Source organism: Microcebus murinus, chromosome 9, assembly GCF_040939455.1.
Source record: "Microcebus murinus isolate Inina chromosome 9, M.murinus_Inina_mat1.0, whole genome shotgun sequence".
In the NCBI taxonomy this organism is placed as follows: Eukaryota; Metazoa; Chordata; class Mammalia; order Primates; family Cheirogaleidae; genus Microcebus; species Microcebus murinus.
In genome coordinates this window covers 74425539-74569717 of record NC_134112.1, presented here as the reverse complement: position 1 = coordinate 74569717, position 144179 = coordinate 74425539, and the positions used below count along the sequence as shown (strand labels likewise).

General features: G+C 36.6%; 1 protein-coding gene across 3 annotated transcripts; it reads left to right on the top strand.

Moving 5' to 3' along the window:
- Nucleotides 1-81077: 81077 nt before the first annotated feature.
- Nucleotides 81078-142108, top strand: TSPAN12 (tetraspanin 12). Of its 3 annotated transcripts, XM_012757309.3 has the most exons (9): nucleotides 81078-81168; nucleotides 81422-81590; nucleotides 82573-82708; nucleotides 95446-95528; nucleotides 96668-96803; nucleotides 116259-116333; nucleotides 120122-120229; nucleotides 124118-124261; nucleotides 140342-142108. In XM_012757309.3, exons 3-9 carry the CDS (start codon nucleotides 82643-82645, stop codon nucleotides 140645-140647), a joined length of 918 nt encoding a protein of 305 aa, XP_012612763.1. In that variant the 5' UTR covers nucleotides 81078-81168; nucleotides 81422-81590; nucleotides 82573-82642; the 3' UTR covers nucleotides 140648-142108. The 3 variants fall into 3 exon arrangements, with proteins under 3 accessions (XP_012612763.1, XP_075862687.1, XP_012612764.1); XM_076006572.1 differs by lacking the exon at nucleotides 81078-81168 and having other exon boundaries at nucleotides 81246-81590; XM_012757310.3 differs by lacking the exons at nucleotides 81078-81168; nucleotides 81422-81590 and adding an exon at nucleotides 81884-82061.
- The last annotated feature ends 2071 nt before the right edge of the window (nucleotides 142109-144179 follow it).

Below are 144179 nucleotides of genomic sequence, written 5' to 3'. Positions count from 1 at the left end.
TGAAAGTACCTGGGGAAACAACAATGAAGCTTGTCATTGGACCACCTGAGATCATGGGTAAAAAGGCAACCCAGAGGAATTTAGACTCCAGATCTGTACCATGCATGGTCATAAGAGTCCAAATTCAGACTCTTCACAAGGTGCAGAGACCCTTTTATGAGTGGTAAAAACTGATCTGACCTAGTGAAACAAGAGGGAACCCACGTAGAGGTAAATACAATAATAACCATTAAGGATGTTCTTCAGCCTGGGACACAAAAAGGAGCAACTTCTGTTGACAATGAGCTCACATTCAAACATTACAAATCATTGAAGGAAATGACGATAAAGAGATTGTTAGCAGACAGAATTAAAAAAAGGAAATCTAAAAATGTGAGTGCTGGAAGTCATGTTTGATGAAATTAAACTACAAAGTAGAACAAACAAGAAAAAAACAAATAGAAAAGATGTAAAAATTGGAAAATCAATCTAGAAGTTCCAATACTTGAGCCATTATCCAAGGTCCATACGATTGTTTTTCATCTATGAAATTAAGGTAAGAAAGGATACTTGTACTGTAGGATTGTGGTGAGGCTCAAAGGAAATAATGTTTAGGAACACCTAACACAGTGCCCAGGACAGAAATATAAACATGAAAATGTAGTACTTGTGGAATTGACAGTACAGAGGTAAATGGTCCAGTAAGTGCCGTACCAAGGGCACTGCAATGGAAGCAGTTGCCCCGGAGTAGGCAAATAAGGGGATATGTTGTCTTTAAAGGATTTAAAAACAATAATAAAACTGACTTTTACAGTCTGCTTTTTATTACCACCATGTTCCAGCAATTCTAAACAATGTCAGTGATAAAATATTTCTCCAGGAAAAAATATTTTCTTGATCTAAGATCTCAACGATCACTTCAGTTTTGGTTGAACTTTAATAACTGTGGCACTACATAGTCCTGTTAATTAGTGGATGGGAAATGAAATTGAAAGCACAGGAATTGCAAAGACAAAGACACAGAACTTGAGTTATTTCAATGATATAATTCTCTATGATCACTTGGAGTTTTTAATTTGTATTTTAAATTTAATATAGTGAAACTGAGCTGCCAAGTTTCATATTTTTGTTTATTAAATGTGAATTTTAGGTTGTACATGAAACATATCACTGAATTTAAATAATATCTTAAAAATTGAAATGTATTCTTTTAAAAATAGTCTTGTTTGTTATTTAATTGCTACAACATTTTAATGTAGTCATTCATTAGTGCACAGACCAATGTTTTACCTTTCAAAAATGCTTAAATATAATTGAAAAGATTCATCCATTATTTTTTCTTCACCGTTAATTATTCATTATAACCATGATTATATCATGAAGTTTAAAAAAAGAAAATTTACCCTGAATTTTTTTCTTCCATTATCATTATTCATTTAATTTCAAGATCATTTCTGAAAATAATTTTCTTGTGTAGAGGAGGTATATATTAAAATTAACTGCTCCAGGTGTCAGATATTCTAGATATGTTTATTTATATGCTTCTCATAGGAAGCAGGTGTAAGTTTATTTATAAACAATGGCATAATTGTCTGTAACAGTTTTTCTGGGTTTGATTTTGAAAAGACTTAGGCTCTTTTATGTTTGTTTTCGTGAGACTGGTAAGATAAAGATAAATTGTCAGGCATTTTCTCTTTGTGATACAATATGAAAATCTTTCAGTGACTATGAGGATTTTGCTTTTCCCTCCAAAGATTTTACTTTTCCTTTTCGTCTCTCCGTTATCACATAGGTACCCTATACAATTGACAAGAAGTGGTTTTTGACAAATTCAAACTTTTTTTCTTATTTTTATTTTTACCTTGTATTTAATAAATCCAAATCATTGGAGGTTTAGGAAGTCTTATTTTGTCAGTAGAGGCAAAAGTATTTTTCTAAAGTTGGTTAGGGTATTCTTATCATTGAGGACATATGACAAAATAGTGCATTTTTATACTCTGTCCATAAATATCTTATGAGACTTACTACATTGTAGTATAGTGCCTGCCTCCCCCATTAATTTGGAATTCCTCAAGGGCAGAGACCATGTTTTATTCATCTGTTGATCCACAGATCTGGCAGGTAATATGAGTTCAATAAAGATGTGATGAATTATTGAATGAATGAATGCATGAGCATTAAGCACAAGTTCATAAGATTCCAAGTTCAGAATAGGCAGGGCAATATGAAGTTGTCATGACTGTGAACTTTTTAAGCTCTGTGAAGAAAATAATATTCCAGTGCTCATCCAAGTAAATGGACTGGAATGCTGAGAAGAATTTTCTAAATAGAAGACTTTGAAGAATTCTCAAATATAGGAGAAAGTCAGCCTCCTTCATAGTGATTTTTAATTAGCCTTGCCTAAAAGGGTGGGCTGAGGGAAAATAAAAGTGATATGGTAATTTATTATGCTCTATATTTTTTTAAAAATCTTTTGAAGTTCTAAATATTAATCTAGACTAATAAGTATGACTTCTAGGGAACACAAGAAAGAATATTACTATAGTTTATTTCAGCAAACATTTATTAAATAGCAAATACCACTAATACAAAACATGACTAAGACACGGTCTCTATTCTTGCAGAATGTACAGCTTGTTAAGAGCAGCAGATGGTTCTGGAAATAATTTAAATGTGATTTGGTAAATGCTATAACATGGTCAAATTTTGAGAAAGGGACTAAATGATTCATCAAGATAAATTTACATAAATTCTCTTAAGATTTGATGGTTTCTTTGATAAATAATGAACATAATGGTTCAACAAAAAGATAAATTAATAGAGACTAATATTAAAATGCAATAAAATATCTGCAAATTCAAATACTTTGTAGTCATTAAATATCATGTTTTTTATTACTACCTAAGTTTATATTAAAATGCACTATATTAATATATAAGGCCTCATAATTTACACTAATACGACCCTAACCAGTTGTTAAAATTTTGAGATACTTCTACTGGTTGGTAAATAGCAGCTACTCTGAGCCATCATAGAGTCCCATCCTACCCTGGCTGCCCTGGCTTTTGGTGTTAGACTCTCTAGGCCTCCTCATTATGTAGCTACTGTACAATTAACACATGGTACACCAGTACCTTGCTTCAGTGAGGCCAGCCTCTGCTATATAGTTTGCCAATTATTTTAGATATCACTCCTGGATACATTACGAAGTAAAAAATGGGTTATATATAATGATAGCACTTTCGAAAAAACTGTGTACATGGATAGATATATACAGATATATTTACATTTAGGCTTGAAACTACATTTAAAAGGCTAACAATAGTTATTACTGAATGATGGTTGAATTACAGGTAATTGTATTTTCTATATCTATTTCTATATTCTTCAAACTTTAAAATGACTTCATAATCAGAAATATGTCTTATACACACACAAAGTAAAAGCAATATGATTGGCAACTTGTATGGTGTCTTGTGTCTATGCCCCCCAATTTTTCCAGCTTCTAAAGAACTGGGAAAATATCTCAACTATTCTTACAATAATCAATTTTATTCTCAAAAGCCTTTCATGCTGGGTTAATATTGCTATAAAGGTCCAGATGGTGTCCAAGTGTCAAAATACGAAGCCAGGTCATTAAGTAAATGAAGCATTCACTTACCGGTCTTGGGTCAAACACATAAAGGTCAGGATCTGGGGGAAGCAGATACCCAAATAGGAAATAAGGCTACAAAACATATGGAGGAAAGAATTACTTGCCAAGTCAAATCCTGGAACACAGGACAACATTCAAATCGCTAAGTTAAGGTCATCTGAGGTAGCAGAAACGGCACAATTCGGGTTTTGGAAACAGTAGAAAGGAGTCTGCTGTGGAAGCCAGGTTAAATCCTGTTTCTTGCACATACTCATGCTGTGAAGATTGTGTGATGATGGCAGGAGGGGATGATACTAAGACGAGTAGGACTGTCAGGGTCCTGGTATCACTTGAGTTGTTTTGTTTTGTCATCTAGGTTAGCATGTGAGTGTGTTTTTAGGACTAAACTGATGTAGTAAACAAGTACTTCTCTATGTCATCCAGATATAGATTATAAGAAGACTCGTGGGAATACCTAACAGTTTTTGATGCCTAGGGCCTTGATTCGTGAGACCCCTTTACAGATAGACTTGCTAACCTGTAGACCAGTGGTTCTCAACCAGGAGTGATTTTCCACTCCAGTGGACATTTGGCAATGCCTGCAGACATTTTAGTTGTCACAGTTTGGAGAGGTACTACTAGCTTCTAGTAAATAGAGACCAAAGATGTTGATAAATGTCCTACAGTACAGCCACCTGCAACAAATCATTATCCGGCCCAGAATGTCATAAATGCTAAAATTAACTCTGCTGCACACAGATATTGTAGTTGAAGAGTACCCAACATTCTTGGGTCAATGTTCCATGGCTATCAGCAGCATTGCCATTCCCTTAACCAAAGAGTGTTGATTTGAGAAAATCGTACAGTAGAGGGCAGTGATAAACAAATTTTTGTGTTATATTATCATTTGTCCTCCACAGTTTTTCTCCTTTTTCTACTTCTCTAATTCCTAAAACAAAAATAACAATACATGTAAAAACAATAATACTAGAGAAACTGATTTTGTATGTTTTAAGAAAAAAGCTCCATATTTATGTATTAAAGATTTTAAATTAGAAGTTCCACATATACATGAACCATTTTTTTCTTCTTCATGGATACCCTGAGCACTGCAATCTGCAACTTTGTATTAACTCCTTTTTAAAAATTACCAATAGTATATAAATATTGAGAAAATGAAACATGTGACAATACTAATGTATGACTGATCATACTTTTGTTGGCAGCCTGTTCTAGTATTTAACAATCCTTATTTTTGAGCTGCTGAACCCAGCACTCTTTCCTATATGCATATGTTCTTTTGTAGTTGATTTAATGAAATTCAGAGACACTTAACAGCCTTATATTAGTACTCCATATGCTCAAGAAACCTCTAAAATATAGCCTTAGTCTTTTTTCTAAATTAGTCATCAAAAAAAAAAAAAAGCAAAAAGTCAAGGATAGTTTGAGATAGACCATTTTTTAAATTCAATAATATTATCCTTCATGGTAAAAAAATATATTATTATTATATTTATAGCAACAAAATTCGTAGTAAAATGAAAGACCAGGAGTCTAAAATAATTATTTTCTAAATGATCTCTAATTGTCCCCCAATAGATAGATGATAGATAGAGATAAATAGATATTTTTTTCAGAGAAAAAGATGCATGCAAGAACAAAATAATAGTATAAAAGAGCTTATAATGAAATGCAAAGACTCCTGCCCTAAGTATTTTCACCTGTCTTCCATGCTCTGGAAGTAATTACTATTTCATTTTCAATTCTTCTGGCAGATTGCCTTCAGAAATGAAAATTGTATGTTTATAAAATTCCTCAGTGTTTAATTTTGGGTAGGATATATTGCTTTTTCAGTAGAAAAGATGAGAATATAGAACACTTCCTCCTTGCTTTCAGGGTTGTTTCATTGGTTAAGTTTTTCATGTTAATTACACACTTAAGTGTATATAAAATAGACCTAACTCTATAACACTAACCCTAACTCCATCATTTGGAGACAATCTCTTGACTCTTCCTTAGAAACAAAGTTTAAATTTACAGTGCCTGGATTTTTTCCTATCTTACCTCCTCTCCTTCAATTTCTCATCTTCTGTAGCTATATTTTGACATTGTCATATTTGTCAATATGTTCTGCTATGCAACCACAGCTCAGTCTTTCTTGCGTTTTCTGTAGGATAAGTCTAGAAGGTTAAAAATAAGCAATATTTACATCATTATGACTTTATAATTTTTTTAATACTTAGGCAAAGAACATTTTCTTTTTCTGGGGGCTTAATGTTACAACTGTGGGGGTTATTAAATGAGAATGTTTTCAACACCATTGTACACCATTTTGTAAGATTCCATCAAGTGCTCAATTCTATATCACTTATTTTTTTTATATTTGGACCATTAATTATTGTCTCTTTTTCCTCTTTTTGTAGTTTAGTTTCTTTTCCATTTTTCTTATATTACTTCCTCTCAGTCATGCCATCTACTCTATCAACACCTACTCTTTCCCCCATTTCCATAGCTCTTTACATTCTTCATATTCTATCTAGTCAGTACTGATTGCTGTCTACGCTTGTTGCTGTCCAAACTAAGTTATCATCCTGAAACATTACTTTATTCTTATAGGTATATTAAATATAATAAATTTTAAAATATTGACTTATGTCCTCTTGCTAAAATTAACTTAGTTTTAGTAGGGCTGTTTTTGTTTGGCTGGTTTTTTGTTCTGTGAATTCCTTAGGATTTCTACAAATATAATCATATCTTCTGTGAATAAGACAATGTTATATGCTGAATTGTGTCTCCACCAAAATTCATATGTTGAAGTCCTAACCCTCAGTACCTCAGAATGTGACTGCATTTAGAGACAGGGTCATTATAGTGGTTATTAAGTTAAAATGAAGTCACTAGGATGGACCCTAATCCAACATGACTGGTGTCCTTATAGGAAGAGGAAATTTGGACACAGATACGTATGAAGGGAAAATAATATAAAGACACGGAAAGAAGATGGCCTTTAGAGGGAAGGAACCCTGTTACACCTTGATCTCAGATTTCTAGCCTCCAAGCCTCTGAAAAACAAATCTATTGAGTAAGCCACCCAGTCTATGGTGCTTTGTTATAGCAATCCTAGCAAACTAACACAGGGACCATTTTACTTCTTCTTTTCTATTTTGTGCCGGCTTATACTCTGTAGAACCTCCAGAATAAAGTTACAAAATGGTAGTAAAGAAAATGCTGCTGCTTTATTCATTGTCTTAGGGGGAAAGTATTTAATATTTCATCCTTAATATGGTGTTAGCTGTAGGTTTTTTGAAGATGCCATTTATCCATTTGAGGACATTCCTTTCTAGCCCTAGTTTGTTGAAAGTTGCTTTTCAAAATTATGACTTGGTGTTGAATTTTATCAAATTCTTTATCTAAACCTTGTGATATTGTAAATGATGTTTCTCCTTTATTCAGATAAGGTAGTAAATTTTATTGATTGTTTTTTGATAATTAAACCAACTTTGCATTCCTAAGATAAACCCCACATGGTTATGCTATAGTAAAACTTTTTATATACTGATGGATTTGAGTTGCTTATATTTTTTTGTGTGTCCATGTTTATTAGGATTATGAGGATTATTGGTCTGAAGTTTTCTCTTCTAGGCTTTTCCATGTCAGATTTTGGTATCGGGGTTATGTTGTCCTCAAGTGTAAAGGCTATGAGGATTTTGAAATCAGGTGTTTGCTTTCAACATTGTGCTGGAGAAGTTAAAAAAATAACAATAGAAAACTCTTAAATTATTTGTTCAAGGCATTCCCCCAAAATTTGTATGACTGTTACAAAAGAGTACTGTGGCACAACTAGTGAACTCCAAATTAGATCCTATATATAGGATTGTAGCATCAGAAAAATTCATAGCCTACCATATCTCTTGTGTGAGCATAATGCTTTTTTTCCCTAAGAAAGACCAGGATGTGAAGAATAGGAATGGGGTCCTATGGGAGGTTTCAGATGACTCAGAGACCTCAAGTCTCCAAATATTTCTGAGCTTACACTGCTATAAAACAACTCTTTTTTTAAATTTTAATTTTTTGTTAAATGAAGCTATTCATAGCTTACTTGAAAATCCTTTAATGACCTTACCTGAGACAGTGACCTCTCAGGAGAAGCCAGTTCTTCTCATCTCTGACTGGCACCTCCTCTGATTGCCTTCATGATCCCAGAATTACTCAGAGAAGGCCAAATGCAAAGACAAGATCAAACTCAAGACAGGAAGGTTAATGCACCCACATGTGCAAGATTTTGCTAATTTATATCAGCAAAAATGAAGAGAATTGAATTGTAATGAATTGTGAAGATGCTAAACTAAGAAAGGAGAAACAATTTTAGGTCAGGCTGAATTTATCTATGTGGGGGCATATACCAGTGAATCTGGTTCATGTAGGCTCAAGCAGTTGGCAGTAGCTCAATTTGACTGGTTAACTAAATAAGTACTTAACAGTGGCCTACATTTAATGAACTGAGGTGCCAGAAATACCTTAGTGAGAAGAATCTGAGACTTAAGGAGATAGAAAAGTTGGAAAGGACTCATCAAATGTAATTCTTTCACCTCCTGTGTCTGCTGAGTGTTTCTGAAGACTTTGCCTTTACCAAGACATTGGGAAACATATTTTATAGACAGTACCAGTAACTTTGAAAAATGCTCTAGGGGGACATGCTCTGTAGGCTAGGAATGCTGGTGGAAGATGCTGTAGTTTATATGAGATCTTTTATTGGAGTGGAGATGCTAGGATCCAAGGTAGCATGGGCCAAATATCAATGCTAAAAGCAACATTTAACTACCAGGGACAGAATGGGCTTGGTTCTCTTAATCATCACCAGGACCTAAGTGGTAATCTGAATGATATGACCTACAGTGATGTTCAGTGATGGCTAACTGTTAATCAAGTCCCAATAAGTTAATAAATGGCCAAAATACTAATCTTCTATTTATTCTCTATAACCAAAACTCAAGGTCTAGAGAACAGGAGCTTGATGTGAACCATCATATTAGAGTCTAAGTCCTGAGTTAGTTTATAGATCTAGATCCCCTTTAATGAAGGGGAGATTGAAACACTTGAGAATGTCCTTGCATCATTGTAAGGCCAGGCCATCAATTTTCTTTCAAGCCCCCCCCCCCAAAAGACAATTTATACTTAAATGAAATACATCTATCTTTTCACAGACCATTTGATACTGCTCTCAACTAATTGTTGACACCCAGGTATACAGAATTCTATGTACCACAGATTAAAGTAGCTGCTTATAAAATTCATGTGGTTAGTATAGTTTTTAACAGACTCTGCCTCATAGTGTACCCACTGCTATTTGGTGAACTCAGTCTGCAATAATTTATCCAATTCTTTAATAGAGTGTTGAAATAGATAAATTGAACAACTGGGAGAATCTATACTTTAGAACAATGGTAGGAAATGTCAGGTGGAAAGTACTTTATCTCCCCAAACTATCCAATTCTTCAAAGTGATGAAGCACATTTCAGGAATACCAGAGAGATTAATGCTACTAAGCATTGAACAATGTCTGCCTCTTCCACCCTGGACAATCTACAATCATCTCTCTCTATTGTTGTCACAGTGTCTACCTGGCCTCCCTGCTTTCCCCACCCCTTCCTCACTGCATTCCATCCACTACATCACTGGCAAAGTTATCCTTTGAAAAGGTAAGTCAAATGATGTTTCACCTCTGCTCGAAACTCTCCAGTGCTTTACCATTTCAGCCACAGGAAAAGCCGAGCCCTTACAATGGCCTGCAAGACCCACACTACATGACTCTCTATCACCTAGCTGTATCATTTACTGCTGCTTAACCTCAATCTCTACCCTACAGCCATGATGGCCTCCTTACCATATCTTGAACACACCAGTAAAGTGTCTAGCTGAAGACCTTTCTGTCTACTGTTTCCTTAGAAATCCACCTGCATGACTTGCTTCCTCATGTATGACTCTGTGGATATCAGTCAAATTATATCCATCTAAGTGGGATTTTCTCTAGCTACCCTATTTAAAATTTCAACATCTCCCCCACAACTCCTGCCACAGTTAGGTACTCCTCTCTTCTCTTCATGACAGTCACTTAACAATGGGTACACATTCTAAGAAATGTATGATTAGGTGATTTAGTTGTTGTGAGAGCATGGCAGTGCACTTACAAAAACCTAGATAGTACAGTCTACTATATATCTACGCTATATGGTATAGTCTGTTGCTCCTAGGCTACAAACTGTATAGCACATTGCTATACTGAATACTGTAGTAATTGTAACACGAGTCACTAAGCAACAGGAATTTTTTGCTCTATTATAATCTCAAGGAACCACCATTATATGTGTGGTCCATCACTGACCAAAACATTGTCATGTGGTGCATGACTGTGTGTGTGTATACACACACACACACACACATATACATATTCTTTATTTGTATTTTTGTCTTTTATTCACTAGAATGTAAACTCCATTATCTGGCATATAGCAATAGTCTCATAATTGCTTATTGGAAACAAGCAGTAACACTAAGCAGTGACCAGGTCAAAAACACATCCTCTTACTAGCTTTCCCTTCTTCTTACATCTTTTTTTTTTCTTTTACCTCTTCCAAGTTTTCCCTTCTTCTCTTACATATTTTTCTCCCTCTTACCTCTGCTCTCTTGTATTTTATTTCCTAATAGTATAATTTCAAATAAGCCATAAGGTCTATTTTCTGGGGAACCCAGGCTAAGATAGTTGATACCAGAAGTAACCCTAAAGAGAATTTTCTTGAGGTAGAGATTTGGAGCTGATTATTTACTGGTCAGAAGACACTAAATGGAGTGGTAGTTGTAACTGTCATGCAGTAGCATCGTGATTACTGAGACTTTCTCCCGTGATATCCCACTTAGAAAATCCCACTTAGAAGGATATAATTTGACTGATATCCACAGAGTCGTACATGAGGAAGCAAGTCATGCAGGTGGATTTCTGAGGAAATAGTAGACAGATGGAAGGTGAAACATTAGGATAAACTATGGCTGTAGAGACTGAACAGAATGGAAGCAATGCTAATTATAAGAATTGTGGAATGGGATGATTTGAGATAAGGAACTAGATATACTAATTCATGTATATGGTTAATGATTTGAACAGATGATCTGGGAAGTGGGAAAAGCAACATTGGAAGATTAATAACATAGGCTTGGGGGAAAATGATATGTAATGGACTCAATGTATGAGAATATTTGTGTCTCATATGAATGTTCCCAAAAAGACCTCCACAGCAAAATAGGTTTTACATAACCAAATGAGTAAGATGTCCAAGTGTGTGGACGTCAGTCAGTTACTTTTCCTATTCAACCCTGAGGCTTGTTCAGTGAGCATGTGGCAAGGGAAGAGATTTTGCTCGGGCTCAACAAGAAGAACTCTTCCTCATCCAGACTGACTGGTAGAGCCACTACTGTGTGCCAAATTTGATAGCAGCAGCAACCAATTATGCCCAGTCAGCTTGTGCATATGTTGGAAAACCTACTAAGTTAGAAGGAGCGATTATACTTTTCCTAAGAGGAATAAAGTCAATTTTTATTCACTTTCCCTGCCACCATCCATGGATTGAGTAAATACCTAATTATAGTTATTGTATCTGATTCAATAATTCATTTCACAGTGAAATAATCAAGTAATGAAGTAATGTTTATAGGATTCCAAGCCTTACCTTATAATAATTCCGAAAGAATTTGCTCTATGATTTGATAGAATGGTCAATTGAAGACTTAGATTTGGTGCTACTTGGGAGACATCTTGTAGGGTTGGTATATCATCTTATAAATACACTATATGCTTTAAACCAGGGACCAGTATATAGTATTGCTTCTCCAGTATCCAAAATATATGAGTTCTAGAATGTAAGAATTCAAATGGGAAGAATCCACTTCCCAAGTATTTGATTTCCAACTCTGTGACTCTGCTGGTTTAGATGTGGTAATTTGTGAGATCTTGAATTATCTCTCTTTTAATCAGAGGGCAAACTTGCTTCTATTATATGAGGAATAGTGACATTATGTTAACTTGTTTTTATCAATGTAGTTTTTATAAGTTTAGTTTTGGGAAAAGTGTATGTTAATGCTGGGCAGCTAATACAGTGGGCTGTGGCAAATATTTGTCATATTTTTGAACTGTCATTCAATACACTATGGTTGGAGAATTCTTAATCTTACGGGAATTAAAACCAGATAGATGGCTTTCCCAGATTTCCTTATGGCATGCCTTAGCCCATTCAGGGGCTATTTTGCCATAACAAAATACCTTAAATGAATAATTTATAAACAACAGGAATATTTTTTACAATTCTGGAGGCTTGAAAGTTCAAGATCAAGGTGCCAGCAGATCCTCACATAGCAGAAGGGGCAAATAAGGTCTTTTGGTCCTCTTTATAAAGGCACTAATCTCATTCATGAGGTTTCCACCCTCATGACCACCTCTTGAAGGCCCCACCCTTAATGTTATTGCATTGAAGATTAGATTTCAACGAATGAATTTCAGAGGGGCACAAACATTCAGACCATAGCACAGACCTCAGCTCTACCAATCAGCTGGACCCACAGCAGACCAAATGAGAAACTAATGATGAAGCTGGCACCCTGATAAATTCATTCTAAGAGTGGCAGTGTCCACATTCAGTGCAAAGCTGATGGTACAAACTGCAGTTTCCATACTTAGTGTAAGTTTCCATACTAAGTTCAATTCGGTGCTGTGATTTTTTAAATGTTGTTGGTTGTGGAGCTTCTAAGCCTGGTTTATGGGTTCCACTGAAGGGTTGACAAGCTTCCCAATGTCTTTTGATGAATTTATTAACTGCCTGGATTTTATCAGACATAGAATCTATTAGTTTCAACCAAAAACATTATTGAAACAATTATTTCTTTTTCACGTTATTTGGTCTCTTTTAAATTCTTGAGTTCAATATACATTTCATTTATTTTCATTCATTCTTGTGTAATTGTGTGTGTGCGATGCTAAAAACTTTCTTTAAGCATTGTTTTATTTTTTCATTACTATATGTTCCAAATATTCTAAAATTTTGGTTTTGGCTTTCTTTCACCCAAACATTGCTTAACTAGAGTTTTGATTTTCTAGGTGATCATGAGGATTTTTCTATATTTATCGATTTCTAATTTTATTACCTTGTGATCAGATAATGTATTCTGTTTTATTTCTGTGATTTATGGTTTACTGAATTTTTGTGGCTTAACATATGATATATTTTTGTAAATGCTTAGAGGAATTTTTGAAAAGTTGTTTTGTTTTAAGGATATTAAATTCAATATCTACCTATATGTTCTACAGTACTGATACTTGGAGCCTTTATATCTTTACTTATTTTTCTATTTAATCTACCATGTGCTGAGCTAGGTATTGTTGTTCTCTGTTTACTTGTACTTTCTGAAGCTTTGGCTTTCTGAATTTTGAAGCTGTTAATTGATTCATAAAGATCCTTGAAAGATATTTATTATGGATTGCATTCTTTATTACTTTAAAGCACCCATGTTTTTCTTTAATTCCTTTTGCTTTGATTTTATAATTGCCAGATGCTAATACTACAAACACAACTTTGTTTACATGATTAGTATTTCTTTGCCCTTTTACTTTCAAGCTTTCTTGATTCATTTTATTTTAAATATGTCTCATATCTGGTAGGTTATTATTTTATAGCCAATCTAATAGATTAATATGTTGCATTTCACTTATGATATGACAATTATGTTGATTTAGTTCTCAGCTCATATCATTTTCTCTTTTTAGTGTTTAATTTGTTTTCTATGACTTGCCAAGAAAGAGATATTCAGAGCACAATTTAAAGAAGCATAAAATATTTAAAAATTTGTTTTCTCACTGGTCATCAGTTACAACAATTACTTTTTAACCTAACTCTGGCTTTCTTTTCTAAATTAAAGTGAATACTCTCTGTGAGCCTTTATTAGTGTCAAGTCCCCACAGTCATATATACTTTCCCTGGATTCCAAGCTCCAGCTTTTGACTTAGCTTTTTGGATAAATTTCTGTTAATTATTATGTATCAAATATAATACGTTATTTTCTCTTGTGAGGGCTCCAGCTAACTTCTCTACATGGGAGGAACTGCTTTCTTTCTCTCTCTCATTTACAAGGCTTTCTGTAATACTTTAAAGTCATGTAGTACAATCTAGTAGAAAAAGAGTTCATGGTACCTATGTGTATCCACAACTTTTAGAGCTGTCTTTTCCCAGTTCTTAAAAAAGAATTCTTTGTTCAAATGGATTCTCCCTCTCATTCTTTTAAAACACAGAGCTTTAAAGTCAAGTCTCATTAAGTTATTTAAGAAAATCTTTAAACCCCTGTTAAAAACTTACCACTTATATAAACTTAGCTCTAATAGGAACTATGCTTCTCTTCTATCTTCTCTTCCCAGTCTGCATTATAAATACACACTTATCCCCAACTTGGCTTTTAGGATGACGCCCTCACACATTCCTTTCTCAAAAGTAAGCATCAGTGTTATTCATCTTCATTGTAAACTCTTAGAGATAGCTACATTAATAAATGAAATTTGATGATGAAAGATATTGAAATGGTGTTTTGCCATGAACATGTTATGCTTATGGAAAATTTTACTTTACACTGTGTGTGTATTTTCAACTGAAAAAGCAAATTGTGGTTGGTAACATATATTTCAAGATTACAATCATTAACTTACTTGATTCATCAACAGGAAAATGGAATTTCCGTATATCTTCAACTTGACTGTTAGCCCAGATTTAGACAAATACACACCTTCTCTTTTAGTTAATTTCATATGCAGCTGAATTAGTCATAATTTCCTTTTTGTTTTTTTACAGTCTGAAAGCACATTATTAGCTATTAACCATTTGTTTTCTGTTTTCTCAAAATTATTTTGAATTAATTTATATTCTCATTATCTACTGTTAGTACAAAAAAGTCTTTAAAATCATTAACCCTTAGGCAAACAAAAGTTACAAAGACCAATTTTAATTTATATTTTATTAGTGTATGCAATAAAAATGTGCATGTTTTAAAGGCCCATCTTTGCAATTTTCTTATATGAATTAAAATATGATGCAATTTTAAAAGGCTGTTTGAGGGTCATTAAAATATTGAAATGTCACCAAAGACTGACTCCTATACAGAAATTTTAATTAAATTTGCTTTATTGCTTTCAATGCTATAGCAATATTAGAGATATATGTTAACCTTATCTTAAAACTTTTTATATGACTGTGTATTCAAGATATACTGTGCTTTGCCACTTTTGTTGCTATAGTGGTTAGTAGCATGTGCTGAGTTGGACAACATAGGATCAAATGCCTTCTCCATAACTCACTGGTTGTATTTAACCTCTCCTGCCTCATTTCCTGATTTGTAAGTGGGGGAAAATAATAGTTCCTACTTCATAGGGTTGTTATAAAGATTAAAAGAGTAGATATATGTAAAATTCTTGGAAGGGGGCCTGACTTTGGAAGCATTATAATAATGGAGAGTGGCTAAAATCATGGGCACTGGGGCTGCCCAAACTGGGTACTAATCCCAGTTGTACCATGCACTGTCATTTTGGCACTGGCAAGTAATTTATTCACTCTCTCCTCCAAGCTCCTATCTTCTTCATCTGGAAAATGAGGGTAATAATACATACCCATCTCATTGTGTGTATTAAAGGACATGAGTTAAAAAAGATTCAGATCTGCCATGTGGTAAGCACTCAATTAATGGTCCTCAGAAATTCCAAATATATTTTAGAAAGCCCTTTAAATATTTTTGACCAAAACCAAAGAGTAAGTTTTAATGTTACAGTGAGAGGTGAAGTGAGGCAAACAAACAAACAGACAAAAACCATGGTGACTGGCACTTTTTCTTAGTTTGTCGCCCTAGGTAGAGTGCACTGGCTTCATCATAACTCATAGCAATCTCAAATTCCTGGACTCAAGCCATCCTCTTGCCTCAGTCTCCCAAGTAGCTGGGACTACAGCCATCAACTAGCACACCCAGCTAATTTTTTCCATTTTTAGTACAGACAGGGTCTTGCTCTTTCTCAGGCTGGTCTTGAACACCTGACCTCAAGTGATCCTCCAGCCTGGGCCTCCCAGAGTGCTAGAATTACAGGCATGAGCCACTGTGCCTGGCTGGCACTTTTAGATATATATAAAGGAATGTCACCTCCTTCAGTGCCAGTCTGTGGAGTAGACAGGAATAAAAATCACTTTGACTTTAATTAACGCAGCTCTGTTCACTATTTTCTGACTCCCAATCCCATTTGGTTCTAAAAGTCATTTCTCCACAAATAAGCCACCATTAAAAGTATTATTCTTGACAAAAAATGCCTATTCCTTGGAAGTTGTCACAAACCAGTGTATTTTGTGATTTGGCTTATTCATTATCTCTTAACAGCTAAGTGAGAAATAGGACATTATAAGGTTTTAATGAGGAACAGAATAAAAATTATTTCAAAATTCCAGTTGATTTTGGGGGTCCTGGAAAGCTCAGATAGTAAAAATCTTTGAAGGTTTGTTAGATGTAATTTTCTTTAAATTTAAAACACAAAAAATTGTCATTTTTCTAAATACTTATATTTAGAAAACATAGTAGAAATAAAAATAATTGTATTTTAAGAAATATTGTAAAATTTTGCTAATAATTTATAGATCAAGAAATCATAACTTTAAAAACAGTCCCTGTTTCACAACAGCTAAAAATAAACTCTTGGAAAAAAAGCTCAAATTTGGGACTAGAGGTCAGTACAAATAGGAACATGACTCACAGAAATCACATTAAAGTTCTCTCTACAAAAGCAAGAGTAATGATTTGTATTCAAATTTATACTATATACATATCAGGGAAGTTCTTATGGTTATGACTAATTTACAGCCTTAGATTTCTTCTCTCTATAAATTGGGCCACTAGTCTTTCAAGTGTATTTTCACTACCCCTCTAGTTTCTTGGTCAAAGCACAACTGTCTCCATGACATGTATTTAGACACTTCTTTCTCAAAGGTCTTGCTGCTAATGTAACCCTGACCCTGTGCCACAGTCTGAATCAATGTCATAGTAACATACGCTTCAAACATTGAATTTCCTGATTTATTGTTATTCTTCTGCTTGCCCCTTTACTATTTTAATCGTGATTGCAGTATGCATTATCTATCACTTCTCAATAAATTAAACCTCAGCAATTAATTTTAAGCTTAATAAGCATTGCACTAGTCAGTGTAAGCCTTTCATAGTAGTCAGAGTTTTATGAGATTCTCTTCTATTGGATAAAAAAAAAAGCATGGAAATAAGTGAAAGAGTAGTAACTTTGGTGAAATGCGTATTGTTTGGTTAACCATAGTAATGGAGCCTTTCACTTTTCCTTGCTGCACTTTTGTACTGGTTTTCTTTAAAAGTATCCTTCATTGGGATTATAGCTTGTGATTCTCCAACCCAGGCTTACTGTAGAAGCAAGACTTACATGGAGGAGATTATTGTTTGTTTTGGTTAAAAGTTCATTTTTTGGTACTTTTATGGATTCAAGTATTAGTTTTCCTTGATGAGAAGCTGTTTTACCTAACAGTGTAATGATTAATGGCACATAGCTCTATAAGCCAAGTTACTTATACAAGAATGTGGTAAAATGGTAATTGTATAACTGATTTGATCAAAGGGTGTCATGATTAATGACATAGAATTCTCTAAGCAGAGGTATTTATACAAAGAATGTGGTAATACACATACTACTTTTAGAACAAAACATCTTTTTTAAAATTCTCTAAAACAAAAACAATAATGAAAGGCAGGTTATGTAAATGAACTATGTTGGTTTTTGGATTTGTAATATCATTGAGTAGATATTAAATTTTAAAACCTGATTAAACAGTGATTAATAATCTAAAATATTCTAAAAGCATATTTTAATATAAATGTAAAATAGCTAGTATAAATTAATTAATTTTTATAATTAACTTTGTTTACTAAAATTTCAGTTAAAATCTTTGAATACACAACAAAGTATAGAAAAAAACTCTTTAAGAAATAGCTTCCTGCTTTAAAGTTGGAATACTTAGACGATATTATTAAACTATATATCAGTGACTCAGTTAAATTCACAGGAGACAGCATTTCCTATTAAAAATTCCTGATGCAGCTCATTGGGGAAACTATATAAGTTTACTTCTGGCAATTTCTAGTAAAGTACTCTGGAAGTTCATAGAATTAAAAATTGAAAATGCAATCTCTGACTCAATTTTGGATATAAATCACACATCTACCAAGTTCAACTACGAAACTAAGGTGTGTCCAGGAGTCCCACTGAGCTTGTGCACATCTCTCTGGTTCTTGCATCCTTTTAATTGACAAAGTCCATCTGTAAAATTTGAGTCTATCATTCTATTTTCCATGACAATTTGGCAAAGACTTGGGAGGATCATCAGATCCTAACAACAGCAGAGAGGACATTAGGCTGAGTGGGTGTGATAAGTAAACCCCCTACTGTCTTAGTTTCATTTCTTCCTCCTAAATTCCTCTGCACTGTCCAGGGTTGTTGAAGCTGTTTTCATCTGGGATGGATTTTTTATTCAAAGACTTTATAGTTTTAGGAAAGGATTGTAAACAGATTCTGTGTGTCTAGCCTCTGGGAGACTGGGTTATTCCTACTCTGAAGTCTTTCTGACACAGTGATGGACACCAGCTGGGTGTCCTACAATTCTGTCCTATTCTGACACTACCCAGAGTTAGCGTCAGACTCCCAGGTCTAAGGGCTCAGTCCCACCAGACTGCCCTCATTTTATATTACAATTGCCAAGACCTGGGGCCCCAAGCTACTTAAACTTCTGTGGAACTTGGTGACAAATTGAGGGATTCCCACACCCCTGCCCTAGGTTTGGTAATTCACTAGAACTCCTCAGAGAACTCAGGAGAACACTTTACTTATGTTTACTGGTTTATCACAATGGTTGCAACTCAGGAGCAGCCAAATGGCAGAGATGCACTGGGAGGGGTGTGAGGGTTAAGAGAGGCATGGAGCATGCATCACACCTTGATTTGTTCACCAATTGGGAAGGTCTCCATATCCCATTTTTTAGGTTTTTTTTTTTGTTTTTTTTAAATTGAGGTTTCATTTTGTAGGCATGATTGATTAAAACATTGGCTACTAAAGAATGAACTAAATCTTTGGCCCCTCTCCCCTCCTAGGGGTTTGGAGGGGAGGTTAGAAAGTTTTAACCCTTTAACCACCTTGATATTTTTCTGGTGATCAGCCACCATCATGAAGCTATCTAGGGGCTGCCAAGTCACCTCATTAACATAAACTTAGGTGTGGTTAAAAGGGACTCAATATGAGTAACAGAAGACCATTCCTACCACTCAGGAAATTCTGAGGGTTTTAGGAGCTCTGTGCCTGTGACCAGGTTCAAAGGCTAAATACATTTTTTTATTGTACCTTACCTACTCACTCAGGTCCTTCCTATTAGATCCCATAAAATGTTTATGGTGTCTGTAAGTATCAGTTTAAAGAAGCTCTTACTGGCCAAATCTGGGGTACATAAATGACAGAGAAGGAAAAATTATTTATTAAGTAGAATGTCAACTATTAATTGTTAAGGAATGATGGAGTTAAAAAAATCACCATTTGGCAATAATCATGGTAATAATAAGTTCAGACAAGAATCATTAATACATGCTAGAACAAGTGGGTAAAAGTATGATGAGAAATAGGATATTTACAGAGCATCAAAGTATCTCTTCTCCCTTGGAACTGGAACCAGACTGAAACTGTTCCTCTGAATTTTTTTCTTCTTTTCGGTTTATGATTTTACAGTTTCAGATTAAAAGAGACTAAAGAACATGACATATGATCCTTAATTACATCATGGATTGGACTTTTTTCCTTAAAGAGCTTATTAAAACAAATGGGAAAAAATAAAAAATGTCTTTAAATTAAGTAATGACATTGAATCATTGTTAATTTCCTGATTTTCATCATACTATAAACATGTAAAAAATGATTTTTTTCTTAGGAATTGCATGCATAAGTATTTGGAGCAGAGGGAATCATGTCTGTAACTACTCATCATATACATACTTTTTTTGAAAGATTAGAGAAATTTGTTTTTCTGAATAATATTTTTCTGAATAATTGATTATATACATGTATACACATATCAAAATGTCATTACATATTAACAATTAGGGAATCTAGGTAGAGAATAAATTTAAAATTATTTCAAAATATAACATTATACAAGAAAAGCTCAGCTATCCTGTTGTTATTCAAGGCAGAGGAAATCTACTGTAGAGCTAAGGAAGCTTCAACCTCAGGGCCCCTCACTGACCTGGACCTCTTACATGGCCCCGAGAAGGACTCTAGTGATGCTATGGTTTATTATAATGGTTTCCCAGGGCCGCCATAACAAATTTCCAAAACCCTAGAGACTTAAAACAACAGAAATTTCTTCACAGCTCTGGAGCCAGAGGTCCAAAATCAAAGAGTTGCAGGGTGCACTCCCTCTGGAGGCTGTAAGGAAGAACCCTTCCTTGCCTCTTCCAGCTTCTGGTAGTCGTGGGTATTTCTTGTGGCTGCATCACTTTGTCTTCACATGGCCTCTTCTTCTGTGTCTGTGTCTTCTCCTTTTTTTACAAGGATGCTTGTCACTGGATTCAGGATCAACCTTGGTAATCCAGCATGATCTCTCAAGGTCCTTTTCTTGGTTACATTCGCAAAGACTCTTTTCCCAAATAAGATCACATTCACAGGTCAGGGGGCTAGGACATAACTGTATCTTTTAGGGGGCTACCTTCCAACCCACTACATATGATGATATTTTTTTTTGGTAAAATTTGCAAAAGAAAGATGTTTTAAATGCACTTGGTTAAGACTTGTGTCTTTTTCCAATTCAACATTTCCTTTGTCACACTTTTCCTCGGGTTGGGTGGCTTTAGAGTTGTTCTGAACGAGTTGGGGATCTGATGGAAATCTGAGTTAAACATACATTTGGTAGTGAATCTAGGACGTATTTATGCAGTTTGTAGGACTGGCTTCTAGGAATATTTTTTTGCCCACTGTACTGACTCATACAAACGTGCAGGGTCATACCCATATTGTCCTATAGATGTATTCTATAGCAAGAGCACTGGAAGTATATGGGTCAAACAAAGTAGGGAGGGGAAGCAGAGAGAGGAGGACTTAAGTGTATAAAACAAGAAGTATGAGGAAACTTCTTCCAATTATTTGGAGTATAAAAGAGAAAGATTCAGTTTTAATTAATGTCTTGTCAAAAAAACCCTCTCTTCTTAGCAATATGCTTGATAATGAAACATGTAAAATTATAAATGCATAATGTATATTGTTTCAACATGGAGATTCAGCAAAATGGTACTTAACAAAACACTTATAATTGTGGGATACCTGAAATGTCCCATTTCAAATCACAAGTGTAGTTTATCATATCTCAAACAAGAAACAGTACAATTATTCAAAGTGTGTGCTTAAACTATCTACACAGTTTTGCCATCTTAACTATAGTTTGTTTATGCCAGCAGTGAAGAAACGTGGGGAGCTAGTGTCGATGAAACTAGAAAGGTGTTTTCCACAGCTTATTGAGAATTGAATATTTTTCCTTGCAAGAAGTAGTCCAAAGCCTGGAAGAAGTGGTAGTCAGTTGGTGCAAGGTCTAGTGAATATGGTGGATGACAGATAGTTTCCAAGTCTAGCTTCTACAGTTTGAGCAGCGTTGTTTTTTACAACATGTGGTCTTGCAAGAGGCTGTCTTTATTGACCTAATCTCAGCTACCTACTTGTAAGCACCCTCATCATTTCATCCAACTGGTTGCAGTAGATAGCCACTGTAGTCTATTGACCAGGTCTCATGAAGCCATAGTGGATAATAGCAGCAGTGGACCACCAAACAAACACCGTTAGATTTTTTTGATCAATATTTGGTTTTAGACTGTGTTTTAGCACTTCATTCTTTATCCAACTATTGTACTGATTGCAATTGTCACAAAGAATCCATTTTTCATCACACATAACAATATGATGTAGAAATAGTTCGCTTTTATGTCATGACAGCAAAGAAAGCAAGCTTCGAGGCACTTTCTCTTCTGATGTTTATTCAATTCGTGCAGAACCCATCTATCCAGCTTCTTTACCCTGCCGATTTGTTTCAAATGGTCAAATATTGTTGTAATAGTAATATTAAACCTTGCTGCTAATTCACACGGATTCGCTTCCACTACAGCTTTCAGCTCACCATTATCTACCTTGATCTTAGGTCGCCCACATGGCTCATTTTCAAGATTAAAATCACCAGAACAGGACTTCTCAAACCATCTATGTACTGTGCTTTGATTAGATCCATCCTTCCCAAACACTTTGTTGATATTTTGAGCTGTCTGCGCTGCATTGGTTCCATGATGGAACTCATATTCAAAAATAACACTACTTGTCCATGGTTTCACAAAAATTGCTCTAAAAAAATTTGAAAGATAATCACAAGTCAAAATGTTCATTTGAAAGATGAAGGATGTGCCTTCACAATAAAAATAAAACTTGAATTGTCAAAGTGAAATATCAGAGATACCAACTGTCAAACTTAGTACTTAAGGAAATCAGACATTTCATACTTAATAACCTAGTGGTGTAAGCAATTAGTGTAACTGTGTGTGAAGTCACACATTTTATGCTTTCAAATATATTTTATTGTATTTTAGGATATCTGCTATAAAATAAACTGAAGAAGTATGACATTTATAACCTAAATATACAAATATACAGATTTATAACCTAAAAATACAAAATACTGACTCAGTGAAATAACCTAAAGAAATACTAATTCCAGTGACAAAATGTCTACTAATGCCCATCAATAAGTCATTGTGTGCAGTATTAGAGTAATTTAATTACACAATCATATTCCTCAGTAGACTGTGGTGGCAGTTTAAAAGTGACTTTTGTCTCAATTTTATATTAACTTTGTTTCTTTTTTTCAGAATAATTGATCCTGACAAAAGTCAAACATGATTGTCGGGAAGTATCCCAGTTGAACCAAAACAAATGTAATGGAAAAAGAATGGAAGATGCTTCAAAATGTCAGAAATGCTTATTATCCCACAGTAAAAATTTTGATTCCTAAATCATGAAGATAAGTAAAAGAATCTGGATATTTGAGAAAATTTGGAAAATGAAAATGCAACAACATGGGAAATTATGAAAATTGTGAAAATCAGTAAATTTTTATATACTAAGTAAAAACATGGATTTGAGAAATAGTGAAAAAATATATACAATTTGTATAAACAAACTGGTTAATGAGTTTTGTCAACATAAGGAGCATTTAAGATTGGACTTGAACAAGAAAATGTGACCTGCTATGAAATTACACAGCTTGTATATAAAATCAGAAGCTGGATGGAGGTTTAGTCAATTTTTTTAAAAATCCTAAACACTTAAATGGCATTAACAGTAGAGTTGTGAAGCTATAAGATGTTTGCCTATATTATTAACATAAAAAATATTTGATTAACCATTTAAGAAGAGTGATAATCTCTTTATCCTCTCTATAGAAAACAGTATTACCAAATCATTACCACATGAAAATTCTACCAAAACATACCGCCAAAAATATCATGAAAAAAGAGTAATTTAGAGATGAGTCAGACTAATTAGAAAAATATTAACCCTTATTTCTAGATTTTTAAAATATTTTTGATAATTGCCACTTTAAAAACAAATGGAAACCTGTGGCTGCTTTTTTTCATTCTTTAGAAATATCGACTTTTGTATTTGTATATTTGTATTATTTTTCTTAGAGATGGGCCTAAAAACTGTACATGCATCAGGGTCCATTGCTGCCAGCTTCAGAGCTAATGAATAGACACTGAAATTTGAATATGAGTAAATATTAGCAATGCTAACACATGAAATTATCTTTATTTTATAGATGCGGGATTTAGTCTCTCAAAATAGCCCTCAGCACTGTGATTCATAATAACATAGTTTTTAAAATTAAAATGGTGTTCAGCTATCTCTAATTTTCCAATTGTGACTGATTATTTAGAAAGGTTCCTTGTCATCAAATAACTAAAAAGTACTTCATTTTAAAAAGTGGAACACCTATTGCTAAAAATACAAAAAAGAAAAAAAAACCCACTTGAGTTTAAATTTTTTTCCCGAATGTGTATCTGTGTTTATAATCAGAAAAGGAGAATGACTATATGTATGCATTTGTATGTAGTTAAAATATATATGAATTAAACTGTTTTTGAATTATAACTACATTTTCCAGTATAGTCTGAGGCCCTCCAAAAATAAATTTAATATTTGGCTTGATAAGAATAAGCCACAAGCCCAGCAATAAATAAGTGGTTTAATTTACTACAAGTATTTTTTTTTAAGGTGACTGTTTTAAATCTTGCCTGTAGCAAAAATCTTGGTTGTAAAACAATAAAAATTATGGGGAGGAGGTAATTCAAACCAACCTTGTCCTTCTCTGCCGTGCTCCTCTTTAGTTTGCACAATATGGTGAATGTACTGAATGCCACTAAGTTGTACACTTAAAAATAGTTAAAATGGTAAATTTTAGATTGCATATATTTTATCACAAAATATTGCAAATAGTATGTAAATATTTTATTTTAAAAAGCTTCCTATAATGAGTGCAGTGCGCACCATCTGGGTGATGGATATACTTGAAGCTCTGACTCAGGCGGGGCAAAGGCAATATATGTTACCTAAACATTTGTACCCCTGTAATATGCTGAAAAAACTTTTTTTAAATATATAAAGAAAAGGAAAAAAAGCTTCCTAGAGTTTTCCCCAAACTTTTTATTTATTATTGGGGGGGGGAGCAACACTTTTCATAAATCAACACCACAGAAATCGTATGATCAATGTGATTTGTGACATAAAATCCATCATCTAATTTTGGTGGATTTAAATTATAATCCACAGGAAAGCCAGTCAAAAGAATCTGTTTGTGGCCACTTCTTTATTTTTCCCTGCTTGTAGCCAAGTCTTTATCTGAACTTTGACTCTGTGGTCTTATTCTTCCTAATGTTTTGTTCTGTTCCTTCTGCAGCAATGTCCGCTTCTATTTTTTTTTTTTTTTAACAAATGGCAGCTTCTTTGATGCATTCATATTCTCGAAAAAAGAGTCATACGATCACAGTTAAACTACAGTTTCTACCTACCTAAACTACAGTTTCTGTAATCATTGGAGTTATTAGAAGCTGCCTGGCCAGGTCCAGGCATTGATCTATGCATGATGCAATATGTTTTGGCCAGGTTTCCAGGGGCATGTGACACAAAGCATGGCAATAATCATGCAAAAACTAGTTCCAGCTCTTTCATTTATCATTAAACATGCAATTTGAGGGGTTAATTTTGAACATTATGCTGTGGCTATATCACATTTATATCAGCCAAACTAGAATTAAAGCTATTACTACATGCACACTTAGGCAGCACACATTGTAAAATAATGCACTAAATGAAATAGTAAATCCAAATCGGCTAAGTTGGAAGGTGGAGTAGTCTATGTTATCAGCTTCAGATTCCTAACCAAACTAAAGGTTTAAAGAACAGTGGCGGATTACAGCCTGTTGCATATTTGTGAAAGCTCGTCTTTCATAATTACTGTATGGTATTCAGAATATATTTCATCACCATCAATTGAAGCCATACTTTATCTAAAATGACCAGATAATATCACCACCACCAAGATCCTGGACCACAGCCAGTCTTCTGGCATTTCAGTGATCCTTGATGCAACCCAACACCACTGTGAACAGGATGTGGAAGCAGCTGTTGCAGTAAACTAGAAGGGTACATCTGCAATCAATGGGTGAAGGAAACACATAGCAAATTGTACTGACCAATTTCAAGTAATGCAATAATGCCTTCAACAAAACATAATCTTCCTGGTAAAGAGTTTACTTGTATAAGCTAAGACAATCTTGGAAATATAGTAGTCATTTCCCTATAAAAAAGTTATCCTTTGGTAAAATTTGAGAATTTGTTAATTTATTTATGCGTATCTTTGTGCCAATTGTTCAATTTGGAATTCTAGTATATGTGATTTTTCAAATCACTCTTGTTGATTATTAAAGAAGAAATAACTAGGGTTAGGAAGAGAAAAAGGAAGTAAATAATAAAGGAAGAATACTTTCTTTTGCAATTAAGGCATGGAGAAGATAAGGTATGTTAAAAGGAAGAAAAGTTAGTTCTTAGAAGAGGCATGAATGAGCTGGATCATGTACAAAAATTACTGAAGGAAATGAAGTAGAGATATGGGGACATGGATGTGGGGAGGAAGGGATTGGCATATAGCTGTAGATGTCAGCATCTATGTCATTAAACCAGCAGGGCATTAAGCATATGGATAAAGAAACAGAAAAAATAATAATATTAATGTGAGATTAGCAAATTTATTAAACAGTAAATGATACTGGCCTTTCCACTCTTTCCTGTCTACTAAAATAAGTTCTGGCTTTATCTAGTCAAATTTTCTCCCACTACTGATCTCCAAATAAGGCCCTGTCTCATTTGACTGGTCTTTGGGGCTTTCATGATGCACTATTAGAAGAAGGAATGCGAGCAGAAAGAGAACAATTTGTGTACTAGAGGAGTTTAAGGACTAAAACTTTCCTGGAAGTTTTTCAGAGGAATTTTGAAAGGAGAGGTACAGAAGTGACCCTATGAGAGAGAAAAAGAGGATTTTAAGTAGGTGATATGCCTTCTTCATGGACTTTAAAAAATACACATGAAAAGCTTAAGTTATTTTAAAATTATTTCTTTGGTTGTTGTGTCTGGCTGCATTGCTGATCTGACCTTGGTCCTCATGGACTCTGACTCTGTAAACATGACATTAACTTGTACATAATCCTCAACTTGATCCAACAGCTGTGCATGCATCTTGCTGAGACTGCAGTGAAGACAGAGAGCCTAAAGAGCGACTTAGGTGGTATATAAAAAATAACAGCACAGAACAAATTACTATTTGCTGATCTTATCTTTAGTGGTAATAATTTCTTTTCTGCTTTGTATAGTAAACATAAAACTATAAAAGCTTTAATTGGTTACTTTCTGATTTCAGTTATTTCATTCTACTTTTCTCAACTATAAATTCTCCTACACAAAAATTGTCAAAAATAGGACCTCTACAGCTAGGGAGTTACTTATTATAGATTCAAAAATTTTATTTTTCACAAACTTATATTTCTCACCTCAACTGCCCAACTACGGTTTCTTCTCTCCTTCCACAAATAGGTTTCACATGCACAGACACATGAGCATACAAACAGCCAGACAGCATGCAGATGTACATGTATAGCCTCCCCTGTCCCAGTAACCCCCACCTTTCTCTTCCTCCCTCTCTCTTCACACACACACAGTTTATTTATTGGCACAGCTAAAAAGGTGACAATAAAAAAGATAAATAACATATTTCTGTTGGCCAAAGCCAGAGACTTGATGGGAATTCTTCTTCAAGCCTCATAGTTTTAGCTATTATGAGAAGGATCCTGTGGTTTAAAATATAGATAATAAAGGCCTTGGTGTCCAGCAAAATGCAACTTCGAAATTACTACAGCCTGAGCTGAGTAAGTTTGATAACAGACTTAGCTAAAGTTAAAGAGCCTAGTTTTCAATGGCTATATTTATGGCCAATTGAATCTCAAATATATAAAGACTATCCATGCCATAAAATGCTACAGAGGAACTATAGCATTGAATTAGCATTGGTTGAACCCTGCTGGAGAGGTGACTATTTGGGGGAGTGCCTGACTGTGTCCAGCACAGGATGATTTGCAGGTGGGTTCTCCAACGGCAGCATCTGGCATAGAGCAGCCTTCCAACTAGCTGGGTGGTCTTACCAGAGATAGCATAACCCGGACAAGTTATCTGCATCTGCACCCACATTCTGCAACACAAGTGTGTGGTTCAAAAGAGTAAATATAAAGAACAGCTCTAGAGTTTACTCTTTCCATTAGTCCCAAACCTAAAGTAAACCTCTATCAAGTTTCTCTTGGGCTTTAGATAATAAAAATTAAAGTTTCCCCAAATTGTCTCTAGTATATTTTGTGATCACATAATTTGCTATGGGAAACTTCAATCATCTTATGCAATTGAACTTTCCTGAAGATGAGGAGACCACACAAAAAGTATTAAAAAACCTGTTCGTCCAAGTTTCTACTTTTCCCCATACATGGACTAGGCCAACGAAGACGAACTTTTTACTCTCTCTGATGAGAGCCTTTTTTTACACTCAGATCCTTAATTCTCCACGGGAAGTCCCATAGTAGTCCGTATCAGTAAGTTTCCCTGATACGTTCCGTGAGTTCAGTTCCATTTTACTCATTAACACACCTTGAAAAATACAATCTTTTGTTTCAGCCCTAATGGTAATTAAAAATCTCTTTTAGGAAGATCATTTTCCACTTCCAGGATTAAGAATGTATGAAGTAGCTTTAAATAAGGTTCTAGTTCTTGGTTCTCATCCTTGGGCAGAAGGAGGGAACTGCCCCCTGTGTTAGCTTAAGGTATCACTCTAGCACCTGAATTATAGTTGTGGAAACTTTGTTGAGAGAGATATACAGAATCACAAGTGATTCTCTTCCTCCTTCTTGAGAGCACACAGTTCAAACTCTTAACAGGATACTCCTCAAGTCGGGGACACCTCTGTCCAGCTAAACTAAATGCATAATCTCTCAATCTTTGGTCACTCCTCTAGTGAGAGTGTGTCCATCTGGCTTTGCTTCTCAAGGCACCATTACCTTTCCATTAGACTTCCCATTTCCCCACATTTCCAGTTTCCTGTGTTTATATGATATTTCTGAGAAGAAAAATAAATGCCGCCAGGACACATAATTATGACATCCATACCTCTGCCCAGCAGAGAACCAGGGCACTCAGAAGTCCATAATATTTTGTTGCACTTAATTTTGCTGACCTACATCAGTATTTTCTACCACTTGCAAGAGTTTGAGACCATGAGATGCTGCTTAACTGAGTGCAGTTTGAATGTAATGGCTAAATCTGAGAGGTGGCATTTGCAATATGGGCATCTTCCCCATTCATCCTGTGTTAGGGAGAAGGCCTTCAAACTTTCACTACTGTATTAAAACCTACATAGCAGTAAGACACTGAGACATTCCACAAACTCCACCTACTTGAGTGAGCCATGAGATACTCAGATCTAATTGTCAGACACCACTGAATAAGAAACTCTTCTTTGTAATTAATATGGTGTTGGTGAGGCATTTATCATTCACTTACATATATGCTATTTTCACTAGGTTGTTGAACTTAAAACAGTTACACAGTACAGAATATCTATATCAGTTAACATTCCCAGCTGTCTCCTTAAGATTTATTCTCTAATAATGAGTATATCATGTTCTCTTTTCTCAATGAAAAGATTGTTGCTAAACAAAGATAAATAAATGTAGGCTTAAAAAGTCATAAAATAAGAATTAACATTCTTTATAAATTTGTTTTTAGAGAAATTGAAAGTCTCAAGAATTAGTTCAATTTATATAAGAAATTTAATCTTATCACATATCCTAGATTTTGGTATAGTTTTCTTGGAATCAATTGGCTAATACAAAAACAGATTGATGGTAATGTAAGTTGATCTATATGAAATAAGTAATGACTAAATCTACATGCTAGGCATATTTAACTGAGTTAATCCATTGATACATTTCTTAAGAATATATTCAGAAAAGAAACAGATGAGTGCATGCCTTGTGCACTCATGATGAGTGTTATTTTTAATAATATCACTATGAGAAGTCATTAAAGTATTTTAAAGTGTAGTTTGGTAGAAAAATATTATATAGAATAGGAGTCGATATTTTCTGCTCTGTATTTTTATGGATTGAGGCCCTGGCTGGCAATGGATCACACATAGTTTAGGAAAGAGAAAAAGGTGTCAAAAATTTCAGAAATCTAATGAATGTCTGTTTTTGATGGCCTCATTCCATCCCATCTCACCTTTCTAAAATGATGTCTCTATTTTCCAAATAGTTTTATAAAATGAGTAACTTTTTTGTACATATCTTATGTTTCTTATAGCAATCTTATGTTTCTTACTTGTATTTTATATTAATTTCTTCAGAAAGATTATATTTTTATGTAATTGAAATTGTCATGTATGCTTAGTTTAAGAACAAGTTTTAATAAATTCCCTTATTTTAAAAACTACGATACAGCTTTGCATGGTCTTTTCAGTTTGAAAAATATTATTTAAAGTATTTAGTTAGTAAAACTGGAACTTTTTTGCTACATCTGGCCAAAGAAAAGATTTATTTCTCATGTACATCAAATAATGAAAACTGAACAAATGCTAACAGCTGCCCAGCCATCCATTCAACTTCCTGCTTATGCCACACAAAGCATACATTTTTAAGAGGCAGACATATGGGCCTTATATCATATTTATGTAGGCATTTGTAAATTAAATGCCAAAAAATGTTCTGCTCCAAACTATGGTTATATCTTGTACCTTAGGGGAATCTGTAAAAATTAATGCATCCAGTTTTGATAGAGTTAATATATTCCATTTAACTGCAATATGTTGTGTACTTATATACAATTGAAGTCATTCCTTTTTTGTTTTGAAAAATGTACCACAATCAAGACATAGAGCAGGCCCATTATTCTCATAAATTTGCTTATGCCCTTTTGTCGTCCTCTGCCCTCTCCCTGCCCAACCCCTGGCACACCCAACCCATGAATGATTTGTTTTCTGTCCCTATAGTTTTGCCATTTTCAAGATGTCACTTAGATGGAAACCAACATTATATAACTTTTTGAGTCAGATTCTTTCTACTTAGCATAATACATTTGCTATTCATCAAGGCTTTGGGGCATATCAGGAGTGTATTTCATTTAATAGCTGATAAATATTCTACTGGTGGATGTACTACAGTTATGAATCCACTAATCACCTGAAGGTCATGTAGGTTCCAATTTTTAGCAATTATACATAAAACTTCTATAAACATTCAGTAGCTATTTTTTTGTGAAGTTTTCATTTGAGGGTGGGATTTTTAGGAACGGGATTGTTGGGTTATGTGGTAAGTGTATGTTTTAACTGCATAAAAAAATATGTCAACATGTTTTCCAAAGTGGCTGTATCATTTTGTGTTCTTTCCAATAATATATGAGAGTTCCAATTGCTCCACATTCTGACCAACAACTGGTATTGTTATTTCAGTTTTATACTTTTGTTGAAAACCAACTGACCATATATGAGTGGGTCTATTTCTGGGCTCCTAAGTTTATTCCTTAACTAATATGTCTGTCCATTCACCAATATCACACTGTATTGATTACTTAAAATCAGGCCATGTGTGTCCTCAAACTTTTGTTTTTCTGAAATTCTTTTGGTGATTCTAGTTCCTTTGTCTTTCCATATAAATCATAGAACCATCTTATCAATTTATACAAAAAGTACTCTACTGGGATTTTGATTGGAACTCCATTAAATCTATAGAGCAGTATAAGAGAAAACTGACGTATTAACAATATTAACTTTTCCAATCCATAAATATGATATATCTCTCCATTCATTAGGGTCTTTTTCTCTCATTGTTTTGTGATTTTTGGCAAACAAATCCTATGCACCTTTTGTTAAAAAGTACATTATGTTCTCTGATGCTATTATAAAGTGTATTTTTTTAAAAATTCAATTTCCAAATGTTCATTTCTTGTATATTGACATATAATTAATTTTGTATCTTGACTTTATATCCTGCACTCTTGCTAAACTCATTTATTTGTTCTAGGGGAATTATTATTATTATTTGGTGGTAGATTTCTTGGGATTTTCTATATAAACAGTCATATAAATCATGCAAATAATGATAGTTTTATTTCTTCCTTTTCAATTAGTTTTACTTTTTTTCTTGTCTCATTTAACCAAATAGGATCTCTAATACAATATTGAATATGAGAAAGATTATTCTTGCTTTGCTCCTGATATTAGAGGGGAGAATTCAGTCTTTCGCCATTAAGAATGATAATGTATTAATACATTTTTCAGGTGACAAACATGTTAAAACCTAGACTTCTCCACTATGCAATATAGCCATGTAACAACAAAATACTTATACCCCCTAAATCTATTGGAAATAAAAAATATAGAATAATATTAATTGAAGATTTTTGTAAATGCCTTTGGTAACATTAATGAAGTTATTTTGATTCCTAGTTTGCTGAGAATTCTTATTACAAATAGATGTGAAATTTTGTCAAAATGCTTTTTCTGTATTGAATGAGATTAACATACAATTTTTTCCTTTAGTCTATTTATTGGTAACATATATTACGTTGTTCGATTTTCAAATTTTGTCCCAGCCTTACCTTCTCAAGATAAACTGAACTTGGTTGTGATGTATTCTCAATTGTTTATATTGTTTGTGAAATATAAACTGTGAATTTTAAATCTATGTTCATGTGGAATATCGATTTGTAATTTTCTTTGTCATGATATCTTCAGCTGGATTTAGTGTGATGATAATGTTAACCTCATAAAATAAATTGGAAAGCTGTCCTCCTTCTATTTTCTGAGAGAGCTTGCCTGGAATTGGTGTCACTATTTTCCTTAAATGTTTTATAGAATTCGCCAGTGATGCCATCTGGGCTTAAAGTTTTCTTTACTGAAAGATTTTGAACTACAAATTCAATTTTTAAAATATATGTAGGTCTATTCAGGTTATCTGTTTCTTGTGTGAACTTTGAAAGTTCTTCCAAAGGACCTGTCTACTTCATCTAAATTGTTGCATTTATGAACATTAAGTCATTTGTAATATACTTCTTTATAATGTGTTTAGTATCTGTAAAATCCGTGGCAATTCTTTTCTTATTGCTCTCGATATATTGTGTGTGTTTGTGTGTGCTTGGTCACTCCTACTAGGGCTTATTAATTGTATTGATCCCTGGAAAAAAACCTTTGGTTGTATTGATTTTTCTCAATTGGTCTTCTGTTTATCTATTTCTATTTAATTTTTAATTTTCCTTTACCACTTACTTTTGGTTTAATTTATTCTATTTTTAATAGTTTTGTAAGGTTTTTGCTTGGATCCTAGATTTGAAACTTTTTGTCTTTCATAATGTATGCATTAAAACTATAAATTTCCCTTTAAGCACAGCTGTAACTACATCCCACATATTTGATATGCCATATTTTCATGTTCACTCAATTCATAATATTTTCTAATTTACCTGTGACTTCTTCTTTGATGTATTGGTTATTTAGAGGTATGTTGTTTAATTTCCACATATTTGTTTTCCAGATATCTTTCTGTTATTTATTTCTAGTTTAATTCTGGTGCAGTAAGAATTGTATCATTTCACTTTTTTCAATTTGGTTTCTTTTTTTCCACCAACAAAATGGATACTCTTGGTGAATGTTCTATATGTACAGTTGTACACATTTATGCAGTTAACATACACATTGGTATATATGTACCAGTTATCAGTATGTAATGTTCCTCATTATCCCTGGTAATATTACTTGTTGGAATCTACTTTGTGTGAAATTAATTTAACCAATTAGCTTTCTTTTATTTAGTGTTTGTGTGGCATATCTTTTCCCACCTTTTGTATTGATCTTATTTATATTTTCATACTTAAAGTATTTTTCTATAAACAGAACATCGATGTGTATTGTTTTTGTTTAACCTACAGTCAGTCTCTGCTTTTAGTTTGTATGTATTTCCATTTTATTTAATGCAGTAAGTGATACAGTTGAATCTACCATTGTATCATTTGCTTTGTTTGTCCCATATGTTTTCGAGACCCTCTTCTACTTTTCTGCCTTCTGTTGTATTATTTTAATATTGTTCAGTACTTCATTTTAATTTATCCATTGGATTTTTAGGTATATCTGTTTGCATTATGTTTTACTGGCTGTTCTAGGGATTACAACAAACAGAACTCCATCTTGTGGTATAATTGGAATCGGTATTTCACTACTTTGTATAAAATGTAAAAGCTTTGCAACTGTATACGTCTTGGTATACCACCCCAAGACCTTTATGTTGTGGTTGTCATATATATTACACCTACAGACACTGAAAATTCCATCAAACAATGTCATAATTTTGTTTTATATGTATTTTAGGGAATTTAAGTAAAAACGACTGTATTTTCTATTTACCAATGTATTTACCACTTCTCTCACTCTTCCTTTATTCCTGAATATCCAAGCTTCTTGTATCACTTCCCTTCAGCTGGAAGAACTTCATTTAGCAGTCCTTTAGGACACATCTGCTGGGGAGAATTCTGTGTTTTCTTTCATATGAAAATTTCTATGTTTATCCTTCTGAAGGATAGTTTCCCTGGATAAGGAATTTGGGGCTGAAAATTCTTTTCTTTTAGCACCATACAGATGTTCTTCCACTGCTTTCTGGCCACCATGGTTTCTGCTGAGAAATTAATTAATGTGTGTTTTTCTGTATCAAGAGAAAAAAAAATGAAAGTGGGAGAACTCATCATCCATCATCCAGTTTGGACTGCTACAGCAAGTATTGGCTCCCTCCACAATATGCCTGCTCTTGTTTACTTTGCAGAGTCTTTAGGTAGTGCTTTGTCCAGAGTTTTTAGTTGTCACTGGGAAGGGTTGCTTATGCTGGCTTTATGCAGCCATAACAGAGTGAAAGTGTATACAGCATTTTAAGATATAGGTTATTTTATCTTTACTATATTCTGAAACTTCCATTCAGAATGAGGATGAATTGATGGGACTGGGAGTAAGATAACAATTTGCTCCAATCAAAGCTTTACATCAGCAGCCCCCAACCTTTTTGGCACGAGGGATCAGTTTCAGGGAAGACAGTTTTTCCACAGACCAGGGTCGGGGGCATGGATTCCGGATGATCAAAGTGCATTGCATTTATTATGCAATTAATTTCCATTATTATTACATTGTAATATGTAATGAAATAATTATACAATTCATCAGAATGTGGAATCAGTGGGAACCCTGAGCTTGTCTTCCTGCAACTAGATGATCCCACCTGGGGGTGATGGAAGACAGTGATACCCTAAATGTGTTGCTTATGTCCAGTCTACTCCCAGTCTAGTTTTGGTTCCCGTCACTGCAGAAACCCCTGCTTCACAAAGATAGGATGTTGGAAATGGAAACAGGCTTTTCAGTGCTTTTGTGGCAATCTCAGGATAGTCCGCCTTGACTTGAATCCAGAACATAGGGAGATTTGAAGTTGTCTTAAACATACTTTTAAGGCCACCATCATTTGCAATCTCAAGCAGTTGACCCTTTTCTAACATACCTAGCATAGATAAAGCTTACTCACCTGACTTATTCACAAATGGGTCATGGATCCATTCCTTCCCAGGTTGGGTGTCTTTTGTGGTTGGGAAGGAATGCTCAAACTCATTTGAAAGCTGGGATAGGTGATCATGCACCATCTGGGAGAAGAAGGCCCTGGCCCAGTCTCTTTCAAAATCTCTGCTAGTGTTTGAGATATGTCAAAAATCCCAATGGTCGCTCATCTCCGCCATAATTCCAGTTTGGCTTTGAACTCAGCCACTTTATCTGCTGATTTGAACACAGTTGTCATTCTCCCCTGAGTGTCAGATTGAGTCATTGTATGGGGTTAAATATGTCATACAATTAAGCAAGTTTTGAGACACATTCTATGTCACTGAAATGTACTACCAGTGGTGACTGTTTTTCTTAAAGAAATCTCTGGAGTGGCTCTTGTAACTCAAAAACTCTGGCGAGTGATTTGCCTTTAGAAAGCCATCTCACTTCTGTGTATAAGAGATGTGTGTGCTCTGCGGCAATCTCCTCACAGAGCTGCATGAACAGATGTGAGTTAGAGGCACGTACTTGTATGTGGTTGATAATTTTAATCACATCCTGCAAAACATTGTTGAGTTCAGGTAACATTTTTTGGCCAGCCAGCATTTCTTTATGGATGACACAGTGTGTAGACTCACATTCATAAGCAACCTCCTTGATCCTAGTTGTGAAAGCAGAAAGCTGTCGAGTCATGGCAGCCGCCTTGTCTGTGCATATGGTGACACAAATGACCAATTCTGTTTTCCCGATATGTAATCATTCAAAGACTTGAATAGTTCTGAAGCTGTGGTGTTGGTTGGCAACAAAAGTGCACATAACATATCCTCATGCACATCCTCCTGAAAAATATATCTCACAAAACAAGCATTGTTGCCTTGCTGTCAACATTAGTAGACCCACCAACCTGGATTTCACACCTTGGTGACTCATTAATCCTCTCTAACAATTGTGCCTCAATATCCTCTGCTGTTTCATCAATTCACCTAGTAGCCAAAAGAGGAACATGTGCCACTGTTTGAACTGCAGCCTGTCCTAAAAGTTCATGGCAAATGTCCTTAGCAGCAGGCAGGATCAACTCTTCACCACTAGTAGAGGACTTTTTAGCTTTAGCAATGCAGTTAGCCACTATGAATGATGCTCTCAGTACAGACACATTTGATGAAGTGGTGGCCTTCAATAATTGCTTCAATTCTTGGTGTTCACAATTTTATTTTGAAAAACTCCAAAGACTTGTCTTTTAATGCAGGGTATTTGCTTGGTCTCCATGTGGCAAAGCAGTTTTGAAGGTTTTGTGGCTTCGTTGGATAGCCAGTAGCAACATATTAATACAAAGTGACCTTGGAGAATGTGAATCACCTGTTGCAATGAGTCCATAATTTAAGTAGGACTCTTGGTATTTTCTTTTAAATGCAGCTTTCATTCTGTTGGCAGTCTTAGAGTCTTCAGCTGTCTTAGCACTCGGTCTTTCCCCCTTTTCAAAGCAGCTCTCTAGCAACATTTGATTTTTACTCATTTTTGCTAGGGTTAGCTTTTGGGCTTACCAAAACTGTGACTGAGACAAGTGCACAGCGTGAGAAAGAGGTGCAGATGGAAGTGGTAAACAAAATACTGGGCGGGCCACACATGGACAAAAATAAGTGTCAGATTCTGACTTAAAGGCTACCACCAGAGGCAGCTGTCCAATTGAAGTAAGATGCTTACTTGTCACTATAAAGTCTGCAACCAGATGCAGCTTAATTGTCATTTGCCACTCACTGATAGAGTTTTTATTTTTATTTTTTATTTTTTGAGACCGAGTCTCACTCTGTTGCCTGGGTTAGAGTGCTATGACATCAGCCTAGCTCACAGCAAACCCAAACTCTAGGCTCAAGTGATCCTCCTGCCTCAGCCTCCCGAGTAGCTGGGACTACGGGTATGTGCCACCATGCCCGGCTAAATTTTTTTCTATTTTCAGTAGAGAAGGGGTCTTGTCCTTGCTCAGGCTGGTCTTAAACTCCTGACCTCAAGTGATCCTCCCCCAATGGCCCCCCAGAGTGCTAGGATTACAGGCGTGAGCCACTGCGACTGGCCTCTGATAGGGTTTTGATATGAGTCTGCAAGCAACTGATTTATTATGGCCTCTGTGTCGTCAAACCTCTCTGCTAATGATAATCTGTATTTGCAGCCACTCCTGAGCACTAACATCACTGCCTCAGCTCCACCTCAGGTCATCAGGCATTAGATTCTCAATATGAGCATGCAACATAGATCCCTTGCATGCACAATTTACCTTAGGATTTGCTCCTATGAGAATCTAATGCTGTTGCTTATCTGACATGAGGCAGAGCTCAGGTGGTGATTCAAAAGATGGGGAGTGGCTATAAATACAGATGAAGCTTCACTACCTTTCCTGCTGCTCATCTCCTGCTGTGGAGCCCAGTTCCTAACAGGCCACAGACTGCTACTGGTCTGTGGCCTGGTGGTTGGGGACTACAGCGTTACAGTATAGGTCTTTTGTAGATACATTCCTGACAAAGCAATATATTACCTATGGTCAAGGTATAGATAGGCATTTCTTGTCTGAAAAAGATATCTTTTTCATCTAGAAATTCCTTACCACTGTGGCTTAGGCCTAGAGTATGATTCTACATCCACTTGAGACTCATCCTAATAACTATTTTAATATCGAATATTAAATATTAGATATGAAAGTATTATAATAATTACTGCCAATAGTAATCTCAGCTGCTTGGAACCCATAGCTCTAAGTCAATTCACCTGGAGCTAGGTTGTCTTTTAGTAGTTCCCTTAGTGATCAACTTGTCTAAAGCAAGATCAGATGAAGGCACATGTTATATCATGTAAGCTTATTATTTGGCTCCTCTTTAAATATTTGTTCAATATTAATTTAGTGGAAAAAATTTTTCATTAATTATAACTAAATACCAACTTTAGGTTCAAAAGAAAGATACATTGTTACTTTAAATATTACGAAGCATCTTAGGATTTTGTAATTGTCTTTCATTTCTAAATTACTTCTACCACTATTTTGTATATCATTATTTTAATTGTATTTTTCATTCATTGTGAAAGATTTTTTCCCAAATTATCAATTTTAAAGTTTTTATGTTTAGATTATAAAATATATCACTTGTTCCCAGACATATATTTGAAGAATTAGGGGATGGAGAATTAAGGTGGAAAGAAAAGACAGAAAAATATTTAGTAAGTCAAAAGGTTGTGACTTATTAATGTTGGAAATGAAGTAGAGTAAGTATAACAGAGTATACTGATTTGTACATATTTGCAAAAATGGATAATCCCTCATTCCTCATATGTATGAATACAAATACCAAAAATATACATGTACAAATTGAGGTGGAAATATTAATAAAAAGGATGGAGGAAAATAATGAAGCTAGTTGCCATTTTAAAGCAATATTGTTTGCTAATCTGGAAAACTTCACTTACAATTGTTGATTTTCTTCTTGATCCTATCTTTTTCTCTCTCATTTCATTATATGTAATATCTCTACCTCAGAACTTCTGAAGTACTCTAATACAAAAAATATGCTTGAGGAAATTAAAAATAATTGAGGTAATGAATGCCTTGTCTTTCCAGAAAGGAATGGAAACAGAAGGCACTAGAGATAATTTTTCATAATAGTTTTAATTAACTTGAATGTGGAATGAAATTGGACTATTCTACAAAGAAAACTAAAACTGTATTTTTCCTTCCCCATCACATCAGGTGACCATAGCTAGACAACAATAACAACATCTAGTATACATTTCAACCATTTTTCCCTTCTGAAGCTGAGGCAAGGATCAGAACTCTGTGTTTCATAAATATTCTTGGTATGTTGTCTGTCTTCTATACAATCATATTCAATAACTCAATAAATATGGTTTAAAAAATCTCCCTGTAAACATTTTCTGTAAACAACCTAAGGAGTATAATAAACAAATAATTGTTACTTGAGCTCTGGATGACAAAAAGAAAATAAAAGTATTCCCCTTTTATGCCTTTTGATTTTTAGGAAATCAAATTTGATTGATCAAATCTGATTTGCAGCTTGGTATATAAGAAACCAATTTAGAATGATCTGCTTATATAACTGAATGACCCATATGGCTCTATAACTTATAGAATTGTGTGATTGGAGACAACAATCATATGGAAATGATACTGAGAACTGTATTAAGCATGTGGGCTTTGCAAGTCAAACTTTTTGGACACTCGTCTCTGCTTCACTCATTATGAGCTAGGGATGTTGATGAATGAGTTCCTCTAAATTTAGCCTCATCATTCTTAAGTACAGTTCCTACTTCATAGGATGGTGAAGATTGCACAAAGGGTTGTTTGCAAAGTATTTAGCACAGTGCCTCGCACATAGTCGGTGGTCTCTATAGGTTATACGTTAATAATATTAAGTGTGTTCAAGGTAATTTCTTGCATTCACTGAACTGGAAAAAATGTTTCATACTCTTACCATATGCTTCCATTTTCTAGGTCCTGCAAGTAAATCTAAGAAAAGCTATTTAAGACCAAGTTAAGTTTAACAGACATATAGCTAATTCTTGGGCTAATTAGACCGAGGGAAATTGTGACCCTGAAGTAAACATAGTGGAAAATGTTCCTTGAAATTGTTTGGAAATTGGGAAGTGGTCAAAAGTCACGGCATCCAAGAAAGAAATCCAGACAGGACTACCCTCACCGATTCTGGGGGATAAAAATAGCAATTCCAGATGATTTTGACCAATCTTTAAATTCTTGAGACTGCCACTGTGAGGAATGAAGAAATGGTTACAACGTACTTTTTTACTTCTAGCTATAATAGCTGGCGGTTGTGAGCCAGGGGAAAAGGTAGGTTAGGCACAAAGATAATGGAGAAGGATGGAAGGGTGAAGGAGAAACTTTATTAGTTTTATATTATTATAAGCTTTTAACAGCAGATTCACTGTTTCTTTTAATGCACAAGATTTTAGAGAAAAAGAGAAGAAAAAGAACCAGCATTTATTAACTAGTGTGTACTAAGCACTCAGCTAGGTGCTTTATTTATGTTATTTCCTTTAATGCCTGCATTGATCTCACAAGGATGCTCGGTCAGGATAAGGTGGGTTATCCTGTGGTAACAAATCTCAGTGGCTTAAAACAGCAAGATTTGCAGATTCAGGTGATTGTCATTGGCACTTGTCCTTCCCTGGTGGCACAGCCTTGAAGCTCCATATCATATCAGCACATGCTTCCAAGATTGCCACAGAAAAGAGAGATGTTTCTGTAAAGTTGCACAATGCTCATTAATGCTTCTTCCCAGAAATACCATGTTCCTTTCACTCACATCTCATTGGCCAAAACAAGTTGTAATAGCATGCATAAACTCAATGGGAAAGAGAATGCAATTCCTTCTTGTCTTCCAAAGCATGAGAGCCAGAAATCCTGGTGAGCAGGGCTGCTGTCTATCACAAAAGGTGACCTCCTACTTTGAAGATAAGGAATCTGAGATTCAGAGAGACATTATTAAAAACTTTCACATTTATATTCATGTAACACACAAAGTAGATCAATGCAGGAGTGAGCATTATAACTTGCTTGATAGCCAGATAAAGAAAGATAAGTGTGTCAATTATTGTAAAAAACATTAATATCATAATCAGATACATTGAAATCAGTTATTCTTATCCATTATTGCTATTGAGATAAAATGTGTTTAATTTTATAGTTTTGGTTGTATTTTTTATTTGTTCCGGTTTTTGTTTTGTAAAGGATTTGAAAACTCATGCGTCCTGAAGCAACCTCTGTAGTGCACTTACCGTGTAGTAAAACCCATGGCATGCATTTCAAAGAAAGTGCACCGCAGGCCAAGAACATTTTCCAGAGTCAAGGAAGCCCTCTCCACATTTAGAGCATGGTCTACGGATCAGTGAAGATAGTAGTTCAAAGGGACCAGTCAGTTTAGTAAAATAAGTAGCTTGGTTACGCATTAAATTTGCCTTTGTAAATAAAGTACTGTTGAGTTTCCCTTTGATCTTATGAAGATAGTTCAGCATGCTATGCATAGCACAGAGATGAAAGTAGATGAGGCTGCTTAAAATGAAATATGCCACTGAGTGATATAAAGCTTTCAAACTCTTCTGAGCAGAAGCAGAAGTAATCTTGTAAGTAATGTCCTTGCTTTGCAATCTTTTCATAGGGCAGTTGGCATTAATTGCAGGTTACTTTTTATTAATATGAATAAACAATGGGCACTGTGGGGAAAAGGTTTTGAAACATGAGGCATGAATATGATCAATGATTTATGATAGACTGCATGTTTCTCTTTCTTTAAAATTACATCTAGCTTTCATATTATTTCATCAGGAATTTTTTAACAATCTTCACTCCAGCCAGGACATTAAATTTTTGTAATTATTAAATTTTTGTAATTTAATAAAAATGCCTCTATGTCCATACATTTTATCTTTCGTTAGCAGGATGACATGATTTGTCTTATAATTGGTAGAGTATGGTGCATTAAGAAATGAAAAATAAGGGAAAATTAAATTATTGTATTTTCTATTTCAGTGACCCACTACTAACTTCTGGTGGCTTTCTTCTGATGTACTTCCTTCCTCAAATGTCAAGTTTTATCCTAGATCCTCCTTTTTAATAAATCCAAGCCAAGGATTTCCCTAATATTAACTTATATTTTGGAAACTGACATTTTAATAGAGGATTTGAAGCCAAAGAAATGAATCTTGGAAAAACTTTCAATGCAGGTAATACATGAGGCATCAGAATGGGCTGAATGTTGTGCAGCAATGGTTTCTGACTTGCATTCATTTAATCTGTTTGGAAAACTGATCCTGGTTGAGGGATACACATAATATTTGTAGTAATTTCTACTTCTTTGTGGCAGTCAAATAATATAGTTAAAATTATATAGTGTTTTAAAAAGTTTTCTTGAAAAAAATCTATTTTTTAAAAACAAACAAAATTATCTCTAAAGTCTGGGCATTCAGTATTTATGTGACTGCATTTTTCTTTGACAATTTAAAAATGTTTCTATTTTTCTACTAGGTTATTATCATAAACAGTGTTTGTCATTTTTTGCTTACAACTTATTTTGAACAAGTCATGGTCATATTTGGTAATGTTTCCTGAAGTTTAAAATGAATTTCTACCTTTTTAAAAAAATTAGAGGAAAATTATATATGGATAAATGCAGAATTGTATTTCTGTATATATAAGCCAGATGTGGTAGGAAGAGTGATGACCATTCAGAGATGTCCCTGCTCTAATTCCTGGAACTTGTGAATATGTTACCTTACATGAATAGAGGGACTTTGAAGATGTGGTTAATCTGAGGGACCCTGAAATGGGGAGATTATCCTAGATTACCCAGGTAAATCCATGAATCCTTAAAAGGACCTTTACGGATAAGGAGAGAATCAGACAGAAGAATGGTCAGAGAGATGGAAGAAGGGGCCGTAAGCCAATGAATATGGATCATCGCCTCTACAGGTTGAAAAGACAAAGACATAGATCATGCCCTAGAGCCTCCAGAAAGGAATGCAGACCTGCTGATATCATGATTTTAAACTGGTGGGACCTGTGTTTGTCTTCCGACCTCCAGAACTATAAAAGAATGCATTTGTGTTGTTGTTTTAAGCCACTTCATTTGTAGTAATTTATTACAATATAGATTTTCATACCAGGAGTGAGGTTTGAATCTAGTCAGCACACAATGTAACAACTATTAACTTTTCTCTAACTAGAGAAAAATAAATGTGCAAGAATGCAATTTAATGACAATTTAAAAAATAATGCCACATATACATACAATTTCATTTAATACCATTTCCTGTGTTGGAGTTATGTTCTTTCTTGGTTCATAATGAAAATAGCTTGATTGATTTTTCTAATTATATGAGTAGCATATGAACATTGATACAGAAGGGAAAACAACCCAAAATCTCTTTGAACCATTTTGAAACATTGCTATCTTGAGAGACCTATTACTAAGATTTTGATGATTTGATGGAGACTGAAAATATTTTGTCCTCATATCCAATTGACGTGTCAGTTGTGTATAGAACACCAGATTGGTAATAATTTTTCATCAGCATTTTGATAACATTGTTCTATTTTTTGTTCATTATGGTTTCTATCTTCCATATTATAGGCTTTCCTCGGACACCCTGTATATAACATTGCCAGATAAAATACAGGATGCCCAGCTAAATTTGAATTTCTGATTAACAGTAAATATTTTTTTAATTATAAGTAGGTCCCACATATTTCATGGGACACATTTATACTTAAAAAAATTCTTTGTTTATCCAAAATTTAAATTTTGTTTTTAACTGGGCATTCTGCATTTCTATTTGCTAAATCTAGCAGCCCTTCAGTACAATTTTGTTACCTTTATTAAGATTGGGAGATGAAAATATAGTTGAAACTTCTGAGCACATACAGATTTTCTGATATTAGATTATACTGTATGGTGTCCTGGACAAGTTTTTGAGAAATCCTTCATGACAGTATCTTTAGTCTTTCTCTTGGGCTGGACAGATTCCTTAGAGAAGAATCTCCTAGTGGCCTTCCTGTGATCAGCATTCGGGGACCCCAGTGAGGGAAAGATGCTGGGAGAGAGGGGTGAAGTCTCTGTAGTCAACACTTAGTTGCATTATGGCCCTTTAATCATCCTGTTTTGGATAGAACACTTGCTCTATTATTAATAACTGTGCCTCTCCAGAAAATAATTGCAGCTAGGATGTCAGAGAGGCAGTATCCCAGTGCTAGGCAACAGGAAGGGACTAGAGATTGAACTAGGAACTAGGGCAGCTAAAATAGCTGTTGTTATCCATTAATCCTTATTTTGGACATTTTATCTTATTTTACCCCGAGTGACAGAGGTATTTGGTATTGCTAGATCCTGTATTTTTCAGCACTCTGCAATGTAAATTGAGGTGTTTTATAGCTTTTCTCATTGCTTGAGATTTGTCTGTCTCTGGTTTGCTAAATCAGTTCCTACTCATCCATTCACTTTTCTAATTGTTATTTTTTTTTCCTGTTGTGTGCTGTCTTGTTATTTCCATTCTTGTGGATTTAGGTTTTTAACACATGGCCTACCACACAAGAAAAAACAAAATTTCCCTTGGGGCTACAGTGTTTTGTTAGGAAAATAGAATAAAAACTTTGAAAACAAAACAATGCTTTCTAATTTAGTGAAAAATTTGTTATTTTTTATTGTTTTCTGTGTGTGAGTTATATGCAACTTGAAAAATAGTTCTTGCAGTACCCAAAGTGAAGAGACAGAGTTACATATGCTCCACGTGGCCCCGGGCTCAACGCTAGTGTGAGTTAAATACAACTCACATGGCAGTTAATGTATTAAAAATCTTTTTCCTTTAGTTTTGGTGAGGTGTGAGGGGGATAGCAAAGTTAAATACCTATGTTCTTCTTAAATTGGAGCCCAGTCGTCTTTTAAGTATTGACTTTCTCTTATACGGTATGGAAAATAGACCATAGATTATCATTAAGTTTCCCCCAAAATCTTCAGGCGTGTATCAGAAATCCAAAACTATTTTCCTATAAAAAATGTAAAAACAATTTTTAGCATTTAAATGATATATTAAACTATGTCAAGACACACATCGGGTGGGAGTGAGGGGTAAGACTAGAAAGAAACACACTGAATCTTAATAGGAGTTGTCTCTAGATTTAGACTAGGAGTTTAGACTATGGGGTAATTTTTTAGGAAGAGGCTTGCTTTAAATGTCAAGATAACAGGGGAAGCACCTTCTACCGAGTCAGCAAACAAGTTCCCAGATGCCATTAAGAAAATCACTGAGGATGATCTCTCACGGTGTTCCCTGCACTTTCCAGATTTTCTTTCATTTGTATATTTATAGATGATAGTACATATGAGAAAGGCTTTTGTAAACTCTCAAGCACTCTACCAACATTTCTCATAACATTCTTCTGTGAAACATGAGGATTCCATACAAAATAGTTGAATAGTTAAATATATTTGGGAAATGCTTTAAATTCTATGAGGTCAAAGGCTATTTTGCTCGTAACTGTACTTCCCTATCAACTTTCATAATACCTAGTGAGGAGCAGGTGCTTAGTACACATTGTATTTTATCAATTAGAGCACACTTTTTCGTATTTTAAAACAATTAGGTTATAATCAGTGGCATCTTCTAATGTTGGCTGGGTGGCAATCAGGTCTAACCATTCATTACCTACACATGCCTGAACTTGTTTGTTATTCCTGCTGGTATTACTGATGACACAAACCCATAAATGTGTCAGTCAACAAACCATTCAAGCAACATTTCGAGAAAGGAATATGACTCCTGATTGCTGTCTAAAAAGATGCCTTTGACATATTTTAGCAAAGTCATGAAAGTACCATCATGAAAACATAGTGAAAAGATGTCAGTGGCTTGGAAAAAAATCCTGGATCATTCCTTAGAAATGCTGCAGCCTCAATACTGTTGATAGCACAGAGAACACTATTTGTGGAATAACATGAATGTCAATGACTCTTGGCCCAAAAAATGACTTTGAATATAAAATCATGCAATTGATCCTTGAACAACACAAGTTTGAACTGTGCGGGTCCACTTAGATGTGGCATATGTGGATTTTTTTTCAATAAATATACTGGGAAAATGTTTGGGGATTTGCAACAATTTGAAAAAACTTAACACTCTGTGTAGCTTAAAAATATTGAAAAAATTAAGAGAAAGATATGTCATGAATGCATAAAATATATGTAGATACTAGTCTATTTTATCATTTTACTACTATAAAATATACACAAAGCTATTATAAGTAGTTAAAATTTAACACAATTTACACATGAAAACATAGATCACACATGACACCACTCACACTCCAGAGAAATGTACACAAACATAAAGATGCAATATTAAATCATAACTGCATAAAATTAATTGTAGTACATACTGTACTAATGTACACCCTCTGTTGCTTTTGCAGTGAGCTTAAGTGTTGTGTGTACCCACTTAAAACACCATGTGACACTAATTTATCTCCACATGAGTAGTTGCTCTCTCCAGCACATTGCCTATCTCAGTGAAAAGTGATCTCTCCGGTTCTTTAGTATTCTTCACTGTGTTTCGTGCAATATCATAAACCTTGAATAACACCATGGAACCTATATGAAGTGCCACTAGTGATGCTGGAAGTGCTCCCAAGAAGCAGAAAAAAATTACAGCAATACAAGAAAAAGTTGAATTACTTGATATGTGTTATATATCGAGGTCTGCAACTGCATTTGCCTACCATTTCAAGAGAAATGAATCCAGCATAAGAACTATTTTAACAAGAAAGAAAGAAAGAAAGAAAGAAAGAAAGAAAGAAAGAAAGAAAGAAAGAAAGAAAGAAAGAAAGAAAGAAAGAAAGAAAGAAGAAAGAAAAAGAAAAAGAAAGAAAAGGAAACTTGTGAAGTCATTGCTGCAGCTATGCCAGCAGGTGTAAAAACATTGTGGATTTTTTTGGTGAAATACCTTTTTATCTCATATTGAAAATGCAGTTTTTATGGGAGTGGAGGATTGCTGTAAGAAAGGCATACCTACAGACTCTAATTGTGAGAGAAGGTGAAGTCATTATGCGACAACTTAAAGCAAAGGTAGGTGAAGGTTCTAGAGCTGTAGAATTTAATGCCAGCAAAGGATGGTTTGATAATTTTATAAAACATTTGACTTTAAAAATGTCAAGATAAAAGGAGGAGCAGCTTTTGCTGACCCAGTCAGCAGACAAGTTCCCAGACACCATTAAGAAAACCATTGAGGAAAAAGGATATCTGCTTGAATAGATTTTTAATAGAGACAAAAGCATCCTAATTCAGGGGAAAATTTGCTACAAAGGACATTTATTACTAAGGAAGAGAAGTGAACACCAGTATTTAAGGCAGAAGGAGATAGGCTAACTCTACTGTTTTGTGCAAATGCAGTCAAGTTTATAATCAATACTGCCCTTATCTATAAAGCTACTAACCCCTGACCCTTGAAGGGAAAAGATAAACACCACCGCCAGTCTTTTGGTTGGACAATAAGAAGGCCTGAACAAGAGCACTTTTTGTGGATTGGCTCCACTGATGCCTTGTCCCTGAAGTCAGGACTTTCTTTGCCAGTAAGGGACTATCTTTTAAAGTTTTTTTTTTGATATTGGAAAATGCTCCTGGCCACGCAGGAGTTCAACATGAGTTCAACACTGAAGGCACTAAAGTGGTCTACTTGCCCTCAAACACAACATCTCTAACTCAGTCTGTCGATCAGGGAGTCATAAGGACCTTTAAGGCTCATTCCACATGATACTCGGTGGAAGGGATTGCCAATGCTATGGAAGAGAACTTTGACAGAGAGATCATGCCATTTTTATTATAGAAAAAGCTGTGAAAGCCATCAAATTTAAAATAATAAATTCCTGCTGGAGAAAATTGTGTCCAGATGTTGTGCATGATTACACAGGATTTAAGACAGAGCTAATCAAGGAAATCATAAAAGACATCATGGATATGGCAAAAATGTAAAGGGGTAAAGGGTTCAAGATATGGATCTTGGAGAAATTCAAGAGCTAACAGACACCACACCAGAGTTGTTTGCAGAAGGTGATTTGATGGAGACGGGTGCTTCTGAGCTAGTGCCAGACACTGAGGAAGAAGAAGCAGTATCAGACAACAGATTGACATTAGGCAATGTGGTAGAAAGTTTCTGACTGCTGAAGACTGGTTTGGTCTTCTTTTATGACCTGGACCCTTCTGCGATATGGGCACTAAAACTAAAGCAAATGGTGGAAGAAAGATTGGTACTATGGAAATATTTTTAGAGAAAAGTAAAAACAAAAAGTCAGACAGAAACTGTGACGTATTTCTGTAAAGTTACACTGAGTGTGCCTTCCTTTCCTGTCTCTCCTTCCACCTCTTCCACCTCTTCTCCGTCTGCCACTTTGAAACAGCTACTTCTCCTTTTTCTCCTTCTCTTCAGCCTACTCAACATGATGACAAAGAGGATAAAGACCTTTATGAGGATCCACTTCAATTTAATGAATAGTATATATAGTTTCTCTTCCCATGATTTTCTTAATAACATTTTCTTTTCTCTCTCTTACTTTATTGTAAGGATACAGTATATAATACACATAACATACAAAGTATGTGTTAATTGACATTTATGTTATCAATAGGGTTTCTGGTCAACAGTAAGTTATTAGTAATTAAGTTTGGGAGAGTTAAAAGAGGCAATACAGAGTTTTGACCGCACTGGTGATTGGTTCCCTTACCCCCTATGTTGTTCAAGGTATAGGTAATATCTTAGATGTTTTATTTTTCTTTTAAAATAACTACAAGAAAGATATATGGTAGGAATGTTTGTCTAAACAAGTCTAAGGAGAAAAATCTAATAAGCATAAAATAAAAATACCAAAATTTAAGAAACCTTCATCTTTAAGACTACCATTGTATAACAGTGCCATATTTTAATCAGCAGTATTTTCTATTTATTAATAGAACATAAATTAATGCTTTATCTTGCAATCCATAGGAGTTTAGAAGAGGTGAAATAAGTATACATTAATGGTACATTAAAGGTGCTGTTCAGTCTTGTAAAGCATAAGTTAATTTGTTTGTCTAATTATGACTTGCCCAAATCTATTTGATCATGGAATTGTGTTTTGCATAACATATTTTAGTCCTTAGAACTAGTGGTCAGTGGAACTCCATTTGTATGACAAGTTCATACAAAATGCTCATTTTTTTTATTATTATAACATTAGGATCTCATAGTTGGTTCAAATGTCATGCAAAAATTGGTATTGAATGAGAATGGGAACAAAGAACTCTTCTTTTTTTAGCTAATTTTCTTGTTTCCTTTTCGAGGAATTGTTGTTAGAATAGAAAGCAGAAAGCATTCAGGAATTAAATGCATGCTATAGAGTCCCATATATCAATAGTATTTCAATAAATACAACCTTGAAGTTTTTGCTATTAAGAACAGAAATAATATAAGTTATATAAAAGACACCTTTAACAAGTAATTTTAGGAGGAAACACATAAAATCATTTCTTGTGTCCAATACTCCTTCATTGTATTAATAGAAGCACAGTCTAGCAATAACCGATGAAAGCATGTGCACAGGAGAAGGAAGTAGGAAATAAGTATGACACATGCTTAGACTACAAATTAGATTCTTTACTCTTGGATGATCAGTAGTTGATCATATTTTCACTCTTCTAAGATAAATTATTGTCTATATTAAAACTTTTAATACTTCTATTATGAGGGTTTTTTTGGAACTTGGAGTCATCCTTCATGAATTTGGAATTGAAGGAATTTAGATTGAGATATAGGTAATGGATCAAAGAAAAGCTATGCAAAGCATGTTTAAAGAGGCTGACTAGCTTCCAGATCCATAAAACTTGACATCAATCTGATGTAATATATTAACAAAACTTAAAAAAAGAAACTACAAATGAGAAAAGGCATTGGTCTGCAATAGAAGCACAGAAAGATAAGAATCACAGAGATGTATACTGGCAGTGCCCATCCTGACTCCACTGTGGGTAGAAGCAATCCTGATCCAAGTGCACACTCTTTCCTGTTCCTTTGACAGATAAATGTTTCATATGAAGATGGATGAGGTTAGGGCTTAGTAGGCACTTATTTCCCTCCTTTTCCGGAAGGATTTCCTAAGAGAAAAAGTCCTAACTCCTCTTTTTCTTGTTTACTCCTTCCCATAGGAGGAGAAATGTCTTATGTGACAAGTGAAATTTGTGAAAGAAAGATGGCATTCTTTTCACTCTCTCTCTTCCCTCCTCAACCCCCCTCTCTCCCTCCATCCCCCCACTCCCTGCCCTGCCTCTTTCTTTCTTCGGAAGAAAACCAGCCTTCCCTCAGGATGGGTGCATACATTTTGGTCTTCTCTACTGCCCTGCGGTCAGGGTCCTGGCTGTGGGTGTAACTTGGGTTGAACGGTTATACCATGACAGGGTTGGTTGGTCTAACTCACCAAAGAAATATTAATAAATTTACTTAGTTGCATAGCTAAATTTGTGTCTGTAATCTTGTCAGAGCCGGTTTCCCTCAGTCCCAGGAACAGAGAGGCAGAGTCACCAAGGCTGCAAATAACAAAAGAGTCTATTGGTTAGCTCCAGCTAGGGTCCAAGTCCCAGAGCACCAATGCTGTGGCCTCCCTCGAGACCAGGACCTTGACCTGGGGTAAAGGTTGAGCTTTTATACTTTTTTTGTGGGTTACATACACAAGACACACCATCCCTCCTCTCCCCCTTACTTCATTTGCTTGTATAAAAGTGGCTGATCGTGTTGGCTCCTAATTGGTTGGCTCCAAGCCCCTGGACTCTCTAGTTGTAATCAGAGTCATTTCCGGGAATGGGGAGGACTCTCATTGTTGGGGAAACCGAAACTTAGGCCTACTCCAGGAGGTTCAGCCTGTCATGGAGTCACTCCTACTCCCATTCCTGTTCTACAATCTAGCCTTTGTCAGTAATAAAGCTGACATTTTGAGCTCCATCTGTTTGACTCCATATTTGCCTTTTAGTTGGTATCAAACTTGGCAGGGAAGGCAGGGTTGCTGTCTATTAGGCGCCTCTGAATCCTGGCAGATATATCACATTATCTCATGCTGATGTCATTAATTATCCAAACAATATACCTAACTCCTCTTGTTTTGATTCCGTACTCATCAAGCAGCCTTCAGAAAATAACTTGCCTCTTTATGAAGCTTGTTTATAAGAAAATAATGTGTGCACCAGAAGATTTTTAAGTGCCTGGCCTCCTTAGCAGTTATAGTTCTCCTTGTGAATTAATATACTGGCATTTTGTTTTGATACTTTACTTCTGTGAACCTGCTTAATATGCATCTGCCCTTAAGAGATAGATCTATCATTTGAATGACCTTGAAATCTGTCAGTAAAATAGAAAAAACTTCAAGAGATTCTAGAATTTGATTCAATATGCTTTTAATATGAGGAAGAGTTGTGTGGTTTGATTAATGTGGGCTTCCTTACACCCGAATATCTTTACCCTTAGGTACCGAGTACATTTACCTGTCTTAAGAACTAAGGAAAACAAAATCCAATTAAGAGGTATGGCCACCTGGGTGAAAGTTAGAGCCTCTAACCTGACTTGAAAACTGGATAATAATGTGATTCATTTCTAATGGTTATGAGCCATACGAAATTTTCCTCTTTCGCTTTTGAAGTCTTTATTATAGTGTGCTACTACCTACAGGCCTCAGTATGCTCCATCCACATCACAGACAGGGTCTAATCTGGTCCCTGGACTATCCTCAAATCACTGAGAAGCTGAGAAGCCAGCTCCAAAAATTATGTGGGGCTATAACCCTACAGTATTGTGAGATGGTATGTTTCCTTTGTGGGAAAGCATTTTTCATGTCTGGGAAGATTTGGAACTAATTGTAGATGTGTTTAAGGTAACCACAATTTAATATTAATATTTTTACACTAATTAATGTATCTGCATTTGCTATATTAAGTATCTATAATGTCTAAGAGACTTTCATCTGTTAGAATGACAGGTCACACTTGTAACACCATTTTAAAATGTCTGATTGTGTGTTGATTTAGAATTGTGCATCTAGACTGAATATAATTAAGTGTATATATTAAAAATTAAAAGAAACCATTTTAAAAGTTTCATTTATTAAGTTTATAAGTATTTCTTAATACTTGAGAAAGTTTGTTAGATACATTTATATATGTATAGAAAGAAATTGAGTATATAAAAGTATTAATGCAGTTTAAAATGTTAAAAAGAGTTTAGTTAACAAGGGTTATAACTAGTTCCAGATAGTTATTAAAGGCCTCCTTTAAAGTGACTGAAAATTTGCTATCTTTACAAGCAAAATAATAAGGTTTATAAAATGAACTGAAAATCATAAAGAAGAACTAATCCTTTTTTACTTATGACACTAATAAATTGAGTATTTAAATAACAATCTCTTAATGATTTTTTTCCACATTAAAAATTAGTCTGGTAGAAACAAAAGTCTCATTTAATAGAAACCACTTTTAGCTTACAGACAAATCAAGTTTCTGATATAAAAATATTGAGGCCAGCCAATGTCTAGATTAGGCCATGGGAAATTCACTAAGGTAATGCCAACCCAGGACAACTCTTGGGAGACAGGCTTTAAACTTCTGCATTCTATGTTATTAGCAATTCCCTTCCTTTTGAAAATTTCTACACTTTTTAGTGCTTTATTAAAATACATTATTTTCTTAAATAACTGAATATTTAAAAATACCACATATCATTGAGATCAAAGCATACACTGTAAGTGATAATCATAAAAGTTCTTAGTGTTCTTGAGCAAGTCAGCTCTGGTAATAATGAAGACATGGTTGTGACTTTAATAATGAAATTTATGTAACTTAATGATTTTTCATAAGTTTGAACTTCAAAGGGCTTTTGCCCATTCTCTAGGTCTTATTGTGATGCTTGAATAAATCACTAGTTATCAATGGCATGGGGGGTTTGGTACCAGAGGAACTTTGGTTTGAATCCCAGTTCAACTTTGTGCTAGCTTTGAGAACTTGGGCAAGACATTTAACCTGTTCCTTTTCTAGATGGGGACGGTAATACTTCCAGCATAAGGTTGTTGTAAAGATTAGAAGCATTGCATGAAAATAATTGTTACACACTGAGTCTCAGTGAATAATAGATGTGATTCTTATGAATAGTGCAAAAACAATTTTGTGCGTGTTAGGTGAGAAGGGGTTACTTTCTGCGGAGGTTTCAGCATGTGTGCGGGGACAAAAGACCAGCTGCCTTGACAACATGCTGCTGCAGTGAATCATGACTGGCTGCCAAATGGAGGCTCCAAAGACTGTTCTGCAGAGTTAGGCAATGAACTGCATGATGTAAATGATTGCCTGCCAGAATGCTAACTTCGACTTCATAGAGATGCAGCTCTGGCCTCATGCAGTCTCCCAGAGAGCACATACCCTATATCCCTAAGCCACACAGTTGTCCATACAGATTTTGTGCTGTCTACATAATTTCCTAAGATCTTCACTCACCAGCCATATGTCCAGGTATTAGTTTTGTTCATAGTCATTGAAAGCTTGTCTCTCCCCAAACTGTGATTATTTGAGGCAAAGTATCAGACTTTGAAACTCTTTTGTGGAATCTGTAAAAAAGATTATCTTCTACCTACTGTTATGGTTCATGAAATCTGAATGTGACATTTTATATCAGGCCCTAACTCTAAACAACATTCAGAGAATCAAATAGGATGATCTAGAATTGAGAGAAAGGGAAGAAAGAGAAAGAGAAAGAGAAAGAGAAAGAGAGAGAGAGAGAGAGAGAGAGAGAGAGAGAGAGAGAGAGAGAGAGATCAAAGATGCTGTCAAGATTTAGATGCAAAAAAAGAGTGAAGTTTTTTTTTTGAGGGCTATATAAATGGAGAAAGATATCTTTTGCATTGATGAAATTCACTGTTTTTCAATGAAGTCTTTGTACATTTAAAGATACTTTTTAAATGGAATAATGGAGATAGAATTTAATGAATAGCAAAAGAAAACTAACACCAGTTCCACAAAGTAAAAGACACTGAAATCAAATACTTGACTATCATCCCAAATACACTTTGTTGATATCTTCTGTTTGGTGTGCCAAAAGTTAAAAATTTCCAATTGCTAAACTGTCCCATTGAATTTTTCCCACTCTGGCCTAGTGGAAACTGAAACTTTTAGCATAAAATACATGTTGATTGACTAACTTTGTTTGTTTGTCTATTTATTTATTTTATTTTTCAGACAGAGCTCACTCTGTTGCCCAGACTGGAGTACAGTGTCGTGATCATAGCTCACTACAACCTCAAACTCCTGGGCTCAAGCAATCCTCTTGCCTGAGCCACCTGAGCAACTGGGACTACAGGCATGTGCCACAGTGCCTGGCTATTTCATTATTTTTTGTAGAGATAGGATCTCACTATGTTGCCCAAGCTGGTCATGAACTCTTGGCATCAAGGGATCCTCCTGCTCCAGCATCCCACAGTGCTGCCTTCAAGGGTTATTTATACCAAGTACTTCTGATGTAGATTTTGATTGGGTAAAGCTGTTAGCTTTTATTATATTATTTTAAAGAAATTAAGTTTTTTAATTCAAACAATATATTTAGGAGTGCTTATAGGACATTGCTATACACTAAAGAGACAAACACAGAGGCTGCCTTTAGGGAGCTTACAGTCAATTGAGGAATATACAAACAAATAATTAGGATACACAAATTACAAGCTAAAAGAGGTTTAAATGGGGTGTTACAGGAGCATCAGTGGGTGGCACTTAATTGAGCATGGGCTGTTAAAGAGTTTTGTCTTAGGCCTGTTGTGTTCAAAATGCTAGTGAGTCCTCAGTAGGAAGCTATATTTATGTTGGTGCAATTTCAGAGTGTAAAGGCTATAGATGGAACTTTAGGGACATTCACAATTATAGAAAAATCAAATGCCTCTGTGAAGCATTTGTCACTCATTTGTAAATGATGTGCTATTTCTTATAATTAATTTCAAGTATACATAAAATATAGTTTAAATGTAAATACTAATATTATTTAGGGTGGTTTGGAATTAATAAAAAGTTTTGATGATGGATTTGGTCAGAAAAATATACAGAAGAAGGTAAGTCTTAGAAGATTATAGTTTCTAATCATAGTTGTATAAAGCCTTTGGACTTATTCTTATAATATGATCTATAAAATTAATGAAAATTCTAAGAAATTGAGAAAAATTATGAAAGTATTAAAAATTAGTCATAAAATTAATATGAAAGTGTTAAATGTTTCCATTTAACTTTATTTAATTTTTTTTAATTTTTTAATTTTTAATTTTTTTTATTTTATTTCGGCATATAATGGGGGTACAGATTTTAAGGTTTCAATAAATGCCCATTTCCCCCCCTCCCCCCAAAAGTCTGAGTCTCCATCATGACCATCCCCCAGATGGTGCACATCTCACTCATTATGTATGTATATACCCACCCCCCTCCCCCCTCCCACCTGCCCAATACCCTATTACTGTAGTACCTATGTGTCCACTTAGGTGCTACTCAGTTAATACCAGTTTGCTGGAGAATATATCTGGTGCTTGTTTTTCCATTCTTGGGATAATTCACTTAGTAGTATGGGTTCCAGCTCTAACCAGGAAAATATAAGATGTGCTATATCACCATTGTTTCTTAGAGCTGAATAGTACTCCATGGTATACATATACCACATTTTATTAATCCATTCTTGGATTGAGGGGCACTTGGGCTGTTTCCACAGCCTTGCAATTATGAATTGTGCTGCTATAAACATTCGAGTGCAGGTGTCTTTTTTGTAGAGTGTCATTGGATCATTTGGGTAGATGCCCAGCAATGGGATTGCTGGATCAAATGGTAGATTCAGTTGTATCGCTTTAAGGTATCTCCATATTGCTTTCCACAGAGGTTGAACTAGTTTGCAGTCCCACCAGCAGTGTAGGAGTGTTATACGCCAACATTTATTGTTTGGAGATTTTTTGATAAAGGCCATTCTCACTGGGGTTAAGTGATATCTCATTGTGGTTTTGATTTGCATTTCCCTGATGATTAGAGATGTTGAGCATTTTTTCATATGTTTGTTGGCCATTCTTCTGTCTTCTTTAGAAAAATTTCTGTTCAAGTCCTTTGCCCACTTTTTAATGGGGTTATTTGATTTTTTCTTCCTGATTTTCGTGAGTTCTAAGTATATACTAGTTATCAGTCTCTTATCGGATGCATAGGATGCAAAAATTTTCTCCCATTCTGTAGGTTGTCTGTATACTTTCATGACTATTTCTTTGGCTGTGCAGAAGCTTTGTAGTTTGATCATGTCCCATTTATTTATTTTTGTTGCTGTGATTGCCTTTGGGGACTTCTTCATAAACTCTTTGCCCAGGCCGATGTCTAGGAGAGTGTTTCCAACTTTTTCCTCTAGAGTTCTAATAGTTTCATACCTTAGGTTTAAGTCTGTTATCCAGCATGAGTTGGTTTTTGTGAGAGGTGAAAGGTGTGGGTCCTGTTTTAGCCTTCTGCAGGTGGCTATCCAGTTTTCCCAGCACCATTTATTGAAGAGGGATTCTTTTCCCCAGCATATGTTTTTGTCTGCTTTGTCAAAGATTAGATGGCTATATGAGGATGGTTTTATATCAGGATTCTCACATCTGTTCCACTGGTCAATATTCCTATTTTTGTGCCAATACCATATTGATTTAATTACTACAGCTTTGTAGTATAGTTTGATATCTGGCATATTAATGCCTCCCATTTTGTTTTTGTTGCCTAGAATTGCTCTTGATATTCGGGTCTTCTTTGGTTCCATACGAAGGGTAAAATTATTTTTTCTATATCTGTGAAGAATGCTGATGGGATTTTAATAGGTATTGCATTGAATCTGTAGATCAGTTTGGGTAGTATAGACATTTTGATAATATTGAGTCTGCCGATCCACGAGCATGGTATGGATTTCCATCTGTTTACATCCTCTGCTATTTCCTTCCTCAGTGTTTCATAGTTCTCCCTGTAGAGGTCTTTTACGTCCTTGGTTAAGTATATTCCTAGGTACTTTAATTTCTTTGTTGCTATTGTGAAGGGAATTGAGTCTTTGATTTGGTTCTCAATGAGATTGTTGTTGGCGTATATGAATGCCTCTGATTTTTGTATATTGATTTTGTATCCTGAAACTTTACTAAATTCATTGATCAGTTCCAGGAGTTTCTTGGTTGAATCTTTGGGGTTTTCTAGATACTATATCATATCATCAGCAAACAGTGAAAGTTTGATCTCTTCTGCCCCTATTTGGATACCTTTGATTCCATTTTCCTGTCTGATTGCTGTAGCCAAGACTTCCAGCACTACGTTGAACAGAAGTGGAGATAGTGGGCAGCCTTGTCTGGTTCCAGTTCTAAGTGGGAATGATTTCAATCTTTCCCCATTCAGTATGATGTTGGCTATGGGTCTGTCATATATGGCTTGTATCATTTTTAGGTATGTCCCTTCTATGCCTATTTTCTTAAGTGTTCGTATCATGAAAGGGTGTTAAATTTTGTCAAAAGTTTTTTCTGCATCTATTGAAAGAATCATGTGGTCTTTGTTTTTGCTTCTGTTTATGTGGTGAATTGCATTTATAGATTTACGTATGTTGAACCATCCCTGCATCCCTGGGATGAAGCCCACTTGGTCGTGGTGGATTATTTTTTTGGTAAGTCTCTGGATTCGGTTAGCTAAGATTTTGTTGAAAATTTTTGCATCTATATTCATTAGGGATATTGGTCTGTAGTTTTCTTTTTTTGTTGCATCCTTTCCTGGTTTTGGTATCAGAGTAATATTCACTTCATAAAAGGTGTCAGGGAGGTTTCCGTTCTTCTCGAAGTTGTGGAATAGTTTCTGCAAGTTAGGTACTAGTTCTTCTTTGTAAGTGTGGTAAAATTCAGGTGTGAAGCCATCTGGACCAGGACTTTTCTTTTTAGGGAGATTTTTAATTGCTGTTTCTATTTCAGCAGTTGATATTGGTCTGTTCAGGGAATCTATTTCTTCCTGGTTGAGCCTAGGGAGGCTGTGTGTTTCTAGAAATTTGTCCATTTCCTCCACATTTTCCAGTTTGTGTGCATAAAGATTTTTGTAGTATTCATAAATTGTATCTTGTATCTCTTTGGGATCAGTTGTGATATCTCCTTTTTTATTCCTGATGGAGCTTATTAGAGATTTCTCTTTTCTGCTTTTCGTTAGCTTAGCCAATGGTGTGTCAATTTTGTTTATTTTTTCAAAGAACCAACTTTTTGTTTTATTAATCTCCTGAATAGCTTCCCTGTTTTCAATTTCGTTTAGTTCTGATTTGATCTTGTTGATTTCACTTCTTCTGCTGGGTTTGGGGTTGGTCTGTTCTTCTTTTTCCAGCTCTTTGAGTCGTTTCATTAGATTGTCTATTTGTGATCTTCTTGTCTTTTGGTTATAGGCATTTATGGAGATAAACTTTCCTCTCAGAACTGCTTTAGCTGTGTCCCAGAGGAGTTGATAACTTGTCTCTCCATTGTCGTTTTCTTCATACAATTTTTTTATTTCCGTCTTGATTTCTTCATTTATGAAGTAATCATTTAGTAGGAGGTTGTTTAATTTCCACGTGTTTGTGTAGAAATGTGAGTTTCTGTTAGGGTTGATTTCTAGTTTTATTCTACTGTGATCTGAGAAGGTACATGTATGATTTCTATTTTTTTAAATTTCTTGAGATTTACTTTGTGTCCTAGGATATGGTCAATCTTAGAGAATGTCCCGTGAGCTGATGAGAAGAACGTATATTCAGTGGATTTTGGGTAGAATGTTCTGTAAATGTCAGTCAGAGCAAATTGTTCTAGAGTTTTGTTTAAGTCCATTATTTCTTTATTAATTTTCTGTTTGGAGGATCTGTCTCGTGCCGTCAGTGGGGTGTTGAAATCTCCAGCGATTATGGAGTTGCTATTAATCCATTTGCTTAGCTCCAGTAAGGTTTGCTTTATGAATCTGGGTGCACCTAAGTTGGGTGCATATATATTTAAAATTTTTATCTCTTCTTGTTGAACTGTGCCCTTCACCATTATATAATGACCCTCTTTGCCTTTCACTACTTTTGTTGGTTTAAAAACTAAATCGTCTGAAATTAGAACTGCCACACCAGCCTTCTTTTGGATTCTATTTGCTTGGAATATTGATCTCCACCCTTTTATTTTTAGTCTATATGCATCCTTGCAGGTTACATGTGTTTCCTGAAGACAGCATATACTTGGCCTGTATTTTCTTATCCATTCAGCCAGCCTATGTCTCTTGAGTGGAGAGTTTAAGCCATTCACATTTATTGAGAGAACTGATAGGTAAGGTAGATTACTGTTCATTCTGTTGGGTTGGATGTTGTTGCTATGATTTCTGTCTTGAGCCATTGTAATATCTGGACTTTAATATCTTTGGGTTTTGGTTGTTTTTATATTTGTGGGTTATTATTCTGATGTTCCGTGCATAACGCTGTTTTAAGTACCTCTTGTAGGGCTGGTCTTGTCTTGGTGAATTCTCTGAGCCTTTGCTTGTCTGAGAATGTTTTTATTTCTCCTTCATATATGAAGCTTAGTTTTGCAGGGAATAATATTCTAGGCTGGGCATTGTTTTGTTTCAAAAGAGTGAGAATGGGGCCCCAGTCTCTCCTTGCTTGTAAAGTCTCATTAGAGAAGTCTGATGTTATTCAAATTAGCTTTCCCTGTATGTTACTTGCTTCTTTTGTCTTACAGCTCTTAGAAGGGCCTCTTTAGTTGACACTTTGGTCAGTCTGATGACTGCATGTCGTGACGTCTTCCTGTTTGCGTTGAATCTCCCAGGGTTCCTCTGAGCTTCTTGAACTTGTATATCAAGATTTTGAGCAAGGCCTGGGAAATTTTCCTCTATTATATCTTCAAACAGCTTATCCAACCCTTGAGTGTTGTCTTCTTCCCCTTCTTGTAAGCCTATGACCCTCACATTAGATTTCTTCACATAATCCCACATCTCTTGTAGGCTTTGCTCTTTTCTCTTGTTTCTCTGCTCTATTTCTGTGACTGATTTATTTAATTGGAGGGTGTTATCTTCAAGCTCTGAGATTCTTTCTTCTGTTTGATCTACCCTGTTCTTGAGACTTTCCACTGTATTTTGTAGTTCCTTGAATTGATTCTTCATTTCCAGGAGTTCGGTTACACTTTTCTTCATTGTGTCTATTTCTTTTCCCATATCCTGGAGGCTTTTGGTGGTTTCTTTGTGTTGGTTATTGAGTTGTTGTTGCAGCTGGGTGAGTGTTCTTATGTTCCACATACGAAATTCCTCTTCTGTCATATTGGTTGCCTGATTTTGGTTGGTGTCTGTTTCTAGGGGGCTGGTGCTCCTCTTTGGGGGTGTGTTTTCTCTTTGGTTCTTCATATTTCCTGAGTTCTTTCGCTGATTTCTTCCCATGTCAATCAGTTGTTGTTTCTTTCCTAAAGTTATTGTTTGGGTATTCACACACCTGTTTAGTTTCTGAGGCGTTAGGTGGTGTCTGTGGGTGTAATTGGACCACTCCCTGTATATTGAGTCAGTGGGTGCCGTGGAAAGGCTGTGCAAGATGCTGTCCCTGTCAGTAGGTGGCGTTTGCTTGGAGGAACAGGCTATGCTGTTGATTTTGTGTCCTGTTATCAGCTCTTGTTCTGGGTGGAGCTGGGTTGGGTAAGCCTGCCCTCAGGCCGTTAGCAGGGGTCAAAGTTCTGTTCTCTGCTTCCAGGGAAAGCTGTCAGGGCGGGGCTGGAATGGTCCCGCTCAGCCAGAAAGTCTGGGTGTGGGGGTGGGGCTGTCTGAGACCTGCAGTCTGGAGCGGTCCTCGCTTCTTTCCACCCTCCCCAACTCCGCAGCTACTCCTGGGCCTCTGTCAGCATGCCAGACCACAAGCCACCAGGCCTCCCCGGACTGTGATGCCGGTGGGGAGTTTCCCTGCACAGGAACGCCACTTGGGTTGGGCTCACGGCCTCCTCCTGGGAGGAGGGTTGCCCTCTAGCACGTGGATCCGCCCCTGGAGGCACACACACCTCAGTATGCTGTTCAAGTATAACCCTCCTGTGCCCCGGGCAATGCTAGCCCTCGGTGCAGGCGATCTGGTAGCATGTCCGACATCTGGGTCCCAGAGTTCAAACTGTATCCCCACCAGGGAGAGGATTTCTGGTTCCAATTCACCCACAGGGAGCCCAAGCTGGGTCTATGTCTCTCAGCCTCTGAGTCAGCACCGTTTTCCTGGGAACACCATGCCAGTAGCACCTGAGAGGGCGGGCGGGTAGGGAGCTCACAGTCTGAGTTCCCCTGAGTCAGCTGTAGGGTCCCAAAAGGGAAGGTCCCGTTCTCTGGAGGTGCCTCTGGCTGGTGGCTGTATTGTCTCTCTGGCCAACCGCGGGTAGGGTTGGTGGAGGGGAGGAGGAGGCAATATGGTGCCTGCCATGCAGCTTGGCTCTGTGCACACGGAGGTGCCTGGAGGAAGTTGGGAACTTGGTACCACGTCTGCTACAGGCTCACCGCTGGCTGGCGGCGGCATCTCTGGGCTGGTGTCCGCAGGTCTCTCCACCCGCTGGGGAGCCCACCAGCAGTCCCGAATGCAGGGGAGGGGAAACAGCAAATCCACCTACTCTTGCCGCTGATCTCCGGACTGCTCCTGTGGTCTCAGCCTCCAGTTCTCCTCCGCAGCCTCCTCCCGTCGAATCTCCCGGGGTCTCAGGTACCCCTCCTTCCGGCCCTCATCTACTGTATGCTTGTCTTCTTGCTTCTTTCCTCTAATTTCTGCTAGAATCTGTCTTTTCTGCAGAGACACTCTGTCTGGCAGTGTTATTTGTCCGCCATCTTGCTCCACCCCGGTCTAATTAAATGTTTTAGTTATATTCAGATCTATTTAAAAATCTACTGTGATTTTCTGATTATGACAGGTATATGCTTTAGTAGTAAATTTGGAAATATTGCAGAAAATTATGGACAAGAAAATAAAATAATTCATATTTTTACCTTTCTCCTGCTCTGCCACTCCCATAATTTCTTACCATCTTGATATTATCTACAATATATAGAAAACATGTGAGTGTGTGTACGTGTGTGCGTATTTTCTGTTCCATTTTAATTTGGAGGACATGAAAAGTTTTTCTCTGATCATTATTTTTTTTTAAAATACAGGGTAGCATCATAGTTTAGTAAAAAGAACTCAAAATTGAACTAGCCAGATCTGATTTCTAGTTCTATGAAATGGGATAAATTGTTTAACCTTAGAGCTGGTTCACCTGGTCAATATTTCCAGCTCTATTATTTATTGGTATGCAACCTTGGCCAAATTTGTTTACCATCAGGAACCTGTTGTCTTATCTGTAAAAGTACCTATTGTGTTAGAGGCAAGGACCCTCAGATACCCTCAACTCCCCTATGACTTGTCCTACGCCCGGGCCTCTCCCTAGAAAAATTCCTAGGACAAAAACAACACCCCACCCTCCAGCTATAGCTCAGAAAAGAATGCGTTCCAAAATGCTCCAGGGTGTGCTAACTGCAATTGTTCCCGACCACCTGCCAGGTTGGGGTTGAGTAATCAGTCACAAACCTCGATACCAATAAGATACTGTTTGGGGCTGATTAGCCCAAACTCAAGACTCACCGTCACCCCACTGCATTTTTTGTTTCTACTTCCTTGTTTCTGTATGCTTATAAAACCTACTAAGAATCTAAGTAAAGTAGACCTTGACAACCCTTTGCTTGGTCTCCTTCCTTTCTCTCGCCCATCTCTTTCAGGCACGGTCCCCCTTGACCCCACGAGTAACAAAAGGTCCCGTAGGCCGAGACACTATTGCACATGGTACCTAGGGGAGTAAAATGAGATAGCACATGTAAAATAAGTAAAAATTGTTTACTAGGAAAAAGTAAACAAGAACTGAAATAAAGAAGAGCTGTGGGAGTTGATTGGGACGGGATGTACTTTAGGTAACGTCAGTGTGCATGATATGTTCGAGGAAGCCTCCATAATCAGAAGGACCTGGTTATGGAAAGGTCAGGAGCCAGAGTGTTCCAGGCAAAAAGCACACAGCGTGTCAAAGGTCCAGACAGGAAAAAGACTGATGTGCTTGAGAAACCAAGAGTAGAGCAGTGGGACTCTAGCACGGTGATTAAGGGCAAGCAGTTGTAGATACATGTAGGAACAATTTCATGCAGGGCTTAATAACCAGGGCGAGGATTTTGCATTTTATTGTAAATATAAAAGAAAGGTATTTCAGAGGTTAAGTATATGAATTACCTGATTTTACTTGTATTTTATTGATATCAGTTTACTTTTTTATGGGGGGTGAATTGAGGGGAGCATTTATGGATGCAGCAAAGATGTGGAAGCAATCCAGTGGAAAGATGGCAGTTCTCTTGACTAGGTTGGTGGCAATGGAGACAGAATGAGATGGGTGTGAGGCATGTTTTGCAGTAGAATTGATATAACATTCTATTAGAATGAACACAGTGTAGGAATAAGAGAAAAGGAGGAATCAAGGATAGGTTTAGTTCTCTGTCTAGATCTCTGGTTGGAAAGAATGGTTTGAATCAATGGTGATGCCATTCATGACGTATTGAGAATTGGTGTGATGTTCCACTCAGAAGAGCTCCTCTTTGCACACATTAAGCTTGAGATATCCTGTAGCTGGTTGGATACAGAGTCTAGAGTTCCCAGTAGAAGGAGTCTGGGCTAGCGAGATGTATGTTCAGAAGTCATCATCAGGATATATAGTAAATGTAATTTAAAACTTGAGAACTAATTGAGATTGTACAAGCAAAGGGAGCAACCGTGGAGAGAAAGAAAAGGAAGGAAAATAACTAGAAGGGACAGAATGGCTCAGAAAATGCAGCTGCTCCCCTTTCCATCATCTCTCAGTGCCCTGCATGGAGAAAGAGCTCTTGAAATTAATCCAGGGTTAATTTGGTGGAGTAGGGAGGGGACAGTAGAGACATATATGAAAGCCTTAAATAGAAGCAGCTGCTGACTCTTCTGGGGAGTAATTTGATGACTATTTATTTAGCTTCAGTGGAATAATTTTGTTGAGTAGATGAATCAGTTTAAAATATTCTTATGCTGAACTGCATATACCTTTATGTCTTACCAATTTTTTTTAACTACATGGGCAGTTCACAGAAGGGTATTTTCAGGTAGAATTGAAATGTTTTTAAGGCCCAAAAAACTTGGATATGCCATATGCTTCAGTTTCAGTTAGCCTAATGAGCAAATACTACTATTAAAATTCTAAAGCAGTATATATCTGTTAATGATGAATGATCATTTCTATTCATGCTTTACATATTGTTATTAAATAAAGTAAAATTATACTGGCAGTTTACACATATTATGTCTGTGATAGTAAGTGACTTTTGGTTGGTATTTACTGGAAAGCAATAATTTAATAAGACAATGATAGTTTTTAAATGAATTTTTTATGAACTCAGAAACTTCTGTTCATTCTCCTTATTTAGCCTTCTGAGTTCGAAAAAAGAAAGAAAGAAAAAAAACTTAGTCCCTAAGCTTAGGGACTAAGCTTTTTTTTTTTTTCTTTCTTTTTTCCTAAGGTATGAAAAAGATGAAAATCTAAAACATCCCTGTTATGCTCTGCACTGAAGTTACTAAGTTAAAAAACAAGTTCAGCAAGTTTTAAAGAAAAGACCTGTTAGTTAAGTGGAAGGCAAATATTTTCCTTAGTGCTGAGTGGAAAAGGGAAAGTTTCATATGACACATCAATGTTCCATCACTTCTCACCTGAAGGCTTTTAACTCAGAGAAGATGGAGACAACAAAGTAATGAATTTGAAATGAGAATTCACATCAGCAAAATATATTTTTTTCACAAAATGCAGAAAAAAGAGATAGTGTTATTTCATTCAGCACCTCCATACTTTTTCATGTAAAATATAAACTCATGCAATTACGTGGGATATGTTTTGACTAGGATGGAATAATTAAGGATAATAACTAAAAAGAATATGCTGAATGAAATAAAATAAGGAAGATTGAGAAAGGAAGTACAGTTTTGTAGCCAGCCCCACTGTGTGTCTGAGGTGGAGATGGGATTGGCTTTTCATTTCTTGGATTTCATCTCATGCCTAAGGTGGCACCCCCAAAGACTTTATTTACCTCTGGGAGACGTGTGATGTCTGGACATGTTGAAACTAAAACAAGGTTTTGGGTATGAACCTCTGGAGCAGAGAGGGATTTCTCTCAACAGTGATGCTAGTTCAACAGAACTCGACTTGAAAAGGGGAAGAGTACAGGTGTTCAATGTTAGACCTGTGAAAGGAATTATTCGTGAGGAAGGTTGCTTTCTGCCAGTTGTGGTACCTTTACCCCAACTCCAAAGGAAAGGTTGCCCCAGGAAACTAAATGAAGAATTCACATCCAAAATTTGTACAAGAAAAAACTGGGCTCCCAGCCTTTCTAATTATGAACCTATTAAAAGAACTGTTATCCTGGCGGGAGGGGAACCAGCTCACTGCTACATACACCCATCTTTCTCCCTCTTCTACTGAGGGAGATGGAAAAGATTGTGGGAAGAAAGGAGGCACAATGCCTCGATTGGCCTTCATCTCCAGGAGCAACAGGGTGGTGAAAAGGAGGGCAACAAAAGCAATGGGAATTGAGTCACTATTTTGACTCATGTGTCTGTAGAACAAAGCTTTAATGATGCTTGGAAACTGGATGATATAGGCTGGGCCTTGCTGAAGGAAAGAAGGATATAAAAACTCGCAGTTTAAAAACAAACAACCAAAAACTTATGGTTATGATGTCGCCCCTGCAAACATATTCTCTCATGTTGGTAAAAAAATACATATTTCATTCAGGGGTTATATTAAAAATATTTAATACTATTATGGTCCAGGTACCAACAAATTAGAATGGCTGTTCCAAAGTCTTGGAATAGATCCTGGAAGACATGTGCTGTCCCAACATTAATACTTTATTTTCTAGATAGTAAAAAGATTTTGAAAGAGTGGACGGAGTGACTAGGAAGTCAAGGAGCTCAGAGCAGCAGCTATTTACCAGCTAGTTCAGAATAATTCAATATGTAATGACCATTATGGCCACATTAATGCTTGCCAGATGAATACAAACTCTGACCAAATTAGATAGCAGCTCCTAAATGTTCCTTCCTTCTTGAAAACTTGAATCAATGGTGTGCAGCATATTTTTTATGTTTTAGTTCAATGTATTTCAGCATGCATCCTTGATCGTTCATCAGGTATTTATTTTACTAACATTAATTTTGATGGTAGAAAAGATTTTAGAACTAGTGCTTTCTTTACACTTCAGATCCATAAATTAAAACTGAATTATTATCATATGGCTTTTATAGGCCAAAATCAAGATTCCATTTATGTATTGAAACATTTTAATATATAAATGCAGTTGAAACACCACGGACCATTATACATAAAGATTTGGGAGGAAACTCATTTAGTACAGCCTTTCTAGGCATGGGACTAAAAGAGGCAATCAAAGAGCAAATAAGCTTTGCTGATTGTAAACTATAAAAACTACTAAAAGGAAAGATTAACTTTTTTTTTTTTTTTTTGCCATTGATGCAAACAATCAACTTGGAATAAATCAAGTTGGTTGTGCTGGTTCTGGAATGAACCTCATTTATGGTTCTAGACTACATGTCCAGATGGAATAGATGTCCGGACCATATAAATAGAGCACACACATTAAGTGGCTTTCCATGACCAAAATGAAGTTTGCTCCTTTCCTCCTACAATCCCCTTGGTGATCAAGGACCACATATTCCAAGGGGCAGCAAGGACTTGTGATTCTGGGAAGCAGGCCATCAGACTGACTCAGCCGAATTGGATGGCTGAAATCTTCCTTGGTTATAGAAGAAAGGGAAAAGAATTATTAGGGAATTTGGAGAATTTTCTCTTTTGGATAATTATAGGCAGAATTAAGTCCTCTTTCATGTACTTTTCCCCAGAGATGGAGAGAGGAATGATTAAACCAAACAAAATGATTTCCAATGCTAGATAGATAGGTAGGTAAGTAGGTAGCTACCTAGAGAGCTAGATAGATAATCTTCTAAAAATCAGGCTTGGATCATCTGTGAGTGATGTGAGTGCAAGACAAAGTTGATGCTTTTCTCCCTTCCAGCCATCTCATTAACCCTTCCTTTTCTGATTCCTCCTTTCTTCTTCTATATTTCAAGCTCCTCTCCTCTCCTCTTCTTTTCCTTAATTCTTCCTCTCCTCTTCAATGCTTCAGCACATATAACTAAGCACAGTATTGGAAATTTGGGAGCATTTTGTGGGGATAGGAGATATGGGTGTATAGGAAAAACTTTTTAATGTGGATATTGGAAAAGAGTTAAAATATTCAGCTTTTCTATAGTTAAAACCATCAGAAAAAACATACAAAAAGAGTACAGATTAAACTAAATTTGTCTTTAGTGTTGCTAACTAATTAAGCTAAGTGAATGCCCATGATTTGTTTTATCATTTTTTACATTAAGAAAATTTCTCAAATGGAGGATAATTACAGCCGAAGCCTAATTAGATGCTAACAGACCATACTCCTCTGTTCTGATGCATTAATGATTTCTTTTGTGTTATAATTGTTATATTCATCAGGGTGTGTAATGTGTTTCTTTTGCAGTATTCATGTGGAGAATGCATAGTGCAGACTAGTGAATGTAACTCTTAAGAATGAGCCAAGCTATTTGAAATGAGCTTGGTATTTCTGGTTGAATTCATTGAGGTTTTATTATCTGCATTACAACAATTTCAAAAACATTTGGCACTACTGTTAGTTTTAGCAGAAAATATGTCTTTCTGAAAATCACACCTTTTACTCAGTCTATTCAACTGACAATTGCAAGAATACTTGCAATGAATTATTGATTACTGGCACAATAATTATTCTATGATAACTATCAAGTCAAAAAATCATATGATATTTTTATTTTTATCCTGTACGTAAACAATAATAGGTTAAATGCATCATAATTTATGGGCTTCAATCTGAATTGACAAAGGAAATGAGTAGCTACCAATTAGCACAGATTTATAGAGTACAATTGCACCTACAATGAATGTTCAGAGTACAAAAGTTATAGAACTAAGTATGACAGTGGCTGTACAACACAATGGTATGTTTTAATCACAGTCATTTTCAAACTTGAAAAACCAGAGAAGAATAATAAAGAAAGCAAATTTAACACTTATTAATGCCTAGATACATCCAGAGGAAATGTCAGTGTTTGATTTATGTAACACACAAACCATTTCTTTTTGAGACAGAGTCTCACTCTGAAGCCTGGGCTAGAGTGCCGTGGCATCAGCTTAGCTCACAGCAACCTCAAACTCCTGGGCTCAGGGGATCCTCCCGCCTCAGCCTCCCGAGTAGCTGGGACTACAGGCATGCGCCATTATGCCCGGCTAATTTTTTTGAATATATTTTTAGTTGTCCAATTAATTTCTTTCTATTTTCAGTAGAGGCAGGGTCTCACTCTTGCTCAGGCTGGTTTCGAACTCCTGACCTTAAGCGATCCACTCGCCTCAGCCTCCCAGAGTGCTAAGATTACAGGTGTGAGTCACCAAGCCCAGCCTAGGTAACACACAAACCATTTCTAAATCTCTCTTAGAAACAGGAGGTTAGTTTTGACCAAAGAAAATATATAAACTAATATTATAAACCTAACTTTGAACCTTAAAAATTAAGATGTGCTTTGTCATTTTCAAAACACTGAACTATTGTTAACAGAATTAGAGGACATTCTCCATATCAGCACTTAGTGTTTAGATTTAAGTAAAGGATGTTAGGTCATGGATATTTTACCTCTAAAAAAATCACTATGATACTCCAAAATTACTCTAAAAATTATCTGCTCCGGCTAGAAAGAATAAAAATTTAGGCCGGGCGCTGTGGCTCACGCCTGTAATCCTAGCTCTTGGGAGGCCGAGGCGGGCGGATTGCTCAAGGTCAGGAGTTCAAAACCAGCCTGAGCAAGAGCGAGACCCCGTCTCTACTATAAATAGAAAGAAATTAATTGGCCAACTGATATATATATATAAAATTAGCCGGGCATAGTGGCGCATGCCTGTAGTCCCAGCTACTCGGGAGGCTGAGGCAGAAGGATCACTCTAGCCCAGGAGTTTGAGGTTGCTGTGAGCTAGGCTGACGCCACGGCACTCACTCTAGCCTGGACAACAAAGCGAGACTCTGTCTCAAAAAAAAAAAAAAAAAAAAAAAAATTTAAATATGTGATCTAATTTCTAGAAGTTGAAACTATAATATCTAAACTAAAGTTAATAGAATATTAGAAATGAAAGCTTTTATCCCTCTGGATGAAGAGCTATTAACTCTCCATCTCCAGGTTTCCTGGCTCAGAGAAAAGCTGGATTAGAACTTTCAGTTTCTTCCTGGATCACTGATAATTTCACCCACTATATAGACTTGAAGTATCTCAGATACAAAATTAGACTTGAAAATAAAATGATCTGCTAAAAGTAGAATTCTTTTGAAATATTTTCTCACAGTCTTTTTTCAAAAGGTTAGTTCAGGCCAGGCGCTGTGGCTCACACCTGTAATCCTAGCACTCTGAAAGGCCAAGGCGGGTGGATTGCTCGAGGTCAGGAGTTCAAAACTGGCTTGAGCAAGAGTAAGACCCTGTCTCTACTATAAATAGAAAGAAATTAATTGGCCAACTAATATATATAGAAAAAATTAGCGGGGCATGGTGGCGCATGCCTGTAGTCCCAGCTACTTGGGAGGCTGAGGCAGCAGGATTTCTTGAGCCCAGGAGATTGAGGTTGCTGTGAGCTAGGCTGACACCACGTATCAAAAAAAAAAAAAAAAAAAGGTTAGTTCAGTAATTCTTTCATGACCAGAGGCCATTTATCTTGAGAACCTTAAGTACACAAAACACAGATGAGTGAACACACACACACACAATATTTTTACATTAAATCCTTATGCAAAAACAAATATCACAAAATCTTTATACTAAAGCTCATGAATTTTTCTTGACTCTCATTAGAGTATATTTCCTCTGACTTCCTGGTTCTCTTAATTTTCTGCCCAAAGTACATGATAAGATCCATTCCTTTGCTTTGGCAAGAAACAGAGCAGGGGATAATGAAGGGGAGATCTATCTATGTGGCTTGTAGCGAGCACATAATGACCAACAAAAATATAAATGAGTCAGCAAAAACCAACCTGAGAGTGAGGATACAGAAAATATGTTATAAATTCGCTTAGTAGAGAAGCTAATAATCTGCTTACCTCCATAAACTGTGAGATCAACACTGAAAAGGGAGTTTAATGTATTCACAATCAAAACTCAAGCACATTTAGGCAACAAACAAACAACAACAAAACAAAAACAAAAACACAAAGACCACACTAATCTCTAGGGTTCTATATGGGCAAGGGCTGAGAAAGTGCCCCAGCTTTAGGGCCAGAGGAACATGTCTGAAAGGCCAAGGCAGACTCTGACTTGCTTCATGCAGGGTTTTCCTATCCAAGGAGGTTCAACACTATGTGTGTGTGTGTGTGTGTGTCTGTGTGTGTGTGTGTGTGTGTGATGTGCAGGCACATGCACACACATTTTAAAAGCTGGTCATAGTGGTGGGAGCTAATGGTGCACAACATTCAGAAACATTGTTGCTAAGCAAGTGGTAACATGATAGTGGTTTAAAGGTCCATTCTTAACAGGTCTCTGCAAAGTAAGAAAGCAACTGAATTATAGGGAGCAAGATCTAGCCTCTGGAGGGAGATATTAAGAATAGGAATAAAGCTTTGCCGAGCAGATGAGATTTGGGGAAGGATTTCTGATTCCAAACAGTTCTACTTTCAAGTTTTGTAGCTCTTCTACCAGTTCAAATCTACTATTGAGCCCCTCAAGTGAATTTTAAAAACTTTATTTATTGTATTTTATTTACTGCAGAATTTCCATTTTGTGCTTCTTTGTCATTTCTAATCTCTTTATAGATATTCTCTGTTTGGTGTGGCTTTGCCATCACACCTCCCTTTACTTCTTTAATCATGTGTCCTTTTGTTCTGTGAATATATTTATAATGAGTACATTGAGATATTTTTCCATTCAAGCCAACATCAGGTCACTGTCACAGGCAGTTTCCGTTGTCTGTTTTGTTTTGTTTTTTTCCAGTGTATGAGTCACTCTTTCTTATCAGATCTCGTAATTTTTTAGTGGAAACTGGACATTTTAGATAATATATTGTAGCAACTCTGGATACTGGTCTTCTTTCCTCCTGTGGCGATTTTTATTCTTGTTTGTTTATGTTTTTAGCGACTGGCTGGATTATTTTACTGAGGTTTATTTTCCCCTATACTGTTAAGCCTCTGAAGTTGCTTCTCTGGGAAGCACAGCTTTGGTTTTGCTCACAGTCACCCTGGTATGACAATGGTCCTAGTAGTAGAGCTCTCTTCTATTCTTTTCCTGACCACAGGAAACCTCCACTAATTAGCTAGGCATGGCAGTGTGCGCCTGCAGTCTCAGCTACTCAGGAGGCGTGGGTGGGAGGATCACTTGAGGCCAGGAGTGGAGGCTCTGGTGTCCTATGATCGTACTTGTGAATAGCCATGACAGTCCAACTGGGGCAATGTAGTAAGACTCCGTCTCTTTAAAAAAAAATTACCTGCTGATTGTTGTATTGTTTTCAGCAGTGCCTCAGGAATATATTACTCTAGAAACTAATCCAATCAAAACATGGCTTTTTTTTTAAGGAATATTCTCTGAGGTCAGTGTGGCTTGATATTTGTTCTGACCCCAGAATGACTCCTCCCAGCTTCTCTCCTGCAAACTACTTGCATACAGTGTATGCTGTATTTCTACTGCTTTTGAAAGCACCCGTAGGCTTAAGCTCCTCATTATGTGTTGTATGTCAAGCAAGAATATGCAAACCACCCCCAAAGGCCAAGGGAGCTGAAAGGCTGAAGAAAGAGACTGAGTCTAACAAATCCAGTTTTCTCAGCAAGAAATATTTAATAGGGACATATGAACAGAAGCGATGTCTTGGGTGGCCACAAGATGATGGATCCCTGCACCTACCTTCCAGAAAGTATCATTTATATAGCAAGCTTTTATGTTAAAGACATGTGCAGCTGGTCATGCCTCAGACTGTCTTGCCAAAACTCATGACCACAGGGGAGGATAGATAAGCATCCCTTGGAGGGCATTATCTATGGCCATTATTTAAGGACCTTGCTACAGCCCACCTTGGAATGTGGGAGTCAAACATCACTCATCATAGCAGTTTCACTTCAAGATGGCGTCACTCTTGCCATGCATCTGGCTGTTTTCCTAGCCTATACTTCTCTATGCTCTGTTGTAAATGAAATCAGGTCCTTTTTGAAGAGATTAGAAGCTATCTGTTTTATGGCTTGCTTCTACACCCAGGCAAAAATGCTGATGCAGAGCTCTGAAGACAGGGGTGGGAATAATGGCAAACTTCTGTGAGTGACACTCCCACCCTAGGAGCTGAGTGTTCAAGGTGGAGGCAGCAGCCTGAGGTCCTCTTGGCTTGCCTCAAGCATAGATCCACCACCTCATGAGGTGGGCAAGGGCCATGGGGGCCCCAGTATTCACATTGTGCCACACTCAAGGACTGGATGAGTCTGAGGAAGGAAGAAGAGAAAGGTAAGATGTCATTGGTATGAAGGAAAGGTGGGTCCTGAGAATATATGAAAAAAGTGTTCTATCTTTTTTAAATTACTTCTATTTTCTGTTAGGCACCCAAGCCATTGGGAAAGAAGGTTGCTTTTTTAAAGAAGGAATATTTTGGGGAAAAGCAGCAATTTGACCATAGACAGCCTCAGAGATCCTCTTGCTTCCCTAATCCCATTCTTACAATGTCTGATATTTGTGAAACTACTTTTAAGCCCATTGAAGATGGAGCTTTTATGAGAGCTTTAACCTTGCCACAGTAGATGTAATGTTGCTAGGTATATTTTTCTCATAGTTAAATCTCGTTCTATAGCCTTCTATTATACTCTTGAAAATAGATTATTATTTTCTGGGTGTGCAGCTTTGCTCTGTGTGTGTGTCACATGAACTTCAAAGGTAAGTCTGGCAGGGCACCCCTGAGGACTAGTACAAAGCCTTACTGAGTCCTGGGATGGCCTAAACTGGGAAAGATGGTCACTTAGGATGCCTGGGGGGAGTCAATAAATACAATGACTGAAGAGAGGAATAAAGCTTATTGTTAGGGAAATGGCCTAGTGTGAAGTACAAAAATGAACAGAAATGAAAAGAAAGACAAATAACAAAGACAGAGGTATGGAAACCACAATTTGAACAATATCAGAACTTGAAGAGCTGGTTACAAAAGTGCTTCAGAACAAATGCACAACTGTTGTGGAGTGCCTGTTCTCTTCAAGTTTGTAATAGAATATAGAAATGAGGATAGTGGCTCAAAGTAGATGTGCATTATACAGTCTTTGATAGTGATCACTGAATCCTCCAAATGAATACCCTAGGTCCCTGGAATAGGGTACTATAGACATGAGGAGGATACTTTAATGGTGTGGTCAAATTTAAGTTCCTTGTATTTCCCTTGTGTTTCACAAATATACCTTTGTGTTTCATATCTACTTAATTGCTGAGTCTTTGAAATGGCTTGGCATTTCCCCATAGAAATTGATGTTTCTCAAAATATGTCCAATTATTGAGTCTATTCAATATTAATAAGATTCTCTCTCTCTCTCTCTCTCATACACACACTTACACACAGATTAACTTGATTAAATATATTCAGGAAGTTCTGGATTATACAAAATAAAAGAAATTTATTTCCTATGGGGGTTCTCAGAACTTCCAATATACTACAGAGTTTGCAAATTCCCCAGGAGGCAAATACAATAGTTAGCATTTCCTAAATGCATTTACCCATAGAATGTTCAAAAAATTAGTGCTCCACAGAATATTCTTTGTTAAATATTCCAAATAATTGTCTCTCTACTGGTCTCCCCATCTCCAGTATAACCTATATACTAGCAGAGCAAGCTTCCTAACAATCATACAGCCACTTATTTCTAGGCACTTTGTCGGGTGCTATCAGCTATCTGAAGACTCTGGAGTCAAGCTACCCAGTATCGAACCTTGCCTCTGACCTTTACTGAGTACATGACCTGTCTCAGTTTTCTCATATACAGTATTGGTTGTTTTGAGGATTAAATTAATACTTGTATAGCACTTTAAATAGTTTCTGGCTTATAATAAATATTATAAAAGTGTTTACTAATATTTTTTTTGAAAGGCACCAGAATTTCTAATAGGGAAAGAATTGTGTGGAAGCTGAGACCTCTAGGACACAGGCTGAAAGAAGACTATGAAACAAAAAAGATAACTATGTCGTCTGCGTGAGAAATTACAAGGAACCTGGAGTTGGGTTGTAAGTGGTGAGAGAGGTCAGAGAAGAGACCAGTCAACATGGGAGCTGGGAAGAAATAAGTAGGACCATAGGATTTCTAATATTTGATTTTGAGTTGTATGTAGTGCTGCTACAAAAATTCCTTCAGATTCTTTGAGACTTCAGTCAAAGGCTGCTATGAATATAGGCTTGTGCTGGCTATATTTTCAGAGGGAAGAAATCTTTTCTTGAAGGCTTTCTTTCACCTTACAGAGGAAAGAATAGCATGCACAGGTTGCAAGATGACCCATAAACAGATTCAGAACTCTAGAAGAAGTGTTCCTTCCTTCTTTTCTCATCCCGAGAGTCCCCAGAGGGATGTCAGGGGGAAAACATTTTTACCCACTGTCTGTGGGAAAGAGGCTCAGCCTATTCCATTGAAACCTCAGAGGACAGTGTGATTCCAGCTAAATTTAGGCTTATGATGACATATTACACAGTACTCGTGACAATAGGTGGTGGGTATACAGATAAGGAAACTGAGTCTAAAGAGGTGAGATCATTTGCTTGTTATCCCATTACTAACAAGCCAGCATTTCAGTCCAGGTCTGACTTCAAACTCCTGCTGCTGTTTGCTACATTATTCTTCCGCTTATATCAAAATGCTTCAACGGCTGTCACTGCATCTGAATAAACTGCAAAGCCTTTAAGATCTTCCTTAATCTGGACACCACAACCTTTTTAAATCTTAACATTATGACTCTTAAAACTGAGGTCTAAAGGAATTTCTCTGGAACTCTGTTTCTTGTTTTTGAATTTTGTTTTTTCTAGAGGTCAGAGTGCATCTCACTGGAGTAGCCTTGCAGTCTGGGCCTTGGCAGAGTGACTAAGTCACCTTGACGTGGGGGAGGATCTTTCCTTGCCTGTGACACTTTCATGTTTTTTTCTGCTGCCTGACTCCTGTGCCACTGAGTTCTGTTGCCATTTGCTGGGCCTGTCTGTCGCTGCCATCTGTCTTCCTGCCTGGATCTCCACCTAGCGCCTGCCAACACATTCCCCTCATACTTGGTTCCGCTTGACTGCTTGCATTTACACTGCCTTTTGATGGGTCTTCACTCAAGTTCCAGTCACACCCTAATTGATTGGTCTAGTTTTTAGGCTCTGGACGTCCATACTCATTCCCATAACTGAACGAAGCATGTTTGTGAAAACCTGGATGTGTAACAAGCAGGATAAGATCATGAGATAGTTGGGAACACTGGCCTGAGCGGAATGAAGGCTGTAGAGAGAAAGGGAAAAGGGAAATGATTTACAATGTCATTTGTGCACGTGCAAGCTGGTGACAATGAAAGGAAGAAAAGATCGAGACGAAGAGTAGACTTAAGTCACGTAAGTGTTCATCTGCTATACTCTCGTATTCTCGGTTTTTATGTCTGACCTCAGGAAGGGCTGTTGAGACCTAGCCACCAAGTCAACATGTGATCAGCTTCGCACCCCAAGCTGGCTGTTGCCACTCTTTAGGCCACCTTCTTCAAAGTGAGAACCAGCTCTTCTCCATGTTGGCAGGGTTGGGAATGTTCTTCTCATTGACCCAATGCTAAGGGGACAGTGATTTGTAAAACACCATCAATATAATATTCACAACAAAAAATATATAATTTCTATCCATCATTTTGGAAAATATTAAGATGTATAAGTTTCCTAAATCAAACATATCCCCAGTCTTTTCTCTAGTCAGTTATAGTGAATAATATTACTGAAAAAGCCAAGAAAGGTAATAGAAATGTTTGTAAGTTATTCAAACTAATTGTATAAGTTATCTATGGATGTCTTACATCCCTGACATGATATATCTCCCTTTATTCCTATGGGCAATAATCACTTAATGTTGCTTTCAAAGAAAGAAAACTAACCATACAGAGATAATAGACCATAATGGCAATTGTTAGAAATGATATTATATTTCTTCTTTGCAGTGAAAACAAATGCAGCATCATCACTAAAAGAAAGCAAGGAGAATAGCTTTTTTTCTTACTCATCAGGCAATCATTTATGCACTCATATCATGACATTTGAAATGAGAATTCCAATATCTCCAGTTTGCCGTACATAGTTATGGCTGTGGTACACACACACACGAATACCAATGTAGGAATAGAAAGTCTAAATCTCAATGATAAAACTTTTGTAAAGGCTAAATTCAAAGACAAAATCATGATTGTTTTTGTTCCATAAAATGGTTGGTTTATAATACTTGGTAGGATGGGGATATGTGAGTTTGTATTAGGCAACTGAAAATAATTTTTAAATTAAAAGAGTTTATCTAGTGTAAATAAATAAATGTTTTATTTAGTGCAGTATTGAAGTAATCTGAAAGTTTTAAAATAGCAAGAAAATTGGAGAAGCAGCAAATGAAGACAAATGTCTAATATTCATAGCAACTAATTGTGTATCATTTTCTAGTTGTGCTGTGGGCATGACAAGAAGCTGATGCAGTGCTATAACAGAATAATTGTTAATGATCTTTCTAAGAAAAGGAGAATTTGCCAGCTCTTTATAAATAGACCAATATTCCTTCCTTTCCTTTGCAGTTTGTTTCAAAGAACTATAAAAATTAAGACTCCTCACAAAAAGTTCTTAAGTACTATAAGTTTTGCTTTCTGAAGAGGAAGTATATTAAAGAAATTATAAATTTTTTGAGAGTCAAAATACAGATGACTTTTTACAAAGAAAATAAACTACTAACATTGCTTTGTTGTCCTAAAGAAAAATTATGGTGGAACTTTTGGTGTTTCCTAGCACAGATCTCAGTTTATAGTAACAATTCAATAAATATTTATTGAATACTACTGAGTTATTTATACCAATGTCTGTGGGTAAAATGAGTCTAAATCCCTGAACTTTGTGTGGAGGCCGGGTTTGGATAAACCTTAAGAGGAAAATGTTCTAGGAGTTTATATGAGGGTACTGATTTGGGCAATTCTTTAATCAATAGTGTGGTATATAAATGAGAATGAAGGTATGGAAAGTCAGCTTATGGCATGGGATGGAGATGATGTGATCTGAGTTTTCTTCGGGCTTTCTGCTATTGCCAGCAGGTTCTTGTTTCAGGACATTTGCTAAGAACCTTTGCTAAGTAGCGCCACATAAATGGCTGTCTGACAGCTGGGTTGCTTTACAAATGAGCAGGAGAGAGGATAGTAGCATCTATTGCTTTCTTTACCCCCCAGTTCAAACAAAAATCTGTGTTTGATTATCTACCCTCCTCTGTTTGGCCATGTGTTTTAGAGAAGGCTTGCCCAGGCACAGGGAAATGCATGCTGACTGGTTTAAAACCAGTCGTGATAGAACCACACTTCATGCCAACAATTGGTTCATATGTGAGTATGTGACAGGGTTTTAGCCAATGAATCAAAAGGAATAACCTGCTTCAAAACTCCTGGGAAAGATTTACATGATCCCAGAGAGACCCATAGGAGGAAATAGTTTTTTCCTGCTCTAGAAGTAGTGGCAACTGAATGAGATGCCTGGGTTTGCACAGCGATCTTTTGACCATGAGAGTAGGTAGCCAAGCGCAATATGATGACACATTGTATATGTCAAGAGAGTATGTGAAACAAAACGTTTACTTATTTTGCAATACTTTGAGTTACATTTGTTAGTTTTCACAGGGTAGCCAGATTTAGCAAACAAAAATGTAGGATGTGCAGTTGAACTTGAATTTCAAGTAGACATTGAATAATTTTTTAGGATATGCATGTCCAATGCAGTATTTGTTCCATGTAACATTTGGGATGTGCTTATACAAAAAATTATTTGTTGTTTATCAGAAGTTCAAATCTAATGAGGCATCTTGTATTTTATCTGGCAACCCTAAGCTTGCAGTAGAGAGCAGTCTATTTAATTCAGTAACAAAAGGTTTTGCTCGAGTCGTACTGGGTATACTCTTTCAGAAGTGAAAGGTGAAGGTAGCTTTACCAATTGTAGTTTGAGTGGACATATCTGAAATTCAGCTTCATATTCCCAAGAACTCATAAGAAAGGCCTAGAATTTTTTTCTTCTTGAGGCTTGTCAATGAATCCCCACTCAGATTTGCAATTTTATTGTAATACAGATCAATAGTACAAAGAGTCAGACAGATCTCAGTGGGAATCCCAGCTTCTGTAACTACTACTAGTGGGGCCTTGATAGAAATCAACTGAGTGTCAGTATATCACTGTGTGGTTATGAGGAAGATGAATTAATAAGATGCATTTTGAGAAGCACTTATCATGTCTGGCACATATAGCTTATGCAGAACATATGAGGTGTCCTTCCTGAATTAATTATGAAGACTCGGCTTAGGTGTACTTACAAGGGTTTTGTACTAAGAAGCAATAGAAGCTCATCCATCTAACCAAACGTCTGCTCTTTCCTTCTCTATGACTTGAACGAATGCGTAGAATAGGATATGGACCAATGAGGTGCCTTCTGGAGTGAGGCACTTGTATTATCTTCCTGTATAGCTGAGTTTTACTCATGACTTCAGGACTGACACATATGCAGTTGCTTATAAATATTTATCTTATTGTTATTGATATTATTATTTTATAAATAGGATAAAAAACAGTTTTGCCTTTTCTTGGAGGGTGAGGACTTGTCTTAGCATCTTCAGCATGAGGCACAGTAGGTGCCACATACGCAAATGATGCATAATGAAGCACACATGGCCATAGAATTGGGTTCCTATTCATTGCCTCATGGGCAATGAATAGACCATACAGTCTTCTTAAGGCATTATTCCACATTCAAATTTTTATGTGCATATTGTGATTTTTCTACCCTCCTTTTTGCTCCAAAAAGCAGCTCTCACAGAGGAAAATATAGAGGCTGCAGAATGACAGCTGTGATGTCAAGTCTTACTGTACTTCTATAATCCTGAGGAAGAGAAGAATTGGAGAGGGAGGGAAGAGCAGCTGCCCTCAAGTAGTTGAAGGGCTGTCATATGGGAGAAAGGCTCTTGCTCATGCTACGGACTGCAAAGGGCAGAACTAGGGTTGAGGGTAGAAGTTAAAGGAGGGAAGGTCTAGTTTAAACAATCCCAATACCCAGTACTGCAATGCCTCAAACACAGTGAAGTCCCCTGTACTGAAATATTGATTCACAGTCTCTGATGACCATTTATTAGGAATAATAGAGCAGTAACTACAGCTCTGTTTTCTTCTTAACTTGTAAACTGGGGATATTAATCCCAATGTATCAACTCACAGGAGAGAGATTTGATCCAACTAATTCTAAAGAGACTCTTTTGCTAGTTTTTAGGCAGCTGTAAAGCCCTAGTTGCAGTGGTTTTCAAACTTTGCTGCAGAAGAGAATTACCTTGGGAGCTTTGAAAATTCTGTAAGCCTAGGCCACACCTGCAGAGATTCTGATTTAAGTGGTGTGGGGTATGCTAGAGCATTAGGATTTTTTTCAAAGCTCTCCAAGTGAGTCTAATGTACAGCAATTTTGAGAACCACTAAACTGGCGTACTAGTTAGAGTGTCATGAATCTAGATTTTAGTTTGGAATCTGGTTGCACCATAAAGGTAATGTTGAACAATTCCTTTAACTTCTCTTGGTTTTATATTCCTTATTTACCAGGAAGAGGGGGGGCATACCTGTACTTTAGAGCACTTTTCTCTAAAATTGTATTATTCTTGGGCAGCTGACCTCCAAAAGTTTATGAATTATGGAAAAGGCACTTAACCACCTTCTAGAAATAGAAGAGGATCTTTTCTCTGAGTCATGTGAATTGTTGGCACTCTTTTTCTCAGTTTGTTTTTGTTTTTGATTTTACTCCTGGGCTCAAGCGACCCTCCCATGTTAGCCTCATGAATACCATGTTTCTCCGAAAATAACAGGGTCTCATTATATTGCCCAGGATGGTCTTGAAGTCCTGGCTTCAAGCTATCTTCCCTCCTTGGCCTCCCAAAGCATGGGAATTACAGGTGTGAGCCACTGTGCCCAGCCTTTTTCTCAGTTTTAATGGCAGTCATAGGCTCCCCTCAATGTGGGGATGTTTATATCTCTCAGAGGAATGTGTGGCACTAAGGGTATTCCTGTGGCTGGCTGTTTCAGCAGTCCTCTGCTTAGAAAAGGCATATCCCCTAATGTGAACAGAAACTGACAGAGTCTAAACTGGGTTTCTTTGCTCTTCTCCATGATTCTAGAAGCTGCTTTGTTATCAGAATTGGAGTTATCTGATGGAAGTCTAGACATTTTTCTTGGTTCTTTGTGTGCCTGGCTATACTTCTTTATACTCTTTTGAAGTGCTGTCTTACATACTGCTTAGTGACTTGCGTAGCAAGAATCTTCCTAGCCTAACCCAGGACGCTCATGTTGTCTTTTGGTTTTGACTTTACTTCTTCCCAAATGAGACTGCTTGTCTCACTGTCACTCTGGTCACACATCAACTGACCCTTACAGGCAATGATAGACACAGGAACCCAATTTTCTTTTTTCCTACAAGGAAATTTAAGGTGGGCTCCAATTATTAGAGGTTTTCTCAAATATGTTGCTTGTATTTCAGGTAATTCAGATTTGTTGGCAAAGTTTTATTTGCCATACAATATGCTCAAAAGTGATTATAGAAATGCACACTATTGAGAGGCATAAACCATTAACATGTAATGTGGAGAATATGATCCAGTGGTTTTCATTTTTAAGTGTGCCATTTCTTCCTTATAAAAAGAAAGATACTTTTGGATGGATGGTCTCTTCTTGTTACTTTAATACTTCGTGAATTTCTAGATTTAAATAATGCAGTTTTCCAAAGACCCACTACTGTGTACATATTTCAAAATAAATCACCAAGTTAAAACTCAAAACAATTTTATTGGGAGAAATTTTGGAAAGTTTGGGTTACTTTTTTAAAAGTTAAAAAAAATCTTCCTTCTTCCCATCCTGGATGTCAGACTGGACACATTACTCTGATGTTTCCGTAAATGCTGTTAGTGCAGTATGAAAGTGGGAAAGAACTGTTTTTTTAAAATTAGGGAGGGCAACAAAGCGGTAAGAAGGATCATAGGGCACCATGTTAATGACAAATCACAGGAGGTGGCTCCATAAAGGTTGTGAAAACCAGTTTCTCATTGCAGGAATTGGGCTGGGCCACCCCTTCGCCCCCCTTCTCAAACACAAATATTTTCATATAATAAAAGCCTGTTTCCCTATGGTTATAACCCAGCCTCCATTCCTCCGACACCACCATTTTAAAGGGGTTCACTGCGCGGACTTCTCCAAAGTCCCTAGGCTTTACCTCCTTCGGGACCGTGTCTCGTAGAGGTGAGCCGTCCCTTTGGGCACCCACGCCGAGGCAGCGGGACAAGAAACACCCACTAGGACCCAACCCGGGCAGCCAGCGGCTCGAGCATGCGCTGAGAGTTTGTGCAGCTGGCCCTGGCTGCCGCCGCTGCCTCGTCCGGACTTGGCGAGGACTTGGGAGGGACAGCGGCGTTGGGAGGTGGCTTAGCGGAGACTTTCCAGCAACTGCTGCCCAGGACTCTTTTTTTTTTCTCTCTCTCTCTCTTTTTCCCAGGAGGCGGCGACGGCGGCGGTGCGGGGAGAGGAAGAGAAAGCAGCGTCTCCCGCTTGAGCCAATGCAGCCCTTCTGCTCTTCGGAAAGCGCGTCCCTGCCCTGATGAGCCCCCGCCGTGCGTCCCCGGCCGTCCCCCGGCGGGAGTGGGGCCCGCAGCCCAGCGCCGACGGTGAGTGGCCGCTCGTCTCTCGTCTTTCCTGCCGGCCGTCCCGCCAGCCCGCCGGCGGCTGCCCCGGGCGCTGTGTGCTAAACTACTTAGAGGCTGGCTCGGGAGCTCCGGGCGCCGGCGCTTCCCCCCGCGCCCTGCCGGGGGCGCGCGGACGCGGTGGCCCGGCTGGGGACCGCGCTCGCTCGCTTTGTGCTCCGCGGGCGGCTCGCGGCGCGGGGTCGCGGTGGCGGCCGGGCCGGGGGAGGGGGGCTCGGGATGACTAGCCCGGCGTCTGCACAGCTGCACCGGCCCTAATTCCCTGGCGCTCCCTCTCGGCCCCCCGCCCCGGGCTAATCCATCATTCCCGGGCCGAAAACATCATTTCTCACGTTCCCCCAGAGAAACCCTCATCGCGGAGCGGAATCCCAGCTCGGCGCGGCGCCCCCTCCAGTCCCCTGGGTGCACACCCGAGCTGCGGGCCGCGTAGGCAGGGTGCGGAGTTGGGGAGCCCAGGAACTGTCCTGTCGAGGAGGATATTCGCACCCGCCGGCTCCCTGGTGGCGCCTGTGACGTCTCGGGGGGCCGCTGTGCTTTTTAACCCTCGGGACAGTTCCGAGCAGAGCTGTCCCCGAGGAGGGGCGTGGATGGAGGGGGGGTTTCAAGCGCGTCTCTTCGGGACGCAGAGGCCCCCGCTGCGTGTCCCCTGAGAATGGGGGTTTACTGTGCGCTTTCATTCATCCGGAGAGTCAATCTTTTCTTTTCCCAGCAGGTGTTATCTGAAGCCGGGTGGGAACTTTGGGGAGTTTAGTTACTATTATGGCTTTAACAAATGAGCGAGTTACTATTATGACTTTAACAAATGAGTGCTGATGAAGCGATGTCTGGATTGAACTAGTCCTCGGGACCCTCTGCACCCGGCCGGGGGCTGGCGGAGGAGGGATGGGCGGGCGGTGGGCAGCGCGGTGCTGAGCAGTCCCCTGTTCTCCCCGTCTGCCTCCCGCAGGTCGCTGCCGTTTTGCCCTTGAGGGTAGGATGTGGTGAGAGGATGGGGCTTCTCCCTTCAGGGGCTCACAATGGCAAGAGAAGATTCCGTGAAGTGTCTGCGCTGCCTGCTCTACGCTCTCAATCTGCTTTTTTGGGTAAGTCACGCAGTTCCATTGCACCAACAGGTGGGAACGGCTGGCTCCGTTTTTTTTTTTTTTTTGTTTTTTTTTTTTTTTTTTTTTGCGGCCACCAGATAATGCGCCAAACGGCATGGCTAAGCATTAATTAATTACATGGGATAACACCCTCTGTTTTTTAGAGAAGTAAAACTTGACCTTCTTAAAATGCCTTTGATCTAGCTCAAGTTCCATTTGTAATTAGAAAAAAAAGAAAATCCACCCCTGGATACTAGTGGCAGTAAAATTAGACTTGAAGTTAATCTAGGGATATAAATAAATGCACGTGCTTGTACTCATAGATAAGAAAATTATGACATACTAGTTAGGGAACCGGTTATTTGCAGGAATTTTAGATAACTGTGCAGGCCATAAATTGTTTCTCTATGTCACCCTAGACTGTAAAATCTGGTTGGGGCAAGTCTTAATATGTTTGTGTGTGTGTGTGTGTGTGAGAATTAATACCCAGATAGCCTATCGAAAAACTGTGTAGATTTTTCTAGGGGATTCCACACAGTCTGAAAGGTGGTTTTCATGTAACTATTTCTAAATTGGCAAAGTTTAAGGAATTTTGTGTATGTTTTTGGAAAATCCCATAACCATTTAAGGAAATAAAATACATAAAATTTAACAGGCTCATGGAAATCTTTATGCTCTATGAGTTAGTGGCTTTTTATGCTTTATGCCCAGGCATAAATTTTCATGAAGTGTTATTAAATAATCACATTATTATTTATAAAACTTAGGTAAATATAAAAGTTAAAACTGTGAATGTTGCTTCATGTGGTTGTCATGCTTAAGCAAATTTAAAATTGTTTTTGTGTTCTTTTAATAATTTTATTCAAAGTTTGCTGTTAGAAATTTTAATGTGCAATTTATTTATTTGGCTGGCTGGCTGGCATTGACCAGACCTTTTTTGTAGGGCTATTATCTGTGGTCTCTAGAGGATGACAGTTTGGTTGAACTGCTACTTATGGATGTCACCATTTTAAGGAACAAATTAAATTTTACTTCAGTGAGTAATCTGAAAGATATCTAAAATGGCACCATTTTTTTTTTAGAAAATTAAAGCATGGAGTAGTTAAATTCATTATTTGGAAATATAAAATCACTAGCTGATCTCATTATAGTTTTAATTTTTAAAAGGTACATTTTAAAATAGATCATTAAGTTCCCTGTTTAGCTATCAGGTATCAAGGTTTTGAACTATTTCTTAAAAACATACAGTAATTACCACTCTTATTTACTAGTTTTTCACTTTTCTACATTATGCTTTTTGACTGTAGAATCATCACATTCTACTACTAAAAGGAACTTTAGAGATGGCCTGGCTGAACTTCCTTCCTTTGTAAGTGAGGAAATTAAGCACAGGTTAAGTGACTTGCCAAAGGTCAAATAGTCCAATGGTGGCGGTGCCAGGAACAGAACTCAGCTTTCCTGCCCTTAGACAGTGCCTTTAACTTTACCCTGGCTGAGTTTCGAATCTTGGAATTACTGAGATATTTTTGTTACTCAATAGAGAATAAAGTTATGGAAAATTTCTTAATAATTTGTATTGTGTGGGGGTAAAAAAATCCAAGTCATTTAACAAAGCATTGCTCTTCTTAAAATGAAATTTACTTAAAAATATCTATTCATTAAACTCCTTCAGGGTTCTTTGTGTCACCAGAGAATGTAAAATGTTATTTCTTTGTTGTTATCCTGCACTTCAACTTTGTAATTTTCTAATTGTTTGTGTGTGTGTGTGTGTCTGTGTATTGATTTATTCGAATTGCTTCTCTCTTTATCCAGCCCTCTTCTTCTCCCACTGTCACTTTCTCTCCAACAAAGCAATCCAGGTTAACCACCTAGTGTGCATCCCTCTGCATTTTAATTTGTTTCATGCAAAGATAGATTTACTTATTCCTGTCCACATATATGTATATCCTTTAATCAAATAATATCAAATAATATGTGATGTCAAAAACAACAAGATAGCTAACATATCTAGCTAGCATATAAAATAGCTAACATGTAGTTCTTACTATGTTTGCCATGAACATTAAATGTCTCAGTTTCTTAGTCTGTAAAATAGAAATAACAGTTTCTATATTTTAGAGTTCTTTTGACAATCCTTTTATATATATATATATATATATATATATATATATATATATAAAACACTTAGAACAGTGGCACAAAGTAAGTGCTATCTATGCAGAAGTAGTGCTTGCAGTTGTTATTACTACAACTACTATAGTAATGATTGGTATTAGTAGAGGTGGGTTGCTATCCACCAAGAGGTGGATTGCTATCATCTTTGTAGTACTCATACTAGTAATAGTTATTGTTAGCAGTAATACTCCTACTGCTGCTGCCTACTACTGCAATTCTTTTGACCCAGCAATCTTGGCCTGGGAATCTATCCCCTAGAAATAAAAGCACCAATGTACCCTATTATGTGTACAAAAATATTTTGTTGCCATCTTGCTGGTATTATGGTACTTTTTAATTTTTGCCAATCTGAAAAGTTTAAAATATTAATCTCACTGTTACTTTGTTTTGTACCACCCCCACTACCAGTAAGCATGAACATCATTATATATATATTTTTTCATATGTATCATTTCATTTCATATTCATCAACTATTTCATATTTATCATCTAGGTTTGCCCCATTGATTTGAGTGTTGATTTCATTTATGTTATCTGTTGTTATAAAATAGTTAAACAAATTTTTAAATGTTCCTTCAAATATAAATTTCTATGTTCTTTTATATTATTTTTTGAGCATATGCATTTCTTTTCTTGGTTAAGATTTCTTTTTCTATATGAACTTTAAGATTATTTTATCCAGTTAAAATCATCTGTTGGTATTTTTTTAGATTTATGTAAAATATATCATATGTTAACTTTGGGCAAGCTAGCATCATTATTTTTTTAATGTTAAAGTAGTGTCTGCAGATCCTGTATTTTATTTACAAGTCAGATGGTATATTTTATTTACAAGTCAGAAGGCTTGTGCTAGGCACATTCCTGGACATCCTTAACATTGCCCTCATCAAATTCTCATAACAGCCCTGGAAAATAGTTTTCTTTCTTATTCCTTTTTTTTTGGTACAAAAACTGGTACTCAGATAAGTTCAGTAACTTGCTAGTAAGTAGCAGAACAGGAATTGAAAGTCCAACTTTGTTTTTTATTCAAGTGCAGTAGAAGTTTTACTGCTGGAAACAGTGTGAATTTATTTGCAGTGGAGAAGTGAAGTAAACATCCTCAGTAGGAAGGGATTAGGTGTCCACCTGCTCATTCCAAGTTCTCTCCAACAGTGCTTCTGAAACCTCACATTTGTGCATGTGAATCACCTGGGCATCTTGTTAAAATGCAGATTCAGATTTACTGTGTCTTGAGTTATGCCCAGGAGTCTGCATTTCTTTTTTTTCCTTCTGTTCTTTCTTTTTTCTGAGAAAGTGTCATGTTCTGTCACCTGGGCTACAGTGCAGTGGCGTCATCGTAGCTCACTGCAGCTCAAACTCCTGGACTCAAGTGTTCCTCCTGCCTTAGCCTCCCAAGTAGCTGGGGCTACAGGCACGTGCCACCATAACTGGCACATTTTTTTTGTTTCTTGTAGAGATGGAATCTCACTCTTGCTCAGGCTGGTCTTGAACCTCAAAATATCCTCATACCTCAGCCTCCTAGAGTGCTAGGTTTACAGGCCTGAGCCACCCACATCCTGCTGAGAGTCTGCATTTCTAACAAGCTCCTTTGTGATGCCCTCTTCTGATCTAAGTGCCACACCCTGAGGAATAAGGCTTTAATACTGGCTGTTAGTTCTTGTTGGAATTATAGGTAGAACAAACCAGTGTGGCATATGAACCCCACTTCTTAAACCATACTTTCATGTCCTGACTATGGAGAGGGAGATTGTTCTTCCCTCTAGTCTGCAAGATTGAGAATCCTGCCCTCATTACCCATGGGGTCAAAAGCTGTAGCCTTTTACTCTTCACTAGACATTTTAAATAGACTTATTTTTATCTATTTCTACTGTATTGGTACCCTCTCCCCTTCTCTACTCCATTGAGATTTCAGGAAAGAGAAAAATAAATCGTAATCAGAAAAACACTGAAAACTCATACAATATCTTTTATTGTTCTGGGAGTTGAAAATCAAACTGAGAATATTTTTTAAGTAAAGAAGTGTATATTGAGTATTTTTTTTTTAAGTTTGAGGCATAGTGTCTACGAAGAAACACTCCATGGCACATTAAAGCTCACAAATGCTCTGCATTCTCTTTTTTGCTAGGGATCCAGTCACTTTGATTTGAATGTCTCTTCCATCTTCCACTGTAGAACCAGGATTCTGGTACCCTTGTACTGGGATCAGCAGAGGGAATTTGGCTTTCTAGGTTTGCCATGAGTGTTGTGGGCTTGTAATGCGAAGGGGAACACAGGAGACTGTGCAGATAGGTGAATCGCCCCAAGATCTCTTTTGAGACCACGATTCACATTCTCTCCATGATGGATCAAGGAAACGAATTATCTTTACTGCAAATTTATCACACTTTTACTATAAAAATGACATAGTATTTAAGGAGCTGAAAATTTTCTTTCATTTTAAATATGGCTTCTGCAGCTTTATGATATAATTCTGTTCTTAGATGATGATTAGAATCACAAATGTGGATAAATGTGGTTTTCTTTGAAAATTCCTGAAATTGGTGAACATTTCACATATATCAAATTTATTTATCATTTCCTAAATGTATCATATCCCATCTGTAGTTTTTAACTCCCATTTCTCACCGTCATATAATCGCCGTTGTTTTTCATGAACTATATTACTAAAGACAATGGCAATAGAGAGGAGCCGCCCTGATTAAATATGAAAAGAAACTTATAAAAGAAAGCCTTAAAAAGTAGACAGGAAATCTAGTTCATGCAATTGGGATGCATGTGAAGTAGATGAAACAGCAGGAGGCTCAATGTTCTGTATCTTTTTCACTGGCCATCTATAGTAAACCGTAGGTGCTTGACCTGTGCAGACCCTAAAGAGTTAGATTCTTGGCAAGTGAAAGTTTGCATTAACAGGATGTAGCCATATTAAAGTATTACAGTTTACATGGATACCCTCAATTTTATACTATGAATGGCATTCAAGTTTTCTTTAACTCTTCCTAAGGGATAGTGGAGAGCCCTTCAATAAATATTTGTGCTCTTTTAAAATAAACTTTAACCATGAAAAATTCCTTTAGTCTCAGAGCAAAGCTGATATACTTTTTTTTTATACATTGCAGCTCAGCTGAGCAAAGACTTGAACTACTGTATGCTTCTTAAGGAATGCTTTTTTTGGGAAGTACATGGAAGATTGTTTGCAGCATATCCTGCTGTAGACTGAGCAATAGGCTCCTCACTTGTCTACTCCACTCAGGGAATAATCCTGAGCTGGCACATTGGGGAAGAGGAGTTTATTGCATTTGGACTGCACAGAAACTGTCATGTAGAATGAGGCATTTTACCAGTCTTTAACCTGTAGTGCCTGTAGGGTGACCATGTCCTTTATCATGGAAACCAGGACAATATGGAGAATGAAGTGATGGGATATCTGTACTGAGAATTATGCCAGCACAGCAGAGGCTTAAAGCAGATCTCTCCTGGTCAGAGCAGTTGCACGGTTACCCTGTCTATATGGGAATATGATGATCTGTAAAATCTATCAGTCGGAATAGCTCCAAGGTGCTATTGATTTATTCTGCTTTAATTAATTGATGTTCATGCTTAAATGACACCCACAAGTAATCTCCAGACTTTATTTGAGCCATCATTTATGTTGTCTGTTTTTTCACAGCAGTAGCAAGTAGTCTCATCTGTTTGCTCTCTTTTCTTCTGCCCACCCCTGGTAGAGGGAAGCCGGGAAGGCACGGCTGACAAAAGGCAGAGAGGAGCAGGCAATATGAAACAGACGTGTGACTAGGCTGTACTTACCTTGCACTGCCAGCCTCCAAATAATCAAGAATTGATCTTACCTTTACATTTTAATAAATAACAATTGAAATCCTTTCTTTTTTTTAAGAAGGAAAGCTTCTAGTCCAATTTCTCCATTTTCAAGAGGAGCAAATAAAGGTTCTGAAGGTTTGAATTATTTGTCCAAGTTGTCTTTGTAAAGACGAACTGTAACTAAGATCCAGATCTATCTTTGTATTCTGCTCTTTGCTAACAGTGTTGACATTTAAAAAAAGTTCAGATAGGTGGTTTTAGACAGCTGTCACCCTTGAGCAGAAATTATTTGTGTTGCTGTTATCTTAGGTGAGACTATATGTTATATATGGCAGACAGTTGAAGGATTTAAAAGCCTGCTTTTCGACTGTGACCTTACTATTTTGTGGAAATTATAGGTATACATTTCATAATAAATTTAGGGAATGTGCATACACATACTGTTCTGATTCAGAAAGCAACTTGATTCAAGACTTGTTTTTATATAATTAGATTCAAGCAAAACCAGGCCATGTCCTCAACACTGCAAATTTCATATTTCTAAATATTTGTTAAGAGCTAGCATTTTTTATGCATTTTACAAGACAGAATGTGGCAAATGTCCTGCCAAGTAATATCTTAAATATATTTGTGTAAAGTAATACTTGTGTTATTTTCTAAATATATCCTTGGGCTTCCAATAAATGTTGCACTACTAGTGAAAATGTAAGGCCCTATAAGCCTAATTACGTATGATAACTACAATTTTCCTAATAATTTAGCCACTGTAAGTGACAAATGAAGAATTATTTTCATAATTATTTTGGAAAATTAGCAGAAAATACCATTGTTGGTGAGGAGTTCTGAATTGCTCACATAAGTCTCAGTTCTAGGTTTAATAACATCAGCATTAATTATTGAGGTGACCTAGTCTCATTTTAGCTTAGTTTCTTGCTCTAGGCATGCACTATATTTGTTGTTGCTGTTATCATTTTCTCAACCCCAGTGAGTGTGCAATGCTTGGGAACAGTCTTGTGAAAAACACAGCATAACAGGGTACAAAGCAAAGTTTATAGTTTAAAGGACTTTCGAGAACACCCTAGCCAATTTCTAACCAGATGTATAAATTTTCGACTTTGTCACTCAGCAAGCATCTCTCTACTAGAAAACTTCCAGTGATAGAAAGATTAGTGCTTGTTAAAACATCTCTAATTTTGTTAAAGATCTCCAATAGCAAGTTGAAATCATCTTATCTAGCAAGTTGAAATCATCTCCCTTAAATCTAATTATTTTCTCCTTCATTCACCTAACATATATTGGGCCCTCCTGCTGAACCTGGTACTCTGCTGTGTGATGGGGAGAGAAGCAATGGTCTGTGCTCTCTACTGGGGTGAGAGAGATGGAAAGTAGGATAACTGCTCCATGAGGTCTGTACAAAGAACATCGAGAGGGAGGAGGTCTGTGGGTAAGGAGAGCATTAGGAGAAAATCGCTATCTGATGTTTAAGCAGAGCTTAAAGGGGAAGGAGATATTGCTCAGCTCCTGAGGAGAAGGCTGGGGCAGGACAGTATTCTAGGCAGAGGGAACTGCGTCAGTGAAGATACAGAAGTGGTGGGAAACCTGCATAGTGTGTTTTGGAGACACACAAGCACTTTTGTTGCTGTCCTGTTGCTTTTTTGTCCCTGTACAGCATGTGTGTGGGAGGGAGCCAGCAGGAAACAGAGTTGAAGAGATAGGTTAAAGGGTATCTGAAGAGGGCCTGGTGGGCCCTGTTCAAGAGGTTAGGAGAAGGGAGTCGGGCGGTGTGGGGGGAGCCATAAAGGGCAGCTATAAGCAGGAAACCAGGGGTAAGCTAGAGGTGGACCTGTGAGCTGGAGAGTGCCATCCATCCTAAAGGAATTATAATTGCCTGCCTAGAGAGGATGAGGGCCTGAATTAGCCAGAAGCGGCAGGAAAGGGGAGGAATTCACCAGACGCCTTGCGGGAACACTCTGAAGGACTTCAGACTAATTATTTGTGGGGCTGAGGAAGAGGGAGAGGTTCAGGCTGCCTGCCAAGTTGCCAGTTTATGTGATTGAAGGATTGATTATAATATTTACTGAGGTAAGAGAATCAGTGAGAAGGACATGCAGGTTTTGAGAGGAATGGAGGTGAGTTCGGTTTCAGAGATGTCAAAATTGAGAATGGCCACAGTAGTTCAGTTGGTGCCTTATCCCAGATCTTACCTCCTTGTTCATTTGGTAGACTTTGAAATGTCTGAAGATTCCATTTCTGAACAGATTGAAGAGTAGCGTAATCTTTTAAACTGACTGAGAGAGATTAAGAAAATGCCCTTAGGTCAACAGTGACTTGAAATAATAATAGGTAACGTATGTGAGTCTTACTCGGTGTTTTCGTCATGTAGATCCTCTATGAAGTGGGACTTATTTTTATAACATCTTATAAGTGAGAAAACTGGGACTTAGAAAACACTAAATGGCATACCCAAGGTCATATAGCTAAAACGTGAGAAAGCTGGAATTCCTAACTGGAATTCAGAATTCAGTGGCTTCCCACTGTCATTATGGTCAAGACCAAACACCTCAAAATGGCTTCGAAGATTCCATGTGCTCTGACCCCTGCCTGCTTTTCCATTCTCACCATCTGCTAATTTCCCTTGAACATATCATGCTTCCTTCCCCACTGGGGCCTTTACTCTTCTTTCTGAGCATAATGTTCTTCTCAACCCTTCATTTCCTAATTAATTTGGTAATTATCATTCAGATCTTAGCTATCTTAGAGAAGTTCTTTTGACCCTGTGGAATAGGTCAGCACTCCAAAAGGAATTCTCACAGCCACTGTGCTATTTCTTCCCAGCACTTGTTACAGTTTACAGTTACGTGTCTACATCTCTGATGAGTTGATTAACATGTGTGTCCTCTTCTCTTAGTTAATTGCACCCTAGAGACAGTGTCAGTTACTGCTCATCATCACATGTCTAGCACATAGCACAGTCCCTGGCAAAGAGCAAGTGACCGTGGTTTAGGAAATTAGAGGATGGAGAAACCAGTAGCAGTCATTACTTGGAGGAGTGTTAAAGAGAGAAGAGAGTTACTTATAACTGCAAAATAATTTGAGATAATGAAATATCATATTAATAGACTTTTCTGTCCCAGTAAGACTTACAAGGTATTTAAAGACACACATATAGCCAAGTAGAGGGAGAACACATAGCCACGGATTCAGTCAAGGAGCCTATGGTCTGCTGTGTGTTTTAATAGGCTCTGCTATTAATTAGATCTGCTAAGGCATAAAATCAGGAGATGGTTTTTGAAAAGACAGTTTATTGTACTCACAGATTCCAAGAGAGGGGGTACATGTCTCACTATGGGGGACCAAGAGGGGAAGCACCAGTGTTGGTCACCAGGCAGAGGGAGAGATGGAAACTGTAGACAATTCTTTTATTGTGCTTTCTGTGAGAAGGAATCAGTGAGGCCATGTCAGCAGGCTTAGGATTAGTCAGTTTGAGTAATTGGGAGTGGGGTGATTAGTGGCAGGTGTATAGTGGCCCTGAGTGTGAGAGCCTGATAAGGGAGGTACATGGGGGTGTCGACTCTGGATTGGTTGATTAATATTTGACAAGTGCATTCCTGGAAGCTGTGTCCTTTTGAGGAGGGAGTGGGCACAGAGGGAGGCAGAGTCGAGGCAACGTGACGCAGACATATCATCAGGTTCTCCTGGGCAACATGTGTCCGGCATATGTGTGCAGAACAGATGTTAAAGCATCAGGTTGACAGAAGCTAAAAACAGGACTAATACACTGTGGCTGACCTACTCACTAACTTTTATGAGGTTTACAATCTGTTCATTTCCAACAGAAATGAAAGTAATAATAACTAGCCTAATTCTCCTCTGAACTGCGGTCTCAGGGTTCTTAACCTGTCTTAGGCCATTGACTCCTATGGCAGTCTTCTAAAACTTGTGGGCCCATTCTCAGAATAAGTGTATTTTAATGAGGGAAATAAAATGTATCCATGTACAAAGAAAATTAACTATGCTGAAATACAGTTGTATTTACAAATTAAGAACCACTGAGCCCCTATTCACCAAAGAATATAGCTCTGACATTTAGACTGAGCCTGACTGCTAGAGACTACCCACTGCCCTCCTTTGCTCATTTCTAAACTTTGGAAACAATTAATGCCTAAGCCTGGAGCCCCAAAGCCCAAAGGCCTGGATTTGAGTCCCAGCTCTGCCACTTGGGGTGTGTGAAACCTTCAATAGGTTACTTCACTTTTCTGTGCTTCATGGCACTTTTTACAATCTATAATTGTCTCCTTTGTATACTTATTGCCTGTGCTTCCCAAGAGGCTCCAGGAAGGCCAGGATGTTGTTTCTCTTATTTATTGTGAGTTTCTGATTGTTGTTTAGTCCAAGGCACGTAGGACTAAGCAAGTAGGTGTTGAGCAAATATTTGTAATGCCTGATGGGAGAGTGAACTCGCTAGCTGATTTTCCAAGTTGATAACCGCACTTCACTGTTCAAGAGGCTGTGGAGCCTTACATGTTCTGCTTGCCTTGGAGCCTTTGTCCAGAAAACATGTTTATTGGCCACTGCTTGAGTCAGCACAGACTCATTCCTATCTTATATGTTCATTATATCAGCATTTAAAGCTAAAGCTGTAGCACACAATGCACCTTAAGATGCTAGAAGTTGTTAAAAATCAGATTAAGTTGGATTTCACTATCTTGTGCTTAAGAAGATCTAGTATAAGGACAATTTGAAAAGATTACCATTGAACTAGGAAAGTCCTCCAGAACTTAGGGGTTAATATGTAGCTTTTAGAATAGCTTCCCAGAGAAACTCATTCTCGGCATGTTTTAGCTTTTTTTTTAATTTTTGAAATATGAAAAACTTAAAACATATACCAAAATAGAAAGCACAGTATAATCTATCCTCAATTACTCATTACCCAGTTTCAGTAATTACCAACATACCTGCTTCCACTTCTCACCTGACCCCCCACTGCTTAAGATTATTTATTAAACCATATCTCAATCATCATTATATTTCATTTACAATTACTTCAGTATGTATATCTAGAACATAAGGACCCTTTCAAAAATAAACTTAATCCATCATACCTAACATAATAAAAATAATTTCTTAATGTTTTTAAACATTCAATCAGTGTTAAAATTTCCTCAGTTGTCTCATAAATGTTTCTTTGCAGTTGTTTTGTTTGAATCAGGATCTAAACCAGGTCAATATATTGTACTGGGCAATCTCTTAATCTTCTGTAATCTATAACAGTTTCTCCTCCTCTCTTTTTTTTTTTTTCCTACTTGCCAGTGTTTTTAATTGGAGAAAAAAGGTCATTTGTCCTATAAAATTTCTCATTTTCTTGATTTTGGAGATTGCATTCCCATGGTGGCATTTAACAAGTTTAATAATACCGCCTTGTGAGTTGTATTAACTCACGCTAGTTTTGAGCCTGGAGCCTCGGTAAAGCATATGTAACTCACACGTCTCTTCACTTTGAGAGCTCCGTGGACTATTTTTCAAGTTGTGTGTTACCACAGAAAACAATAAAAAATAACAGAAAACAATAAAAAATAACTTTTTCATTAAATTAGAAAGGATCGTTTTGTTTATGAAGTTTTTATTCTATTTTTGTAATAAAACACCATAGCCCCAAGGGATTTTTTTTTTCCTAGTGTGGCAGTCAATGTGTTAAATCTATCCCATTTATTTTCTACAAACTGATAGTGCTGGAGGCTTGCTTAGGTTCAAGTTTGACTCTTGATAAAAATATGTCATAGGATTTTCTGTGTACTACTTCTGATTGCATCATGTTGGGGACACATTATGTCTGGCTAAGTCTTTTTGTGATACTGAGATTGATCAGTGGGTTGTCCTTTCGTTAGCCTGTTCTCTCCATCCTAAAAGTCCCCAATCAGCTTTTTGGGTGATGCAGAGGTTCTCAACCCTGCTTGGATGTTAAAACATCTGTGGAGCTGCTACATATTCCTGATGCCCAAGCCCCATTCCCAAGAATTGGTCTAAGGTAGACCTGGGCTCTGTAATGTTTTGAGTTTTAGGTAATTCTAATGTACAGACAGGATTGAGAACCACTGACCTGAAAAATTTGGCATCCACTGAAGATCTTTTCCTGGAGATCCATTATTCAGTAGAGGTGGTTAAATGGTGATCCTCCAGCATGCTTTCTGCACATATCAGCAGAAATTCTTCTAAAAAAACTTTCATTAAGCTTTGGCTCTCCCTTTACTTGTATAGAAAACATAGGATAGATATAAATAGTGCATTCTTATTAGTTTTCTGAATAATGAGTGTTCAACAGTCTACAAAGGTGGCCAGTGAGCTTCGTTTAAGTATTATGAGTTTATAGATTTTTAACACATTTGGTATATTTCATACAATTGCATTTGTTATATTATCTTTATTTTAATGCTCAAATTGTTTGAATTTTAGCCGATCAAAGCCATTCTAAGTTAGCACCTGTGACTTTTTGACAGTGTTTTATTGCTCCAGTAGTTTTTAATTGCTTCCTTGCTCTTAAGTATGGCAACATGTTTTAGGCTGAGCTTATATGTTTGATAATTTAGTTGTTCTGCAGCCTCCTCATCTCGTGCAATTTTCTATCCTGAACCTGGATCAGTCAGGTTGTCAGGCTAATTTTAAAAATTAAAATCTGAATTTTAAGTCAATCCTTCAGTGAATGTTGCATAAATCATTGTAACCAGTATGTGTTTTTTGTTTGTCCCTAGTTAATGTCCATCAGTGTGTTGGCAGTTTCTGCTTGGATGAGGGACTACCTAAATAATGTTCTGACTTTAACTGCAGAAACAAGGTAAGGAATTCTTTCATCAGATTTTCTCAGGTGCTGGTTTTTAGTAACTTTACCTTAGCTGTTTATGTGGTAGTGCTCTTCCACAGTCTTTTAGAAAACCGTTTGCTGCCATAGTAACTTTTGTTGCAGACACTTGCATTTTCTAGCATTCTTGTTAAGGTATGCCACTGGTCCTAGAGGGGATCAGGTGGCAATTTGTTTATATAGACATTTTGGGGTATGGTGATAACCAGGTACCTTCCCTCCTAACAGTGTATCAGCCATATCATATCTGTGTATAAAGGACAGCTTGTTTTTAATACTTTGCCCTAAAAAAATCACCATGAGCTTCTTACCTTCATATTCCTGGGCTAATAATAAAAACCAAACCCCACAATGCCATTTTCGTCTTAAATTTCAAGGATTGATCCTCTAATATCATGAGGGATAATTACTTTTAACTCTCCATCTTTGAATGGAGATTGTAATACATGCCCTCTGAATTGTGGTAAGGATTAAATGAGATACATTTTTGTAAAGTCCTTAACACAGGGGCGCTTAGTAATGGTTCATTTTTATTATCATTATTATTACTGGTCCTGGTTAATGAATTTTTCTTAGTGTTCTAGCAAAAATCAGCCCTACTTCCTTCTTTCTTTAAATGTAGATTGATTTCCCTTTGCATAGCAGTCATTTACGTTCTGAGGATCAGTTGTTGGGAAGCAGGAAAGTGCTACACAGGGAGACAAAGGTCACAGAAGAGGAAAGAGATTCCTCCCAGCTGGGAAATAGCAAAGAAATCACCCGTGTGATTTATTTAGGCTAAGGTTTTAGAGCTAATAATAGATTGACTTTTTACTGAGGTCACCTATATTATATTTTAAATGAATTGGGGTAGGAATGCTACTACTTGTACCAAAAAAAAAAAAAAAAAAAAAAAAAAAAAAAACCCTAAACAAATCAAAACCAAAAATAAAGCAAGCAAATAAACATAAAAACAATAGCACAGTGATTTTGAAAATAGCAATATGGTTCCTAGTTTTGAAGGCATTATAATTTAAAGAATTATTAACATAAATCACAGTTGTTTCTTGTGCTATGTCTTGGGTGCATTTTGATCATATTTTATCTCTAATATGACTTTATTTTTCTTTTTTCAGGGTGGAGGAGGCAGTCATCTTGACTTACTTTCCTGTGGTTCATCCGGTCATGATTGCTGTTTGCTGTTTCCTTATCATTGTGGGAATGTTAGGATATTGTGGAACGGTGAAAAGAAATCTGTTGCTTCTTGCCTGGGTACGGTGTTTATATCTTCTCTTTATTGTAGTTAAAAAGACCATTCGGAAATGTATTATTTTTCCATCAGTCCGCAAGATTAGGGAACAGTGATAGCAGTAACAACATCCCGTGAGAAGGGAAGTTTCTTTCTGTGAGAGATGATTTCAATACAAGTGTTTGCTGTACTCATACCAATGAGGTATGGAAATATATACAGTACTGAATTATTTCACTCTGGCTGTATGTTGACATTTTCATTTGAAAGTATGAGTTCTTTCTAGTGTCATTGACCTTATTACCACTCTAAAAGGCCCCTTGTGACCAGAGCTGAGAAGTCCCAATGGAGCTGTTTCTTTTTTCTTTCTTCCTTTTTAAAAACAAACCCCTCCATAGAAAACCATGTAGAAACTCAGGAGGTGAGATAGCAGACGAAAGGTTGTAATCTTGGCACTGCCTTTACATAGCGTAGTGGACATAAGCAGGTCTCAGTTTCTATAATCCTAGTTGTTGTTTTTAAACTCGAAAAGAGTTAGATCTAGATTACTTCTTAAATTCGTTTCATCATTCAAATTCTATGATCAGTCTTTTAGTTCAAAAATTAGCAAACTCTTTTTTTAACATTAAAAATCTGAATCAATTAAAATGCCATTTATATATGGATTTTTAGAACACTGAGAATATAAAATACTGTGTACTCGTGGCATCCGGTAGTGAGATTGCTAACACAATTGCAGATATGTAAGTCTGAAAAATTAATTCACTGAGTATATGCCTTTCTTTGTAGTAGGGCTCAACCCTGGCTGTGCATTAATTTCATGAAGGGAACTTAAAAACCTTTGAGTGGTGTGCTGGTAAACTAGATCTCTGGGCAGACAAAAGCCTTGATGTTTAGCATTTGAGGATTTCCACGGGGTACATTCTCCCAGCATGGTTGATTTCCAGTTACCAACATGAAGTCACTGAATGTGGAGTTGGGGACAAATGAGCACAAATTGGCTCTGAGGAGCCAGCTCCCATGCACTCGTGCTTGCCCGGCTCCTGTGCCAAGCCAATTAAAGCAGAATCTTAGTGTCAGGCTGAACGAAAGCTTTGGATTTCACAGGGACAACCTGTGTTAATGTATTATTTGGCTTCTTGGAGGATAACTCTTCAGGTCAGTGATTGCAAAACACAAAGTACTGTAGAAAATAAACCATACTTAGAGAAGGGGAAATGTACCTACTGCCTTCCTTCTCTCCGCATGGGGTATATGGTGAAAAGTAGAGTGGTGGGAAGTTTGGAATCTGATTTTGCAATTTATGATATTTGGGCAATAATTTAAACATAAACTAAAGGACTTACTTTATACAAACCTTCTATACCTCAAAAGATATATAATGTATTTTAAACTTGAAATAAAAAGTCTTCGAATTCTTTTTTCAAACCACAGTCTTAAGATGATGTCTGACTTATATAACCAATTTAAGTATGACTGCTGCTTTCCCTCCTCCTCCCAACTTTTATTCTGGATGTGCCCTGTGCAGTGGGGTGTGTTGGATGGGGTCAGGTACTTCATGGAACCACAAAAGCTTTTGGGAACACATTTTGAAAACCATTCATGCATTCCACTTGGCTGCTTAAATGTTAGTAGAACAAGTTGGAAAAAAACATAATTTGTCCTGCTTACTTGAAGTAGGACAAATCATAGACTTGTGAATGAGAGTCTAGTTTGTGATTATGGAAAGAGCCTTATAATGCAAAAGTGGTATGGGAGACTAAGGTTCTCAGGGCCACTAACTTATCCATTCATTCATTCTTCAAACACTTACTGAGCACTTATATACTACCCTTGTGTGTGATAGACAGACAATTCCACTACTCTTTGGTAAGACTCCTTTCTAATAGGGTTTACACCAGGTGCTCAGAGGTCAGAGAGGAATAGCTCCACACTTAGTTCCAAGGGGTCGGTGGGAGGAGCATAGATTGACACTGCCTTTGTCCATCTCCGCTTTGCTTGTTAGATGTACTCTTTTTATGAAGCAGCATTTTGTGCATTGCTGTTCTGTGTGTCCATGGCTGCTGTCTACATCCTGGTTGCTGCTTCCTTTTGACTGCCTTTAACAGTTCATTCTTCATTGCCACTGGGCTGCCTCTTTTCTCCTGGCAGGTTTCTAGATCCTTACTCTGTATAGACCCACCACAGCTTCTCCCTTGCTATAAAATGATCTGTGGTCTCACCCCCCACTTATCCATCACTCACAGCCAATCTGCTGTGGTCTGCTTCTCAGGCAGTTTCTTCTTTGGCTTCCAAAAGCCCACTCCTCTAAAAAGCTGCCAAGTCCTGTCAGTTCTGATTCTTTAGTCTTGGGAAATTATCCCTTCTTTTCTATTTTCATTTAGTAAGCCCAAGTTCAGCCTTTCCTAACTTCTTGCTCGAAGGTACAGAGCCCCATAACTAACTTTCCTGCCTCGGTTGTCTCCTTCTAATCTATTCCACACCAGTGCTTCCAGGTTAATCTAATGCAACTGCGATCACATTAGTCCTCTGATCCAAGAATTTGAGAGACTCTCTGTTGGGTAATGAAGTGTTTATAGGAACCTCAAACTTGCATTAAGCCCTTGTCTAGTCCAACTGTATTTTCTGATCCCTGAACAAACTTTTCTTGCTTTGTCTTTCCCTGCTTTTATTCTGGATGTCTTTTTAGATGGGAATTTCTTCTCAGTACTTCTGTTAAAATATTACCAGCCCATTAAGACATATCTAAAATGCTACCTCTTGAATTAATAATAATGGCAATGATGATGATGGTAATTAACATAGTTAACATTTCTCAAGTGCTTACAGTGCCAGATGCCATACAGTTTTACATGAATTGTTTTACATGAAGAGTTTTATATAAATTAGTTAATTTTATCCTCTCCACAATTCTGCTGAGATCGGTGCTATTATTCACTTAGTATACATGAAGAAATGAGGCACAGAGAGGTTAGCTGGCTTGCCTAAGTCTGCATAGCTAGTAAAGGGAGGATCTGGTATTCAGACCATGGCAGTCTAGTTCCAACAACATATTTGTAACAATTTGGCTATTTTACTCTATAATTACAGACTTTTCCTAAGTACTTACAAATGTGTCTTGCATTGTATAGAACATTCTATGTATGATTGTTCATTTTAAACCTGACAACAATCATCTGAGATAGGTAATTATTAAGTGAGATTCAGAAAGGTCAGTAATATGCCCAAAGTCACTCAGCAATAAGTGAATAGAGCTTGGATTCAGACCTCAGCGTTTCTGATTGCCAAGCCGATTCTCAAAGGGCCTTTGCCGATTACGCTAATAGACTCTCTTCAACCTTTGAAGTCCAGTGAGTCCAGTGAGTACTGCCCTTATTATAAATTTCCTTTTTTTTTAATAATCAGCACAAACTACTAGACTATAAACATCTTATTAATATGAACCATTCACCTTGTTCATTGCTTTAATGAATGTTTTTTTAAATTGAGTAATGGACAAAAAAATTAGAAAAGTGAGAGTAGGAGTAGCCAGCACATCAGATTGAGGGTGATACCTGGAAGTCAGTGACAAGAGTAAGAATTTAATGGAGGAACCTGGATATTAGATTTGGATTCAGAGGAAATAGCATTTGGGGGGTAAATTAATGTAGGATGTGACATGATATTAGATCTTTATCACAAATATTTGTAAAGCAATTCTCACAGTTGCTTTACATTTTTTGTCTTTTGTGATCTTTAGCTTTTTATCCTAATTAAAAAAATATATTAGGAAGTTTCTTACATTTATTTTGTATGTAAATATTTAAACAAGCAGAATGCATTTATCTAACTTGTCTGTTTCCCTGTATTCGAAGTCTTATTTCACTTTGAAGACTTGTAAACCAGATTAGTTTGAGAAAGCTATTATTTTTTTTTTAAAAGATAATTGGTATCTCTGAGAGCTGCCATATCTCTTGAATGATTATTAAAAAAAGAGCTGGCAGCTGGGCTGTTGTGCTATTCAAACAAAAGTAAAAATGCCATTATTCATCAGACTGGTCAAGAAAAAGTGACAGAGGCTCCCTCAGAATAGATCTTTATAACCAACTTCTCCTTATCCCCCCATCCCTCCAAAACAGTGACAACAAGAAACCTCTGTAAACTAAGAGGCCACCTATTGGAAAATATTTCTGATGAACCTTGGTCATGAATTTCAGCCTTCTTCTGAATTATAGGTTTATAGATATAAGTTGTTAAAACACTCTAATTTAGGGTTCCCAAATAAAATATAGCCCAATTAAATTGAATTTCAGATAAACAATGAATAATATTTTAGTATGAGTATATCCCATGCAATCTTTAGGAAATGCATATACTAAGACATTGTTTGTTATTTATCAGAAGTTAAAATTAAATAGGCATCCTGTGTTTTTATTTGCTGAATCTGGCAGCCCTACTCTCATTATATTTGTTTTTAATAAATGTGAAATTGTCATAGAACAGAAACTCCTTTATCTTTATATGAGGAGATTAAGAATAATTAAATTCTAATTATAATGGGAAAACAAGCCAAAAATGACTAGGAAAAGGAACTGGAATATGTCATGACTTTCAAAGTAATTTCAGTAGCAGAAATTCCTTCTCTTAAAAGAGAAATTGAAGCTAAATGGAAATTGATTTCAAGCCTTGGATGGGTACTTCCCAAGGCTTTAGCGGTAGACTAAATGAAATTCATTTGTTATTGCAGTTCTACCTTGCTATTAACACAGGCATTAGGAAAGTGATGCCAGCTCAGGGGGAATGTAAACAGATTGAACAGACATGTTTACGATGTTGACAACAGCTGAATGTCATCATCAAGAGATCATCATTTGTCAGAATGTGATGCTAATATATGCTCCATGGCCAGCAAATCACAAGTAGTCAAGCACTGGTCAGAAATTAAGTTGGATGTACCTCACATGCTTAAAATGCCTGAATTATGCTTAAAGGGGAAGATTTTTTCTGCAATTTCATTATTCCAGAGAATTTGCATATGGCTGTTGATTGTGTGGAAACATTTTTAAAACTTTGTTAAAATATAGAGTGATTGAATCAGATCTGACTGATTTCCTTAATGGAAATCAAGTAAATTTTTAATGGCTGTGGAGAAATTTTCCCTCCTTAATTTTTTGTTTAAAATCATAGTGCAAAACAGAAATGCCTTTAAATAGTAATTAATTTTCTACAGACGATCTGTTTAAGGCTTTCTCTTGTACAGTTATAAATTTTATAATTATATAGCTAGTCATAAGTCATTAAGTTAAAATAAACTATTTGGTTGTATCTCTTTATTATTTCATTTATATTTTTTGGTTCATAGCCTAACAACTTTATTTCTAAATGAAGATTTATCATATCATTTACTGTATGTTCAGCATCTGCCCAGTGTTTTACATTTGTTTTCTCAGAAAATACTCATAACAACTATGTTAGACTTATTTTACAAGTGAAGGTAACTAGCATGCCCAAAGATACACAGATGGTAGTTGCTGTCATTAACATTCAAATACACTCTATGTGCAAAGCCCATGCATGTTTCACTACATCACACTACTGTTACAATACATTTAACTATAATAATTACTGACCTTATTTCTGTAAGACTTAACTATGCTTCATTTATTACTCTAAGGCATTCAGTAGTCATTTAATTTTTAAAAATGTAATCTTTTTTTTTTTTTTTTTTTTTTGAGACAGAGTCTCGCTTTGTTGTCCAGGCTAGAGTGAGTGCCGTGGCGTCAGCCTAGCTCACAGCAACCTCAAACTCCTGGGCTCGAGTGATCCTTCTGCCTCAGCCTCCCGAGTAGCTGGGACTACAGGCATGCGCCACCATGCCCAGCTAATTTTTTATATATATATCAGTTGGCCAATTAATTTCTTTCTATTTATAGTAGAGACGGGGTCTCGCTCTTGCTCAGGCTGGTTTTTGAACTCCTGACCTTGAGCAATCCGCCTGCCTCGGCCTCCCAAGAGCTAGGATTACAGGCGTGAGCCACAGCGCCCGGCCTTAAAAATGTAATCTTTTAATATCCTTATTATAAAAAGAATTCTAAAAATTCTACTGTAGTTATCATTCTCTCAGATTCTGTCAAAGAATCAAGCAGTTTCTCCTTTCCTTTCTCCCTTTCTCACTTCCCATTCTTCTTTTCCTTCCTTTCCCCCTCCTTAAAAGGTATTGCATGCCCAGTCTGTGACAGACACTTGAGAGAGACAACAATGAAAAGGGAGAATAGAAAGAAAATAACAAAGCAAAATATGATAGTAAATTTATAAATAAGTTACTGTGGGAACCCAGAATGAGGAGTGCTTGGAGACTTCCAGCAAGTTTTATTTTGGATAGAAGTGTTTAAACAAGCATGATGCATTCATCCAACTTGTCTGTTTCCCTGTATTCAATTTGTTTCCCTGTATTTATTTGAGAGAGTCATTATTTGAGCTGGATATTGAAAATGCATAAGGCTTTCTGGTGGAGAAAGGGAAGGAAGGGGATTTAATGCAACATGAAGAGTGTGTGTAAACACGGAGGAATGAAGGGACGTGGCAAGTCAGGCAAAACTTAGAAATTCTGTATGGCTGTAGGGTCTGTGCTCAGTGGGAAGACCATGAAGGAAGACCAATTGTGAAGGTCTTTTTAGGAGAATCTGATTTTATCTCTTGGGATATAGAGAACCAATGGGTGTTTCTAGCTTGGGATGAAATGATAATTCACATTTAGGGCAGGAAACAACAGGAGTTTCTGTTGGTGATTACACTATAGACTTCAGAAGCCATGGATAGGGTATGAACTGAGACTTTGGGAGCTGCAGGAAGTTGGATGAAAACAGTAGACCTTGATGAGGTAGAATTATGGATAAAGCATTTACATGATAGTAATGTTTGCATTACTTGACATTAGGAAATGAGGAATTATTCAGTATTTATACATTTTTTCATATAATAGAAACATATCTCTCCAATACATGCACTTTATTTTGGTTTGCTAACTAGAATTCTTCAAAAGCTATGGTTTTTAAATTTGTATTTATGATTATCAAATAATAATTGTATATATTTATGGGGTACAATTTGATGTTTCAACAATGTATATGTCCATTGTGGGATTATTAAATCAAGATAATTAACACATCCGTAACCACACCTACTTTTTTGTGGTAGTGAGAACATTTAAAATCTACTGTTTTAACACTTTTGAAATATGCAGTACGTTATTATTCACTATAGTCATCATGTGCAATAGAGCAGTGGTCCCCAGCCTTTTTGGTACCAGGAACTGGTTTCATGGAAGACCATTTTTCCATGGACCTGGGGCAGGGAGGGGGTTGAGGGGTCGGGGGAGATGGCAGGCGATGGGCAGCAGCTGTAAATACAGATGCACCTGCTGTTCACCTCCGGCTATGCTGCCTGGTTCCTAACAGGCCATGGGCTGGTACCAGTCTGTGGCCCTGGGGATGGGGACCACAGCAATAGATCATTAAAACTTGTTCCTCCTAAGTGAAACTTTATGCTCTTTGACCAACATCTCCCTTTTCACTATCTTCCCTCCTCTAACCTCTGGTAATTGCCATTCTACTCTCTACTTCTATGATTTCAACTTCTTTACATTTCACATTTAAGTGTGATCACGTGGTATTTGTCTTTCTGCCTGGCTTATTTCATTTAACATAATGTCTTCCAAGTTCAACTTCGTTATAACAAATGTATCATTTATCTTATCATTTGTTATTTGTTATTTGTTATATTGTTATCATCTTATCATTCATACATGCCTTTCTTTCTCTGAATATTGAGTATGACTGTGAATTAGTTTATAGCATTCAAAATGAATAGTGTTCTCACACTTTTTTCTTTGGAAAAAATATTTTTGGCTCAGGAGGAAAGTGTATTTGCTTGAATATATTTATCAAAAAAAAAAAAAGAAAAGAAAAGAACAAGCCTGTTCACTTGTAATAAATATTTATATATGTGAATTTATAAAATTTGAAGGAAACTATTTTCTTTAAGACTCTTTTTAACAAATAGAGTTTGTGGTTATTCTGGAGAATATACAAAAATAAGTTAAAGTGCATATCTCATTTGAAAATAAAGGTAAAACAATGAAAAGAATGTGTTTGGAGGGAAATACTTTCACAGACATAGAGTTATAGATAGGTTCAAAAGTTATTGGCAGATAGTAAAGTATGAATTTTTCTTCTGCCTAATCAAACGTCATCTTTTTAAATTCCCGGTTTCCTAACTTGTTGTCTTGTAAAAAGTCTTGCCATGAGGATTCCTCCTGTAATGAATTCATGCCCCTCTTGTGTTTGGAAAGGATCTGGACACATTTAGTAAGGTCTGAGTGAGAGTCACGATCTAGGTTAGAATTGAGTCTAGTATTATTTTGGCTGTGTTGCTTAGGATATTGCTAAGGCACCTTCCTATTTGTGTTTTCATGTACAGATTTTGGTAATGAGGACCCCTGTCTCACATTCTGAGGAATGGCCCAATAATCTGTAGAGATAGCCTCTTCAGAGACCAGTAACACCCTGTAAATCTTCTGAGATAGGGCTGAGCTTGCACACTTTAGCTGACCCAGCATATGAGGCAACAGAAGCTGTACACATTGTGACCTTTCTAGCATGTTTAGCTGTTTTATTGACTTACCCTTAATGCTTTACCTCTCATGAGATAGATCATTAACCTGGGAACTCACAGCCATCAGCTAGACCTGCAAATCCTGGCATAATACACTTCTCTGTCTAGTAGTTTGAACAGCTCATGAAGCAAACACTTACTAATTTGAACTTTACCAACATCTTTAATAAGGAAATTAGCTCAGCAATTGCCACTGTAAATCAAATTGAAAAGGGGAGTAGATTAAGATACATTTTTAGAAATAATCTTCTATATTTATTAAACCATAAGCATGAACAAAAGGCCATAACATACCAGTACTTTCTTACCTAAGCTGGAATGTCTGCAGGTAGTGAGTAGTTATAAGACTATTTCTTCAACAGTTGGTCTATAGTTCTAATTTATTTTTCCTAAATTTGACTGACCTCATTCTACTTATGATTCTTAAAGGAAAAGACATTTAATGTTGTTTTTTCTTTTAAAAATCTGTAGAGAGGTATTGAACATGGTGAATTATTGGCCTTCAGAAATTACCAAGCCTGTGTCTGCTGTGACAGCGTTTTCAGAATTGGCTAAAACAGAGGCCATGTGTGTATATGTGTTTTAAGCAGTGACTACTCTTGGGCTGTTAACATTTTAGTCCCCAAGGATTCTTAACAGAAGGGCGGCTGTTCCATTATCCTGTGCAAATATTTGGCACTGGAATTCCCTTATTTACTAACTATAAGTAATGTAATATTTTTAAACCTCCAATCACAAGGAAAGGAAAAATAAACAACCGACATAAAGATACTTAGCACTGAAAGCTTGCAGAGTTTAGTATTTGACAAGATAGAGACTGGAGTTTATCATTTATCATTTAGTGAATGCAGCCCTTTAATCAAACTTTTTGTTTATTAAAAGTGTTGGCTATGTGGCATGTAGATAGGAGTCAAGGGCACCATGTTTTTAAAATATTAAAATGTCCAGTAAAGTAAATCTTAAAAGTTTTTATTCTGGGGGAGATGAATCTCAGGTTGTATTAATTTTTCAAGATAAGCAAATCTGACTTCTGTAGTTTTACATTATGTTGAATGTTTACTTGGTGGAAAAACTATCTGAGTTTTTAGTTGTAAATTAAGAGAGTAGTAGGTTAGAATAACTTTTACAGTGTTTATACTTTTTACTTTTCTCTCAGTATAACATATTCTTACTGAAGGGGTTCTGTGATACTTCATTGATTATCAGCTTGTTTTCTCAAATAAACTAAACATAAAAGAGTGTTCAAGGAAAACATTACAATTTCACTTTCATGTAAAAATTCTTTTCCAGTTGGCATTTATATAGAAAAACAGTTTTGAAAACAACTGCCCTGTCTATTTGTGGTGAGTTATATGTAGGGTTTTTTTGTTTTGTTTAGTTAGTATGTATTACAAAGTCCTCTCTGCACAAAGTTGGATGGAATGAGAGTTAAGTTTTATATTGATAGAATATATTTTCTCTAACAATTCTCCTAGTAATTGAAAGTATCTTTTTCTGTGTTTCTCAACTGCTTACAAAATTTAATACTTTCCAAAGTATTTTCCAATGTACTTCCATGCATGTGTGTTCAGAAGCAGTTCTGTAGAGGGTGGATTCTGAGATATTTCTACCAACAATATCTCTAATATACTGTATGTACCAGCCACTATTTCATGTGGCTGGTACATACTTGACTTGTATTGACTCACTAAATTCTCCCAGCTATACTATGAGGTTGGCACTATTGTTATCCCTATTTTACAGAGGAGGACACGGACGCACAGAAAGGTTAAGTGATTTGCCCAACTAATTAGGAGAGTTGTGTTCTAAATCTAGGATGCCTGGCTCTACAGCCCGTGCCCTGAACAACACAGTACTCTATTGCCTCTGAGTCATGGATGGATTGTGCCCAACTCCAGTTTCCATTTTTAAAACATGGAGATAATGATGGTTTTGTAAATTTTTTGAGTAGCAGATTATATTCATATATGTAAATCTCTGGTGCAATAAATGATTTGTGCATGCACTCAAGTGTGTGTATATGCATCCACGTGCACATATTTGCATATATGCATTTATACATATACTTGATTTTTTACCTTTTATTTTATATACACATAATACTTGGTTATACACATGTACATATATATCTCCTCAGCAAATAAACTAAATCCAGGCCCCCATCATTGCATGAAATTGCTGATAACATAGAATTCTAAGCTCCATAATTCTGTGACTGAATTGAACTATCATAGAAAATGATTCAACTCATGCTGATTTGGGCAAACTATATTTATGGATTTAATGAGCAGTATATCAGAAGATACTCTAATTTCCAGGCAGAATCTAGTCTGGGTAGGGTCCATAAATCACATTTAAGGATACACTTTTTATATTTTTGTTATACCACTCCTATTTCGAACTACTGAAGATACATTTAGGGAAAGAAAAATGGTACCTGAGCATTTAGAAAGTTTCCAATCACCACTCACCCCCTTTAACTCCAATAACCCTGAAGTGTAATTGGGCTACTTATAATTTTCAGCCTTTTAGAATTACCTTTTCTATGTAAAACATACTTGAAATCCTTCAGCTATCCAGTCTTTTCTCTTTGGTGTCAAGGCCTGGGGTGGGTGGGGTGGGGTCAAGTGGGAGGGGCTATTGTTTGTTTTAATTGTGCTCTTACTTTTGTCAGCATGCTCCAAGCACATAATTTAGAAACTGATTTAGTTCTGAAAGGCTTATTAGGAAGCGTAGTGGTCCTTCACCCCTGCCATTTTCCACACCCAAGAGGCAACTATGGTTCACCTTTGTTTTAGGAGATTCCTTTGGCATTTACTTCCGTGTCTCTAAATCACATACTTTTGTAATTTTTCTCATTCTTTTAGTTTTTAGTTTTAGGGAATATCCAATGACTTCTCCTTATAGAAGCTGAAGAACTGGCACCCTCCCCTGCTGTGCCCTTCCCCTATTTCATATCTCACATCAACCCAGACATAACATAATTTTGGTAGATCAGTGTTTACATGATTATAACTATGTAAATGCTGTTCACAGCTGGGTTTACATTTCCTTTCCGGAATGACATGTTGTTTTTCTTGGAATTAATAAATTTCCTTGTTTGTTTGCTTTTTTTTTTTTTGTATTTATATTTAATTCAGCTGTAAATTACTCCCCCCAGTGTAAGGTTTCTATTTATATACACAAATATATTGGACCTTTCATTGATGATATTTAAAAAAAAAAACAACAAAAACTCTCAGAGCATTCCAGACCTGCCCCAGTCTAAGCCTGCTGAAGCTGTCATGCCATCATGGGATATCCTTTAACTACCATTCTGGGATTTCCTTTGCCTCCCTTTTGTTTTAAATCCTGTTTCCTGGATTCCAAGTCATTGTCTTCCTCTGTTTATTCTCTCATTTTAGGAAGTGCATCTTTCAGTAGTTTCCTGGAAAAGCATACATAGGAGAGTTTTTAAAGCCTATATTCCTGAAAATGCCTTTATAAACCCTTACACCTTAATTTTGATGGCTATAGCATTAGGTGGGAAATTGTTTTTTCCTCAGAACTTTGAAGACACTCTTCCAGTGTCCCCTAGCTTCCAATATTCTTTTGAGAAGGCCAGTGCTATTCCGGTTTGATTTGAGTTTTGAACTTTTGTAGGAAAGATGTGTAAATTTAATCTTCAGTCTTCTGTGTCCAGTGCTGCGCTTTATCCTCTACTATACCTGTTGTCCCCAGTGCCGAGACTGTTTTAGGGTCTCCACTTCCTCAAACTTGTCTCATGGGAGAGGTGGGACAATCACCCTGCTTCCTACGTAGTATGTGGGAAGGGACCGCAGTTGGGGAGTGTCTAATTTTTTCCTAAATGGTTTTCAACAGGTCTTCCTCTTTTTAGTCCCATCTTTATCCGCCTCCAGATGTACCCAGAGCTGCAACGCCTGAGTATTTGGGGGCTCTCTGGTGTGAACCAGGTTACTCCCAGTTTTTCCCACTGTTTTTTTAGTGTTCAACTTTTGGGGAACTATTGAGAAATTTTCTACTCTTCTATCCGCTTTGCATTTTTCCAAAATATACTTGCTGTTGTCTCCTATTCTTTTTTCTTTTTCTCTGGGGTTAAGCCTTTTAAAATATCCCTTTATTGTTATTTTAGTGATGTTTCAAGAGGAAGGGATCAGGACAAGTGTTACATCTGCTTTCTTCAGGGGGAAATTCTAGGGGTAGTGGTGACAGGGAACCAGATTACTTTTTATAAATAAGTGTTTCTTTAAGAAAAGGATCTGCCTTGAGATTTTTTACTATTTTTGTCTATACACATATAAAGAAGCAAAGTAACCTTTAAAAGGGGGTAATGAGTTCCCTTTTTTTTTCTATTGGGGGATTCAAGTACCTGTACATCCCCAAGGGCTTAAATAGGAAGGCGAGATGTCTTGCCTTTCCCTCACTCCTCAAATACTTCAAGTGCACAAAGGGACGGGTAACCTATGTTACTCTGGCCATTCTTTTGCCAAACTTAGTTAGTTTAAAATAACAGATGAACTGATTTGAGTACTTTTTAAAAAGAAGTTGAATTCTCCACCCTCCACACCCATCCTGCTTTAGTTTTCTAATAAAGATGTTTTGAAAAATACCAGCTCTATTCTCACTGGTCAGGGATTTCACCAAAGAGTTTACCAAATGGCCTTTGGGATTAGACGGCCTTTAGTGGGGGTAACACTGATAGTTCAAGAGGATAAACAGTTTTACACACCATCATCCACTAATCATAAGGATGTCTATTCAAGAAGTATGTATTGGGTAACTGCTATGTGACAAGTGGTGTTTTAGGTATTTAGAACACAGTGGTATCTCTTGTCCACACAGAGTTTATATTCTAATAGATACTATTATATGGTTAATAATGGCTACCATTTAGGCAGTGTTTACAATGCGATAGCACTGTAGCTCATGAAATACTTTTCATAGCATTGCAAGATAATTTTACCATTCTTATTTTATAAATGAGGAAACTGAGGCTTAGTGGTTTGCCCAAGGCCGTCTAGCTGATATGTAAAGTAGCCAGAACCTGAAGCCAGGTCTATTTTATTTCAAAGCCTATATTTTTCCCTTTTTGCAGCTTTAAAAAAAATCAACAAAGCAATTTCACATGCATTGTTTTATCTAATTTTCTATTACCTAACCCAGTGTGGGCACTCATTTTCGAACTGAAATCTGTTTATTCTTAGTTTGAGTAGTTTGGTGAAAAAAAAAATCTCTCATTAAACATCATTTTGGGGTGTGTCCTATTAGATGCAGTTTTTTCACGAACATTTGTGGAACACAATTTTAATTTAATTACAGTAGAGGAGTTATTTTAAGGAGCTCTATATTTGATAATTTTTCGAAGCAAATAAAATAGTTTTTATTATAAATAATTACATTCTAATTTCCTTGTATAAACACATATTTTCTCATTCTTCATTTGTTTAAATGTTTAGTTGATAGTAGCTCAGGAGAGATGAGGAGAGTCTGTTTGTTGCTCCCTTTCTTTAGCTATGTGAATTGTCTTAAATGTTTAAATAGAATGTGCAGGCAGAAGTCAAGGGCAGTCAAACATTAATAAGAAACTCAAGGTTCAAATTAAAGAAAGCCAAGGGAATACTGAAATTGGTCTTTTTAGTTGGCAAGCTTGTCATTATTTCCATCAGCTTTCCACTGAATACCTGCTCTGTGACAAGTACTGCTTGGGTACTGGGGATAAAATGACGTGTAAGAACAAGATCTTTGCCAACCAGAACTGACAGTCTAGCAGTTGAGCCAGCACTGGGGCTTGTGGGCAGGGCAGCCAAGTGGTTTGTAAGCCAAAGCCTCTGAGGCCTGAAATACAACAGACAAGGAAACCCTGATGCACAGAGGGAGGGAGTAATGTGGTAAAGAACAGGAGGTGAAATACTGGAAAACGATGAGGAAGAAACTGTGGCACATTGCAGGGAATTGAAGGCTGTGTATGGGTAGAGAGGACAGTCGATATTGGATTATATTTCACAAACTAGTACAGAATAGCATTTGCACAATGCTTTACATTTTCCAAAGCACTTTAATGTCTATCTGTGAAGGTTTTATCTTCATTATACAGATGATCAAACTGACATCAGGGCAGTTACATGATTTCTCAGTGTGTTTCAGAGTTGGGTTTGAACATAAGGAGAAGAGAGGGTGAGTTGACTAGGACAGACTAGCTCATCAAATATGCACTGGGCAAGTAAGAAGCATGAGAGACACATGCTGACATATCATGGAAGATATGTACATGTTCCCAATAGTGTTGAGGACAAAAGATGGTTGTGCAGTGAAATGTGATATGAATGTACACTTCATACCATAACAAAGCTCAGCAGGAGCTGTTGCTTAATTCTTTGCTGGTTTCTTACTATTGAAATTATGGATTAACATAATGCTTTACATCCCTTAAATCTATCCCTTAAACTAGTGGCTGAGTGATCCTCTGTGCAATAATCAGTATGAGAGTGACTTTATCAAGGACTCAGATCTCACTGCAAAAGAAAATTTAGGGGTTGATGCAGTTGGTCTACATATGTTGTATTGAGGATGGATTTGACATTTAAAGTTTTCCTTGAAATTGGAAGACTGAATGTTTCAGACTATGGCAAATAACAACAAAGCAAAGACAGCTGACTGTGAAGTTGCAGCATCATTTGTAAAAATATTTAAAATATTTTATAATATTTAAAATTTTCAATTTAATTTATTCTAGGAGAGTCTTATAATGTTGATGAAACTTGTATTTTCAACCTCAAGGCTAAATAAATCAGGGTTCCTAAGTGTTAGTGGAATAAAGGCAAAAGAATTGTTTTGTATGGGAGGACTTGCATCAAATGAAACCATTGGAAATCTGAAAGATAGGATCATTTTGGAGTTTTCACAGAGTTATAAGAGTGTCCAAGTCATAGGAAACTTACCCCTTTCCTCCCATGGTTAGTAATCTTAGTTTTGAATTTAGAATGAAAGATGATTTTAGATATATATGCTTTATATACACATTCCTGTGGATACCCAAGTTAAGCTTGTAATGCTAATTTTAGGAAGTCAAAGGTGATGCCATGCCTGTTGTTGTAAAATGCCAGTTATTTGAATCCATATGCATGCCACAGTTGCTCATATAGTGCATACATTACATACACTGGGCACTTGCCCATGGCCCTGTGCCGAGGGGCCTCTCAGATGGAGCAGCACTGGTGGCATTTGCAAACTGATCAGCTACTCCAGGAAAATGAGAGAGATGACTCAAGTGGGATTTAAAGGTTATAAAATCAGTCCAGAAATCTGCATGGTTATCCCCAAGGCAAAGTCAGGGTATCTCCTGTTCTCTTCTTTATAATTACCATCCATGTCTGTGTTTTATCTTTAAACATATCTTGCCTTTTCAGGACTGCTTTAGTTTTCATTGTAACTAGACCAAATTTGAAAAGAATTTAGATTTAGGATCTGAGAGAACAAAGGCATCCCATAGTGTAACTTTTCTCTATAGTCTTACTGTCTCCTACTGTCTTTTCTTATCAAAGATAAGAACAGTGATCAAGCATATAGTTACTGAACATTTGGTGTCTTTTTAACATAAGGTGCAAATACGCTATTTTTTATATCTAAAGATCCCTTAAAGCATTAAAAAGAGTTTGGAAAAAAACTGGCTTGGAGTACTGTGTTCACAAAATTTCTTCTAATCATCATTTCAAGGCTGAAATCTTTAAGGCCTAAAAATAATACTTGGAAATGATATCTGAGTACATTGAAACTGACCATGAGTACTACATAAGTTGAAAATAAAAGTAACTTGTATTAATAAAATGGGATCCTTTTAACAAAATATTACTTTACTTTTTGAACTAATATTTTCAAGCTGTGTTATTGTCTAAGAAATTATACAATTATATGGAAATTATTGTTATATATAAGTATACAGTTATGTAGTTATAAGAAATTATCTAAGAAATTATACTGTTATATATTTTTTTATTTTTTATATGAAAGAAATATGAAGGAAGCAAGTTAAAACTAATAACAGTGATTTATATTTTTAAACCATAGGAGATATATCACAGAAGTAGTACAAAATCACCCCCATATTCTGTATCTTCTATTTCACTCCCCTGCACTTTTTTAGCAAAAATTATGAGCAAAGAAACTAAAAGTTTAAATCCTGATGTCTCACAATCCTAAATCAAGTTCACTTTTTCCATTTCCCTGCTACCATTCTACTTCAGCAATCTTTTATTTGATTCATCACACATTGCTTTTCTATAGGTCTTTTTTTTTAAGACAGAATCTCACTCTGTTGCCCAAGCTAGAGTGCCATGGCGTCAGCCTAGCTCACAGGAACCTCAAACTCCTAAGCTCAAGCGATCCTTCTGCCTCAGCCTCCTGAGTAGCTAGGTCTACAGTCATGCACCACGATGCCTGGCTAAGTTTTCTATTTTCAGTAGAGACGGGGTCTCGCTTTTGCTCAGGCTGGTCTCCAACTCCTGAGCTCAAGCAATCCTCTGGCCTTGGCTTCTCAGAGTGCTAGGATTACAGGCATGAGCCACCACGCCCGCCTCTATAGGTCATTTTTCACAAAATAGCCAGAATTATGTTTTTATAATGTACATAAGATCGCATTACCTGCTATGGATTTTACATTATACTTAGAATAAAATCCAGAATCCTTGCCGGGGCTCACAATGATCTGGTTCTTAGTACCTCTCAACCAATATCTACTTGCTACACTGTACCTCATTCCACTCATTTCTGTGCTCTGGTTACTAATGAGTTTTTAACTAGCTAGCTCACTCTGTTAGGTGATATTGCACTTGATATTTCCTCTTCCTGGATTGCTTTTTCTCAGATCTTAACAGCATTGCCTCCTTCTTGTCCTCGCTGACTCATCTTAAAGATAATTTTTATAAAGAGGCCTTTCCTGACCACCCCATCCAAGGGAGCTCCCAGTCACTCACTGTCATATCACTCTGCTTTGTTTTCATTTATTCTTTTATGAAATAAATATTTACTGAACACCCATTATGTAACAAGGAACACGATAAAGTGCCTGCCCTCATGGAGCTTTCATTCCAGTGACGGGGGATAATCAATAATCATCACTACCTGGGACATCCACCTAGACCCCTACCAGAAATGGAGTAGAATGCTCATGAGTGCAATGATGCTTTACTCCTGCTGGAGTTAGTGAAGAGGACTTTGAGAGCCTGTTCTTTCTCACGCTAGTGCGGCTTGCCTCTGTAAAGTCACCACCACAACTGGCTAGGTGGCAAGGGACAACACAAAGAGCACTGCCACAATGATCCACTCCTCCCAAATTTACTCTGCACATTCTTGAGCAAGTCACATTATCCACTTTTTGTATTAATTTTCTCTTTTGTAACATGTGGGGTAGTCCTATCCATTTCAAAAGCTTTTTGTATGAATTAATTATGAAAGTACTTGACAAATAGAGCACTACCTAAAAGTTCCTATTTTTTTTTCAAATCATAGTAATGATTTCTAATTCCATCCTTGGGTACCTGAGCTCCAAATCTACCATTTCTAATAGTTAAATTAACATTTCTATGTTGCTCAATGAAAGGAAATTTTTCATCTTCCCACAGAACTAGTTACTCCTCACAATTTTTTTTTTTTTTGGTGAAATATGTCTTTGCCCCTCAGATTCTAATCCAATCAGTCCAATGCCTTGTTAGTTTTCTGTTGTTACATATCTTGAAACCACTCTTTCCTGCCTGTTTGCAAGGCAGCAGTCTAAGTCCAGCTCCTCACCCCCTGCCTTCTCTTCACTGCCTTCCAAGAGATCTTCACCTTCCCCCTCAGCCTTTCACTTCCAAATCACTTAGAACTTTGCCATTATTCTGTTTGTCATGTCTTTCCCCTATTCAGAAACCCTGAAAGATGTCACCTTATTGCTTGCATGATGGATTTAAAATCCATTAGCATGTTATTTAAAGTTCACCATAATCTGGCTTCAATCTGCTCTTCACATTTGATCTCCTATCATTCTTCTTTCTGACCACCCCACTCCAGCTAGATGGATCTGTTTCCTGTTCCCTGACCCTTTGCCTGACTTTCCAGCTGACTCTCCCCACTTGTTCGTGGTTTTTATTTGCCTGGAATTCTCTCTTCTCCTCTTTGTCCCAATCTTCTTTACCTTTTGGAATAATGCTGCATAATACTTTATCCATTTCATGGGATTCGTGAATTTTTACCTCCATTTCTGTTTTTGACATTGTATTCAAATTCATGTTATTTATTTGCCTAAACATGCTTTTAAAGAATTTTTCGTATTCCTTTCTATTTCTCAAGTGCCTTCCCCTTAATGGGAATTTACTATATATTTTAAAGTGTCACGGGTAGTTGAAATTGTGTTCTATGTTATGTTTTTCTAAGAATGTAATGGAGGCCTCCCTTTAGAAGAATGAGTTAAAATCTGCTCATAAGCAGAGCATTGAACTTGTTGACCTCATTTCATCTACTTTGAAAGGAATTAGGTCCAGTTTCTCAGAGAACTTGGTTATACCTTGTTGAACTGGCATATGTAAATTATTATTTAACTTGAGGAAAGCACTGGCATTTATAAAAGATTTGTCCCAGGAGATGACTAGTAAAAAATGGCCCACTTAGATGAGTATTAAATGTTATCTGTAGATGTTTCTAAATTTGCTGAAATTTTCTCCTTCTGTTCCCAAGAGGTTTCATAAAAAACTTGCCTTTGTTTTCTTGTCCATAGCACTGAAAAACATTTAGTTCGATGATCATACTTTATTTTGATTCTATACTAACAGCATACTTTTTTGGTTTTTTTGCAGTACTTTGGAAGTTTACTTGTCATTTTCTGTGTAGAACTGGCTTGTGGGGTTTGGACATATGAGCAGGAACTTATGGTGAGTTCAAAATGGGATATAATCACAATCTAAAACAATAACCATTTCGACCTTTTAGATTAGATCCTTTAGAGTAATTAAAGCATGTCATTATTGATTTGAATGTTAATGCTACATGATAACAATGGATAATAGTTCTAATACTTATAAAAAATAACATTTCCTTTTCTGTGTCCAAAGCATCATATTTCCACACCATAACTTGTAATATTGTATCAGGTATGATAATGTCTTTAATTCCATAGATTGCTTAAACACGGATATAATAGACTAAAAATAGTATATGTTCTAAAATAATTGTACCAACGTCTGGTTTAATAATAGGAAAGATTCACACTTGTAACAGGATTTGCTTGAGAATGCTTGAATACCTGTATGCGAAGCCTTATCCAAGGCCGACTGGCACAGTGCACTGAAGAGTAGGAAGCCTGAACCATCTCTCACTTTAAGACATGTATTCGAAGAAGAGTTGTTGCGTGTTTAGCGCAGTCTAGAAACACTCTCACAATTTGACACTAGGTTACTTGAAAACAGCTCTTCGTCATTTTTTTCTTTTATTTTGGCAATTGGAATCACTGGAACAACTTTCATAGCTATGATAGAATGAATGAGGATAAGAGTTTCTCAATCTTAAGATTTTACCAGTCATGTTTGGTTTACCTCTTGCACTTTACCCTTGCTTGCATTTGGTATTAGTCCTTATTTCGTATTTGCTCACTTCGTTGGTGAAAATTAGTGCATTTATTACTAATGATGTTGGGCACCTTTACATGTGTGTGAATGCTGGCCGTTTTCATGGAGGTAGGCTAGATTTTCCGCCGTGAACATCATAGAGTATTTCTGTTTTAGTAAAATGCTATTTTTCAACATGTAGTTCTTGGACCATCTGCAGTAAGAGTCATGCAGGGTGATTCTTAAAAATGTGTATTATTGGGCTCCAGCCCAGAGGTACTAAATCAGAATGGAGGGAAAAGGCAGGGGAGGAAAGGGCAAGGACTGGGCATTTGCATTTGTGTCAAGTTCCTCGTGTGTCTTAAGCATTTAAAAATTAAGAACTCTTAAGAAGAGAAGGAGATGATTATATATTCTATTTGGTTTCAGACAGAGGGAAGGCATTTGGCAGTTGGGTAATAAAATTGAAGTTGTCTCTGGTACTGATGTGGTTGTTAAAGATTCTGTGTTGAATCTGCTACTGTCCTGTGAGACTGTTTTGAATACTAAGTAACCACAGATTCGTGGCTACTCTGCAGACTCCAATTTCCATGGAGATGGTGCTTTGGTGCTCTGCTCTCACATGTATGATCCCTGTGCAGACACACATGCTTCCAATGTTTGATGATTCTCAGTAAGAAGACAGAGTTATTGAAAAATGGCAAACTCAGGGCAGGTTCTAACTAGCTTAATATAAAGTTAAGAACTTTCTTAAAAATAAAAATCTCCCATTAAAGTAGAAATTCTCTTGCTGTCTTTGAGAATCTTATTTTCACTCCATCCCTAGAAATTTTGAGTATTTAGGGGAGTGAAAAAAGGGGTTGATTTCAGGGACTTGGTTTCTATGTTTTATTGGTAAAGAGATTGTCTCTTCATTTTTTCTGTTTTCAAATGATAAATTTATCTCCAAGACATTCAAGCAATAGACAGTAAATCTTATAATTAGCTCTTGACCCCTTTCCGTCTGCTTCTGATTGTGTTCTGTTGGGTAATGAAAAGGTCTTTAAAAATGCGTTTATTTTCTCATGGATTTTTAAAATGGGTTGTAGAGTGTGCATTTCATACTAATATTTGATAAATCTCCTAAGTTATAACAAGTTCACAATGAATTAATTTAAGGTGTTAGAAAGGAAATGTTTTGATTCTCACGTCATCCTAAGAAACACGAGGAAACCGAAAGGAGTTTATACTTGTTCAGATACTTTCTTCTATTCTGTTAGGAGTTGGTCAGTCTGCAAGTAGCTCCCGAGTACTGCAGTGCTAACTGGTGCCCACTGCCATTTCAGCTGAGCGTTTCCTCACAGTTTTGCTTGTGTAAATCTTTCCCATTACATCATCAGGATAGAGCAAGGGCTGTTTAAACGTGAAATGTGGAAAGCAGTCCTTTAGAAAAAAAAAAAGTTTGTCAGGTTTTTTATTGCTTTTGCACTAATAGCAGTGTGAATGAAAAGTGCCATTAAAGTTTATTATCTGCCAAATTTTGCAGAACTCAGCCTTTACATAGACTGGGCTTTGTGCTTTTAGCTGTTCCATGCAAGAAACCAATCAATGTGTGTGTTACTTTATGGCCAGATCCCAGTATTTTGTGCCAGAACCTCAATGGTCTCCTCTGTTTTCTTGCCACATTTGGTCTCAGATTGATTGTGGTCACCATGAGGAAACAACCTATATTTATTTTGGAGGGTAAAAATTTTTAAAAAGATTGTTATATTAACTAAATCAAGAGACTTGACATCAGTCTGTATCCCCATTGTTTCTGCTTTTTATACATGTTCACCTCCTGTTCATTATTCCTTCTCTAGATAAAATCTGTCAGTCATATTAATTGTTTTAGATTATATATTTCTAGAGAATTTATTTCGCTTCCATTTGTTTTATGCCCCAAAGGATATGATGAGATAGTAATAATTTATAGTGAGTAGCTTGAACTTTGGCTAGTTCCTAAACTTTGTTGAAGCCATGTAAACAACATATACTCATTCAACCCATTATTTAGGGAACAAAATTGTGTGCCCAAGTGTTTGGGTGGTTTTTTTGTATCCTGTGTTTTCAATTAATAGATAAAAAAAATTTAAAAATAAAAGAATGAAGAATTTCTGTGGTCAGAAATTTGTAAACCATTAATATTTCTATTGATATAACTATCTTTAGAGATAAGATTTCAAAATAATCCTAATTGGAGTTCTACTGGAACCTTATTTACTCACCTCTCCTCTTTCTCCCTTTCTTTTTTTTGAGTTTTGATTTTTATGCCATTTATTGAATGTCAGCTTGGTCTGTGTTGCTCCATAGATCAGATGTGGATGTCTTATCCAGTTTCCCAGGAGTTGCATTAATATCTCATATGTGGTGAGACTAGGGTTTGTATAGCTCGTTTTCTTCTGGCCTTGTAGATAAAATATACCTTGATATGCTGACCAGATTTCTGGCCAACTGTCATGTTGCATACCTAAAGTTCTATCATGATAAAACACTTTGTAACAAACATGGGGATTCGAGAAGAGGAGCACACACAAAAAAGCTATAATTTGAGAACTATTCTTTCTAAAATTCTACCATGCCTTCAAAATCCAACTTTTGGAAAGATGTTGACGAAATTATTCCAGAGTTGAGACTTGATCTGAGCTGAATTCTTTCCCTTCTTAATTCTTCCGCCTTTATTTTAGTACCATTAGCTGCAGTTACTTCAAAGAACAGCAACTTCATAGCATTATGAAATGAAACCAAGGGGCGTTTCTTTGCAGAGATCATTTGTTACAAGGAGCTCTTCATGTGTATCTGTAGGATGTATAGTTAACTACTCGTTTTGTGATTTCCTTGAGCATTATAGTTATTTCTTATTATTTTGCTTAAGACAAAGTACCTCCTTATGTAGTACAAAAATCTATACATAGAGATTGCCCATTAACTATTTCATAACCCAGAGCTTAATTTAGGCCACGAGCAAACATAAATTTAAAGTAGTATTTGTCAATTTCAAGTATATGTGAATGTATGTGAATGATTATGTTTGTGATGATGTGAGTGAATCTGTGTTTGTGTGTTATAGTTGTTGATATTTTCCTTTTTATCTCCAGGTTCCAGTACAGTGGTCAGATATGGTCACTTTGAAAGCCAGAATGACAAATTATGGCTTACCCAGATACCGGTGGCTTACTCATGCTTGGAATTTTTTTCAGAGAGAAGTAAGTGCTACAGTTTTTGAGGCAGAGAGTGTTGAGTAAGTGGTACACTTTCCAATCAGATGTTCAAAGCTTTGTCTTTGGTAATTTTCTCTGTGCTGAAAAATTAAACCTAAGATTCTCTTACCTCTGGTGCAATGCGTAACCGAGAAATAGGTAACTCTGTGCGCTGCTTTTCTTCGCATATTTGCCATTTCCCCTTCATTTCACATGGTTCACACATATTTAAGAACTCTTAAAAAAGCCATTTTTTCTAGACTACTATAAGGTTTCCTTTTTATGAGGGATAACTTGATAAATATTGAAGTTCTATTTGAATATATATATTTTTATGACTTTTTGAGCTATTAGTAATTTTAAACATCATTTTAATTTTTTAAATGATCATCCTGAATTTGGACTTTGGAGTCAGTATATCATGAATGATATGGTTTTCCTAGTCAGAAAAACTTCAGTTCAAATCCTATCTATGCTGCTTACTATGAAGTTAGCTTCTATAATTTGCACAGCCTCCTTAAGCCCTAGTTTCCTCACTTGTAAAATAGGGATAATTAAAGTACCTACCTCAGGTTATTGAGAAGATTAAATGATATCAGAAGTCTGATCTCATTTAGCCAATGGTTACTGACAATAACATTGCAAAGTATGGGTGCTTTTAGATTTTCTTATCTAATGGCCATATAGCACTGCACCCAACCATCTACTTAAATGGGACCTATATTTAGTTGGTTAAGATCTGGTGACTTAAAGTTACCAATCCATCTTGCTTCAAACCAAGCTGTTCTCCCAAGCACTTTCCTTGCGATTGATTTACATTCCCAGATGATTATCTTGGTTTACTTTAACTTATCTTAGTGCTGGGCCACAAAGCATTTGAAAATCAGTGCCTTACACGATAAATACCAGCTCTCTGCTCAGTTACCGTGATGTTCAAGTCCAAGACAGTCTCCAACTCTGGCTCTCTGTGTTATAATTGCTGAGATGGTGAAAATTATCATTGTAACACAGATTTCCTGTTTATTTAAATGCTTCCTGACTTTGTTTGTTTACTATACATTTGTACTAAAAACAACAGGAAGGGAAAATAAGTGAAGCATTGGGAAATTTATAGTAGGCTGTATTCAGCTACTGTCCTGGGGAGGAGCTGCCCATAGCTGTTTATTTTCTGGAATTTGTGATGTAGACCTTGATAATCCAGGTTAAGAAACAAAATGAGTTTTTTTTCTAATGGGGGCTCCACCTAGATGGACAATGTACAAGCACTGCAAATGATAGCACACTTATTTTTAGAGTTATCACATGGTAGATTCCCTCCTCGGTATGGAAAGCCTATTTTACATAAAAGGAGATGGTGAAGACCTCTGGGCACCCTTAAAGAGTTTTAAAAAAGCCCCTTTTTTAGTTTGCTATGACTTCCATAACAAAGGACTACGGACTAGGTGGCTTAAAAATAGAAATTTATTTTCACACAGTCTTGGAGGCTGGAAGTCCAAGGTCAGGGTATAGGCAGGGTTGTTTTGTTTCTGAGATCTCTGTCTTTGGCTTGTCTATGGCTGTCTTCTCCCTATATCTTCATGTTGCCTCTCCTCTATACGAGTCTGTTTTTAAATTTCCTCTTCTTATAAGACCATCAGTCGTGTTGGATTAGGGACCACCCCTATGACTTTATTTTAACTTAATGACCTCTGTAAAGACCCTGTCTCCAAATACAGTCACATTTTGCAGTACTAGGGATTAGAATTTTAGTATATAAATTTGGGTGGGAGACACAGGTTAGCCGATAATACCCCACTCCCGAATAACTTGTAGAGCAGAACATGACCTCGTCAGGTCTCAGTTTTCCTGACTGCTCATTCAGGGCCATTCTGTGCATAGACCTCGATGTAGTGGACTCTTGCTTAGGCCCCGGTGATGTTTATTTAATGCATTTTTAAGAAAAAAAAACAACAACTCACTTTTAAGAATGTATTTATTTATTTTAACATGGTGGTTGGAGCACAAGCTTTAGAATAAATAGTCTCTGCCACATGCTGGCCTGTGACCTTGGCAAGTTACTTGACTCATCAAGAGCCTCAGTTTATTTGTATGGGAAATGGTGGTGGTATTTTCTAGAGCTTGACACAAGGTTAGCTAGAGTGGCATTATCTCATAATGCAATATTAAAGGAGACAAGAAAACAACAAGGAGATATAGACTTCAGTAATGTGTTGGTATGATATTGGCTTTCCTTGAGGGAGTTTTCAGGAAAAGTGTCAGTACAAATTCAGTATCTTCTGTTGAAGTAGAAAGATGACTATATTATAAGACTCATTAAAATAAAAAAACGATTGGCATTGAACATGATATGCTCAAGTTATTTGGGAAGGTCATTTATGTGGAGCACCTCATTTCATGACAAAGCCACATAAATGGGCTGTTCCATTCTGGGTGGAGTTAGAGTGTTCCAAGAACTGCCCTCTGTCGTCATTACAGAAAGGATTCATGTCATTAGGAAAGGAGATAAATGGATTTTTTCTGAGTTCAAGGATTTAAAAAGATTGACTTGCAAATGCAGTAGTTTATGATTTTTAAAAAATGAAGTGTTTCTACTGTCTATGTTTTTTAAGAAGATTTAATGAATTATGGAAAATGTGTGATGTCAAATTATGTTTGACTTAATTTGTGATGTTTATAGTATCTTCATGACTTTCAGAGCAAGTTTATAAAAGAAAAATACTAAAAATATAAAAAATAGTTTGTCAAAATTTTAGTATTACTCATAGCTTTCAGTAATTTACTATTTATAATATGCTTAAGATGATTTTTTCTGTTTAAAAATTAGATATTTAGGCAAGAATAAAATACAAAATAATATCTAGTATTTTCCTTGTTTCCTTTCACATGAGAAGTTCAGAATTTCTCAAAATTTATTTTAGTTAAATTTTGAAATAATCATAGATTATAATATTTTGTGATACAATGTTGGTCTCGAATACAAATTGATCTGCTGGGCTACGTAATTTGTATAGTCAGTTGCTCTTGGCAAAGTTCTTCTCAGTGACTGCCCATATTTCTTGCTTTGACCAGAGAGGGAAGAGCAATCCCCTCTACCCTAGAGCAGAAAATTATTCAGAGCTAATTGCTGTGAATCTAATCTATATATGTCCTTAAGCAGTGTTTCTAAACCTTGACCAGAGAAAGTTTTTGCTAGTCTTTGGAGACATGAGATAAAGAAAAAAAAAGGCAATATAGTTTTTCTTAAATTCATCTTTATTCAAGCTGAAAGTACATCACTTCTGAGATTATAGTGATAGAATATGATCGTTTCTTTGAAGAATCTCACTCAGTTGAATAAAAATTAATTGTCCAGACCTATGTTTATTTCTCAAAGTTTTTGAGTATTTTACTGGTCAAAAAAATCCAAGTCTGGTAACATTTGTGATGTGGACTTTGGTCAACACATCTTTTCTACAAAGATTATCTCAACTTTTGATGTAATATTTGAGTTTGTCGAGAGACAAATTGATTTATTAACTAGTCTTTAGTGGCTAGAAGTTTAATGATAAAGATAAGATGCCAGCTATTTGGTTTCCTAGTGTGTATGTTAAATCCGTTGCTATGTAATCCCCTCGTAGGGGATCTCACAGTTGGAGAGTAAGGCATAGTCATGCCTGATTTGTTTTTATGTGTTATGGGCTTTATTGTCCAGAATTGCCTTATTATGGGGTGGATAGCTATGGTGTTCCTCTAGCACATTTCTATCATCAAGAGAGAATGTACACATACCATTAGGTGATGATAGAAGTGAGTTTAGCTCAGGGCACAAAAATTTAAGAAATCTAATGTTTAATCTCCTATAAATTAAGAAAATATTTTTATAGTTTCTGAGCCTGACCAGTGATTCTTTTGCAGTTTAAGTGCTGTGGAGTGGTGTATTTCACTGACTGGTTGGAAATGACAGAGATGGACTGGCCCCCGGATTCCTGCTGCGTTCGGGAATTCCCAGGATGTTCCAAACAGGCCCACCAGGAAGATCTCAGTGACCTTTATCAAGAGGTAAGGATGTATGTGGTTAACTTATCACGGATAAAAGTTTTTTTATAATAACTTTTAAGTAAAGAATCAACAATGTGCCAATGAAATTTTCCTTTTATGTCTAAATATAAAGGGCCTTATTATTTTTTTCTTATGTGTGGAGAAACAGGATAAAGCTAAAAATCAATATAAAAATCTGAGCACTAACTACATTTTAACAAAGGAAAGCGGGAAAAACCAGGTTTTATAATTAATTTTATTTTGAACGTTATTGTCTAGGACCAAGTTCTGTTGCCACCTCCTTGGGATCCTTTGAAACGGACACATGCAGAGTATGTAGCTAACTCTGGATATTCAGGAAGCACAGGGTTTGGAGTTCCTGGGCAGAATTTGTATTTTAAGGCCTCTACATAGACACATATTCGGGGTGCAGGGGTGAGGGCGAGGAGGCGGGTGGAACAAAACAACTTGCTTCGATGCTGCTCTTCAGCTCCCCCTGCTGGCTGATGAACAGAGGTGTCAGCGATAGTTTTCTGATTTACATTTTGTGCTCACTAGGATTAAAATCAATCCTCATGTACCTAAGAAACTTGCATATTTGTGTTTTCTAGGAGAATTGATCAGAATCATCAGTTACTCCTTTTTAGCAGATGTTTTCCTGCTCCTTCATTTTCAGTGGTGATTTTCAAATTTTGTGAACAGTAAAATCCTATTTGCAAATTAAAATCTAGAACTGCATTGTCCAGTACAATAGCCAATAGTGACATAAATTAAGATTAAGTTAAATTCAAATTTCATTCCTTAGTGCACTAGCCACATTTCAAGTGCTCAACTGCCACTTGTGACTAGCGGCTTCTGTACTGGACAGTGCAGATATGGGACATTTCCATCATTACAGAAAGTTTTATTGGGCAGTCTTGGTCTAGAATGGAAACTCAAAATGTAAATCAAACAGAAGAGAAGCTGCTCAGGCTGAAGAGTTGGATCATTCCCCAGATACATCTCTAATCAGGTATCTGGTATTACAAAGCACTGTTGAGAACCTCTGGCTTAACATTAAAGTAACTGCTTATACTATTCATAATATAACTCATATATATATATATATATATATATAAATGTGCATATACACACACAGAGTATGGCTATGTAGAATGAAAATTTAAAATGAAACGTCAGGCGTTGTAAAACATGCATTTTAATATGTTTCACAGTGGTTCTCTTTAGGAGGTTATACATGTTTTCCTAGAAATGCTGTCTTTCAAAACATCTTTTATATTGTCAGCCACAATCAGTTGTAAAGATGTACAGTTAATTTGAATTATAAATTAATTAATTTGGATTCCATAATTAATTAATTAATTAAAAGAATGCTGTATTAACTACACAAATGATCCATTGTAATGTCTTAGATATGAGTAACTTTTGTTGTTTAAAAAATTCCATCTCAGAGGACAAGAATACGCCACATTTAAGGATATCCGAAATGAAATGCTCTGGGCTCTGAAGGCGTGTCCCGAAGAAGAGTGCCAAATATTTTTTAAGAGTTTCAGAATTCTATTAGTTTCCTAGAGCTTACATTACAGGGTATCACGAACTGAGTGGCTTAGACAACAGAAATTCATTGTCTCACAGTCCTGGAAGCTAGAAGTTCAACATCAGGGTGTCAGCAGGGTTGGTTCCTTCTGAGGTCCATGAAGAAGAATGTATTTCATTCTTCTCCCTTAGCTTCTGGTGGTTTGCCAACACTTTTCCCCATTCTGTGTCTTGTAGAAACATGAGACCTTGATCTGTGCCTTCATCTCCACATGGTATTCCCTTTGGGTGTGCATCTCCAAATTACCCCATTTTATAAGAACACCAGTCATATTGGGTTGAGGGCTTACTTTTCTCCAGTATGACCTCATCTTAATTATATCTGCAACAACCCTATTTTCAAATAAGATCACATTCTGAGGTATTGGGGTTATGACTTTAACATATGAATTTTGGGAGGACACTATCCAACCTGTGGCAAGAATTATTGAAACAACCGAATAACTCAGGTCATTTGTTTTAAGGTGATTAAAATACTTTTTGTCATGTCTCACACGACTGAGAAGCATTGTGTTTGAATACTATCATTTTAAACATACTATGTTTTGTAATTGTTGGCTTTAATGAGAAGGAATATGCAAGGTATAGTTTATTGAACCAAAAATTGTTGAGCCCAGTCTCTGTGTCTCTGGGTTCCTCAGTGCTACATCTTTTGTTCACTAGCTGACTGTTGGCTAGTGTCTGTAGTAGGAATGGTTAACTAACAAATGCAATGAACTCCTATTCATTCCATCAAACAGAAAACAGTACTTAATATTTCTGAGACAGTGTTAGATACAAACATAACTGTGGATATTCAGATGCATTATGAGTCACTATCAGGCATTAAAAGAACAGAACAGATGATTGCTGTATAAATGTAAGTGTACACATGTGGATTGAAACTTCTCAATTTTCCTAGTGTGAGTTTAATCAATTTGTTGGTTTTTAGCAGTAGCAAGTCAATATGAAAAATTATCGAGCTACAGCACTATAGTATAATAATTTCTACCTGCTTCAGTGATTAATATTGCCAAAATGATTATAACTAATATTGATCATGAGAATGACAATCACGAACCAATTTATCAGATATTCTCAGAAAGTCTGAATATAGACAAATTCTCTTCAATTTTACTTTACATAGCTGAAAACTGTCCAATTACACATTTAATATAATTTTCTTATAAAAATACAATTCATTTTTGATAGCTTGTCTTATATTATTTTCACAAATAGCACTAATTTATAATGGGATGCTTTACTTTCAGGGTGTCTATAATTGCTTGCTCCATGAATTTCAAGATTGAATGAACCCACACTATTGTGCATGTACAAACTGATAGCCCAGATTATTTTGAAAGTTTTTCATATTTTCATCAAAAGACTTTCAATAGTAAACTGACATTGTCAGTTATGAGATGTTCTTTAGATGCAGACTTCTGGCTGAGATAGAGGTTCGTTATAACAGTAGTCTGCGTTTGCATTTTACAATTAATAACACATGCTGATATTGGTAATGATATAGTACATAATTATATGCATAGTTGACTTACAAAAGGGGATCATTTAGTAGTTTTATGGCATAAGCACAATTAAATCCATAATTAGAAATAAGACTTAATTTCACTTTGCCCTGGAGAACATATGTTCCCTAATTGCAGTGGGCCTAGAGATCAGACAGGAGGAAGAGGAGGGGATCTAGACAGAGAAATAAGTGAGTAACAGCTAGAGGTATTTGAGATGTTTATTTTGAAGTTGAGAGCACTGGCGGAGAGATAGTTTAGATGTCTTCAAATATTTCAAAGTTCATAATTCAGAACAGGAACTAGACTTATTCATTATTGCTTCAAGGGCCAGAAGTTACAGGAAGGAAATTTTGAATCAATAGAAGGAAGACCTTGCTCATCAAAATCTGTCCAGTTGTGTGAGATAGGTTATCTTGTAAAATAATGAGTGTCTCATCACTAAAAATATTAAAGTCAAGGTCAGATAACCATGTCATTGGTGGTGTAGGATGAGTTTTTAAATTAAGAATGAATTTGGACTAGATGAACTTCAAGGTCCCTTTTATCTTTTGTATTCTGTAAGCGCAGAGATAAGAACTGGATTTCGTTCTGCAATCTTTTTTCAGTAGTATGAAATCAAGGAAATAAATCATTCTCAACCATCTGGTGGCCTGCATCGTCCCTGACCCAATAATATTTTATGACATATTTTAAAACCTGTGAAAAATGACAGAGAAGAAATATAGCAACAATTGCACATTTTAGAAACATTCCCATCAGAGGTATTGTTAGGTTTGGCACACAGCTGCTCAAATATCTGTAATAAATAAGCTCTACACTTGTATAAAAGTATAGGTTTAACAATCTCAGATGAAAATATCTCTGACCCTCAGTTTGGTTCCATAACATTCATTAATTCAAAATGTTTTATGATTACTTACTAGGTTCCACATACTATTCTAAATGCTGGGGATATATATAGTGGAGAATGTTGCAGACAAAAAGTTCTCCTCTCATAAAATTTATATTCTAGTTAGGGATGCAGATATTTAACAAGGAAAATAAGCAATAAAAAATAATTTCAGGTGGTGGTGAGCATTTTGAAGACTCTGAACAGAGTAATGTGCTGGAGAACGGCTTTGTTGGTGAGAGAGTTATTTAAGATAGATTGTTAGGAATAGGCTTTTTTAAGAGATGATATTTGAACTGAGACCAGTTGATGAGAAGGAGTCGGCCATGCTAAGATCTGAGGAAGAGTATTTTGGGCCTGGAAAAGTGCAGGTGCAAAAGACTATTGGACGTCTGGGCCCTTGACTCCTGACTGCCTACTTTCCTGTTCTTTGGAATTGTCTGTGTAACCACAGTCTCTAAATGCGAGACATAAGACTTGGCCTCAGCAAAACGTCAGACGCAGAGTTGGTAAAATACATGTCTATGGTGCATCTCTTTCTTCTCTCACCTGCTGAGTTTTCCATCATATCATTTACTAATGTGCTGTGTCTGGACTTGAGCTGAAAAAGATCAAGCAGAGACAAAAAAAAAAAAAAAAAAAAAAGACATAGAAAATAAGTATTTATAAAGCAGGGACTCCCAGCCTCTTTCTCATGAACCTGGACTCTTCTTGGATGGGCTTCAAGGGAAAAGTGATACTGCTGAAATTGAAATAAAAATTTTCAATATTTTATATGCATTTTTTCAGTGAATAAGAGCCACAGTTTTCCTCACTTCTTGGGGTTCCAACTTAAAAGCATGAAGAAACAAAGTTGTAGAGAATAGTTGCAGCGCTTACTGTCTCAGATAGGAAATGAAGCATAAACATCCCCTCAAAAGGACTGAAATGCCATTTTGCACCTCTGTGTGCTACCCAGAAAAATAAATGGAAGTAAACAAGCTCATAACAGGCCCTATTGCTAAAGGACCAACTCAAAATGAAAAACAAAGAGGAGCAGAAAGTCAAGTAAAATGTACCTCTGTAGACACATTTCTTTGTTTTGTATTTAGAAGAAAGACTGCCATTAAAACATATTGGCTGCTTCTTCAGAAAAGTAGTAGTCCCAAAGAGTTACGTAAGGGCAGCACAGAGATATGTCCTCCACACAGCTGTGTGCCTTTGGGATGCTTTTCCTTTATGTTCCACGGGCTTTGTATGATTCATGTGTTGGGGTTAAATTTTAAATACTCAATATAAATTTTCTTTGTGACAGATAAACCTTTTATGCCTTAGATGGTTGCTTATTTCTTCTCCCAATACCAGAAAACGTCTACACATAAAGGAGATTAGGAAGGATAGGGGGTGTGAAAGTGAAAGGAAATGACCTTTCTGAGTCGTGGCTTGCAGGACAGAGAGCCTGCATGGCAACAAGTGTGTCTGTTACCAGTGCTCACAGAAGGTGAATGGATTTGTGGAGGTGCTCCTCTAGGTTACAATGGATTTGTGGAGGCAGCTCATGGTGTTAACTAAAAAATTATTCATTGACACTTGTTAAAGACAATAATTAAGACTTTATTCCAGGGCGGGGTGGGGGGGTGCATCAGGATAGGTGTAGGACCACCACAATGGAGTCCTTCAATGGGGGAGACAGGTTGGGCTCAACTCCATATACAGCATGGGCAAGTGGGAATTTACAGTCAAGGAGCAGGGTGTGCTGGTCCATGGATAAAAAATTACTAAGAGGAAACATCAGGGATTGGGCGTGGGAGTGAGGGTTGTGGCTAAACTAGCCTAACAGGATTCTTGCTGAAGTCAGGCCAGGGTGATCAGATATTATTTGGGGGATGGTGGAGAATGGGAAAGCTGATTAAATATTAAGGATGATGAGATATGAAGAATGGGGAATTCTAGCAAAATCAACTTAGCAGGATTCTTGCTAAAATTAGATTAGGCAGAGACAAACATCGTAGTCTAAAAATCAAGGTCCAATTGAAAAAGAGCTCAGTGGAGCCTGTGTAGAGTTTGGTCATGGAGAGAAATGCCATTAGTGGTGAACCATGTGGGACAGGCTGTTTGAGGGTTTTATTTATATGACGTGTGAGCTGAGAGTCACGAATTTACACTCTCATCCCTTATTGGGTTGGAGGTACTGTCCTCATTCATCTCCTTTGTAATCTACTGTCCTTGGCAAATGGTATTTGTTTTATAATCAATATACTTTTTGTGTTTTTCCTGGACAGTATTTCAACTCTCAACTCTTTTTGTTAGCACTCCTCTTCTTGTTAACATCTTTGACCAATTAGAAAGGTGAGCCAATACTATATGTCTGTTTGTTTTGACTAATAGAAACAAATTGTATTTTATAATTTTCACACACAAATCCAATTATCATAAATATTTCTTCAGTACTTCTGAGCCAGAGATAGAGACCTGACAAAGTGTTGTGAGTATAAAAGGTCATGGTAGGGAGAGGTTTTGGCCTTCTGGCAAGCTCTACCTAGTTATGAGGTCAATTGTTTTTCTCCCAGGCAACCCTGCCCTAAAACAAAACAAAATAAGGGGCAAGTATTAGAAGAAAAGTCTAAGGCAGAGAGCTAGAGGTAATAGCTCAGATGTCCAGCCAGGTACTGGCTAGTTATACCAATATGGAAGTTGATCAAGTCTGCATAGAACAGATCTCCACCTCAGTGGCTAGAATAAAAGGTAGGAACTTATTCCCACCTTTTTTTCTTTTTTGTGAGCCAGTTCTTTCATTTTTCTCTTTATCTCTGATTTGATGAATATATATTCAAGAAAAAAGCAAGAGATAGGAATTAGATAATCTTGAAATGGAACATAAAAAGGAGCCTGACACAGAGTAGGCAATCCTTAATTGCTATTGTTTTTATAATTGAGATACATGGTGGGAGCACATAGCGGTGGGTAACCCATTGAGCTTCCAATGTTAAAAAATAGGTCTTGGCCAGGTGCAGAGGATATTTGGGTGCTTTGGGTCTGGAAAGGGCATTCCAAGCCAAGAGGCAATGGTGCAAAGTTAGAGCTGGAAGCAAGAGAGCACAGCTGGAGCACAGGGTGTGAGGAGGGCCATGTCTACAGGATGCCAGGGCAGAGGCTGGATTATGAGAAGCTCTGTCCATCCTAATAACCCATAGATATTTGAAGTATGTGAGTAGTTGCTGAACAAAGAGGCAAAGATGTTCACAAATTTGAGGCATTATTATAAAAAGAAGACTTAGGACAGAGTAGTCATGGGATTCTGATTTATTAATAATGAAGCTTTTATTCTCAGATAAACACACACAAAGCCTCCTGCCCAGATAGTAAACGGTAGGCAGCTTTCAGCTTTCTGGCTCAGTAGTTATTTAGATGGAATATCCCCAAGAATTTCCATTCTCAGGGTTCTTTTATATAAAGTCAAAGAAGCTCCCTCCTGCCTCTCTGCTGACTTCATTATCTCCTCCGCAACTGCTGGCGGATCAGATTGACTGTGACTTGGGGTGGTATCTGTTTTATCATTCAAAGCCCTGCAGTATCAGTTTGGGCTTGGTAGGGGAGAAGATCCCTTTTTATCTTCAGGCTTTGCTTGATCTAATCAGATGTCGAACTATTCTGCCAGTTTTGCTGCAGGTATACAAATACATTCTTCTTTCCTTTTACTCTCTTTCTTGACATAGTTCAACTGCAAGTTTCCTGTTTTATTTTCCTTTTCAGTAGAACAAGTTTTCCTCTTGGGCTTTATTAGTAGAGACTTGCAAATTTTGCCCTTAAAATGCATGGGATGTGAAAACCATTATAATATTTTGACCTGAAAAAGTACATTACAAACGAACAATGTTAGATTTGTGCTTAAACATAATTTTGTTGGCATTGTAGAGAATGAGCTGAGGTGGGGGATTGCAGTGAGGATTGGGTCTTGAGGCAGGAAAAGCAGGTGAGAAACTGTAGCAGGTAATTCATGGAGGATTCAGGTTGTGGCATTAAGGATGGAGAGGAAGGAATGAATGTGAAAGATATTTAAGAGGTAGAATGAACAGGACAAGGTGATGAATTGGCTTTGGGGAGTGAGTGACAGGGATCCGTTTGATTCCAATGCCTGTGCTTTTAGACACTAAAATTTGGAGATGTGGAATAGATGGTAAGGAGAAAGCTGAATGTAGAGGTTTTTTGTTTTTTTTTCTCTTCTACACCTCAATTCCCTTATCTTTTAAATAAGATATTAATAGTACCTGCCTCATTGTAATATTACAAAGATAAATTGACATACTGCAGGAGAAACTCTTCACACGTCACTTGGCACATAATACACACAAATCTTCAATGCACAGTGGTAGTAATAATAACAGTAGTTTACTAAGGTATTTATTGAAGTAAATAGAAAATTTAATGATCTATGATTAGATTTTTAACTAGCTAAATCGTCCCTAGTTTTGCTTGTAACGACAGGAAAATACACATTATCTAGTCATGTATATTTGTGCTAGCTGAAGATTTTCAGGGCAAGGTTTATGGGACTTGCTGCAGTTTCTCACTTTGCTTGCTTTAATACCCTCCAGCTTCTTATAAATGAACATTTAGGGTGCACAAAAGGGCCTCCATGAGAGATAATGTTTGCATGAGGGGTTTGTGAATAAACTCTTCTGCTCAGTCAGGCAGAGGATGCCTCCTGCTGCTGGAACTGGCTCACTAGTGAATGTGTGGGCTTCTGGGTTTTCTGCCTTTAATCTCTTTATAGCTACGTTTTTTGGTAAAAATGAAAAATGTTCAGTAAACATAGTCTTTTAATTTTGATTAGTTTGTCTACTGGGGATATTGTGAGGGATTAAATAAGATATGAGGACCTGCTATATATTAAAAAAAAATAAGATGACTTTTTCTACTGCATTTGCTGTGCATGGGTTTAGTTACCTTTCATTTTCATAAGAGAACAGAGAGTTCTCTAAGAATTGTAGTGCTTGCTGTTTAATTTTTTTTTTTTTTAAGGAAGCATTTGTCTCCCTGCAGAGCTTAAGATTTTAAGTAGAGAACTTTTGATCCAACCTTTTTAAAGCTCATGAACTCATGAACTGCAATCATTCCTGTCTTCAATTCTAGAAGATGGCTGAAGGTTGTATATTTGTATCTGATAATTAACACAGTTATTTCAAACTTGAGAGTCACGTTTATTTACAAAAATATTAATACTAGCATGTATTGGCACCTAGATTTTATTTATGCTTTTAACTTCTTAAGTGCATTAAAAGGTTGCCTGACTTTTTGATGTGGCCTGTGAATATTGAGTACTGAAAAGCCATGGGTGTTCCTCCAATTTTAGAAACTCATTTTGGAGATAGATCAGAGAATAATTTCAAGTGTATAATCTCCTCAAGTGAAATGAGGCATCCTGACATGCCTTCAAATAGATTCTGGGAAATGTAGGAATTGGTGATTGTTTTCCCTGATAAAGGTAGTGTTATTATTTACAGTTAATAGTTGACTGGAATTTTAATATTGCAGCCAGTAAAGTAGGTTAGCCAACACATCTTATTCATACCTTTGAATTATCTGAGGTTATTAACACAGAACTAGCATAGCTTTATGTAGGAAGAAAACATTCCAGTAAAATCAACACAGAGTATTTTATTTTGAGAAAAGCAAATAAGTACAATTCAGTTCTTTCCTATTCACAGTAAAATGCCCTTTGTGAAATGGAATGCAGTTTTGAATTCTAACATTTCTGTTTCCTCTTTTTTTACTCACTCTACAGAAATGCTTGTATATACCACTAAATATCTATGAGTAGTAGAATAAATTGCATAGGAACACATCTATATTTTTTTCTCTAGACTTAATGTTTTGCACAACAAAAGTGTACAAGTTTACATTGAAAAATGTAAACCTTATACATAATTACTTGACGGGCCAAAAATACAATCAGGGTTATGTTCAGGTTGAATTACCTCAATTAGAATGATGCCAAATGGACAGCAAACCCTGGAGGTATTAATATTTCTATGAAGAATTTAGAGAGTGACTGAGGGGGAACAATTACTTTATACAGAGAAATCTGGAAAAATCCTGTATTCTCAAGAAAAGAAATATTCTTTTGGAAAGTTAATCCTTACCTTTAAGTACTTGTGTAAATGATTCACTGATCATTCAGCATGATACCTGTGCACTGCAAGTTTCTACAATGCCTTCTGAATCATCAAAGAAATATTAAATTATGTGCACTCTAGAGAAATTTGTGCTTTTATTTATATATTTATACCTTGGGATTTTTCAATTAAATTTACTAAAGAATTTAATGTAGAATACAACACAATAGATATAATAAGTCAATAATAAAATATAAATAGAATTGGAAAGTCAGGGTTAAGAGAAAAAGTAAGCACACATACTTAACATGAAGGCAAACACAGTGGCTGTAGTTGAGTTCCCTGTCTGTCAGCTTTCTGACAACCCAGGTGAAAAGGAGGCACAGTCATCTGTATAATTCTAATGTTAGGAGAGCAAACATTCTAATTTTTCAAAGGGATCAAAATTCTAATGCATCTTTTTCAAGTGGGATTTCATATCTACTATTCTAAGCAATAGAGGGACATATCTTCAATATTATTTTTCACAAAATCTCTAGAGCAGTTTCTTATGGTGTTTTTCAATACAGATAGTTAAAATATACCTCAGTGGAGAATAACATACCAGGGCATTCTATAATGCAAGCTGGTCTAGACATGAATTAAAGTACTTAGATGTCCATTGATTTCATTTCTTTTAAATAATCTGCAGATAACACCTCTTTTGGAGGGATTCTTGATAGAGAACCATAAAGTATAATTTAATGAATTCTGACAACAAACTTAAGGACTAAAATGGTCTTGTTTGAAGGATTATCTATGTGCTTTTTAAACTAAATAAGGAAATGATAAGCCTGACATTTTGCTATAAAAATCAAGCAGTGTAACTAGGACCTTTACTTTGGATACAGTACACTTGCCCACCTCAGCATGGAGATAAACTTCAAGGCCCAGGGATCTGGCAGGAAGCCAAGCCCCAACTATGCGGCTTGCTAATACAACCCCATGTCTACTCTTGTGGCAGACCCAAAAGCCTTTTTGTCACTGGGATCCAAAACTGCTCACAATAGCTTTTCTTAATATTTGATTGCATTTTCTAGCTTTATTTAAAGTTAAAAAATAATGCCATTTTCAAAGAAACATTGACAAAATCAGCACAATCTAGAAAAGGATCAATGGGATGATGAAGTGTATATATTTGGAAAACTTGAAGGAACTAGGAATATTTAGCCTGGAGAGGAAAATGGTTACATGTCACATGATGATTCTTCAGACATGACTCTCTACCTTATGGAAAAGGGAAGGGCTGAGAGCCGAGCTAGAACCAGGACATCCTTGTTAAGAAGGCAGGTTCCAACAAGAGAATGCTTGTTAAGAATTAGTGTTGTTCTAGGGTGGACAGGGCTGACTAGTGAGGCAGGGAGTTTCTCTTATTAGAAGTACAATTTCATTGATTGCTTTTCTCTCTGCATATGAGCCAGACTTTCTTGTTTCTTTGCATGTCTTGTAATTTTTTTTTTTTCTTTTTCGGTAGAGAACAGGACATTTTAAATATAACGTGACAACTCTGGAAATCAGATTCCTCCACCTCTCCAAAGTTTGTTGTTATATATTTGTTGGTTTGATGACTTTTCTAAACCCATTCTGTAAAGTCTGAATTCTTTGTCATGTGTGTCCACTGAAATCTCTGCTCAGTTATCCTAGTGGTTAGTTGATAAATGAACAGAGATTTCCTTAGATGCCTGGGACCAGTAAGTCCCTCACCCTTTACCAAGGGTGTGCAGAGCTTCAAGGTTACCCAGAGGTGAGCTCTTAGGATCTTCTCAGTTCTTTCCTGGGCCTATGCACAGCCTCTGGATATAAGCACTACCCTACTTATGTGTGTAACTTTCTAGATTCCCACAAATGTCAGAATTTTGCCAAGCCCCATGTGTGCAACTGTTACCCACTGCATCAGGCAGCCTCAGTGTTCAGCAGTTGTCTCTGACTGCCTTTGGTGAACTCCCCCAGGGGAAAGGGCTATTCCCCATAGTTGAGTTCCAAGTTCAGGTCAAATAAAGACAGCCTTGTAAGTGGGATCTTCCAGGGAACCCCCAGACCTGACAAATAATGACAGTCCTCTAGAAATGGAGCTTTGAAAGAGCTTAAGCCTCATTCTGTCCCCTTTGGTGGCTGCCAGGCTATTGGCTCTCACCGTATTGTAGGCTGTTGGTTTTCAAGGCTACTGCAGACCTGGGAGTGGAGATGGGGATAGGGCAAATTAAAATGCCACAGAGATTGCTCTTCTTCCTGAGATTCAGATGTTTTTGATGAATAAACCCTCCTCAGATTGCTGCAAGACTGGGTTCATGACCTGAATTCTGAAAAAGTTGATTCTAACAGTTTTTGCCAGTGCTCCCACTGCTTACATGGAGGAGAGACTCTTTGGAGGTCTTCCCTACACTAGTGTTGCTGATGTCATCTAGAAGTGCTTTTTTACCATGTGAAACATAAAAAGTTGAATTTGCAACTTCCAAGGCTCCCTGCCATTCTAGAACATCCAATGTTCTAGATTAGTCTAGAGACTAATAGGTCTCATTCCCAAACCATCCTAGGAGATAAAATTTACTGTACCATTTTTAAAATAAATATGAGTGACCCGAAACAGACTTTTCACAATGTCAAAAGATGAAATACAATAAACTGTGTTAATTTATCAATTTCTGCTTTTTTTCTGTTTTATTTACAGATTTAAAAAGGAAATATTACCTTTTCTATACAGTTTCGCACCTTAAAATGAATTAGTCTAAGAGGGTGGGAGGCCTTAGACCAATATTGGTAAAATTTAGGTCCCAGAGACTATTGAAAAAGTAAAAATGAAATGAAAATTGAATTTCACAGGGTTGAACCATCAGCAAATATTTTGTGAATGGTTTACCTTTCTCTGTAAATTTTTATTAACTATAGTCACCATGTTGTACAATAAATCTCTTGAACTTATTCCTCCTGTCTAACTGAAATTTTGTATCTTTGGATAGTTTACCTTTAATTCTGAAATCGGTTATAATTATTATTACCCAAATATTTACATATTCATGCTAATTCTTTATTCATTAGAGATACATTTTTGTACTAAGTTCTGAGAACATAGCTAAGGAATCAGCTAAACATGCTTCAAGGCATTTCTATGTCAATTTCAGATGTAAGAATATAGTGCCACGTTATTTAACAATGATGTTAAATGAAGTGTCCATGTAAATTAATGTTGCAGATGTCCAAAGCTAAACTTTTTAAATTTAATGATTTTTGAGGTGACTTTTTCTAAAGTATGTAAACTACTTCTCTTCTTAATTAGGAGACTGGTAATCTAATGTCTCAGTGACAAATAATAATTTTGCACAGTTACTTCATTGTCCCAAAAATCAGTGACGGCCACCTTGGCTCTTACAGGCTAGGGCCATTGCATCAGTACTCACTGGTGACACATTGCTGTGCTTTTGGCATTTTCATACTCCTTTAAAAAGTGTTGTAGTTCATACTTTTCCATGAATATTTGCTGGTCATAGATTTCCCATCTATTTTTAACTGGAGCTTTCTACTTTTTAATCTGTGGGCTGACACTTCAGATAAGAGCCCTTACCATGTGATAAGCACCATTCTAATTGTTGAAAGGCATTTGTTCATTTAATCTTCCCAACATCTCAGACAGGTAGATACTATTATTATCTATATTTTTCAGATGATAAAACTGAAGCACAGAAAGATTAAGTAATTTGTCCAGACACAGCTTATAAGTAGCAGAGCAGGAATTTGAATTCAGACTCCTGGTCTGCAGTTCATGATCATTACCATTGTACTGTACTGTGTCATATAAAGATGCTTGTTAAATTTACACAGAAACATAAGAGTGAATGGGCTCTTGTAGAATACCTTACTGGAACTCTTTGAAAGATACTTGAACTTTGGTAAATTGTCTTTGTGAAATCTATTTTGGTTTCCCATAGAATGTGTGTGTATGTCTGTGTGTGTGCACATTTCTTGTGTATGTGTCAAATAGGTAAGATGGCCAGAGAAGTGACTTTATTAAACCAGTGTTAAGTATTATTCAATCATAAACATCATAATTTCACTTTTGGTGAAACCGATGAACCTTTGCTAATCTTTTGCTGTTAATTTTCATTACATGGTATACCATAAAAAGACAGTTAATAAAATATGTCTAACTATTATAGTTTTACATGATTTTTTGTTTCTTGAGAGTAATGTCTTGTTGGCGTTACTGGTAAATGTCTGTGAAAATCTAAGAATTATGTATTATTCATTTCTTCCCTCCAATATAATGCACAAATTAATAACTGATTTAATGTCTTGTTTTCCTTGACTTAGTCGAATTCTTTGTGAAATCTGGAGAAGAAAACAAGGAAGCAGTATTTAAATTATTATGAATTTCTTTTTATTCAAGTTAGCTACCTCTAAAGGACAAGTGCTGAACCACTTTTACCCAAAACTCAGAATAAAATATTTGAAAGCCAGAGTTGTTGGGAGGTAATTTTCCTTGGCTGTCTTGCATTTCTGGATGTCTTGTGAACAGCACTGGCCTTTGTTCTGTACTATCTTTTCAAAGATGTATTATATAATAAAATAGCCTCGAAGATAGAGATAGTATCTGCTTTCACAAAGAAGAGCAGGTTTATTTACTGTCCACTGTCGTAAGGATAATGCTTCTCTTCAGGGCAAAGGACAGGTGTGCTTACTGCCCATTATAAAAGATTGGGGTTTCCTAAGCTTGGAGTTCATCTCCTATAATACAGCCCACTGTGTGTACAGGTGTGACCTGGCCTTCTTTGTGCTGCCCTCAAAACTTGGGAATTGGCACATACTCTGACAATTGCCAACATCCATGAAACACAGTGGCAGGCTAATTTGCTAGCTTCCAAATAGAGTAAAATCTCAGAATCTTCAAAGCTCTTGAAATTTTTTAAAGTTATAAAATGCTTTCATAGATTCTCACCTTAATTTAGAATCAGATTCCCTTTCAAAGAGTATATTATCATTTCTTTCCTGGGGTTCAGTAGAGACAAGGCAGATAGCTTTAGCTTTGGTCACCTGAGATAGTGTCTTGGTCATATTCTAACTTCTTTTTATTTTTGGTCTCCTCTCCCCATTTTTCTTTGTCATGACTTTTCTTTCTCTCCTCTTTTTTTCAGAATTCTCTTCTGTGTGTTCACATAGTCACTCCTTAAACTTGTACTTAAGACTAAATGCAAACAGACAAAGAACCTTGCTAATCTTTTTCTAACCTGTAGGGGAGGCAAAAGATACCTATCAGACCCTTGTGTGGTAGAACTAGAAGTTGAGTCGTGAGGGTAATTTCCCCATGTGTATTTCTGCTATCGGCAGTGGACAGAGGTGTGTGTGTGTCGGTGGGGGAGAGGGTATAGGTCGATTTCCACCCACCAGCATGTTTCAGCAGCAGACTGGGAAACCACTCCTGATCCTTAGGGAAAAGTCTCTGACCAAATGAGCTGTAAGTCAACAGGGCATACAATAATAATAAAATATTATTTTTGAAATGTTAGGGTCAGTCTAAATCTTTGATGAGCAGTCTATGGCTTGTGGGCCAAATTTGGCCTACTGCCTTTTTTGTGTGTGTATGCAGGAAGTTTCATTGGAACATAGCCACATCCATTCATTTAAATATCATCAATGGCTGCTTTTGTATTATGGTGGCAGAGATGAGTAGTTGCAATAGAGATTACACAGCTCAGAAAGCCTAACATATTTACTATTTATACCACTGGGTCTTGGGTTGAGGGGAAGATAAGAGAAGGGGTAAGTAACCTCATCAGAATCAGCTGGTCAGACTTTTCAAAAGATACACACCTCCCTCTCTCCTCCACCTTCTCATAAGCTTTCCTTGAGAGTCACTGTCTTAAACTTTATGACTCAAATAGTTTGGCTCTATTAACTGATACAGATTGTTTGTTTTCATGAACCTATTTTTACCCCCTGTAACATAACCAAAGTAATATTTACCATGTTATTTCTTTTACAGGGTTGTGGGAAGAAAATGTATTCCTTTTTGAGAGGAACCAAACAACTGCAGGTGCTGAGGTTTCTGGGAATCTCCATTGGAGTGACACAAATCCTGGCCATGATTCTCACCATTACTCTGCTCTGGGCTCTGTATTACGATAGAAGGGAGCCTGGGACAGACCCAATGATGTCCCTGAAGAATGACACCTCTCAGCACCTGCCATGTCATTCAGTAGAACTGTTGAAGCCAAGCCTGTCAAGGATCTTTGAACACACATCCATGGCAAACAGCTTTAATACACACTTTGAGATGGAGGAGTTATAAAAAAGGTCACAGAAGGAAACCACAAACTTGTTTTATTGGACTTGTGCATTTTTGAGCACACACTTACCTATTTCAGAAATATGTAAAAATAAAAATGGTGCCATAAAAGAATGCCTAGGCATATAATTTTCTACACTTTAAAATGAAGAGGGAAAAGTTTCATAATATAAGTCACCACCTGGACAATAATTGATGTCCTTTATAATGCTTAGAGCAGATATAATACCCACTTTATAGCTTGTGTAAGATTTTTACTGAACATAGTTATGTTTTGAGGTGGCATAGTTTAATCAGCATTTCTGCATCTATGTAAACGAGCCATATATGGTGGGATTGGAGCTACAGTAAAGGTTGATTTACTTCTACCAACTTCTTTATAAAATACCAATTAACTGCTAACATAGGAAGTTAGACAGTACTAATGACTTTTACTACTCAGTGATATATTCTTTTGTGGGTGAATAAATTATACATAAGAAAACTTTCGAGATTGGTGACTACCTAAATGTGATTTTTACTGGTTACAAGAATATTCTTACCACTTACAAGAGCAAACTAACACATTGTCTTAAACTGATCAGGGATCTATGTGTATATAAGTCTGTGTATAATTCAGTAGATTTCATTTCTTATAATGTTAAGAATAACAATTGTGAAAAGGATAAATTTGTCCTGTATAGCACCATTATTTTTAGCTTTTCTTGTTAATAGAGCTTTAAAATTCTGTCTGGGGTTTATATTACATACATAATTGTTAATTTAAATACTTAACCACTAATTTTGAAAATTACTAGTGTGATACATAGGCATCATTATTATTCAGAATGTAGTCTGGTCTCTAGGAAGTATTAACAAGAAAATTTACACTTCACTTAGTTGATTCAGTAAAGACTTGGATGCTATTTTTCTTCCAAACTAAGACTATTTTTGACACTATACACATTTTTAAAAGCTTATCTTTGCCTCTCCAAACAAGAAGCAACAATTTCCAAGTCAGTATCATACTATAGAGCAGGGGTCCTCAGACTTTTTAAACAGGGGGCCAGTTCACTGTCCCTCAGACCATTGGAGGGCCAGACTATAGTTTAAAAAAACTATGAACAAATTCTTATGCACACTGCACATATTATATTTTGAAGTAAAAAAAAACAAATGGGCAAAAACACCTGCATGTGGCCCACGGGCCATAGTTTGAGGATGCCTGCTATAGAGAATAATGTTATTTTTCTCCAGGAAAATGCTTGTGAGAATCATTAAAATAAGTGACAATTTATGTAGAGGTTATCTTTGCTTTACTTCACTTATTAATATACTGTGGTGAATTACACAGATTATTAAATTTTTTACGAGAGTAAAGTATATTTATTTGAAATGGGAAAAGTGCATTTTACTGTATTTTGCGTATTTCTCAGAATATAGAAAGAAAATTAAAACATGTCAATAAATATTTTCTAGAGAGTAGTGATTTGTCTGTGCCTATTTTAAAATATATTACAAGCACTTTTACCACTTGAGAGGATTTTCAAGGTGAGAAAAATATAAGAAAGAATAATTGAATAAAGTATTAATATTGATTTTCAAACTTTGGAACTAAACATAAGAGTATGTATCCTCACTGAGAAGAGGAAAAGCGATGGCCTATTTATTTTCCAAGTTTCCTTTACAGCTAAGTGATGAATAATGTATTTATTTGATATAATATAAAAATATGCCCATTTCTCTTCATTTATCTTCTCAATGTTTTCATATTACAGTATTTTATAGCTATTATTAACATAGTTCTCTACAGATAGAACTATGAAACACTGAAGAAGGAAACAGCAGAGGATGTAAACAGGTGGGAGAACATACCATGCTCATGGGTCAGCAGAATCAACATTGTTAAAATGTCTGTACTACCCAAAGTGACCTACAGAGTCAATGCAATCCCTATTAAAATACCATCATCATTTTTCCCAGATATAGAAAAAATAATTTTACGCTTTGTATGGAACCAGAGAAGACCCCCTCTAACAAAATCAATCCCAGGCAATAAAAACAAAATAGGAGGTATTAATTTACCAGATTTCAAACTATACTGCAAGGCTATAGTAATTAAGACAGCTTGGGACTGGCACAAGAACAGAGACATTGACCAGTGGAATAGAACAGAGAACCCAGATATAAAACCATCCTCATATAGCCAACTAATCTTCGACAAACCAGACAAAAAACATACACTGGGGAAAAGAATCCTTATTCAATAAATGATGCTGGGTAAACTGGATAGCCACATGCAGAAGACTGAAACAGGACCCACACCTTTCACCTCTCACAAAAATCAACTCATGCTGAGTAACAGACTTGAACATTAGGTGTGAAACTATTAGAATCCCAAGGAAAACACTAGAAATACTTTTCTAGACATTGGCCTAGGCAAAGAATTTATAAAGAAGACCCCCAAGGCAATCACAGCAGCAACAAAAATAAGTAAATAGGACCTGATCAAATTTAAAATCTTCTGCACAGCCAAAGAAACTGTCAAGAGAGCAAACAGACAACCCACAGAATGGGAGAAAATTTTCACAAGCTACACATCCAATAAAGGGCTGATAACTAGAATCTGTTTAGAACTCAGGAAAATCAGCAAGAAAAAAATCAAACAACCATAACAAAAAGTGGGCAAAGGACATGAACAGAAAATTTTCAAAAGAAGACAGAATAAAGGCCAACAAACATGAAAAAATGCTCAACATCTCTAATCATCACAGAAATGCATCACAGAAATCAAAACTGCAATGAGGTATCACTTATCTCCAGTAAGAATGGCCTTTATCAAAAAGTCCCCAAACAATAAATGTTGGTGTGGATGTGGAGAGATAGGAATACTCCCACACTGCTGGTGGGACTGCAAACTGGTTCAGCCTCTGTGGAAAGCAATATGGAGATAGCTTAAAGTGACACAAGTAGATCTACCATTTGATCCAGCAATTCCACTACTGGGCATCTACCCAAAAGATCAAATGACACTCTACAAATGGGACACCTGCACGCGAATGTTTATAGCAGCACAGTTCACAATTGCAAAGGTATGGAAACAACTCAGGTGCCCATCAATACATGAGTGGATAAAATGTGGTATATGTATACCATGGAGTACTATTCAGCTTTAAGAAACAATGGTGATATAGCACCTGTTATATATTCCTGGATAGAGCTGGAACCCATTCTACTAAGTGAAGTATCTCAAGAATGGACAAACAAGCACCACATGTACTCACCAGCAAATTGGTATTAACGGATCAACACTTAAGGGAACATATAGGAAAAACATTTATCCGGTGTTGGGCGGGTGGGGGGGGAGAAGGGGCATGGGCAATATATGTAACCTTAACATTTGTACCCCCCTAATATGCTGAAATAAAAAAAAAAAAAAACAGCCTGAGCAAGAGTGAGACCCTGTCTCTGCTAAAAACAGAAAGAACTTAATTGGCCAACTAAATATATATATATATATATATATTTAGCTGGGCATGGTGGTACATGCCTGTAA

Bases quoted from the DNA above. Each gene is read 5' to 3' on its own strand.
- TSPAN12 (XM_012757309.3), top strand. From the start codon at position 82,643: ATGGCAAGAGAAGATTCCGTGAAGTGTCTGCGCTGCCTGCTCTACGCT. The intron at 82,709-95,445 runs GTAAGTCACGCA...GTTTGTCCCTAG, and splicing joins CTCTCAATCTGCTTTTTTGG to TTAATGTCCATCAGTGTGTT. The intron at 95,529-96,667 runs GTAAGGAATTCT...TTCTTTTTTCAG, and splicing joins ACTTTAACTGCAGAAACAAG to GGTGGAGGAGGCAGTCATCT.